This window comes from Salvelinus namaycush, unplaced genomic scaffold (genome assembly GCF_016432855.1).
Source record: "Salvelinus namaycush isolate Seneca unplaced genomic scaffold, SaNama_1.0 Scaffold803, whole genome shotgun sequence".
Taxonomy (NCBI): domain Eukaryota; kingdom Metazoa; phylum Chordata; class Actinopteri; order Salmoniformes; family Salmonidae; genus Salvelinus; species Salvelinus namaycush.
In genome coordinates, this window is record NW_024061535.1 from 1 (window position 1) to 117,498 (window position 117,498).

General features: G+C 44.1%; 1 protein-coding gene across 1 annotated transcript; it reads left to right on the forward strand.

The window, feature by feature from the left end:
- Nucleotides 1-49,217: 49,217 nt before the first annotated feature.
- On the forward strand, nucleotides 49,218-106,219 carry LOC120042917 (pituitary adenylate cyclase-activating polypeptide type I receptor-like). The gene is made up of 10 exons (XM_038987682.1): nucleotides 49,218-49,367; nucleotides 85,644-85,743; nucleotides 99,764-99,877; nucleotides 100,517-100,626; nucleotides 100,811-100,908; nucleotides 104,317-104,449; nucleotides 105,189-105,342; nucleotides 105,533-105,593; nucleotides 105,883-105,952; nucleotides 106,124-106,219. Exons 1-10 carry the CDS (start codon nucleotides 49,218-49,220, stop codon nucleotides 106,217-106,219), a joined length of 1,086 nt encoding a protein of 361 aa, XP_038843610.1.
- Nucleotides 106,220-117,498: the final 11,279 nt, after the last annotated feature.

Below are 117,498 nucleotides of genomic sequence, written 5' to 3' on the forward strand. Positions count from 1 at the left end.
GAAACGGATCGAAAAACATATAGAACTAGGTGCTCCAAAGGATCTTATATATAAGAAGGTCCAAACTAGTCACTCAATATAAATAGAGAGGCGTATCAGAGCGTATAGAACACAGTCATATCCTGTTCTAAATGGACTTAGCGTTCAAAACTGTTCCTAAATCGGACTTCAGAGAGTCTAGAACTGTTCTAAGCATCGGGCTCAGAAAGCGAGGAACTAGTTCTAAATGGGTTCAGAGAGTATGTATGAAACTGTTTCTAAATGGACTTCATAGCAGTTAGAAACTGTCTAACATGGCTATTTAAATGTTAGTGACTTATAAGTTACGTTCTAAGACTTTGGATTATACGCTCAAATATCTGTTCTAAATGGGCTTCAGAGAGTTAGAACTGTACTAAATGGACTTTGGAGTTCAAACTGTTCTAAATGGGCTTCAGAGAGTTAGAACTGTTCTAAATGGACTTTAGAGACTTCAAACTCTTCTAAGTGGGCTTCAGAGAGTTCGAACTGTTCTAAATGGACTTTAGAGAGTTCAAACTGTTCTAAATGGGCGTCAGAGCGTTAGAACTGTTCTAAATGGTCTTCAGAGAGTTAGAACTGTTCTAAATGGACTTTAGAGAGTTAGAACTGTTCTAAATGGACGTTAGAGTTTAAACTGTAATAAATGGGCTTCAGAGAGTTAGAACTGTTCTAAATGGACTTTAGAGTTCAAACTGTTCTAAATGGGCTTCAGAGAGTTAGAACTGTTCTAAATGGACTTGAGTTCAAACTTTCTAATGGGTCAGAGAGTTTAGAACTGTTCTAATGGACTTAGAGATTCAAAACTCTTCGGTTAAGATGGGCTTCATAGAGCTTTAGAAAACTGGTTCTAAATGGACTTTAGAGAGTTCAAAAATGTTCTAAGCTTAGGGCTTCAGAGAGTTTAGAACACTGTTACTCTCAAGATGAGAGTTCAAAGTGTTCAGAGAGTTAGAACTGTTCTTAATGGACTTTAGTGGTTAAATGTTTTAAATGAAGGCTTGTCAAGAGAATAGTTAGAAACATGTTCTTAAATGGACTTTAGAGTTTAAAAACTGTTCTAAATGGACTTTAGAGAAGTTAGCAAACATGTTCTAAATTTGGGACTTCAGTAAGCGTTAGAAACTGTTCTAAGTGGGCTTCAGAACGTTAGTTAGAACTGTTCTAAATGGGCGTTCAGAACGTATAGAACTGTTCTAAATGGACTTCAGACCGTTAGAACTGTTCTAATGGGCTTCAGAGAGTTAGAACTGTACTAAGGGACTTTGGAGTTCAAACTGTTCTAAAGGGCTTCAGAGAGTTAGAACTGTTTCTAAATATGCTTCAGAGAGTTAGAACTGTTCTAAATGGGCTTCAGAGCGTTAGAACTGTTCTAAATGAGTTTCAGAGAGTTAGAACTGTTTCTAAATGGGCTTCAGAGCGTTAGAACGTTCTAAATTGACTTTAGAGTGTTCAAACTGTTCGAAGTGGGCTTCAGAGCGTTAGAACTGTATAAAATGGGCTCAGACGTTAGAACTGTTCTAAATGGACTTTAGAGTTTAAACTGTTCTACATAATGGCTTCAGACAAGAACATTAGAAATGTTTAAATGGCTTAGAGAAAACTGTTCTATGTGGGCTTACAGAACGCTTAGAAACTGTTCTAAATGGACTTTAGCGTTCAAACTGTTCTAAATGGCTTCAGAGCGTTAGAAGAACTGCTTCTAAATGGGCTTCAGAGAGTTAGAACTTGTTCTAAAGGATTCAGAAAGTTAGAACTGTTCTAGATGGCTTCAGAGCGTTAGAAAACTGTTCTAAATGGACTTTCAGAGTTTCAAACTGTTTCTAATGGGCCTTACAGAGAGTTAGAACTGTTCTAAATGGACTTGGAGCAAACTGTTCTAAATGGGCCTCAGAGAGTTAGAACTGTTCATGCTTAAAGTAGAAACTTTAGGAGAGACTTCAAACTCTTCTAAGTGGGCTCTTTAGAGAGTTCACAACGTTGTAAATGGGCTTTCAGAGAGTCAGAACTGTTCTAAATGGGCTTGTCCAGAGAGTTACAACTGTTCTCTAAAATGGACTCTTAGAGTATTAAAACTGTTCATAGACTTTGGGTGCTCTATGGACTATGAGTTAGAACTGTTGCTAAATGGACTTTAGAGAGAAATTTCTAAATGCTTAATTACTGTTCTTCCGGTATAACTGTTCTAGAGGACTTTGAGAGTTAAACGTCTAAGGAGGCTTCTATATTGAACTGTCAATCCTTGAGCAAACTTTTGGGCTTCTAGGTAGAGTTTAATGGTCAACGAGTAGACTTCTAAATGGACTTTAGAGTTAGAACTGTTCTAAATGGGCTTTAAGGTTAGAACTGTATCTAAAATGCGAGTAACTTTCTAAGGCTTAGAGTTAAAGCTGGTTCTGACATGGACTTCAGGAAGTTAGAACGGTTCTAAATGGCCTTTAGAGTTACAACTCTAAGGCCAGAGAGTACAGTTCTAAATTGGACCTTTAGAGGTTAAACTTTACTAAATGGGCTTTAGAGAGTTAGAAACAGTTATCTAAGATGGATTGCTTCAGAGTCCGTAGAACTGTTCTAAATTGGGGACATTTAGATAGTAAATCTGGTCTTAAATGGGCTTTACAGCAGTTCAGAGACGTTCATAATGGTTACTAAAGGAGTTAGACTGTCAAGCTCAGAGAGTTAGAACTGTACTAAATGGACTTTGGAGTTCAAACTGTTCTAAATGGGTCAGAGCAGTTGAACTGTCTCTAAATGACTTTAGAGACCTTCAAACACTCTCTAAGTGGGCTCAGAGAGTCTCGAAACTAGTTCTAAATGGACTTAGAGAGTTGCAAACTGTGCTAAATGGGCTTCAGAGGCCGTTCGAGAACTGTTTCTAAAATGGCTTCAGAGAAAGTTAGAACTGTTCCTGAAATGGACTTAGGTACAGTTCGAATGGCTTAGAGGGTTTAGAAGAACTGTTCTAAATGGAAAAGCTTTCATAGAGTATAGAACTGTTCTTAAATGGACCTTTGGAGTTACAAACGTTCTAAATGGGCTTCAGAGAGTTAGAAACTGTCTATTGGCTTCAAAGTAAGGCCACATTAAGTAAGGACTTTGATTTCAAACTACTTCAAGTGGGCTCCGAGAGTTCGAACGTTCTAATGGACTTAGTGAGCAGTCAATTGTTCTAAATGGCTTCGACGTTATAATGTCATGGGCTCAGTTAGAACTGTTCTAAATGGTACCTTAGAGCATTAGAATGTTCTAAATGGACTTTAATGAGTTAGAACTGTTCTAAATGGACTTTAGAGTTTGAAATGTTTCTAAAAATGGGCTTCAAGAGTTAGAACTGTTCTAAATTGGCTTCAGAGAGTTAGAATGTCTGTTTCAGTTATTCTAAATGGCTTTGAGAGAGTTCAAACTGTTCTAAATGGACTTCTTATAGAGTAGCGTTCTATGATTTAGAAACTGTTCTAAGACTTTGTAACTGTCATGGCTTCAGAGCGTAGAAAGTGTTGTAAGGACTTTAGAGATTCAAACTTTCTAATGGGACTTACAGAGTCAAACTGTTCTAAACGGGACTTCAGAGAGTTACAACTGTTCTAATGCGTGCTTCAGAGCGTTAGAACTGTCTAATGGGCTTCGAGAGAAGATTAGAACTGTTTAAATGGACTTTTAGAGTTTCAAACGGTTCTTAAATGGAACTTCAGAGTAGTAAAAGTCATGGTTCAGACGTAGAAATGGCTAATATTTAAGATCCTATGGCTTAAGCGAACCTTTTCTAATGGACTTTAGAGAGTTCAAACTGTTCTACAAATGGGCTTCAGAGCGTTAGAACTGTTCCTAAATGGGCTTCAGAAACGTTAGAACTGTCTAATGGCTTTCTACGTCTAATGGACTTCAGACCGTTAGAACTGTTTCTAAATGGGCTCAGAGCAGTTAGAACTGACTAAGTGGATGTTGGAGTTCAAACTATTCTAAATGGGCTTCGAGAGAGAACTGTTCTAATGTGCTTCAGGATAGTAGAACTGTTCTAAAATGGGCTTCAGAGCGTTCAGAACTGTTCTAAAATGGGTTCAGAGCGTTAGAACTGTTCTAAATGGGCGTCAGAGCGTTAGAACTGTTCTAAATTGACTTCTAGAGGTTCAAACTGTTCTAAGTGGGCTTCATGAGCGTTAGAACTGTATAACGGCTTCAGAAGTAGAACTGTTCGTAAGTGGACTTTAGAGATTCAAACTGTTCTAAATGGGCTTCAGAGACTTGAGAGACGTTCTAAATGGATCTTCGCAGTTCAGAACTGTTGCTAATGGACTTCAGAGAGTTAGAAGCATGCTTCTAGATTTTGGACTTCTAAGAAGAGTTAAACTGTTCTAAATGGGCTTAGAGGTTAGAACTGTTCTAAATGGGCTCGAGAGTGAGACTGTTTCTAAATATGACTTTACAGAGAAAACCTTCTAATGCTTCGATGAAATGTTATAAGTTTAATGAACTGTTTCTAAATGGACTTTAGAGTCAAAGTTAGCTGTTCTTATCAATGGCCTTCAGCGTTTCAGAAACTGTTTCTAAAGGGTCTTCCAGAAATGTTAGAACTGTTTTAAATGGGCTTCTCAGAACGAGTAGAACTGTCTAAATGGGTAGGACTTCAGATCTGGTTGAGTTAAACGTTCTAAATTGGCTTCAGAGCGTTGAGAACTGTTCTAATTGGGCTTCATGATGAGTTAGAACTGTTCTAAATGACTTCTAGAGTTAGAACTGTTCTAAATGGGCTCTTAAGCAGTGAGAACTGTCTAAAGGACTAAGGTTGCAGCGAATGGAGCTTGAGTAGAACTGTTTCTAAATGGACACTTCTAGAGTTAGTAACTGTTCTAAATGGGCTTCAGAGGTTAGAACTGTTTTGACTGGATCAAACTGTTCTTAATGACTTGTTAAAAGTATGAATTGAGCAACGTCAGTGTATTCTAAATGGGCTTCTAGACGGTTCAAGGCTTAAGTAACTGTTCTAAATACTAGGGAATGATAATGACTTAGGTTCAAACTGTTTCTAAATGGGCTTCAGATGAGTTAGAAACAGTTCTAAAATGGCTTTAGAGGTTAGAACTGTTCTAAATGGGACTTGGAGTGAAAACTGTTCTAATGGGCTTCAGAGAGTAGAACTGTTCTAATGGACTTTTAGATACTTCAAGACTCTTCTAAGTGGGCTTCAGAGAGTTTCGACAAACTGTCTAAATGACTTAGAAGGGTCAAAACGTTCTAAATGGGAGTCATAGGAGCGTTTAGAACTGTTTCTAAATGCGTCAGAGAGTTAGAACTGTTCTAAATGGGACTTTAGAGAGTTAGAACTGTTCTAAACTGGACTTTAGAGAGTTAGAACTGTATAAAATGACTTATAGAGTTAGAAACTGTTCTAAGGACTTCTAGGTTTAAAACTGTTCTAAATGGACTTTAGAGTTCCAAACGTTCTAAAATGGGCTTCAGGAGAGTTAGAACGTACTAAATGGGAATTTGGAGTTCAAACTGTTCTAATGGGCTCAGAGAGTTAGAACGTTCTAAATGGACTTAGAGACTTCAAACTTTTCTAAGTGCGGCTTCGAGAGATCAAAAACTGTTCTAACATGGACTTTAGAGAGTTCAAAACTGTTCTAAATGGGCGTCAGAGCGTTAGAACTGTTCTAAATGGACTTTAGAGTTTAAACTGTTCTAAATGGGCTTCAGAGAGTTAGAACTGTTCTAAATGGACTTTAGAGAATTCAAACTCTTCTAAGTGGGCTTCAGAGACTTAGAACTGTTCTAGATGGGCTTCAGAGAGTTAGAACAGTTCTAAATGGACTTAGATAGTTAGAACTGTTCTAAATGCACTTTAGAGTTCAAAACTGTTTAAAATGGCTTCAGCAGCGTTAGATACTGTTTCTAAATGGGTCTTTCAGAATGTTAGAACTGTGCTAAATGGCTTTAGAGACTCAAACCTTCTAAGTGGGCTTCAGAGAGTTCAAACTGTTCTAAATGGCCTTTAAAGAGGTTCAAACTGTTCTAAGGGCTTCAGGAGTTAGAACGTTCTAAACGGACTTTAGAGTTCAAACTGTTCAAATGGGCTTCAGAGAGTCTAGAAAGTATCTAAATGGACGTTTAGAGGAGTTAGAAACTGTTCTAAATGGGCTTAGAGAGTTAGAAAACAGTTTTTCTAAGTGGCTTCAGAGAGTTAGAACTGTTCTAAATCAGGACTTTAGAACAGTAGAAGTTTCTAAATGGAATATTTCCTTAGCGTCAAACTGTTCACTAATGGCTTCAGAGAGTTAGAACTGTCTCTAAATGGGCGTCAAGAGAGTTAGAACTGTACTAAATGACTTGGAGTCAAAACTGTTCTAAATGGGCTTCAGAGAGTTCCGAACTGTTCTAAACTGGACTTTAGAGCGTTAGAAAACTGGTACTAAATGGACTTTGGGTTCACAAAACCGTTCTAAAATGGGCTTCCGAGAGTTAGAACTAGTTCTAAAGGACTTTAGAGACTTCAAAAAATCTTCTAAGTGTGGCTCCAGAAGAGTTCGAACGTTCTAAAGGGAATGTAGAGAGTTTAAACTGTTCTACAGGGCTTCAGGAGCATAGAAAGTTCAAATGGGCTTTCAGAGAGTTAGAACTGTTCTAAATGGACTTTAGAGGGTTAGAACGTTCTAAATCGGACTTTTAGAGTTTAACTGTCTAAATGGACTTTAGAGTTCAACACGTTCTAAATGGGCTTCAGAGAGTTAGAACTGTTCTAAATGACTTTAGAGATTCAAACTCTTCTAAGTGGGCTTCAGAGACTTAGAACTGTTCAGATGGGCTTCAGAAGAGTTAGAACAGTTCTAAATGGACTTTAGAGAGTTAGAACTGTTCTAAATGGGCTTTAGAGAGTTAGAACTGTTCTAAGTGGGCTTCGGAGCGTTAGAACTGTTCTAAATTGCCTTTAGAGAGTTCCAACTGTTCTAAGTGGGCTTCATAGATTTAGAACTGTTCTAAATGGACTTTAGAGTTCAAACTGTTCTAAATGGACTTTAGAGAGTTCAAACTGTTCTAAATGGGCTTCAGGAGCGTTAGAACAAAAAAACAAAAAAAAAACTTTGTTTTCTAAAAAAAAAAATAAATGGGCTTCAGAATGTTAGAACTGTTCTAAATGGACTTTAGAGGACTTCAAACTCTTCTAGTGGGCTTCAAGAGTTAAAAACGTTCAAAGGGAATTAGAGAGTTCAAACTGTTCTAAATGCGGCTTCAGAGAGTTAGAACTGTCTAAATGGACTTTAGAGTTCAAACTGTTCTAAATGGGCTTCAGAGCAGTCTAGTTAGAAAACATTCCTAAATGGACTTTAGAGAGTTAGAAACCTGTTATAAAGGCATTTGAGGAGTCTTAGAACAGTTCTAGTGGGTTCAGAGAGTTAGAATCTGTGTGCGTAAATGGACTTTAGATAGTTAGAACTGTTCTAAGGATTTAGCGTTCAAACTGTTCTAAAGGAGGCTTCAGAGAGGTAGAAACTGTTCTTATAATGGGCTTCAGGAGTTAGAACTGACTAAATGGACTTGAGAGTTCAAACTGTCATCTAAATGGGCTTTTCAGAGAGTTCGAACTGTTCTAAATGACTTTTTAGAGACTAACAAATCTTCTAAGTGGGCCGTTCAGAGAGTCGAATTGTCTAAAGAGGACTAGAGAGTTCAAGACGTTCAAATGGGTTCAGGAGCAGTGAAAACTGTTCTAAATGGGCTTCAGAGAGTTGAACTGTTCTAAATGGACTTTAGAGTTATATAACTGTTCCTAAATGGGGCGTTCAGAAGGTATTAAAACTGTTCAAATGGAGCTATGAAGAGAGTTAGAACTGTACTAAATGGACTTGGAGATTCAAAACGTTCAAAGGGCTTTAGAGAGTTAGAACTGTTCTAAATGGACTTTAGATAATTCAAACTCTTCTAAGTGGGCTCCAGAGAGTTCGAACTGTTCTAAATGGACTTTAGAGAGTTCAAACTGTTCTAAATGGGCTTCAGAGCGTTAGAACTGTTCTAAATGGGCTTCAGAGAGTTAGAACTGTTCTAAATGGACTTTAGAGAGTTAGAACTGTTCTAAATGGACTTTATAGAGTTAGAACTGTTCTAAATGGACTTTAGAGTTTAAACTGTTCTAAATGGGCTTCAGAGAGTTAGAACTGTTCTAAATGGGCTTCAGAGAGTTAGAACTGTTCTAAATGGTCTTCAGAGAGTTAGAACTGTTCTAAATGGACTTTAGAGAGTTAGAACTGTTATAAATGGACTTTATAGAGTTAGAACTGTTCTAAATGGACTTTAGAGTTTAAACTGTTCTAAATGGACTTTAGAGTTCAAACTGTTCTAAATGGGCTTCAGAGAGTTAGAACTGTTCTAAATGGACTTTAGAGACTTCAAACTCTTCTAAGTGGGCTTCAGAGAGTTCGAACTGTTCTAAATGGACTTTAGAGAGTTCAAACTGTTCTAAATGGGCTTCAGAGCGTTAGAACTGTTCTAAATGGGCTTCAGAGAGTTAGAACTGTTCTAAATGGACTTTAGAGTTCAAACTGTTCTAAGTGGGCTTCATAGATTTAGAACTGTTCTAAATGGACTTTAGAGTTCAAACTGTTCTAAATGGACTTTAGAGAGTTCAAACTGTTCTAAATGGGCTTCAGAGCGTTAGAACTGTTCTAAATGGGCTTCAGAAAGTTAGAACTGTTCTAAATGGGCTTCAGAACGTTAGAACTGTTCTAAATGGACTTCAGAGCGTTAGAACTGTTCTAAATGGGCTTCAGAGAGTTAGAACTGTACTAAATGGACTTTGGAGTTCAAACTGTTCTAAATGGGCTTCAGAGAGTTAGAACTGTTCTAAATGTGCTTCAGAGAGTTAGAACTGTTCTAAATGGGCTTCAGAGCGTTAGAACTGTTCTAAATGAGTTTCAGAGAGTTAGAACTGTTCTAAATGGGCTTCAGAGCGTTAGAACTGTTCTAAATTGACTTTAGAGTGTTCAAACTGTTCTAAGTGGGCTTCAGAGCGTTAGAACTGTTATAAATGGGCTTCAGACAGTTAGAACTGTTCTAAATGGGCTTCAGAGAGTTAGAACTGTTCTAAATGGGCTTCAGAATGTTAGAACTGTTCTAAATGGACTTCAGAGCGTTAGAACTGTTCTAAATGGACTTTAGAGAGTTTAAACTGTTCTAAGTGGGCTTCATAGATTTAGAACTGTTCTAAATGCACTTTAGAGTTCAAACTGTTCTAAATGGGCTTCAGAGCGTTAGAACTGTTCTAAATGGGCTTCAGAGAGTTAGAACTGTTCTAAATGGACTTCAGAGAGTTAGAACTGTTCTAAATGGGCTTCAGAGCGTTAGAACTGTTATAAATGGACTTTAGAGTTCAAACTGTTCTAAATGGACTTTAGAGAGTTAGAACTGTTCTAAATGGACTTTAGCGTTCAAACTGTTCTAAATGGGCTTCAGAGAGTTAGAACTGTTCTAAATGGGCTTCAGAGAGTTAGAACTGTTCTAAATGGACTTTAGAGACTTCAAACTCTTCTAAGTGGGCTTCAGAGAGTTCAAACTGTTCTAAATGGGCTTCAGAGCGTTAGAACTGTTCTAAATGGGCTTCAGAGAGTTAGAACTGTTCTAAATGGTCTTCAGAGAGTTAGAACTGTTCTAAATGGACTTTAGAGAGTTAGAACTGTTCTAAATGGACTTTATAGAGTTAGAACTGTTCTAAATGGACTTTATAGAGTTAGAACTGTTCTAAATGGACTTTAGAGTTTAAACTGTTCTAAATGGGCTTCAGAGAGTTAGAACTGTTCTAAATGGACTTTAGAGTTCAAACTGTTCTAAATGGGCTTCAGAGAGTTAGAACTGTTCTAAATGGACTTTAGAGTTCAAACTGTTCTAAATGGGCTTCAGAGAGTTAGAACAGTTCTAAATGGACTTTAGAGAGTTAGAACTGTTCTAAATGGGCTTTAGAGAGTTAGAACAGTTCTAAGTGGGCTTCGGAGCGTTAGAACTGTTCTAAATTGCCTTTAGAGAGTTCCAACTGTTCTAAATGGACTTTAGAGAGTTCAAACTGTTCTAAATGGGCTTCAGAGCGTTAGAACTGTTCTAAATGGACTTTAGAGAGTTCAAACTGTTCTAAGTGGGCTTCATAGAGTTAGAACTGTTCTAAATGGACTTTAGAGTTCGAACTGTTCTAAATGGACTTTAGAGAGTTCAAACTGTTCTAAATGGGCTTCAGAGCGTTAGAACTGTTCTAAATGGTCTTCAGAGAGTTAGAACTGTTCTAAATGGACTTCAGAGAGTTAGAACTGTTCTAAATGGGCTTCAAAGAGTTATAACTGTTCTAAGTGGACTTTAGAGAGTTCAAACTGTTCTAAATGGGCTTCAGAGCATTAGAACTGTTATAAATGGGCTTCAGACAGTTAGAACTGTTCTAAATGGACTTCAGAGAGTTATAACTGTTCTAAATGGACTTCGGAGAGTTAGAACTGTTCTAAATGGGCTTCAGAGCGCTATAACTGTTCTAAATGGGCTTCACAGCGTTTGAACTGTTATAAATGGACTTTAGAGAGTTAGAACTGTTCTAAATGGACTTCAGAGCGTTAGAACTGTTCTAAATGGACTTTAGAGTTCAAACTGTTCTAAATGGGCTTCAGAGCGTTAGAACTGTTCTAAATGGGCTTCAGAGAGTTAGAACTGTTCTAAATGGACTTTAGAGTTCGAACTGTTCTAAATGGGCTTTAGAGAGTTAGAACTGTTCTAAATGGACTCCAGAGCGTTACAACTGTTATAAATGGACTTTAGAGTTCAAACTGTTCTAAATGGGCTTCAGAGCGTTAGAACTGTTCTAAATGGGCTTCAGAGAGTTCGAACTGTTCTAAATGGACTTTAGAGTTAAAACTGTTCTAAATGGATTTTAAAGAGTTCGAACTGTTCTAAGTGTTCTTAGTCTGAGTCTCCACACAGAAACAAATGGAGCGTCACCTCAGGCCCTGCTGTGGCCCAGATCGCGCTCCTCTCCTCGCTGGTTCTGGAACAGAATACTGACTAATTACTGTGTTTGTATGTTTGTGTGTGCGTGTGCTTGTGTGTGTGTGTGCGTGTGTGTGTGTGTGTGTGTGTGTGTGTGTGTGTGTGTGTGTGTGTGTGTGTGTGTGTGTGTGTGTGTGTGTGTGTGTGTGTGTGTGTGTGTGTGTGTGTGTGTGTTTGCCACTGAGCACATTTTTGGGCTCTGAGGTAATCTGCTAATAAGGACATTACATTGTGGTGGTTTGTCAACTGTATTTGACCCATTTAGCTGTTATAGAAATGAACCACATTAACACAGTACTCAACAGTAAGTAGCAGTACTCACAGTGATAGAGAAGAAGATGGAAGGGAGGATGGAAGGAGAGGGAAGATGAGGGAGGTTTTGTTCATTACACAGGGGTCATAAAGGAGAGCATAACTTTGCAGTGTGTGAGTTTCCCCAAGGCAGACAGAGCACCACCTGGGTAGACTCTACTCAGTAGAGACCTACTATAACAGTAAAAGTCTGTATAAATGTGATGAATTGCAATGAGACTTGATTGAATTGCAATGAGACAATGTGATTTGAAAACAACACTGTCTCCTCCCAGACTGCTAAGCTCAACCTCTCACTGAGATGCATCTCCACAGACCTCGTGTGTGTGTGTGTGTGTGTGTGTGTGTCTGTAGGGGGTTAGGGGACGGGGCTGGGGGTGGGGGGTAATGATGGGGTGTGTGTGTCTTCAGGTTCTGTTTTGTTTCTTCAGGTTCAGTCTTGTTTCATATGAATTATTCATTCCATCATTACACACATTTCCCTGCTTCCTTTCTCTGTTGCTTCTTTTCTCTCGTTCCTGTTCTTTTCCCTACTGTCTTTTTTCTCTGTCTTTTCCCTACTGTCTTTTTTCTCTGTCTTTTCCCTACTGTCTTTTTTCTCTTGCTCCTGTCTTTATTTCCCATCCCAGTGGGCTAGGGTAAACCCACCTGAGCATGCTCACAGGTCATGTGATCAACCCCTAGAGACTGACATCAAATTGATTCCTCTGTTTCAGTGCAACTGAAGATACCTTATATTGCATCTTTCTCCCTCTCCCCCTCTTCCTAATCTCGCTTTCTCTCTTCTCTCTCTCTCTCTATTACATTTTCCCCGTTCCTCATCCTTTCATCCCCTCACTTCTACCCTTCTCTTTGCAATTTATTTCAGAGCCTATCTTATCTCTTTCTTCTCTGATCAATCTTCACATCTGTCTTCCCCTATAGTGAATCGCTTTCTCTATTTCTCTCATTTCGTCTCTCTCTCTCTCTCTCTCTCTCTCTCTCTCTTTCTCTCTCTCTCTCTCTCTCTCTCTTTCATTTCTCGTCTGTCCCTCATATGGCAGGTTCAGTGTCTATCGTTTACAATTTAATTTACTGTTTCTTTAAGCCTTGTCAGTCATAGTTGACAGGCAATATCCCCCATGTTATACACTGGGATAAAGCAGGATATCATATCATCATATCTCAAAATGATGAGAACTGAATTACAGTCTCCCCCTTTCTTCAATCTGTTTATTTTTTCCTTTTCCTAATATTCATACAAAATGAATCCATTGTTAAGTAAGAAGCATCTCATTATTAACTACAGTATCATTAGCTCTCTCTCTCTCTCGCTCTCTCGCAATGCATGCTGGGAGTTTTTGGGGGTTTGAGTGTTTGGTGTGGAGGGCTCTGCCCTAACTTATTTTCTTGATTCTGTCCATGGTCTTTTCTTTCAATTTTTATTTTTTATTGTGGAGGGTTAATGCGCTATTTGTTTTAGCGGTATCCACAGTGTCAAGTGTCAGTGTGTGGCGGTTAGGACGGAGTCAGGCGCAGGACACATAACTGAGTAAAAATACGTACTTTACTCAAAAAAAGAAACAACAATGATTTCCACGCAGGGAAAAACACACCAGTTCACAGAAGTCTTTAACACTAAACAAAGAACAAACACGCACAAAACCATGTGGGAACCAGAGGGTTAAATAGGGAATAAATTACAACGTAATGGGAACCAGGTGTGTACAATCAAGACAGAACAACATAGAAAAAGAAACGTAGATCGGTGGCAGCTAGAAAGCCGGTGACGTCGATCGCCGAACGCCACCCGAACAAGGAGAGGCACCAACTTCGGCGGAAGTCGTGACACAGTTTTTTTCAAAGTTTAGGGTGGAAGAGGACCGAGTTTTAGTTTCCTGGTGTTTGGAAGGTGTGGTGTGAGCGATGGCTTCTCAGCCTTGCACGGAGGAGACGCTGTCGTTACGGCATGGTTTCAGGTGTGTTCCTGAGAATGGAGTTAACCTTTCTCGCCCCGGGGTTCCGCTAGCGGAACACCCACAACATTCCGCTGCCTTCGCAGAGCGCGAAATTCAAAAAATATTTTTTTGAAATATTTAACTTCCACACATTAACAAGTCCAATAGAGCAAATGAAAGATAAACATCTTGTGAATCCAGCCAACATGTCCGATTTTTAAAATGTTTTACAGCGAAAACACAATATATATTTATGTTAGCTCACCACAATAGCCAAACACACAACGCTATTTATCCACCGCATAGGTAGCTTTCAAAAACCGACAAAATATAGATATAATTAGTCACTAACCAAGAAACAACTTCATCAGATGACAGTCTTATAACATGTTACACAATACATTTATGTTTTGTTCGAAAAATGTGCATATTTGGGGTATAAATCATAGTTTTACATTGCAGCTACAATCACAAATAGCACCGAAGCAGCCAGAATAATTACAGAGAGCAACGTGAAATACATAAATACTCATCATAAAACATTTATGAAAAATACATGGTGTACCGCAAATGAAAGATAAACATCTTGTGAATCCAGCCTATATTTCCGATTTTTTTAAGTGTTTTACAGCGAAAACACAATATAGAAATATATTAGCTTACCACAATAGCCAAACACACAACCGCATTTATTCACCGCAAAGATAGCTTTAGCAAAAACCAGCAATAAATATAAAATAAATCACTAACCTTTGGACAACTTCATCAGACGACAGTCTTATAACATCATCTTACACAAAACATTTATGTTTTGTTCGAAAATGTGCATATTTAGAGCTGAAAACCGTGGTTATACATTGTGAAAATGTAGCAACTTTTCCCCAGAATGTCCGGATATATTTCTGACACTCACCTAATCTGACCAAATAACTCATCATAAACTTTACATAAAAATACTTGTTGTATGGCAAATGAAAGATACACTGGTTCTTAATGCAACCGCTGTGTTAGATTTTTAAAAGTAACTTTAGTACGACATACAGCTTGCGTTATTGCGAGACAGCGCCCGCTAAAAGGGCGGAGAATAGGACTAAACATTTCACACAAGAATACGAAATAACATCATAAATTGTTCTTACTTTTGCTGAGCTTCCATCAGAATCTTGTACAAGGAGTCCTTGGTCTAGAATAAATCGTTGTTTGGTTTTAGAATGTCCTTTTCTCCTGTCGAATTAGCAACCTTAGCTAGCCAAGTGGCGCGAACATGTCCATCTTCTCTCGACGCAAACAACGGAAAACTCCAAAAGTCCCGATAAACGTTGAATAATCTGATAAAACTCGGTTGAAAAAACATACTTTACGATGATATTATCACATGTATCAAATAAAATCAGAGCCGGAGATATTAGCCGTGTATACCGATCGCTTTTCAGAAGGCAATCTGGGGTTCCTTCTCGCGCCTTCGAAGACAATGAAATTTCCAGACCTGTCACTCCAAAAGCTCTTGTTCGACCTCAGATCAAGCTAGACACCCCATTTCACCTCCCACTGCCTGTTGACATCTAGTGGAAGGCGTATGAAGTGCATGTATATCGATAGATATAAGCCAGTTGAATAGGCAGGCCCTGGAACAGAGCCTCGATTTCAGATTTTTCACTTCCTGTCTGGAAGTTTGCTGCAAAATGAGTTCTGTTTTACTCACAGATATAATTCAAACAGTTTTAGAAACTTGAGAGTGTTTTCTATCCAATAGTAATAATAATATGCATATTGTACGATCTAGAACAGAGTACAAGGCCGTTTCATTTGGGCACGATTTTTTCCCAAAGTGATCATTTTACCTTTTAATTATGTTCTGATGTTCTGTGTGAACATTGGACCAGTTCTGTGTGAACATCAGACCAATCCTGTGTGGGGGATCCTTAAAGTTCTGTGTGAGTACCTAAGCATTTCTTAAATTTTATATGGATTCTGTGAATATATGAAAACATGATAAATTGTATGTGTGTATAATCGATTACTAGAGATTTGATAAAGTAATGCTGAGAATATAATTAGATACAATTTAAACCACCCATTCGTAGACGTACGTAGGTTTTGAGTTGGTATCTTTAATGAATAATTTGATAAAGATGAGGTTTTAAGCACTATTAAACTAGTCTACAAAATCTGGGCAATTGAGCTCTAGAAACTGATTAGAGAGTGTCCACTTTTGGTTATTTTACCCTAACGATGGAACTATAAAACATTTATTGGATTATCTCCGTCTGGGTACAACATTTGAAATAAAACTGCCCTTAAGGTCTGAAAATGTTTTGTTTTTTCTTCCCAGTATGAGAGGAGTTGCGTGATTAATGTGAGTTATTAAAATTAGAGCAAATTAAAATGGAATCTCGACGTAATAAATAATGTCGTACAAAGCCTAAGGTTTCCATCAAACTAATTATCATTGCATGATTAATGTGATGTAGTAAAGTAACGTTGCATGAGTAAACATAATCTACTTTTATATTAAAATGCGCAAGATCTGTTTCCTAGTCTATAAATGTCGATTTTATTCTTTGACTGCTAATCTATTAATTTGGCATGGGAGAATCATAGCTGGAATAACGCTTGGACCTTTAAATTTGGGCTATTTTTCAGAGAATTGTCTTAGTCATGCAAATAGCATTGGTGGTTCAGTGGTTAAAATAGCTGTCTTCTAAGCTGGAGACCCGAGTTAGTTTCCCGGCAAATGCTCTGACTAAAATCGGAGTTTTTGATTGTTATTCAACTATTTGTATGTTTTGCCTGGAAAAGATACGGTCGCTAGTGTTTGGATAGGATATAAATTGAACGTTTGAATAGCTTGTTTAGGTTAAATTGAAAGACTCATCCATTCTAAATAATAGCGAGTCGATTTCGATGGAATAAGTTGTCTTGCCTAAATGGTCCGCTGGAATAACGTATTGGGAATGGAATCGTATTTAAATGACTGAATCATAGAAGAGACAGTTGCCTAAATCCAATGAATTCTAAATTATAACGGAGAGATAATTACGATAGAGTTGTGTCCATCGAAATGTTTTTATTCTTATGGATTGACTGACATACGTTATAAACTTAGCGAAGTACATGGTACTTTTAAATTTTGGAGTAGAGAGAGTTGGAACGTTTGGTTTTACTCTTACGATAGAATTAAAGCAGAACTCAGTTTGAGTAGGGGGTATATTTTTGCCTAGAGGCAGGAATAAGAGAGTTGGTTGCAGTGTTGCCGACTAATTTTCAGGGTAAGTTGCTAGAGGCAGGTTGAGTTGTTGCTAAATGACGTTGTGATATCATTGCGTGATTACGTAAAACTGTGTCATTACGTAGAATACAATAACGGTACTCAAATTGATTTGAAAGTTGTTCAGGGACAGACTCCCACTCTTTTCTGTACTTCTGGCAGTACAATTCTGATTGGGAGATGTTGATTGATGTTGTAAGTTCTATTCAAGATCAAACATTCGTGACCAACGATATTAATTGGGTTTGGTTTGTCGAACCCGTACTACTCTGTTGCGGTCAGCCAACAATAATTAGCAATTCGCTGAAATTGCTGCTGCCTGGGCACGGGCTGAGCGCCTGCTGCTGACGTCACTCACAATGCACTTTTGCAGCCAGGCAATGATGTTGTGACTGAGGGTGTGACAGAAAAAATTGTTTGTGTCATTTAGAGGGAAAATGCGTGCATTATAGCTTTGAGACACTTTTCAAAAGTTGCTAAAAGTTCCAAATACATTTTTAAAAAGTAGCTGAATTTGTCAGGATAGTCTGACAAAGGTATGCAAGTTATCTAAAGTATGTAAGTTAAAAGGAGACATGGGAGAACACGTCTACATTTTTATTAAATGCCTGGGATTAAATATCACTGATTCCTTACACTGAGAAATGTACTACATTTGCGACAGAGGGAAGAATTATCATTAGGTTTTGTTTATAGTTCACTTTTGGGTTTCTGTATCGGTGTAGTATAATGAATGCTAACGAAGTGTTTTGTGTTTTTTCTGGGAAAATGGGGGTGTCATTGTCTCTCTGAAATGTTTCCTGGGACTATAATCTTGGGGAGAGTGAGTGAGAGAGGCCGTAAACTACCAAATTGAAAAGGGCCTGGAAGTTTTTGTGTGTTTTTACCTTAAGGTTTGCAAATACACACACACAAAACATTTGTTATGACTATTTGTTGGTGTTTTTAAAAAAAATACTATGTTTGATTTGTTTTAGAAATGTCCTTTGGGTTGGTGCAAAGGTATCTTAAAGGGGCACGCACGCACAAAGGAATTTTTCTGAGTTTTGATTTTCTGAGTTTTTAAACACGTGAATTATTTTGATAAAGGAATGTTCTGGGAACATGGGATACAACATGTAGGTAGATGTTTGACTATTTTTGTAATTTTAAATTAATATAGTAAAAAAAAGACTTCTTTGAAGGGTTTGGTATGACCTATGACCTTTATCATGACTTTCCGTTGTGGCTTGATCACCCTCATTGGAAAGCCATTTGGATAATGAATTTATGGTCATTTGTAATACGGATTTCAAGGTAATTTGTGTAATTGAAAAATATAGTTCTTAGCCATATTAACTAAGGCTGTTTTAATTCTATTTTCCTATGACCATATGGGTTAAAACAATTTTCTTTGTAGAGTTTTTCAGAGTAGTGATTTTAAATTGATTAGGTTATTTGAAATTGTATTTTATCTTTTGTACCAGTAGTAGTTTTGTTTTATACATTACTCTCATGCTGAGAGATATGTGTTAAAAAGTGGGGGAGGATTCAGTTCTTTGAGGTTTTGGATTGAAGTTTATATACACCTTGAGTGATATGTGAAGGAGTGTATTGTTGTGTTTGTTCTGTTCTATTCCCGAGGGGTTATAGGTCTAACTTCCTGATCCTTTGGCTCTACAATGGAGTTAACAGTGTGATGGGGAGTATAAACTAATTTGAAAGAATAGTTTCAATAGGATGTGTGGATATTCTCTGTGAAATATGTTTAGAATGTGTATTAAGAATAATTGGTAAAAGTAATAATTTATCATGTAGTGAACTGAACTAAACTGTTGTTCTGATCTGTTCTTTCGAGGTTATCATGAAAAGTGACATCAGACGGTATCTTAATGCATGGAAGAGATAATTGGACCGAACAGTGTGTGTACCTCAAAACCCCCTCTAACTGGCTGAAGAAGAGTGACAAAGGTGTTGAATAAGGCCCTGTCTGGACCACTTCTACCGGGAGAAAGGAACCAAGCCAGAAATTGGTGTACAGTATCCGATCTAAGCTATCAACTGCTTTTCTCTCATGTTTCTCTCAGGAGTGTGAGAGGAGTCCACTTGGAGTGAGCATGGAGAGAGATCTGTTCTAAACTTTTCTTATGTTGCTGGTATACTGGTTGACGAATGGACAAGACATAATGAGTGGTAAAGGTGAGACATTGATATTGGGACATTATCATGGGCCATCCACTTTGAACTGTAAAGTTATCTGAAGAAGAACGAAAAGGACGCCAGAAGAATCAGTGCCTGAAGGAGGGGGTTGATCAACTGTGCCAATAAAATTGTTTTAGACTTTTGGGGTATCAGGTTGATTGTAGAGGTCTACACCACGTAAAATTATAGTAATTTATATTAAGAATGCATTAAGATACTGATCTGTATTATAATCATGATTAAAAAAGTTACTATTAGAATTATGGGATAATTATACTGAATGTCAATATGCATGTAAATTCTGCCAATATTGATGTGTGTTATATTGAGTTTTTTACTTTGAGTGATAAGACCAATTTGAATCACTGAGGAATGTCATTCTAAATTTTGGTTGGATAATTAGTTGGGTTGAAGCTATGATTTGGAATATGAATGATTTCCCTGACCTATTCTCTATTCTGAGCATAAGGACTGAGAGGGAAGACTGTCCTATATGTTGTGATGAGGCCTGTGTTTAGATACTGGTTCTCATGTAACTTAGGGAGCATTTCTATGCTCTGTTTTTATTTTTATTTTTCTCAACAATGGATTATTCTGTGTGATTAAACCTGTGCAAGTCTGTTTATAGAATAAAGGTTGTAAACTTAGTTTCAGAAGGGAGAAAGCTTACATATAAGCTAAGGTACTTGACAATGAAGGGATTTGATTCTTTATTTTCTTTTAAATATTGATTAATTTTTTTCATGCATATACTCTGCAACTACAGTTAGATAAATGTGTAAAGTTAATGTTCTGATTCTCCAGAAGGGACAGTGTCACTTGAGAGGGGAATGTCGTGGCTGAATCAGAATTAGTTAGGTAACATAGATAAATAAAATGTTTTATTTATCTTCAAATTATGCTTATGTGGGATACTTGTCAGTTAGAATGTCTCTTTCTGGACTATACTGTGGGCAGTTGCATTGGCCTTTCTCTCTAGGGAAAAGTCACTTGGGGCCCTGAGAGGGGAGGAGAATGGCAGTGTCTGGAACCATTGTATTACCCCTCTGATGTGTTGAACTTATCTTTCATGGTATACCTAGAGAATCACTCCCCTTTCTGAGCTTGTCCAGGAGGGGGTGTATTTGAGATGGGAGTATCTAGAATTGACAATTGATATATGCCATTGGATGAGGTAATGTTTTCGTACTAAGTGGTACCAAGAACGAGATTAGAATCTCGTTTTAGGAGACCAAACTGAACGATAATTTATAGCTAATGCTATCTAGCTATGGGATACTCCTCTTTCAAGTAAAAGGTTCTTTGTGAACTGTTACTAAGATCTGTGGTTCGTCATGTAAGTTAGGAGAGGGTGTATCTTGGCTATAAAAGATTCTAAGAATTGTGTTGTAAGCACTCTCAGAGAATTCATTTATAGACACTGAATTGATCTGAGAGTCAAAACGGGCTATGGTGAAGCTCATATCTAATTAAAGATGGACTTTATAATATAACTCTGACTTGTGTGTGGTTGGCTCTCTCATTATTGAGTAATACAGGAAATTACCACGACACCATGTATGCCGATGACTCAAGTTTTATATTAAGTCCGCAAGCTAGATCCCTGCAATGTCTCATTGAAGATCTAGATAACTTTTCTGTACTCGCTGGACTAAAACCTAATTATGATAAGTGTACAATATTAAGTATTGGATCTTTAAAAACTAAACATTTTACATTACCCTGCAGTTTACCTGGGCTGATGGGGAAGTAGACATACTTAGTATTCATATCACAATAGATATAAATAAGCTCTCCAAAATGAATTTCAATAGACAAATTGTAAAAATAGACAAGATCCTGCAACCGTCGAGAGGTAAATACCTGTCTATTTATGGATAAAATTACCCTGATTAAAACTTCTTGTCAATATGGGGGCGCTGTTTCCACTTTGGAAAAAATCGTGCCCAATTTAAACGGCCTCGTACTCTTTTCTAGATCATACAATATGCATATTATTATTACTATTGGATAGAAAATACTCTCAAGTTTCTAAAACTGTTTGAATTATATCTGTGAGTGAAACAGAACTAATTTGGCAGCAAACTTCCAGACAGGAAGTGAAAAATCTGAAAACGATGCTCTGTTCCAGGGCCTGCCTATTCAATTGCTTAATATTTATGGATTTGCATGCACTGCATACGCCTTCCACTAGATGTCAACAGGCAGTGGAAGGTGGAATGGGGTGTCTAGCTTGATCTGAGGTCGAACAAGAGCTCTTGGAATGACGTGACCGGAATTTCCTTTCTCTACCTAGGCACGGGAAGGACATCAACATTGGCTTCTGAAAAGCGTTCGGTATACGCGGTGGATATCTCCGGCTCTGATTTTATTTGATAGATGTGATAAAAACATCATAAAGTAGTTTTTTTCAACCGAGTTGTATCAGTTTATTCAACGTTTATTGCGACTTTTGGAATTTTCCTTTCTTTGCGTCAGGAGAAGATTGGCATGTTCGCGCCACATGGCTAGCTAAGGTTGCTAATTCGACAGGAGAGAAGGACATTCTAAAACCAAACAACGATTTATTCTGGACAAAGGACTCCTTTTACAAGATTCTGATGGAAGCTCAGCAAAAGTAGGAACAATTTATGATGTTATTTCGTATTTCTGTGGAAAATGTTTAGTCCTATTTTCCGCCCTTTTTGCGGGCGCTGTCTCGCTATAACGTAGGCTGTTTGTTATGGTAAAGTTATTTTTAAAAATCTAACACGGTGGTTGCATTAAGAACTAGTGTATCTTTCATTTGCTGTCCAACATGTATTTTTTAGTAAAGTTTATGATGAGTTCTTTGGTCAGATTAGGTGAGTGTCCAAAATATCTCCGGACAATTTGGTGAATCGATGCTACATATTCTCAATGTATAACCACGGTTTGCAGCTCAAAATATGCACATTTTTGAACAAAACATAAGTGTATTGTATAACCTGATGTTATAAGACTGTCATCTGATGAAGTTGGTCAAGGTTAGTGATTAATTTTATATATTTTGCTGGTTTTTGCGATCGCTACCTTTTGCTGCTGATAAATGCATTTGTGTGTTTGGCTATTGTGGTAAGCTAATATAATGCTATATTGTGTTTTCCCTGTAAAACACTTAAAAAATCGGAAATATTGGCTGGATTCACAAGATGTTTATCTTTCATTTGCTGTACACCATGTATTTTTCATAAATGTTTTATGATGAGTATTTAGGTATTTCACGTTGCTCTCTGTAATTATTCTGGCTGCTTTGGTGATATTTTTGATGGTATCTGCAATGTAAAACTATGATTTATACCTCAAATATGCACATTTTCGAACAAAACATACATTTATTGTATAACATGTTATAAGACTGTCATCTGATGAAGTTGTTTCTTGGTTAGTGACTAATTATATCTCTATTTGGTCGGTTTTGTGATAGCTACCTATGCGGTAGAACATTTTTGAAAATATGCGGTTGAGTCTTTTGCTATTGTGGTTAGCTAATATAAATACATATTGTGTTTTCGCTGTAAAACATTTTAAAAATCGGAAATGATGGCTGGATTCACAAGATGTTTATCTTTCATTTGCTGTATTGGACTTACATTTACATTTACATTTAAGTCATTTAGCAGACGCTCTTATCCAGAGCGACTTACAAATTGACTTGTGATTTCATGAAAATTATATTATATGATATCCCTGTCGCGTTAGGCTAGGCTATGCTAGTCAGCTTTTTTGATGAGGATGCTCCCGGATCCGGGATGGGTAGCAATGAAAGGTTAACTCCTTATTCATATCTCAGTTTACTCACTTACTTATGGCGCAGCCTACACCTGATGATTCGTTTTTCAAATCATGTGAGCAAAAAATATTTCGCTTTATCAGAAAAAAACAGACAGAATAAAACGTGACTATCTACAGTTGAAGTCGGAAGTTTACATACACCTTAGCCAAATACATTTAAACTCAGTGTTTCACAATTCCTGACATTTAATTCTAGTAAAAATTCCCTGTATTAGGTCAGTTAGGAGCACCACTTTATTTTAAGAATGTGAAATGTTGAGTTTGAGTTGAGTTTATTTTATTTTTACAGGGACAGTGCATATTAACTTCTTCTTAATAGGGGGCGCTTTTTCCACTTTGGGAAAAAATAGTGCCCAAATTAAACGGCCTCGTACTCTGTTCTAGATCATATGATATGCATATTATTATTACTATTGGATAGAAAACACTCTGAAGTTTCTAAAACTGTTTGAATTATATCTGTGAGTAAAACAGAACTCATTTGGCAGGCAAACTTCCAAACAGGAAGTGAAAATTCTGAAATGGGTCTCTGTGAAGGGCTGCTCCTATTCAATTGCCTTGTATTTATGGATATGTATGCACTTCATACGCCTTCCACTAGATGTCAACAGGCAGTAGAACGTTGAATGAGGTGTCTAGCCTGATGTGGGACCGAATGAGAGCTTTTGGAGTGACAGGTCAGCCATATTGGCAGTATTTTGCTGCGCACCTGGGAGCACCATATCATTTTCTGCAATGCGTTAGGTAGACACGAAGAAATGCTCCGTCTGGGACGTTATTGGATACATATGAGAAAAACATCCTAAAGATGGATTTTCAACTGAGTTTGACCAGTTTATTCGACTTTTATTATGACTTTTGGAATTTTTTGTTCCATGCGCCAAACTTTCATGGACACGTGAGCACCATTATGCTAGCCAAAGTTGCTAATTCGACAGAAGAAATGGACATTCTAAAACAAAACAACGATTTATTGTGGAACTAGGACTCCTGGCACTGCATTCTGATGAAAGTTCATCAAAGGTAAGAGAATATTTATGATGTAATTTCGTATTTTTGTTGAATATGTTGACTCCAACATGGCAGAGAATGGCTGAGCGCTGTCTCAGATTATTGTATGCTGTGCTTTTTACTAAAGTTATTTTTTAAAATCTAACACAGCGGTTGCATTAAGAACCAGTGTATCTTTAATTATATGTCCAACATGTATTTTTCAGCAAAGTTTATGATGAGTTTTTCTGTTAGATTACGTGACTCCCCAAAATTTTCTCCGGACAATTTGGAGCATTTTTGCGCCATGTTCACAATGTAAAACCAGAATTTGTAGCTATAAATATGCACATTTTCGAACAAAACATAAATGTATTGTATAACATGATGTTATAAGACTGTCATCAGATGAAGTTGTTCAAAGGTTAGTGATTAATTTTATCTCTATTTGTGGGTTTTGTGAAAGCTATCTTTGCGGTGAAAAAATGGCGTTGTGTGTTGCGCTATTGTGGTGAGCTAACATAAATATATGTTGTGTTTTCGCTGTAAAATATTTAAAAAATCGGACATGTTGGCTGGATTCACAAGATGTTTATCTTTCATTTGCTGTATTGGACTTGTGATTTCATGAAATTATATTATATGATATTCCCTGTGGCGCTAGGCTAGGCTATGCTAGTCAGCGTTTCTGATGAGGAGGATCCCGGATCCGGGAGGGTGACTCGGTCAACGTTTCAGTAAAAGTGCCGGCTAATTTCCAACCGCAGTCCCTGGGCAGGTTATTAAAAACAATTACAATATAGACAATCATTGAGCAGTGAGCACACGCAGAGCAACATAGGACAAGCAAGTCATAGCATACAGACAGAGCAACATAGAACAAAAAGCAGCAAGACAAAATTCATAAAAAGGTGTTTCCACACCTCACAAGCTACAGACAACAGACAACATGGAAAGCGGCCATACACAGCTAGGGATTATGTTCACAAATCTGATTGACCTTTAGCCATGTCTTCATGCATTTTGTGAAAGTGTGATATGTGGTGCAGTTATGTGTGTCTGATGGCAGTGTATTCCAGACATGGGAAGCTCTCACAGAGAAAGCGGATTTACTAAAGGTGCTTTTCCTTAAGGGAACTATACGGTCACCTCTCATGGCAGACCTTGTGGGTCTGCTGCCATATGTTTGGGTTTTCTGTTTAACAAAAATACTGAGTGGAGGGGGAGCCAGGCTATTTAGGATCTTGATTACAAGACATGCGTCGGTGTATTGCACAATATTTTCCCAACTCAGGAGCTCATGCTTTCTGAGGATGTAACAGTGATGATGGCTATTGGGCTTCCTATCAAGCATTTTGAGAGCCTGTTTGTAGACAAACTGAATAGGTTTTAATGTTGTACAGTAAGCTTGTGCCAAACTAGTCAAGCAGTATGTTAAGTGGGGGAGTATCATAGATTTGAGTACAGTTTTGCTACCTCTGTAGTCAAACAATTTCGTATAAATCGGAAATTAGCTGGGTTGAATTTGGTTATTTGAATAATCTTTTTCACATGCTTTTTAAAAGAGAGGTTGGAATCAAGTATGATGCCAAGGTACTTAAACTCAGATACCACCTGGAGCTTCTCCCCTGACACATAGACATCTGGCTCAGTAGCATCTGTTGCCCTCTTTGTGAAGAACATGCAAACAGTTTTTTTCACATTGAGATGCAAACACGAGTCACTGAGCCACTTTGTAACTTGGACCATTACATTAGTGAGTTCTTGTGCAGCTTGTTATTTGCTCTTTGCATGCACATATATCACTGTATCATCTGCATACATTTGAACTTCAGACCCAGTACAGACAGAAGGCAGATCATTCATGTACAGGCTGAACAGGAGGGGCCCCAGTATTGACCCTTGGGGCACGCCCACATCATAGCTAAGAGTGGGCGACAGCTCATTGCTCACTCTGACACACAGTTCTGCCTTCAAGGTATGATTTCATCCATCTTAAGGCATCGGGGGGAAAGTTGAACTTGGACAATTTTGTGATGAGAATCTCATGGTTAACAGTATCAAAAGCCTTCCTTAGGTCCAGAAACACAGCCCCAACAACGACCCCTTTGTCCATCTTGGACTTCACATTTTCCAGAAGAAAGCAGTTGGCCGTTTCTGTGGAGTGTTTCGCTCTGGAGCCTGCATGGAGTGTAATGTAAAGGGGCTGTTGTTGAGGTGGGCAATCAGCTGTTCTGCTACACACTTTTCAACAACCTTTGACACCACAGGTAGTATACTAATGGGCCTGTAGTTACTCACATCAGCAGGGTTGCCCGATTTAAAGATGGCCGTTATTATGGCCGACTTCCATACCCTTGGAAACACCCCCAGACCAATAGATGTGTTGGTGACCTTAGTAATGGGGCCAATGAGTGACTCTTTGTAGTTTTTAAGAAAGGTAGAGTCCAGCCCAAACACATCTTTGGCTTTAGAGTTCTTTAGTGAGCTAATCACCTTGTTCACCTTTGACTCATTCACTAGCACTGAGCCCAAGAAACCAGTGGAGGGGTTCTGTGTCAGTACCCTGACAGAGTCAATAAAGTAGGAATTGAAGGCTATTGCTATTTCGACTGCATTAGATTGTTATTCACCATGATTTCTAGTATTTTTGCACTGTTACTATGGTCTTTCCCTGTTGGCTTAATAGTTGAGAGAACGATTTATTTCAGCTTTTATTTCTTTCATCACATTCCCAGTGGGTCAGAAGTTTACATACACTCAGTTAGTATTTGGTAGCATTGCCTTTAAATTGTTTAACTTGGGTCAAACATTTCGGGTAGCCTTCCACAAGCAATTTTGGCCCATTCCTCCTGACAGAGCTGGTGTAACTGAGTCAGGTTTGTAGGCCTCTTTGCACACGCTTTTCAGTTCTGCCCACAAATTTCCTATAGGATTGAGGTCAGGGCTTTGTGATGGCCACTCCAATACCTTGACTTTGTTGTCCTTAAGCCATTTTTCCACAACTTTGGAAGTATGCTTGGGGTCATTGTCCATTTGGAAGACCCATTTGTGACCAAGCTTTAACTTCCTGACTGATGTCTTGAGATGTTGCTTCAATATATCCACATAATTGTCCTTCCTCATGATGCCATGTATTTTGTGAAGTGCACCAGTCCCTACTGCAGCAAAGCACCCCACAACATGATGCTGCCACCCCCGTGCTTCACGGTTGGAATGGTGTTCTTCGGCTTGCAAGCGTCCCCCTTTTTCCTCCAAACATAACGATGGTCATTATGGCCAAACAGATCTATTTGTGTCTCATCAGACCAGAGGACATTTCTCCAAAAAGTACGATCTTTGTCCCCATGTGCAGTTACAAACCGTAGTCTGGCAATTTTATGGCAGTTTTGGGGCAGTGGCTTCTTCCTTGTTGAGCGGCCTTTCAGGTTATGTTGATATAGGACCCGTTTTACTGTGGATATAGATACTTTTGTACCGGTTTCCCATAATGTCAAGCAAAGAGGCGCTGAGTTTGAAGGTAGGCCTTGAAATACATCTACAGGTACATCTCCAATAGACTCAAATGATGTCAGTTAGCCTATCAGAAGCTTCTAAAACCGTGACATCATTTTCCAGAATTTTCCAAGCTGTTTAAAGCCACAGTCAACTTGGTGTATGTAAACTTCTGACCCACTGGAATTGTGATACAGTGAATTATAAGTGAAATAATCTGTCTGTAAACAAGTGTTGGAAAAGTTACTTGTGTCATGCACAAAGTAGATGTCCTAACCGACTTGCCAAAACTATAGTTTGTTAACATGAAATGTGTGGAGTGGTTGAAAAACGAGTTTTAATGACTCCAACCTAATTGTATGTAAACTTCCAACTTCAACTGTACATAATGAATATGAAATTGGGTGGGTTGAGATTATTCAATATAAAAGCACTAAACCTCTGTCTAAAAGGTTAAATTATTCAAAAGTTTTACTTGAACCCTAAATGGTTCTCTAGTAGATTACTAAGAAAAGCTAATCCATTGTTTAAAAATTGCCTTTTTGCCTTTTTGCAAATTGCCATGTCTCATTTTCATTTTATTGAAAAGTATACTTTTTTCAAAGTATCTGTCTTTTTCATACAAGCATTGCAGAGATGGCTACAATTTCAATTTAATCCCCCTGAAAAGATAGACCATATATTACAACAAATATTATGGCTGATCTCAAATGTGCTGGTTGATAAAATACCTGTATTTATGGGAAAGATGTTTTGAAAAGGATATGTTGTTCTTAAATGATATTGTAAATTGGAACGGTAGAGTTATGTCCTTCATGGAGTTATTAGAATTGTAAGGCAAGGTCTGCTCAATCCAGGAGTACAACCAATAGATTACTGTCACGCTCTGACCTTAGAGATCCTTTTTATGTCTCTATTTTGGTTTGGTCAGGGCGTGATTTGGGGTGGGCATTCCATGTTTTGTGTTCTAGGTTTTCTATTTCTGTGTGTTTGGCCGGGTGTGGTTCTCAATCAGAGGCAGCTGTCTATCGTTGTCTCTGATTGAGAACCATACTTAGGTAGCCTTTTCCCACCTGTGTTTTGTGGGTAGTTGTTTTCTGTTTTTTTGTCTGCACCAGACAGAACTGTTTCCTTTGTTCCGCTTTGTTATTTTTTGTTCTAGTGTTCAGCTGTATTAAAAATCATGAACACGTACCACGCTGCACCTTGGTCCTCTTCTTCAAACAGCCGTTACAGAACTACCCACCACCAAAGGACCAAGCAGCGTGGCCAGGAGAGGCAGCCCCAATAATTTTTTTGGGGGGGCACACGGGACGGTCGGCGGAGCCGAGGATGGAACCAGAGCTAGTCGGGGTGAAATTGGAGGTGAGCGAGGGGAGCGAAGCAAAGACAGTGAGGGAGTTGATGGGGAGATTGGAGGAGAGAGCTATGAGAGAGCTGCTGTGTTGGTGCATGAGGCACGACATTCGCCCTAGGGAGCGTGTCCTCGAGTTGATGTCACCTGAGACAGCTCTCCATACTCGTCCTGAGGTGCGTGCTAGCCATCTGGTGAAGACTGTGCCAGCCCCACGCGCCAGGCCTCCTGTGTGCCTTCCCAGCCCTGCAGGTCTTGTGCCAACTTGGCGCTCCAGACCTCCAGTGCGCTTCCACGGCCCAGTGAGTCCTGCACCGGCTCTAGGCACGGTTTCCCCAGTTCGCCAGGAGAACCCAATGTGGCCTGTTCCAGCTCCCCGCACGTGCCGGGCTAAGGTGGGCATGCAGCCAAGAGGAGCGGTGCAAGTGCTAAGCACCAGAGCTCCAGTTCTCCCCCACAGCCCGGTTCGACCTGTGCCTGCGCTCTGGAGGTGCCGGGCTAGAGTGGGCATTCAGCCTGGAAGAGTGGTGCCAAGGCTACGCGCCAGATCTCCAGTGCTCCCCCAGGGCCCAGTGTATCCAATGCCTCGGCCAAGGAAGAGGCCTCCTGGATGTCTCCCCAGCCTGGTGAGTCCTGTGCCTGTTCCCAGAACCAGGTCTCCTGTGTGTCTCCCCAGCCCGGTGAGTACAGCGTCGCCCTCCAGCCCAGAGCCTCCAGAGACGCCCTCCTGTCCGGAGCCTCCAGAGTCACCCTCCTGTCCGGAGCCTCCAGAGTCACCCTCCTGTCCGGAGCCTCCAGAGTCACCCTCCTGTCCGGAGCCTCCAGAGTCCCCCTCCTGTCCGGAGCCTCCAGAGTCCCCCTCCTGTCCGGAGCCGCCAGAGTCCCCCTCCTGTCCGGAGCCGCCAGAGTCTCCCTCCTGTCCGGAGCCGCCAGAGTCGCCCTCCTGTCCGGAGCCGCCAGAGTCGCCCTCCTGTCCGGAGCCGCCAGAGTCGCCCTCCTGTCCGGGGCCCGCTGCGGGGGTTCCCAGTTCGGTGTCGGCGGCGAGGGTCCCCGCTCCAGAGGCGCCACCTAAGTGCGCCAAGCCTAAGGTGGAGCAGGGTCCATGTCCCGCACCAGAGCCGCCACCGCAGATAGATGCCCACCCAGACCCTCCCCTATAGGTTTAGGTTTTGCGGCCGGAGTCCGCACCTTTGGGGGGGGTACTGTCACGCCCTGACCTTAGAGATCCGTTTTATGTCTCTATTTTGGTTTGGTCAGGGCGTGAGTTGGGGTGGGCATTCTATGTTTTGTGTTCTAGGTTTTCTATTTCTGTGTGTTTGGCCGGGTGTGGTTCTCAATCAGAGGCAGCTGTCTATCGTTGTCTCTGATTGAGAACCATACTTAGGTAGCCTTTTCCCACCTGTGTTTTGTGGGTAGTTGTTTTCTGTTTTTGTGTCTGCACCAGACAGAACTGTTTCGCTTTCGTTCTCCTGTTTGTTATTTTTGTTCGATTTGTTTTTTTGGATTAAATCATGAATACTTTAAACGCTGCACCTTGGTCCACTCTTCCTTCAGCCCACAAGAAGCGTTACAATTACAGCATTACCCCAAAAGGGGAGGATGCAGGTGGCAGCGGTAGGAGGTAGGGAACTGGTCTGTCTGCCCAATATAAAGGATCAAGATAGCATAAAAATAGCATAAATAGGAAAGTATACCCGTTTAATTTGAGGCACGGATGTTTACAGCTGTGCCATACAGATTGCAAAATAGTTGGGAAGAGATTTAATGTACCGATTCCATGGTACAGGGTGTATGAGTTGATATATAAAATGACGTAAGATTCAAGACTTTGTGCTTTTCAGCTCAAATTATTATATAGAATTCTTGCCACCAACAAAATGTTGAATATTTGGGGCAAGAAATCTTAGTAATAATACTCTTAGTAAAAGTATTTATCTTCAACTCGCAATCTGTGGATTCTATTTGATTAGTTAGATTGAAATTGTACGTGAAACATCACAGCATAGTTGAAAGATATGTGTTGCGTAGAAACCCGAAGTGGGTGGCCAGCAGAGATAGATGGGATGGGCTGAGGGAAGCTGAGGGTTGGGATGTGGAATTAGAGACAAGTGGGAGTGGAGTTGCTGTGCGGGAGATAGAATGATGGTCAAAGGTAAAAGGGGAAAAAAAGGAAAAATAAAACATAATTAAAAGTAAGTTTGAATGACACTGAGGGGCAGTGTTTTTACAACTAATGCCGGTTTGCCTGAGGCTGATGCCGTGCAGGTGTTTGTACACATTCATATACACACACTCTCATTCACATGAATGCATACAAGAACACACACATACAGGTAATAGTGCCAGACATGCACACAAACATATACAGTTGGCATTACTGTTATGATTTTAGTTGTACTTGATGTTCTTTGTTTTATTTTTTTATTTTTTATTTTTTTTGCATTGATGTTTGCTGTTTTCTTCTGTCTTTTTCTTTTTTCTCTTTTTTTCTTTTCTCTTATTCTCTTGGTTATTGGTACATTGGGGGTTCTTAGGGGTGGGGAATGGAATTAATTGTATTTTTTATTTTTTTAATTCTTGGGGGGACTGTGGGAGGGGTTTCGAATGATTGAGGGACAGCTATTGGGGAACTGTGGGGGGATCTTGGAGGGTTCGGTTCACGTTTTTTGGCCTGGTGGGAGATCTGTCAACATGCCCTTGAGCAGAGCATTGACCCTGGATGCTTCTGTGTGTCACTCTGATTGGGAGTCTGTTGGATGACTGGTATGATGCAGTTGTTGAGCGGCTTCACTGCAAGTATATTATATGTTTCAGATATTAAATTAATATTTTTTTTATAAATAAAAAAATATCATTTATATGCCGCCAGAGATGCGGGAAAGAGGAGTGTGTTGGGTGAATATGTAAAACCAAAAACAGTACAGGTGTTGTTTCTGCAGAGTGATGTGGTGAATGAAGTCGATTGGGGGCTCTGGTGGAAAGGGGCAAGTGTGTTGAGCCATGGGACATATTTTAGTGCAGGGGTGGCAGTCCTTTAGTACCGTTTCTGTCTGTAAAAATGTGCTCCTCAAAGGAGGTGTGTAAGGGTAGGCTGCTTGTTGTAAAAGCAGAAATTAACAACATGGGTTTTGTCTTTATAAATGTGTATGCGCCTAACACAGGGAGAGAGAGGGGGCTTCTATTTGGGTGTCTTAGAAAGGAACTCTCACAGGTAGTGCCTGAGGAGACACTGGTGGTCGGTGGGGACTGGAACACCACAATGAATTTGACAAAAGACAGAAATGGGGAAGAGCCTTATTCAGGGTCAGTGGGAGTGTTAAGGGACATCATTAAACAGTTCGACCTAGTGTGCAGCCCAACTTGATTGTTTTTACATGTCCAGGAATCAGAGCAATAGGCTGTTGGGCATTACCATTCTCCCAGTGGGTTTTTTGGATCACCACATAACCAGGGCCTCGGCATGCATCCTATTGGAAGTTGAATGTAAAGCTCTTACAAGATGCTACTTTTTGCTCAGGTTTCCAGATTTTTGGGGAGCAAAGAGAGGAGTATGAGTCTCTGAGTCAATGGTGGGATGTGCGGAAAATCCAAATTCGTCTTTTCTGTCAACAGTATACAGCTCTCTCATCCTCAGAGGCTAAGAGAGTATTGGGGGAACTCGAGTGTAGTATTAGTGAGATGGAGGTAGAGATGGTGGGGGAAGGCAATGTAGACCTCCAGGCTAATTTAGCTGAATTTACATAGGGACCTGGGCAGTTTATTCCAGGTTAAAGCAAAGGGAGTCCTTGTAAGAGCTAGGTTCTCCATGCTCAAGGAGATGGACGCTCCCAGCTCCTCCTTCTTTGGTTTGGAAAGACAGAGCGGTGAAGCCAAGGGTATGCATTGTCTATGGCTGTCTGATGGGCGGGTGACCTCTGTGGTGAGGGAGATGCGGGAGCGGACTGTGGAGTTTTATACTGAGTTATATAGGGCAGAACTGTGTGATCCTATGTGTGCTCAGGTCTTGTTTGCAGAACTCCCTAAACTCTCTCTGGCACAGAGGGATGAAATGGACATTCCTCTGTTGTCCCATGAACTGGCAGAGGCCGTAACCCAGATGTCCCCCGGTCGTGCACCGGGGGTCAATGGGCTCCCAGTGGAGTTTTATAAAACAATTCTGGGGAATAATTGGACTGGACTTCTTTTGCGTGTTGTGTGAATGCGTTGGGGAAGGAGAGTTTCCGATGAGCTGCCGTTGGGCGGCTCTGACTCCTGCACAAAAAAGGGGACTTGTGTGAGAACTTAAGAACTGGAGGCCTGTGGCATTGCTCTGTGTGGACTACAAGATATTTGCCAAGGTCCTCTCTAACAGACTGAAGTCCCATCTGGACTCTATAGTACACAAGGACCAAACATATTGTGTACCGGGACGCTGAATCACGGACAACTTGTTCTTAATCAGGGACATGTTGGACTTGTCGACAGGTTCTAATGTGAACTTTGGACTGGTCTCTTTAGATCAAGAGAAAGCTTTTGATAGTGGACCATGAGTATCTGTTTAATGTGATGTCTGTTTTTGGGTTTGGGGAAAGGTTTTTGACCTGTGTGAAGATGTTGTATGCTGGGGCGTCATGTATGGTCAAGGTGGGAGGGGGGCTCAGTAGGCCAGTCTGTGTGAGACGGAGCATTAGACAAGGATGCCCTGAGCATTTTTTGGGCCTGCTACGCAGGAGACTGCAGGGAGTGTGCTAGACAGGCATGGGTGTGTTGACAGGCATAGCAGTGTCAGCATATGCAGATGACGTTTCTGTGATGGTCAGGATATGCAAGCATTAGAGACTAGTCTGAAGGTGTACGAGGGAGCTTTGTCAGCTAAGGTAAGCTGGGGCAAGAGCAAAGCTCTGTTATGTGGGGTATGGGGGTTGCCCTGCTTCCAGGGGTTTGCAGTGAGGTTGTGAAGGGCTTAAAATGTTGGGGGTGTACCTGGGCTCGGAGAGGTGAAGAACTGAAGAACTGGGAGGGGCTGTCACAGGCAGTGGTGTCAAGACCGGCCAGGTGGAGGTGCCTCCTGTCCCAGGTGTCATATAGAGTGAGGGTGCTGATAATCAACAATCATCTTCCCTTTGGCATAAACTGGCTGTCCTCAACCCTCCTGCCGGTCTGCTAGCAGACCTGCAACGCAAGCTGGTGGACTTTTTCTGGTCGTGCTATCACTGGCTGAGGGCGGCAGTGTTGTACATGACCATCCATGAAGGTGGACAGGGCCTGGTGGCACTGGAGAGCAGGGTGGCTGCTTTCCAACTAAATACGGTGCAGAGACTGCTGTACCATACTGATATCGGCTGGAGGGAACAAGCTGGAGAGGTTGAGTACAGCAGGTCTCTTAGACTTTTACTCTGCAGTGCTGAGGGCCTGGCAGCTGCTAAGGCTCACATGAGAAGGGGGTGTGGAGCCTGGGCTGTGGGTGTGGGAGGAGCCTATCTTCCACAACCCAGCCATCCATTTGAGATCGGTTCAGTCGGCCACCCTGCAGAGGCAACTGATGGCAGCGGGTTTACTAAGGCTGGGTAACCTGCGACTGCTGGGAGAGGATGGGTGGAATACCCCGGAAGTCCTGGCACAACTAACTGGAATAACGTCTCTTAGGCTGCTGGAGAGATTCCTGGAGGAGGTCCAGGAGGCACTGTCTGAGCCGGTAAGGGGGGTGTTTGAGCGGCCAAGGGGGGAGGGGCCACCAATGTTTTCGCCACTGCAGGTGACGGTAGAGACTGGGGACTAGCAAGTGGGTCTGGAGGACTTGTTCGATTTTAACACAGATTTTAACACAGTTTGAAGGGGTGTGAGGTAAAGCCCTCTACAACCTCTGCATTCAGGTAAGTAACATTAGGAGCCTGACAGGAGTGAAGGCACATCAGTGGCAGGGGGTATGTGGGGTGGAGAGTGTGGTGGGGGTTAGATGGAGGGGGCTCTACAAACCCCCAGTACGAAAGAGGTCAGGGGACCTCCAGTGAGGGTTCTACATGGAGCGCTGGCCACAGAGGCTGGTTGGCACGGGTTGAGTCGGGCAGGGTTGTCGGGCAGGGTTGTCCTTTCTGTGTTATGAGAGAAACTGTGATTCATGTGTTTTCTGTGTGCGCCAGTTAATGTCTCTGTTGTAATGTCTGAGTGAGAGGTTGGGGGTGGTTTTTACTGTTGGGATGTTAATATAATGGGGTACAGGTATTCAAATAAGGAGAAGGCCAAATGTGTTTTGTTGAATATTCTGTTTGCCCAGGAAAAGTTGGCTATTTGGCTAACAAGGAGGAACAGGATCAAAGGTGGGGGGGGAAACAAACCCTTTGCTATTATTTAATGGGATGGTCTCTGTGCGCCTTAGGGTGGAATTTGAGTTCTATAAAATGATAAAAAAGTGTGGATCTTTCAGGAGATAAGGTGTGTTGGGGGGCTGTCTTTATAGCTGGGAAGATGTTTTGGATATACGGTTGTAGAAGTGGTAACGTTTTGGTTATTGTGATGTGTGTGGTTCTGTATCGTGGGGTAGAGGGCAAGGTGAGTATGGTACATGTATGCAGTACAGGATATATTTTGGTGAGTCTCTCTCTCGCTCTCTCTTCGCTCTCTCTTCTCTCGCACACTTCTCTCACGCCCTCTCCTCTCTCCTCTTTCTTCTCTCTCTTCTCTCTCTTCTCTCTCGCTCTCACTCTCTCTCGCTCTCTCTCTCTTTTCTCTCTCGCTCACTCTCTCTCTTCTCTCTTCTCTCTCTCTCACTCTCTATCTTCTCTCTCGCTCACTCTCTCTCTCTCTCGCTCACTCTCTCTCGCTCACTCTCTCTATCTCGCTCACTCGCTCGCTCTCGCTCACTCTCTCTCTCTCTCTTCTCTCTCACTCACTTTCTTTCTCTCTTCTCTCTCACTCACTCTCTTTCTCTCTTCTCTCTCGCTCTCGCTCTCTATCTCTCTTCTCTCTCACTCACTCTCTTTCTCTCTTCTCTCTCGCTCTCGATCTCTCTTCTCTCTCGCTCTTTCTCTCTCTTTTCTCTCTCTTTCTCTCTTCTCTCTCGCTCTCTCTCTTCTCTATCACTCTCTCTCTCTCTTCTCTTGCTCACTCTCTCTCTCCTATCTCGCTCTCTCGCTCTCTCTCACTCTCTCTCATTCTCTCTCTCTTTCTCTCTTCTCTCTCGCTCACTCTCTCTCTCTTGCTCACTCTCTCTCTCTTCTCTCGCTCACTCTCTCTCTCTCCTCTCTCTCTCTCTCTCATTCTCTCTCGCTCTCTCTCTCACTCTATATCTTCTCTCTCGCTCTCGCTCACTCTCTCTTTCTCTCTTCTCTCTCTCTCTCTCTCTCTCTCACTCACTCACTCACTCTTTCTCTCTATCTCCCTCTCTCTCTCTCTTCTCTCTCGCTCACTCTCTCTCTCCTCTCTCGCTCTCTCTCTTCTCTTGCTCTCTCTCTCTCTGTCGCTCACTCTCTCTTTTCTCTTCTCTCCCGCTCACTCTCTCTCTCTCACTTTCTCTCTCTCTCTTTTCTCTTCTCTCTCGCTCACTCTCTCTCTCCTCTCTCGCTCTCTCTCTTCTCTTGCTCTCTCTCTCTCTCTCTCGCTCACTCTCTCTTTTCTCTTCTCTCCCGCTCACTCTCTCTCTCTCACTTTCTCTCTCTCTCTTTTCTCTTCTCTCTCTCTCCTCTCTCGCTCTCTCTCTTCTCTTGCTCTCTCTCTCTCTCTCGCTCACTCTCTCTTTTCTCTTCTCTCCTGCTCACTCTCTCTCTCTCACTTTCTCTCTCTCTCTTTTCTCTTCTTTCTCGCTCACTCTCTCTCTCTTCTCTCTCGCTCGCTCACTCTCTCTCATTCTCTCTCGCTCTCTCTCTCACTCTATATCTTCTCTCTCGCTCACTCTCTCGCTCTCGCTCACTCTCTCTTTCTCTCTTCTCTCTCTCTCCCTCACTCACTCACTCACTCTTTCTCTCTCTCTCCCTCTCTCTCTCTTCTCTCTCACTCACTCTCTCTCTCCTCTCTCACTCTCTCTCTTCTCTTGCTCTCTCTCTCTCTCGCACTCTCTCGCTCACTCTCTCTCTCTCACTTTCTCCCTCTCTCTTTTCTCTTCTCTCGCTCACTATTTCTCTCTTCTCTCTCGCTCGCTCACTCTCTCGCTCTCTCTCTCACTCTCTCGCTCTCTCTCTCACTCTCTCTCTCTCCTCTCTCACTCTTTCTCTCTCTCTCTCGCTCATTGTCTCTCGTTCACTCTCTCTCTCCTCGCCCCTCTCTCTCTCTCACTCTCTATCTTCTCTCTCGCTCACTTTCTCTCTCTCTCTCTCTCTCTCTCTCTCTTCTCTCTCGCTCACTTTCTCTCTCTCCTTCACAAATTGCATCATCTGTGTCTTAATATTCACACAAAAGAATTATAATGATTATAATCACAGAGCACATTTCTTTACCCACTGAAACTTATAACTACGGGAAACCAACCTGTACGTTCCAATATCGGTAGAAGGTGTATTATAAAAGCTACTGTTTCGGCAAACAAAGAATGTTTTGATTACATATGATTAGCAGATTACTATCATATGATTAAGGTGCATCACAGGAAGGTGTGGGTCTTGTGCCATCATGTTACCTGGTGATTTTGTTAGTGCATCCCCCTGCATACAACATGAGGTGAATACACAAGGAAAGAAGTTATGCACTTGAAGTGACTACATTAATATATGCATGTCAGAATCATTGTGGATGAATATTCACCACATATTGAATATTACACAGTCCGTCTCATGACCTGGAACAGGAAGAGGAGAAGAGGAGATGGGGGAACAGGAAGAGGAGAAGAGGAGATGGGGGAACAGGAAGAGGAGATGGGGTTAGCCCCTGTATGAATTCCAGAGCTGGATGGACATTTCGTTAACATGCATCACCTGACATTTGCAGTGACTGTTCAATGCCCAGAATCTGACATTGTGACCTAACGTTGTGGCAGTGTTAGCTTTCAGGTAAAGGGAAGTTGACTCTGTGGCGTGTGTTTGGCACGGTATGGGTTATGTTAAACATGACTAGTTTACTCATGTCAACCAGAGGCCAACCAATGGTCAAACCACATCTTGAGTTAGCAGTCAGCTCCGTTAGAACAATAGGATAATGAAGAGAACAAGATTGGCACCTCGCCTCCTCAACTCACTTTATATCTGATGCTTTTCCAAATAACCATTACTCTGCGTCTCGTTGAGGTAGTGCGCTGTGCCCCACCTTCAGCTGCTTTAATCTGATTGATGACATGATCCATAATGATAACAGTAATGAGCTGGGCTTAACAAAGTTACGGACAACGATGAATGAATGGGCAGCATGCTGAGAATAGAGGCCAACGCATTCCCTACAGTCCATTACCATAATGAGATTATAGCAAAGACTAAGTTAATATATAGTACATACAGGAGTACTGTGGTCAGTGCTATCCAGTATCCTTGGGACATCCCTACCCTAACCTTAACCCCTACCTTTACCCTAACCATAACCATAGCCCTTACCAGACCTTAACCTTAACCCCTACCTTTACCCTAACCATAACCATAGCCCTTACCAGACCTTAACCTTAACCCCTACCTTTACCCTAACCATAACCATAGCCCTTACCAGACCTTAACCTTAACCCCTACCTTTACCCTAACCATAACCATTGCCCTTACCAGACCTTAACCTTAACCCCTACCTTTACCCTAACCATAACCATAGCCCTTACCAGACCTTAACCTTAACCCCTACCTTTACCCTAACCATAACCATAGCCCTTACCAGACCTTAACCTTAACCCCTACCTTTACCCTAACCATAACCATTGCCCTTACCAGACCTTAACCTTAACCCCTACCTTTACCCTAACCATAACCATAGCCCTTACCAGACCTTAACCTTAACCCCTACCTTTACCCTAACCATAACCATTGCCCTTACCAGACCTTAACCTTAACCCCTACCTTTACCCTAACCATAACCATTGCCCTTACCAGACCTTAACCTTAACCCCTACCTTTAACCTAACCATAACCATAGCCCTTACCAGACCTTAACCTTAACCCCTACCTTTACCCTAACCATAACCATAGCCCTTACCAGACCTTAACCTTAACCCCTACCTTTACCCTAACCATAACCATTGCCCTTACCAGACCTTAACCTTAACCCCTACCTTTACCCTAACCATAACCATAGCCCTTACCAGACCTTAACCTTAACCCTACCTTAACTATTTTACATTTCAACTTCAATGGGGTAGGGACGTCCCAAGGATCCCTGATAGCACAGACCGTAGTACTGTAGGCTACATGCACACACAACTCATAGTACGAACACTCAGCTTTGGACCTGTCACTACAGTATAGAGCACACAACACTATCTAGCTTGCTACCCTCTGAACCAATGGATGAAAAGAGAAACAGTAGCTCTGATTGTAGCTGATGTGGTGTGATGTGGAATGGAAGAGAATGTGATTGACACTGCAGCAGTGATTTGCACTGATATTAGAGGGAAGGGGACTGTCTCTGTCTCTATTGGCCTGTGTGTTGATGTGATTGGGATGAAGAGATGAAGGTGAATTGAGGAATCCCATTGTCTTTATTGACATGAGAGACTGAAGGACTGAAGGGCAGGACAGACCAGTGTAATGCATAGGAAGTAGAAGGCCAAGGGCATAGCTCAAGGTAGCCTTTGGGCAACGGTCACCATAGCAACGCCTTCGGAAGGAACAAGGAATACACAGACACGCACATGCACGCAATGCTCACAATGCAGGTAACACAGATGTACACATACGTACACATGCACACACACACACACACACACACACACAAACACACTGTTTAAATGGTACCAGTAGGCCTTCTTTCATAATATCCAACCTGCTTTACTAGTGTATATCTGGTGTACCTGTCAAATGTGTATGTACAGTAGTGTGTACTGTGTTTTATGAGTTATACTGTGTTTTATGAGATGTGCTGTGTTTAATGAGATGTGCTGTGTTTTATGAGATGTGCTGTGTTTAAATGAATGACATGTACTGTGTTTTATGAGTTATACTGTGTTTTATGAGATGTGCTGTGTTTAATGAGATGTGCTGTGTTTTATGAGATGTGCTGTGTTTTGTGAGATGTGCTGTGTTTTATGAGATGTGCTGTGTTTAAATGAATGACATGTACTGTGTTTTATGAAATGTGTTGTGTTTTATGAGATGTGCTGTTTTTTATGAGATGTGCTATGTTTAAATGAATTACATGTACTGTGTTTTATGAGATGTACTGTGTTTTACCACCATTACAGCAGGGAGCCAGGCACAGCCCTCACCCATAATTGCTGTAATTGGTTAAAACACAGATCTCACATTTAGTCTCCACACCTGCTGCTAATTTAACGATGAGAGAGTTGTGTTGTGGACTGAAAACCTCCAGCTACTATGAGATGACAGAATGTAACATTGACTGTGTACAGGGAGGTGGTAAGGCAAACAATAACACACACTCTCCCTCCCCTCATTTACTCTATGTCTTTTGGCAGAGATTCACACTAAGAAAACACACACACATACTCAGTCTTCCCCCTCCTCACCCTTCTCCCCCTCCTCCTCCTCCCCCTCCTTACCCCTTCCTGCCCTTGCTCCTTCCCCTGCTCCCCTCCTCACTCCTCCTCAACACTCCTCCCCTCTCTTCCCCCTCCTCACCCTTCCTCCCCCTCCTCATCCTCCCCCTGCTCACCCCTTCCGCCCATTGCTCCTTTTTCCTGCTCCCCTCCTCACTCCTCCCCTCTCTTCCCCCTCCCTCCCCTTCCTCCCTTCTCCTCAACTCTACTCACTCATCCTCAATCCTCCTCCCCTCCTCACGTCTCCTCAACCCTCCTCTGCTCTCCTCACCCCTTCCTCCTCCCCTCCTCATTCCTCCTCAACCCTCCTCACTCCAAGGATTGATTTTAGGTAGTGCTCTAAGAGCAGAGCAGGTCTCCATCCCAAATGGCACCCTATTCCCTATATAGTGCACTACTTTTGACCAGCGCCCTATGGCTCTGGTCAAAAGTAGTGCACACTACAGTATATAGGAAATAAGGTGCCTTTTGGGACACAGTGCAGGATAATGAGATCACAGCATGCATTTTTCATAGGAAGGATGAAAGCAGCAGCCACAGCTCTACAGAGCAACAGACACACAGAGCTCCTCACAATCTACATTTCAAATAAACTGCTGCAGCCCAGCCCACGTGCTTCCCACCTACAAAACCCCTGACTCTGAAAATAAACCCATTTTTTACTTGGACTGAGAAAGCAGAGAGAGGAGAGACAATACCCTTAAGAAACACCAGAACAAATAACGACAGGCACCGGGTTTTGAGATCTGTGTTGGATAATATACAGCTCTTATGGTCTTTTAGATATTCAAAATGTTAAATTCGCAAAAAGCAAATGAAAACATGATTCTGGCAAAAAAATTGACATTTTCAAATCAATGGAAAATTCTGCGATAGTTAGGGTAAATGACGGTGAGGTAGACTGCCATGATGGATGTAGCAGTGAGGAGGCAAGGATAGTATGGTTTTCTGCCCAAGGTGAGGGCTTTTATTTACAGTAGAGAATAAACAGGTGCCAAAGGTACATACAATAATTTCTAAATAATAAACAGGACGAAGAGCTACGTAAACTGGATTTAAATCAATAAGTCAGAGCGCTGACGTAACTCAGGCCTCAAATGCAGCTGTTAGCAATTGCATGAGCAGCAGCAAGAATACCTCAACCTTCCCCTGTCTGGCACAACAGAACCTTCCCCTGTCTGGCACAACAGAACCTTCCCCTGTCTGGCACAACAGAACCTTCCCCTGTCTGGCACAACAGAACCTTCCCCTGTCTGGCACAACAGAACCTTCCCCTGTCTGGCACAACAGAACCTTCCCCTGTCTGGCACAACAGAAAATGAGGGATTTAAATACGTTGTTCATAATTTACGACCAGGAAACACGATCGTAAAGAATCCCTCTACAATTACCAGAACAAACAAAGTAGCCTAAACATTCAAATTTCTTTAGATTAACTGTAGCATTCATTCTTAAATTGAATCGCTCTGTAGTTGTACTTATATAATCAACAAATGCATGAATGGAATAGTAAGCCTAGTTAATGTGGAGCAGCAAACAAAATGCCAGGCACTAAAACCAAATAAGCCAAATCAATCGGCGTGCACAACCACAAACTCTCTAACTTATTTTCAATGAAGAGCAACAATCAAAATAATGGAGAACATTGCTGCAAACATATAAAGGCAGCATACCAAGGGCCAGCAGCATACCACCCTGCATCCCACTGCTGGCATGCCTCTGAAGCTAAGCAGGGTTGGTCCTGGTCAGTCCCTGAACGGGAGACCAGATGCTGCTGGAAGTAGTTTTGGAAGGTCAATAGGAGGCCCTCTTTCCTCTACTCTATTAAAATGATATATCCTAATGTCTTAAGGCAATGATTGTGGACAAAGCCCTGAGTAGGGTGCTGTCTTTCAGATGGGATGTTAAACGGGTGTCCTGGCTCTCTGGGGTCACTAAAGACCCAATGGCACTTATCGAAGGGGTGTTAACCCTGATGTCCAAGCTGAATTCCCAATCTGGACCTCATACCAGCTTCCAATTGGTTCATTCATCTCCTCTCCCCTGTAACTATTCCCTAGGTTGTTGCTGTAAATGAGAATGTGTTCTCAGTGAACTTACCTGGAGAAAAAATATATAATTGGAAAAGCATTGACTTTTTGAAGTTTAATCTAGATTTTTTATTTCAATAAATGCAATGAATAATTGCTTGCAATATATGCAGTACTGCCAAACAGTGACCTAAACTGGCCACTACAGAAAAGTTGACTAAAAATAACAATTTTAACTACTTGTAGAGTAGGGTACATCAGTCATTCCAGCATGGTTGTATCCACCTTTATCTCAGACTCGTCAGTAATGGGTTGAAGTCACCTCACCACGAGGCCCTCAGTGGTCCTCTCTCCAACCTGAGAGAGTAGAGCAAGGAGGCATCTGCAGGGACACCTGAAATAGACACAGCAATTTCTCATCTCTGTCGGTCCGTCTGTCTGTCAGAGTGAGAGAATAGGAGACAGCACAATAACAGTGGTTACATTCTGATAAAGGCCATAATTTTTGCCTTGCCAGGCAGCAAAGGACATGCTGGCTCACTTAGTGTGTGTGTGTGTGTGTGGGAGGGGGCCTGTCGGTGCAGGCATTTCACTATGCAGGAGTCTGGTTGTACACACAGGCAAATTGTAACACAAGGACAGGGTACGGTTGGAAAAGCTTTCTTTGGTTCTGTAATACCATGTTATTGATTTAATTGCACCTGCTTTGGACCATGTTTTATTAACGTAGAAAGATGCATTCACTTTGGCCTAATGATATTACAACAATAATTGTTTTCCCCACAAAAAACTATTACCAAATATTTATCAGGATAAAAACAAAATGCTGCACTCTGATTGTTGTTTATTATCTGTCATTTTTATTGTGATGGTTTGTTTTAAATGCAGAGTTTAATCAAGCCATTTAACTCAGATTGGTTCAGCATGGGGCTTTTATCTGATTTCACCCTGACACTAATGGCAATGATGGAGGTAGTGATGGAGAGAAAGATGGTGGGAGGTGATGAAGAGAGTGATGGAGAGAGGTGATGGAGGGAGGTGATGAGGGAGGTGGTGGAGGGAGGTGATGGAGGGAGGTGATGGAGGTAGTGATGGAGGGAAAGATGTTGGGAGGTGATGAAGAGAGTGATGGAGAGAGGTGATGGAGGAAGTGATGGTGAGAAAGATGGTGGGAAAGATGGTGGGAGGTGGAGGGAGTGATGGAGGGAGATGATGAAGGGAGGTGATGAAGGGAGGTGTGGAGGGAGGTGATGAAGGGAGGTGATGAAGGGAGGTTGAAAACAAGGCGGGTTGCTACATTCTGGATAAGTTGAGGGGTTTGATGGCACAAGCAGGGAGCCCAGCCAACAGCGAGTTGAAGTAGTCCAGATTGGAGAGGACAACTGCTTGGATTAGGACCTGCACCACTTCCTGTCTGAAGTAGGGTAGTACACTACGGATGTTCTAGAGCATGAACCTGCAGGAGCAGGTCACTGCTTCAATGTCTGCAGAGAACAACAGGGTTCTTTGCAATCTTGAAGGGCGACACTGGAGTTGTCAACCGTGATGGAGACATCTTTGAGCGGGCAGGCCTTCCCCGGGAGGAAGAGCAGTTCAGTCTTGTCAAAGTTGAACTTGAGAGGGCCTAGCACCGAGCCCTTGGGGACACCAGTAGTGAGAGTACGTGGTGCAGACACAGATCCCTCCAAGTCACCTGGTAGGAGCGGTCTGCCAGGTAGGATGCAATCCAAGAGTGTGCGTAGCCTGAGACGTCCAGCCCTGAGAGGATGGATAGGATGATCTGATGGTTCACTGTGTCGAAGGCAGCGGATAGATCTAGGAGGATGAGAACAGAGGAGAGAGAGTCAGCTTTGGGAATGCGAAGATCCTCCGTGACACAGAGAAGAGCAGTCTCGGTATGAGTGACCCGTCTTGAAGTCTGACTGGTTAGGGTCAAGAAGATCATTCTGAGAGAGATAACGAGAAAGTCAGAGACAGCCCACTCAAGTTTTTGATGTCACGTAAGTCGAGGGTTTGTTTCTTGAGGAGGTGAGCAACTCGGACCATTTTAAAGTCAGAGGGGACGCAGCCATTGGTCAGGGATGAGTTGATGAGGAAAGTGAGGAATGGGAGAAGGTCTCCAGAGATGGTCTGGAGAAGGGATGTGGTCGAGCGGGCAGGTTGTCGGGTGTCTAGACCTCACTAGTAGCAGGATCTCATCTGGAGAGAGAGGGGAGAAAAAGGTAAAGGCATAGGGTAGTTCTGTGTAAATGAGACCAGTGGACGCAATAGTCTGAGTGAATGTGTAGTGGTTGTCAACCTTGTTTTCTAAGTGGTTGTTAACCTCTTTGGGCTGCAGGGGCAGTATTGAGTAGCCTGGATAAAAGGTGCCCATTTCAAACGGCCTCGTACTCAATTCTTGCTCGTACAATATGCATATTATTACACTCTCTAGTTTCTAGAACCGTTTGAATTATATCTGTGAGTAAAACAGAACTCATTTTGCAGCAAACTTCCTGACAGGAAGTGGAAAATCTGAAATCGATGCTCTGTTCTAGGGCCTGCCAATAATGTGCTTGATATTTATTAGTATACATGCACTTCATACGCCTTCCACTAGATGTCAACAGGCAGTGAGAGAAGAAATGGAGTGTATAACATCATCTGAGGTCGAATAAAAGCTCTTGGCATGACGTGACCCCAATTTCCTTTTTTCTGGAACGCGCGAGAAGTGACCTGGTATTGCCTTCTGTAAAGCTGTCGTTATAGACGACTAATATCTCCGGCTTTGATTTTATTTGATACATGTGACAATATCATCGTAAAGTATGTTTTTTCAATATAGTTTTATTAGATTATTGAAATTTTTTCGGGACGTTAGGCGTGTTGCTTTGTCTGCGTTTGTTCAGGAAGGAGAGCTTCGCGCCACTTTGCTAGCTTTCCGTGCTAATTGACTGGAGAAGAGGACATTCTAAATCCAAACAACGATTGTTCTGGACAAAGGACCCCTTGTACAACATTCTGATGGAAGATCATCAAAAGTAGGACCCATTTTATGATGCTATTTCATATATCTGTCGAACATGTGAACTAGTAGTTTGCGCCCAGATTTTGGGCACGCTCTCGCCATAACGTAAACTGCATGTCGTAATGAAGTTATTTTTAGAATTCTAACACGGCGATTGCATTAAGAACTAGTGTATCTATCATTTCCTATACAACATGTATTTTTTAGTAATGTTTATGAATAGTTATTTGGTCAGAATATGTGAGTGTCAGAAAAATATCCGGACGTTGTGGGAAAAAGATGCTACGTTAGCACAATGTATAACCACTGATTTCAGCTCTAAATATGCACATTTTCGAACAGAACATAAGTGTATGTATAACCTGATGTTATAGGACTGTCATCTGATGAAGCTTATCAAGGTTAGTCAAAAATTATATATCTTTTGCTGGTTTGTTACGATCGCTAACTTTTGCTGCTGGTAAATGGCTTGTGTTTCTGGCTATTGTGGTAAGCTAATATAATGCTATATTGCGTTTTCACTGTAAAACACTTAAGAAATCGGAAATATTGGCTGGAATCACAAGATGCCTGTCTTTCATTTGCTGTACACCATGTATTTTTCAGAAATGTTTTATGATGAGTATTTAGGTATTTGACGTTGGTGTCTGTAATTACTCTGGCTGCTTCGGTGCTATTTCTGACGGTAGCTGTGATGGTAGCTGCAATGTAAAACTGATTTATAGCTCAAATATGCAAATTTTTCGAACAAAACATAGATTTATTGAATAACATGTTATAAGACTGTCATCTGATGAAGTTGTTTCTTGGTTAGTTTGGTTGGTTCTTGGTTAGTTAGGTTGGTTTTGTGCATGCTACCTGTGCTGTGAAAAATGTCTGTCCTTTTTTGTATTTGGTGGTGAGCTAACATAAATATATGTGGTGTTTTCGCTGTAAAACATTTTAAAAATCGGACATGTTGGCTGGATTCACAAGATGTTTATCTTTCATATGCTGTATTGGACTTGTTAATGTGTGAAAGTTAAATATTTCTAAAAAATATATTTTGAATTTCGCGCCCTGCACTTGAAGTGGCTGTTGTCATATTGTGCCCGGCTTCGGGCTTGCAGCCCAAAGAAGTTAAAGTCATCTGCAGAGAGAGAGGAGGTAGGAGGGAGGGGGTGGAGGATTAAGGAGGGAGGAGAAGGTGGAAAAGAGTTTCATAGGGTTAGAGGCAGAAACTTGAAATTTAGAGTGGTAGAAAGTGGCTTTAGCAGCAGATGCAGAGAAAGAGAAGGTAGAGAAGAGGGAGTGAAAGGATGATAGGTCCTCCGGAAGTTTAGTTTTCAGCTGCCCGCAGCCCAGTTCTGTAAGCGCACAATGAGTCACTCAGCCACGGAGCAAGAAGGGAGGGCCGAGCCGGCCGGGAGGAAAGGGGACAGTGCGAGTCATAGGATGTGGAAAGGGAGGAAAGTAGGGTCGAAGAGGCAGAATCAGGAGACAGGAGGATTTAGCAGAACGGAGAGATGATAGGATAGAAGAGGAGAGAGTAGTGGGAGAGAGAGAGAGCGAAGATTGCGACGGCGCATGCCTGAGTGTTTAGGGTTGTAGGAAAAAGAGACAGAAAAGGAAACAAAGTAGTGATCAGAGACCTGGAGGGGGGTTGCAGTGAGATTAGCAGGCGAGCAGTCTCTAGTAAAGATTAGGTCAAACGTATTGCCTGCTTTGTGAGTTGGAGGGGATTGTGAAAGGGTAAGGTCAAAAGAGATAAGGAGGGGAAAGAGAGAGTTGGATAGAAATTAATCGAAGGCAGACTTCGGGAGGTTGAAGTCACCAAGAACGAAGAATGGTGAGCCATAGAGCCATAATCAGGAAATTAGCTTGTCAAGGTGTCAAGCTCATTGAGGAACTCTCCAAGAGCACCTGGTGAGCGATAGCTGACAATAATGTAACGGCAGCCTTCCTCCTCTTCGTCTGAAGAGGAGGTGTAGCAGGGATCGGACCAAGACGCAGCGTATTCCGTGTTCAACATGATTTAATCAACAAGACGAAAACTGTGAACACTTACAACGATACAAAATATCAAATGTGGCAAACCAATACAGCCCTATCTGGTGCAGAGAAAACACAGAGACAGGAAACAACCACCCACAAAATCCCAACACAAAACAAGCCACCTATATATGATTCCCAATCAGAGACAACACAAAACATCTGCCTCTGATTAAGAACCATATTAGGCCAAACATAGAAACAGACAAACTAGACACACAACATAGAATGCCCACCCAGCTCACGTCCTGACCAACACTAAAACAAGCACAACACACAAGAACTATGGTCAGAACGTGACAAATAATTTCAAGCTTGAGTGGACAAGTGACAGTGACAGCATAGAATTCAAATGAGGAGACAGACAGGTGAGAGAGGGAGAAAATAAAAAATCTCCACTTGAAATGAGTAGCCCTTTGCCGCCACCGCGACAACCAGATCAGAGAAAATATAGTCAAATGAAGAAAGAGCGGCTGAAGTAGCAGTGTTCTTTGGGGTGATTCATGTCTCCACCAAATCAAATCAAAATGTATTTGTCACGTGCGCCAAATACAACAGGTGTAGACCTTACAGTGAAATGACTCTAACCAATAGTGCAAAAAAGGTATTAGGTGAACAATAGGTAGGTAAAGAAATAAAACAACAGTAAAAAGACAGGCTAGCGAGGCTATAAAAGTAGCGAGGCTACATACAGACACCGGTTTGTCAGGCTGATTGAGGTAGTATGTACATGTAGATATGGTTAAAGTGACTATGCATATATGATGAACAGAGTAGCAATAGCGTAAAAGAGGGGTTGGTGGGTGGCGGGTGGTGGGTGGGACACAATGCAGATAGTCCGGTTAGCCAATGTGCGGGAGCACTGGTTGGTCGGCAGAAATGTAGGTAGTATGTACATGAATGCATAGTTAAAGTGACTATGCATATATGATAAACAGAGAGTAGCAGCAGCATAAGAAGAAGGGTTGGGGGGGCACACAATGCAAATAGTTCGGGTAGCCATTTGATTACCTGTTCAGGAGTCTTATGGCTTGGGGTAAAAAATGTTGAGAAGCCTTTTTGTCCTAGACTTGGCACTCCGGTACTGCTTGCCATGCGGCAGTAGAATGAACAGTCTATGTGTCACGACTTCCTCCGAAGTTGGTGCCTCTCCTTGTTTGGGCGGCGTTCGGCGGTCGACGTCACCAGCTTTCTAGTCGCCACCGATCTACGTTTCTTTTTCCATTTGTTTTGTCTTGATTGTACACACCTGATTTCCATTACGTTATAATTTATTCCCTATTTAACCCTCTGGTTCCCACATGGTTTTGTGCGTGTTTGTTCTTTGTTAAGTGGTCGCTCTTTTGTGTCGAGCTGAAATATGTTTCCCTGTATGGAATTAGTTGTTGATTTATTCGAGTAAATTACGTTTTTACTCAGTTCTGTGTCCTGGGCCTGACTCCGTCCTACCCGCTGCACACTGACACTTGACAGAAACACGCACCTTTTATGGAGTCAGAGGGTACACCCAGTCCTCCGTTATCAGTGGAGGAGCGCGTCCAGCAGCTCCAAAATCTTGGCACAACCATGGATCGCATGCTGCACACCATGGAGCGATGGGAGAGAGGGGGTTTTCCCACACCCCCATCCACTTCACCCCACCCCACCCCGCTGTCCACTCTTCCGTCACCTAAACCCATTGGGATTCGGCTCTCGCTCCCGAGGGCATATGATGGGACGGCTGCCTGGTGCCAGGGGTTCCTGCTTCAGTTGGAGCTCTACCTGGCGACCGTCCACTCGGCTCCCTCGGGACATGAGAGTGTGTCCGCCCTCATCTCCTGTTTGTCGGGGAGAGCACTTGAGTGGGCCAACGCCGTATGGGGGAGAGAAGGCGCAGCGTTGGTCCACTATGAGGATTTCACCCGCTGTTTTCTGGGCGGTATTCGATCATCCACCTGAGGGGAGAGCGGCGGGGGAACGGTTGTTCCATTTTCGACAGGGGATGAGGAGCGCACAGGACTTTGCACTGGACTTCAGGACCCTGGCAGCCAGCGCGGGATGGAGCTGGCATGCAGGGACACCACCCTTACCCTCGACCAGCTGGTGGATTTATCCATCCGGCTGGATAACCTGTTGGCCACCCACGGACGTCCGGATCGGGGCCCATCCATTCCATCCCCCAGCACCTCCGACCCTACACCTATGGAGCTCGGAGGTGCTGCTCTGAGGGTGACCGGAGGGGGGGGCTGTTTCCTGCACCACATGTGGCCGCAGAAGGCACACTGCTGGTCGGTGCTGGAGAGGTTCCCCAGGGAGTCGAGGCAGCAGGCGGGCACTGGTGGATCATCCCAGGTGAGGAGGCACCCGACTCACCCAGAGCTTCCTGTTGCGCACATGTGTGTAGGTATAGAATTTCCTGAGTTTTCCTCGCATTCCCAGCATAAGGCGCTAGTAGATTCAGGCGCAGCTGGGAACTTTATTGACCGTTCATTTGCACTTAGATTAGGGATCCCTATTGTTCCTGTTGATGTGCCCTTACCTGTACATGCCTTAGATAGTCGTCCTTTAGGGTCTGGGCTGATTAGGGAGGTCACAGCTCCACTATGTATGATAACTCAGGAGGGTCATGAGTAGAGAATTAGTCTCTTTCTGATCGATTCTCCTGTGTTTCCTGTGGTGTTGGTGCTTCCCTGGTTGGCCTATCATGACCCCACTGTTTCATGGCAACAGAGGGCTCTCAAGGGATGGTCACGTCAGTGCTCAGCGAGGTGTGTAGGTGTTTCCATAGGTGCAACGATGGTGAAAAGTCCAAACCAGGTCTCCACCATGCACATCCCCCCTGAATATGCCGATTTGGCTCTCGCCTTCTGTAAGAAGAAGACGACTCAACTACCGCCCCATCGACGGGGGGATTGTGCGATAAATCTCCTGGTAGACGCAGCACTTCCCAGGAGTCACGTGTATCCTCTGTTACAGGAGGAGATGGCGGCTATGGAAACATATGTCTCCGAATCTCTGGGACAGGGATACAGTCGGCCCTCCACTTCACCTGCCTCCTCGAGTTTCTTTTTTGTGAAGAAGAAGGATGGAGGTTTACGCCCGTGTATTGACTATCGAGGTATAAATCAGATCACGGTGAAGTACAGTTACCCGCTGCCTCTCATAGCCAGTGTGACAGAGTCATTGCACGGGGTGCGCTTCTTCAGCAAATTGTATCTCCATCAGTCTTGCAATCCTTTGTAGACGAGATTTTCAGGGACCTGCACGGGCAGGGTGTAGTGGTGTATATAGATGACATTCTAATATACTCTGCTACACGCGCCGAGCATGTGTCCCTGGTGCGCAAGGTGCTTGCTCGACTGTTGGAGCATGACCTGTACGTCAAGGCTGAGAAATGTCTGTTCTTCCAACAGTCCGTCTCCTTCCTAGGGTACCGCCTGTCCACATGAGGGGTGGAGATGGAAAATGACCGCATTTCATTTCCTCATTTGGACTGACCACCGCAATCTGGAGTATATCCGGGCTGCGAGGAGACTGAACCCTCGCCAGGCAAGGTGGGCCATGTTTTTCACCCGTTTTGTTTTCACCCTATCCTATAGACCAGGTTCCCAGAACGCTAAAGCAGACACACTGTCCCGGATGTATGACACAGAGGAGCGGTCCACGGATCCCACTCCCATACTTCCGGCTTCTTGCCTGGTGGCACCGGTGGTATGGGAGGTGGACGCGGACATCGAGCGGGCGTTATGTACAGAGCCCACTCCCACCCAGTGTCCAGTTGGACGTCTGTACATTCCGTCTGATGTCCACGATCGTTTGATCTGTTGGGCCCACACGTCACCCTCCTCTGGTCATCCTGGCATCGGTCGGACAGTGCGCTGTCTTAGTGGGAAGTACTGGTGGCCCACTTTAGCTAAGGACATGAGGGTTTATGTTTCCTCCTGCTCGGTGTGCGCCCAGTGCAAGGCAACTAGACACCTGCCCAGAGGGAAATTACAACCCCTACCCGTTCCACAACGGCCGTGGTCACACCTATTGGTGGATTTCGTGACGGATCTTCCTCCGTCACAGGGAAACACCAAGATCCTGGTCGTTGTGAATCGGTTTTCTAAGTCCTGCCGTCTCCTTCCTTTGCCCGGTCTCTCTACGGCTCAACAGACTGAAGACGTTCACCCACGTCTTCCGGCACTACGGGGTGCCTGAGGATATAGTTTCTGATCGGGGTCTCCAGTTCACGTCTAGGGTCTGGAGGGCGTTTATGGAACGCATGGGGGTCTCGGTCCGCTTCATCTCAGGTTTTCACCCCGAGAGGAACGGGCAGGTGGAGAGAGTTAACCAGGATGTGGGTAGGCTTCAGCGATCCTATTGCCAGGACCGGCCGGGGGAGTGGGCGGCTTTCATCCCCTGGGCAGAGATGGCTCAAAACTCCCTCCGCCACTCCTCCACGAACATATCTTCTTTTCAGCGCTAAATGGTTTCGGCGCTCGGAGGAGACATGGGACGCTGCCCATGTGCGCCTGCAACGGGCCATCAGGCGGCAGAAGGCGAGCGCCGACCACCACCGCAGTGAGGACCGGGTCTGGCTCTCGACCCGAAACGTACCCCTTCGCCTTCCCTGCCGGAAGCTGGGTCCGTGGTTTGTGGGGCCATTTAAAATCCTGAGGAGACTGAACGAGGTTTGTTATAGGTTACAGCTCCCCTCTGATTACCGTATTAACCCCTCGTTCCATGTGTCTCTCCTCAGGCCGGTGGTGGCTGGTCCGCTCCAGCAGTCTGAGGTGCGGGAGGTTCCTCCACCCCCTCTGGACATCGAGGAGGCCCCAGCATATACTGTGCGAGCCATCTAGGACTCAAGGCGTCGGGCGAGGGGCCTTCAGTACCTCGTGTAGTGGGAGGGGTACGGACCGGAGGAGAGAAGCTGGGTGCCGGTGGAGGACATCCTGGACCCTTCCTTACTGCAGGAATTTCACCGTCTCCATCCGGATCGTCCTGCGCCTCGTCCTCCACCGGCGCGACGCCAGTGTCGGCCCCGGTGCGTCAGGGGGGGGGGGGGTACTCCAGCCGCGCGTCAGGGAGGGGGGGGGGTACTGTCACGACTTCCAACGAAGTTGGTGCCTCTCCTTGTTCGGGCGGTGTTCGGCGGTCGACGTCACCGGCTTTCTAGCCGCCACCGATCTACATTTCTTTTTCCATTTGTTTTGTCTTGATTTTACACACCTGGTTTCCATTACGTTATAATTTATTCCCTATTTAACCCTCTGGTTCCCACATGGTTTTGTGCGTGTTTGTTCTTTGTTAAGTGGTCACTCTTTTGTGTCGAGCTGGAATATGTTTCCCTGTATGGAATTAGTTGTTGATTTATTCGAGTAAAGTACGTTTTAACTTCTTTGGGCTGCAAGCCCGATGTCGGTACACTTATGACAACAGCCAGCTCAAGTGCAGGGCGCGAAATTCAAAATATATTTTTTAGAAATATTTAACTTTCACACATTAACAAGTCCAATACAGCAAATGAAAGATAAACATCTTGTGAATCCAGCCAACATGTCCGATTTTTTAAATGTTTTACAGCGAAAACACAACATATATTTATGTTAGCTCATCACCATATCCAAAAAACACACAGCCATTTTTTCCCAGCAAAGATAGCTTTCACAAAACCCAGAAATAGAGATAAAATTAATCACTAACCTTTGAACATCTTCATCAGAAGACACTCATATGACATCATGTTACACAATACATTTACGTCTTGTTCGATAATGTGCATATTTATAGCCACAAATCTTGGTTTAGATTGGGGCCATGTTCAGAAATGCCTCAAATATCCGGAGTAATTACAGAGAGCCATGTCAAATAACAGAAATACTCATCATAAACTTTGATGAAAGATACATGTTTAACATATAATTAAAGATAAACTTGTTGTGAATCCAGCCAACATGTCCGATTTTTTAAATGTTTTACAGCGAAAACACAACATATATTTATGTTAGCTCACCACCAAATCCAAAAAACACACAGCCATTTTTCCCAGCAAAGATAGCTTTCACAAAACCCAGAAATAGAGATAAAATTAATCACTAACCTTTGAACATCTTCATCAGAAGACACTCATATGACATCATGTTACACAATACATTTATGTTTTGTTCGATAATGTGCATATTTATAGCCACAAATCTTGGTTTACATTGGCGCCATGTTCAGAAATGGCTCCAAAATATCCGGAGAAATTTTAGAGAGCCCCGTCATCTAACATAAATACTCATCATAAACTTTGATGAAAGATACATGTTTTACATATAATTAAAGATACACTGGTTCTTAATGCAACCGCTGTGTCAGATTTAAAAAAAAACTTTAGTAAAAAGCACATCATGCAATAATCTGAGACGGCGCTCAAAAATACACAACATTACTCCTCCATGTTGGAGTCAACATAAATACGAAATTACATCATAAATATTCCCTTACCTTTGAATATCTTCATCAGAATGCAATGCCAGGAATCCTAGTTCTACAATAAATCGTTTTTTTTGTTCGACGTCCATTGCTTATGTCATATTAGCAACTTTATCTAGCATGTGTAGTACACGTGTCCAAACATCGGCGCATTGAAGGCAAACGTCGGATGAAATCTTCAAAAAGTTATATTACTAGTCGAATAAACTGGTCAAAATTAGTAGAGAATCCATCTTTAGGATGTTGTTATCATATATATCCAATAACGTCCCAACCGGAGCATTTCTTCATGTCTATATAACTCATGGCACACATGGATATCACATGCCTAGCGTGCGTGGCCAGGAACTGGAACCCTGCCAGACCAGTCACTCAAATAGCTCCCATCTGGCCCCACATCACACTAGAGGCTTCATTCCACGTTCTACCGACTGTTGACATCTAGTGGAAGGCGTATGAAGTGCATACAGATCCATAAATTACAGAGATTTGAATAGGCGATGACTTTTCCCATCGACCCATTTCAGATTTTTCACTTCCTGTTTGGGAGGTTGCCTGCCAAATGAGTTCTGTTATACTCACAGACATAATTCAAACAGTTTTAGAAACTTCAGAGTGTTTTCTATCCAATAGTAATAATAATATGCATATATTATCATCTGGGACAGAGTAGGAGGCCGTTCAATTTGGGCACCAATTCATCCAAAAGTGAAAATGCTGCCCCCTATCCCAAAGAAGTTTTAACCCCAGTGATGTACTGGGCCGTACGCACTACCCTCTGTGGCCAAAAAGTCAACGGACTGAAGGGCAGCATAGGCTGAGATAAACGCAGTGTTCTTGACTGCAGATCAGAAGTTTCAAACACTGTTACTACTTCTACTACTACTACTACTACTACTACTACTTCTACTACTTCTATTACTTCTACTACTACTTCTTCTACTACTATTACTACTACTAAATCACTGATACTAACAAATTATACCACCATTCTATTATTCATGTATCTTAACTTACCATTAACTACTAGTAATATTCTCTACTTTCACCATTATTACTTTAACTACCTCTATATTTCCACTGTGATTACTTCTTCTTCTTACTCTATTTCCCTATAAACAGACCATTTTCAAATGAAACTGTGACTTTAAATCACTCATAAAAATAAAATAATTGCTTTCTGGAAGGATTCAGTCAGTCAGGATTTTCCCTCCCTCTATCACATGTAATTCCCACCCTCCCTTCCTCTCTCCTTCCCTCATCCCTTCATCCCTCTCTACTTCCTCCCACTCACAGTTCTATTAACATCACAGTTATTGTATTTACTGGTAGGCTTGATTGACTGGAATAATCTGCCAGGAGTTTTATTTTGTTCTTTATTTCCATTGGTCTACTTCGTGGGAGTTTAAATGCATATTTCTATATTGGATGTTCTTATGCATACATCCTGATTGATTGGCAGTTGAATCATTCCACATTCCAAATGCAATATTGACAATTTGCATCAAATGTCAAAAAAGTAGGCTACGTTCTTCTCAGAAAAACATCCTCTTCCATCACAGTGTCAAAAACAAAGGGATGAAGTTTCAAACCATTCATAGCTGAAGGTGATACTTGATTTATTTTGACGACCCAAACTCAGACCACTTGTAGAACAGCAAAGTGCTTTATGTGACGAGCAAAGGCCCAGAGAGCAGCACTGCTTGTGAATCCCTCCAGAAAGCCAGTTGTTGTGACACTGGGAAGAAATGTTCTGTGTCGTGCTCTACTCGTCGTTTTTCACCTCGCCTGTCAGACCCATTCAACATCAGCAGTAAGAAAAACTGCAGAATGTATTATTCATTACAACCACTTGTTACGCTCAATGTTTGGATTTAATGTTTAACACCATAGTACTTTCTCTTTCTCTGTCTTTGTCTGTCTGTCACTGATTATTGCTCTCTTTCACTCTCTTTCACCCTCTTTCACTCTCTCGCTCTCTCGCTCTCTCTTTCACCCTCTTTCACTCTCTCGCTCTCTCGCTCTCTCACTCTCTCTTTCACTCTCTGCCTCTCAATCTCTCTCTATATATCTCTCTCAATCTTTCTTCTCTCTACTCTCTCTATGTCTCCCCCTCTCTCTGGAGCAGGAGGAAGAAGGGGAGGAGGAATATTATAATAGATAGAGGACAAGGTAAGAGGAAAGATGTGGCAAAGTAGAAGGAAGAAAAGAAAAGATGGGGAGTGGGCAGCAGGAAATAGATTTTCTATAACAATGCTTAAAGGAAAATTCAACCCCAAAACAATTTTTTGGTATTTGTTTCATTAGTCCATTGTTGATATAGTCCCAAAATGTTTTGCATGTCAGCAATCAACTTTTCAAGATATATAACTTTCAAAATACAGAAATGCAGCCAGTGTGATGCATTTTGGATCATATTATGCAAAACGCAGCATCATATGCAGCAAAATGAATTGTACAGGCTGTATTTCTATATTTGTTAAGTTGTATGTCTTGAAAACTTGATTGCTGACATTCAAAACATTTTGGGACTATATCAACAAACATACCAAAAGATAGTTTTGGTTGAAGGTTTTCTTTAAGTCTATGTGTGTGTGTGTGTGTGTGTGTGTGTGTGTGTGTGTGTGTGTGTGTGTGTCTGTGTCTGTGTCTGTGTCTGTGTCTGTGTCTGTGTCTGTGTCTGTGTCTGTGTCTGTGTCTGTGTCTGTGAGTGTGTATGGGGGTGCTCAGAAGAAGCGTTGCGTCTCCAACGAGTCCTGCCATGTAGCGCGGCAGCTGAGTCTCCATGGAGATGGGTGATTGAGGCGGATGGGCGTACCGAGGACCCATGTGGAGATCTCTATTGAGCTGGAGGAGAGCAGAGCACGAGAGAAGGAGAGAGAGAGAGAGGAGGAAGAGAAAGAGAGAGGAAGAGTGATTCACTGAGCCAACAAAAACAAGAAGCAGAGAGGGAGAGGCTGAGAGATAGAGGGAGGGAGGAAGAGGAGGGAGGAAGAGGATGTAGGAAGAGGAGGGAGGGAGGGTTGAGGAGAAAGAGAAAGCAGAGAGAGAGAAAGAGATGACACTGAACTTTTTCTGCTTCATCCTCAGTGCTCTATTGATAGAAGGGAGGAGACATGCCGATCAACACTCTCACAATGTCTCAGTTCCTATAATGGCTTCCAGGTCTTTTGTTGGGTTGCTGAAGAACACTGTAGCGTATTGGAGCACTCTTCACACTGCTAGCGCTGCTGGAGAGGTGACAAAGGGAGAGGTAGGGCTCCTCTAGGTGTCAGGAGGAAAACAAAATGATCCAGTAGAAAATGCTTTGTCAAACCAACTATGGCTTTTCTCTTCTCTCCCTCTCTCCCTCTCCTCCTCACCTCCTCCTCTCTCCCCCTATCCCTCTCCTCCTCACCTCCTCCTCTCTCCCTCTCCTCCTCAACTCCTCAACTCCTCATCTCCTATTTTCTTAATCTCCTCTCCAACCCTCCAAAAAGGTTGTCTCTAGGGTTGTGCCATAGGAGAACCCATACGGAAACCCTTTTCTAGAACCCTTTTTGGTTCCAGGTAAAACCCTTTTGGGTTCTACATCGAACCCAAAACGGTTCACTCTGGAACCAAAATGGGTTCTTCAAAGTGTCATGACGTTGGCCTGTGGGTAAGGTTTATGACCTCCCCCATAAATACCTTTCTCCCTTCCCTCTCTCTCTGACTCTACTGAGGGACTCTTGAATAGCCTTTGTTAAACATAGAGTCTGGGAACATCAAACAAGTGGAGGGAAAGGAACCATATTTCGGTAATAGGACTAGTTGAAAATATGCGTTGGTACCTAATGAATATGATGTCAGTTCGGTTGTCATCTGAGACATTATGACTGATGACAGGACGACATAAACTGTATCTAGGAAAGTCTACACATTATAGTTATCACATTCACATGGAATTGTTGTGCAATTTAAATGAAACTATTTGTGAAAAGATTAAATGTAATTTTAGCTTCCAAATGAGAGAATTGGGTTTTCATAAGATTAGAGCTCTGCTCAATCAGTGGCCCGCCCCTGTGAAGAGACATGGGTTATAAACTATGAAACACACCCTTCTCTCCCTCCACTATATAAGCCCTTGACGAAAATGTAACCTCTTGTTCCGGGTACATTAGGACGACGGTCCGATGTCAGAAGGATTCAGATAATAACTAGAGAACGAACCCAACCTCAGCGTGAGCTTCGGTTGCGAAAGGTATGAATTTTGAACTCTTATTCGCTACAGAAGTGATACCTCCTAGCCGTTGAGTTAGCAACAGCAGCTGCAAACGTGGGCTAGGAATGGATGGACAGAGTATCCCATCTACAACACAACGACGACACTACAACGTATCCCGTTCACCACCAGAGACACTCTTCAAAGGACAAAGGACTCTGTTGGGCAACACGGCCTTCCATCTACCACCAACCTATTGAAGCGCAGCTCAGAGTAAATATTTATTGCATTTTCCTTTTCCAAATGGGCGATAATTTAGAATGCATAAGATACTGTATTTACGATAGCTTCTCCCTTTGTTCCTCAGTCTTCCCGCTCTTTCACTCAAACCCAACCCACTTTTCTTTGTGTAACCAGCTGTCATATCTGTTCCATCCGCTAGGGACGTTTTCCTTTATGACATCATTTGTAATCACGGTATGATTCATTCTGTGTATATGTAATTCTGTGTGATTAGTTAGGTATTTAGTAAATAAATAATTAAACTCAATTTTGTATTGCTGATTCAACTTGTTAGCCAGGGTTTGTGAAGATAACCAAGAATTTACAACTTTCAGATGAGACTGAAATAAGGTGATGTTTAATATTGACTGCTATTGATGTAAAATATTACTAGGTCTTTCAGAGTTTATTCAGAAGATAACAGCTCTATAAACACTCTTTCGTGGTGCCCCGGCTTTCTAGTTAATTACATTTACATGATTAGCTCAATCAGGTAATATTAATTACAGAGAAAGGATTTTATAGAATAGCATGTCATATCACTTAATCCGGCATAGCCAAAGACACGACATAAGGGTTCTCGTATGGGGACAGCCATACACTTTGAGGTTCTAGATAGCACATTTTCTAAGAGTGTACTTCAACAACATGAAGAACGTTGAGACTTGATTAAAGTCTACTAAGATAACAAGTGACATTTTCATCAACCAAAAGAGCAAAAATGTGTGCAAAAATGTGTACAACTCAGAATTCAACAAACATCTGTTAATAATCCATCAACATGATAACATCTATTCCAGAATTCTGCAACTGTAGAGGCAATGCCGTTTCATGTAAATAATATAAGACTGACTAGGACAAAAAATGATTTTTGCCATGGAAACTGGAGAAGGATTTGAACATCAGGGTGACAGAGAGGCATGTTTTTACTGGTAAAGCAAAGGGTACGTAGAGCAAAGAAAAGAGACGAAAGAGAAAAAATAAAGATTCACTCAAAGAAAAACATATGTTGTGTCTCAGCAGCCCTTCTCTTTCTCTCCAAATATGTCCCAAATGGCACCCTATTCCCTAGTGCACTACTATGGGCCCTGGTAAAAAGCAGTGCACTATATAGGGAACAGGGTGCCATTTGGGACTAAGCTTGTGTGAAAAACGGACATGTTGCAAATGTTAGTTTCCAAACCTTCATAAATCATGATGTGTTATGAGAGCTCTCTCTCTCTCTCTCTATATATATATATATATATATATATATATATATATATATATATATATATCGCTCTCTCTCTTCTCTCTCTCGCTCGCTCTCTCTCTCTCTTCTTTGTCTCTCTCTCTTCTCTCTCTTTCTATCTCTCTCTTCTCTTTCTCTCCACCTCTCACTCCATCTCCCTGTCCCTCTTCCAATCTCTCTCCATTTCTCCTTCATTCGCTCTTTTCCACAGCCTTGCGTTCAGGTAGAACTGTTGCCATGGTGATTTCAATTTGTGTTATTGCCACGGCAGCACAAGGACTCAGTGGTAGAGAGAGAGAGTGAGAGATAGAGATTGAGAGGAATAGAGAGTGAGAGAGGGGGAGAAAGAAAGAAAGAAAGAAAGAAAGAAAGAAAGAAAGAAAGAAAGAAAGAAAGAAAAAAAGAAAGAAAGAAAGAAAGAAAAGGGTCATATTTACATTACCTAACATTCACAGTCCGTCCCTGCTAGCATTCATCACCCTGGCATTCACTCTACCGGCACTCTCTCTCCCCAGTCCCCCCCCTCCTCCTCACCCCCTCAACTCCAAGTATATCCGCTATCAGTAACCTTCACAAATGAACATTGGCTCTGTCAGGAACGATTAGCACACAATATAGGAGCAGCAGTCCACTTATGAATGGTGAGAGCAGAGAGCGAAGAAGAGAAGAGATGACCTGAGCTGTAACTGTGTGTGTTCTGTTTTAGTCTTGTGGCTATAAGATGAAATGGCTGTTAGGTTAGATGCCTCCCTGATGCTCCTACCGGATACAAGGCAAATATGTCTCTGTCTCTAAATCTACATGTGTGCCTTGGCAGAGTTCAGAGCCAGTGTTGATACAAGCGTAAGTTTCTTTGTAGATTTAACAGTAACAGTGGGTTGTCTCTCGGTTGATTAACAGTGATGTGACTATACTTGCCAAACTGTGAGTGGTAATCACTGTTCTTCCTTCGTCATGAAGCACAGCCCATGTTCCAAGAAGATGTATCAGTTCATGATTTGTGTGTGCACAGATGTTTCTAGTGTATGCATGCAAGTGCATGGACCACTAGCATTTGTGCATGCTTTTGTGGGTGCGTCCGTGCATCTGTGCGTCCACAGGTGTATGTCCGTATGTGTGAGTGCATTTGTATACTTCATTCAATATGAGCTGTGTATACTGTGCGTGAATGAGTGTTTTTGGAGTAACATGATATATTTACAACATTTCTCTGAAAGAACAGCATTATTTATCTTTCTAGTACATACTGATGTAGTTATGGATGTAGTTGCTTGGCAGTATTGCCTGCCCTGGGGGGCTAAGGCATGATACTGTGATTGACTATGAAACCATTCATGTGTGGAGAGTTTTCTCTTTTCTTTCTTCCTGACTTTCATATCTCCTCCTCTTTCATAGCCCCTGCTCTATCCCTTCATCCTCCATCCACCCATCTCCCCATCCCCCATTCACAAACACATCCTGACTCCACTGCCCTCTAGCCCACGTTCCCGACCCTGCATCCATAATTACCCCTACTCTTGTCACCCCTCCACACCCCCTCCGCACCCCGAAACATTGAAACAGGCCAGTTGCCATGGTAACACCATACAGCAGTGGCATATCATTTCCCTCCAAAAAGAGGATAAATTAGTGCTGATGTCACCGCAGCAGTGGACCTCTAAAAACGCCTGAACACATTTCAATTCACTCAGGAAGTCTCCTGATTGCTGCCTTACATCCACAATCAGGAGGGGATGCACTTAATTTTATCAAGGCAGAATTGTGTAGCTATATGTTCCTGGGTATATGAGAGGCTATACAGGTCTATACACCAAAAGAAAAACGGTGGTCACGATCATATTAATTTAACCTTTAATCTGGATGAGTGAGTGCATGAGTGCATCAGTCAGTGAGGCAAGGAGAGAGGTCGTAGGTCACATGGAGCTCTGTATTGGTGTTTTTATGAGGATGCTGAGCCAGATGATCCCAGTAGAAATCTCCAGTCAGCCTCCAGCCCTCACATCCCAGCCCCCAGAAAGACCACAGCCCCTAGCTTCCACAACCTAGCCCCCAGACCTTAGCTTCCGCACCCTACCACAGCCCCTAGCTTCCACACCCTAGTCCCTAGCTCTTACACCCTAGCACCTAGCTCGTAATGGCTCCACCGAGAGCAGTGGATCTCTGAGCTGAGCTGCTTGCTTCTGCCTGATCGCTCTCACTCTCTCAAATTCAAAAGGCGTTATTGGCATGGAAAGTGTTACCACGTACATTGCCAAAGCGAACGCATAGAACACTATCTATCTATCTATCTATCTATCTCTCTCTCTCTCTCTCTCTCTCTCTCTCTCTCTCTCTCTCTCTCTCTCTCTCTCTCTCTCTCTCTCTCTCTCTCTCTCTCTCTCTCTCTCTCTCTCTCTCTCTCTCTCTCTCTCTCTCTCTCTCTCTCTCTCTCATCCTCTCTCTCCATCCCTCTCTCTTTATCTCTCTCTCCCCCCTTCCATTCTCTCTTCATGTCAGAGAGGAATCACATTAAAGCATGCTGGAGGTGCCTGAGTCACCGCTTCTACTGTGTGGGAGGCCAGGCCTGAAGACAGCAGGACGGAGAGAGGGAACAAGATAAGGAAAGAGAGAGAGAGAGAAAGAGAGAGATATGAATTGAGAGAAAGTGTTGGTATGTGGGTGTGTGTGAGTGAGTGAGTAGTTCTGTGTGTTATAAGTGTGTTATTGACTACTCCACATTGCTCCCACTTCCCATTTGTAGTTACAGAGAAATCCATCAAGCTCAAAATGGCTGTGAGATACAGAATAACTCTATCGTGATGGATGACTTAGACGAAGTTACAAGTAGTGAGATTATGGGAAAGACAACCCAAACTGGTATCCTTGAGTGCCTTTATTAATGTTATTACTGCTATTATGTTGCTCATACTGGAACCCTCCTCAACCACCTGCTCTCATAACTCTTGTCTTTCTTATCTGATATCTGTTTTTCCCCAAGCAGACCAGAAGGGAGGGAGGGAGGCAGGGAGGCAGTCAGGTAGACCAGGAGGGAGGGAGGCAGGGAGGTAGACCAGCAGGCAGTCAGACCAGGAGGGAGGGAGGCAGGGAGGTAGACCAGCAGGCAGTCAGGTAGACCAGGACGGAGGGAGGCAGGGAGGTAGACCAGCAGGCAGTCAGGTAGACCAGGACGGAGGGAGGCAGGGAGGTAGACCAGCAGGCAGACAGACCAGGAGGGAGGGAGGCAGTCAGGCAGACCAGCAGGCAGTCAGACCAGGAGGGAGGGAGGGAGGCAGACCAGCAGACAGGCAGACCAGGAGGGAGGGAGGTAGGCAGTCAGACCAGGAGAGAGGGAGGCAGGGAGGTAGACCAGCAGGCAGTCAGACCAGGGGGGAGGGAGGCAGGGAGGCAGACCAGCAGGCAGTCAGACCAGGAGGGAGGGAGGCAGGGAGGTAGACCAGCAGGCAGTCAGACCAGGAGGGAGGGAGGGAGGGAGGCAGACCAGCAGACAGGCAGACCAGGAGGGAGGGAGGTAGGCAGTCAGACCAGGAGGCAGGCAGACCAGGAGGGAGGGAGGCAGGTAGGCAGACCAGCAGACAGGCAGACCAGGAGGGAGGGAGGGAGGCAGACCAGCAGACAGGCAGACCAGGAGGGAGGGAGGCAGGCAGTCAGACCAGGAGGCAGGCAGACCAGGAGGGAGGGAGGCAGACCAGCAGACAGGCAGACCAGGAGGGAGGGAGGCAGACCAGGAGGCAGGCAGACCAGGAGGGAGGGAGGCAGACCAGCAGACAGGCAGACCAGGAGGGAGGGAGGCAGACCAGGAGGCAGGCAGACCAGGAGGGAGGGAGGCAGTCAGGCAGACCAGGAGGCAGGCAGACCAGGAGGGAGGGAGGTAGGCAGGCAGACCAGGAGGCAGGCAGACCAGGAGGGAGGGAGGCAGGCAGACCAGGAGGCAGGCAGACCAGGAGGGAGGGAGGCAGGCAGACCAGGAGGCAGGCAGACTAGGAGGCAGGCAGACCAGGAGGGAGGGAGGCAGGCAGACCAGGAGGCAGGCAGACCAGGAGGGAGGGAGGCAGGCAGACCAGGAGGCAGGCAGACTAGGAGGCAGGCCGATGTAGGGATCAGATTTCTTTGCCACCTTGAGAAAGAAAGTAAGAGAGCTCTGGGTTTGTTTTCCTTGTTCCTCTCTTCTCCGGTAGAAAAACAGAATGTTGATGTCAGTCAGTCAGTCAGAGAGAGAGAGCATATTTTTAGATACACTTCTCTAAAGGCCTGCCTGCTTGTCCTCCCCCGTACATGCGTCATCACAATTGAAACTTAAATTATTATTCCAGTGAAAGGCCATCGATGGAGATTTACAAAAATGTTGTTCAAATATTGTGTGTATGGGATTTTACGAGCAAGTGAGCAGTGTTTGGCTAATCTTCAACGGCTCTGGGGATGAGTCTTATGCAATGGGTTCCTGGCTGGATCGAATTTTGTACCAATATATAAAGACAAAGCATTGAAAGACAAATAAAAGGTATTTTTGCTGTGATCAAATTTGTCAATATGTAGAAAGCATTGAAAGCAGCCAAATTAAGTATAATGTTGATAATCAACATGTTCAAACTAAATTCAATCTAATGGTGTTCTTCTCCAAGTGTTTGTCATTCTTGGGCCTAATGGCAGGTGTCCATCTGTGCCTTTCTATTTTGGCTAGACAGTCATTGGAGATGACAGTATTGTGTTGTTCTTTTACCTCCAATCAATTGACAAAGACGGATTTGAAACATTAGACTATATACAGAGACAAAATATGCAGCATTTATCCAGTGCATGTTGAACCACTCATAACAAAGTGACAACATATCGTTTCACTATGTAGTTAGTGTGTGTGGATAGTTAGGTTTCACTAACTACGCTCGGCTTGAAACAGCTGTTCGGTGGGGGTGTTAGTGCACGTACAGCATTGTCTCAGTGTTGAGAGAACGAGAGAGAGAGAGAGAGAGAGAGAGAGGCATGCTTGTTGAAATGCGCAGCGCATACCTCATGATCGAGCGACGTGACCACACGCAGTTAACCGCAGGGCAGTGGAATGGCATGATTAAATATCAACAATCATAATTCCCCGAACCGAGATTCGAGTCACAGACGGAGTCAGATCTGCGTTGAACACACAATTTTCCAATTATCTTCAATTCTCCAACTTTGCCCCTCTCTCTTGCAACGCGAATACCCTCATAAATGGTGTCGAGTGAGGAGAACCTGCTTAACTGAACTCACAAGTTCCCTGGCGGTCCGTCTGCGCCCTGAGGGAGTTGCTTTGCACCACGAAAGCGTGCGGTGTTGCGGTTCTCCTCCTCTCCCCTCCAACACTAAAAACCAAGAAGGAGATTTCACTCAAGTCGTGCTGTGGTTTTATGGATATCACCGTTGAGATGGTAAGATTTATTATCAACCCAACCGCTCCTTCTGAAGCAATACTAGTCTGCCTATTCATCATCACGTAATGGCCTACCAATCTCCTCTAAAGTGTTTTGCATAGGCTACGACAAATGGTTGTCTTTCTCTTTTGCGGTTACTACGGCGTTTATCTGCACATTTCAGAGAACAGTGTAGATGAGATTGATATTTCTGATGTTATTTAACATGCAGCCTTATTGATTTCCGTGCCTTGCTTCGCATGTGAACAAGAGCGAATAACGGTATGCAGTCTGCACCGCAGCCGGTGTGTGTATCAGTATGATCCGAGCGCGCCTCACCATCGCCTCGCGGGGACCGGGCATCTTGCAGCATGTGTTGAGGGAGAGTTGAGCTTAGAGGGATACTTTACAGTCGCTGGTAGGTTGATGTTTGCCCATAGAGAGAAAGAGGAAAGATAATGTATAGAAGACAATACATTTAAGCCGATTGAAATTGAAACAACACACACTGCCCTTGTCTTGTGCATCAAGAACCCTCCAATGGTGTGGGTAAATTGGGTGTTTTTTTCTCCCATAAATTGAATTATAGGTTAGGCTCAGAATGCAGTTATGTATTTATTTACAGGGCCACTGTCATCTGACAACATATCTCTTTGTCAATGGACTCAATTAATTGCCATTTATAAAGCACGTTTTAATAGAGGGGTATTGATTTATGTTTGCCGTCGTAATTGCAAGGCCACACTATGAAAAGCTTCTTCAAGCATCCTTTCTGTTACCGCTTTTTACAGCTATTCTCAAACGCAGCCAATTTTTTATATATAATGCTATTGTTATAAGACAACAATAACATAACATTTTAACAAAACACAATTGCTGTTTTATACGTGTAATAATATATAATTTATATATGTCTGGTCTATAGCTACGTAAGCTGCTATAACACACCACGCCCACAGCATTATTGTCTTCATATCAATTGTTAATACTGCCCCTCCCAATAATTAGCGTCATTTTTATCTAAAAAATATAACCATCCAGGATGTGTATCATGGGTATATTTTATACTTTGTATAAGACATTTTGCCTAGGCTATACCAAAATGTCCACAGTGTACCAGGGCTCACAGAAGTCCAGCATAATTGTATGATTGATTATCATGCTAATATGATTTGCTATTGGATTGTTGCTATGCTAATCAATTTCCAACCACAGAAAACCCAGCATGTCTATAATATGGATAGCAAGCTCTATAGATGGCTATTTCTGTGTAAAACTCAAATTGCTGAGATCAATGTTTACATCTTTCCCTAGTTTCCACACAATACATTAATAAAAAATATGGATTCAAACACAAGACCATGGTATAATCCAAGCCTTCTTTATACAGGATGCACATACACTATATGGTCCTGTTCCTGTATATACAGAAAGCCCACACCCTGTAGGAAACAGCTGTGTGACCTTGCAACCTGTCATTCTATCAATGAAATCACTCCTTTCTCTCCTCCCTTCCCTTCTCTCCTATTTTCTCTCCTCCCTCCCTTCTCTTCTTTCCTCCCTTCTCTCCTCTTCTCCCAGCTTTCTCTTCTCTCCTCTCCTCCCTGCTGTTAGGAAAGGTTATACTGTAGAAGACTGGGAATATACGCTAGCAGCTTTATACTATATAGCTTTCCCTTTTTCTCCTGCTCCTGGTAAATATACTGTGTGTGTGTGTGTGTGTGTGTGTGTGTGTGTGTGTGTGTGTGCGTGTGTGTGTGTGTGTGTGTGTGTGTGTGCGTGCGTGCGTGTACGTGCGTGCGTGTGTGGCTGGCTGGAGTCTGTCCTCTGTGGACGCTGGTCTGATGGTTGGTTCTACAAAGCCTCTGTGCCATCAAATTGATTAATCTTAATAACTACCAGCTGATTTGCAAAACAAAGTATATGCAGCAAACCACTGAATATTATGTACATGCGTAGGCGTACTGAATGTGCAACTAGCTCTCACATTTTCACTGCAGAATTAGGCCGTTTACCCATGTTTCTCCAAACGTCAAATTTCTAAGTGTTTTTGACACCCTTGGTTAACTCCTGCTCAGTATTGTTCTGTTTCTCCAAAACATAATTTCGAATGGTTAGGCCCTAGCAAAACCCAATCCTACTTGATGGTAATAGCGCTCACTGTTGCCCCTAGTGGCCGTTTATAAAGACATTTCCCGATGTCCTTTGAACATGGATAGATGTCCAATTTCAAAGTCACTCTTGAGTGATCTGCCTGAAATGTGTGTATGTGTTAAAACTGTATTCATGTAAATTGTGTGTGTGTGCGTGTGCGTGTGTGTGTGTGTTTTGGGGATGGGTAGTTTTCTTTGCTCCTTGATAATGGTCAAACACAGTATTGGCAGTATTTGCCAATCTGTGTATACAAACAATATGGCTGCAGTCTCACTCAAAAGGAGGAGTGAATGAGTAATAATAGTTAAAGATTTAAACAGCCCATTTAACAGTGCTGCCAGGCCAGTGTAGCAGAACCCCGAGCCCAGAGGAGGAGGAAAGGACATTAGGCATGGGACCTAGTTACAGCTCAGCAGCACTACACTAAAGACAAAGTCAAACAGACTGAGCATCTTTATGCTACTTAGTTAAATAAAGGGACTCCTTGTTCTTCATGTTGATGTGGTGCCACAACCACAATACAAGGAAGTGATGTTTTAATTTGCACTGAGTCCTACAGTATGGTGCTCTACTACGCAGTGCACAATGCACATCCCTCCCCTCGCAGTTTACCATATAGCAGCTAGTTAGTACTGGGACGGGATTCATAAATCATCACAGAGTAGGAGTGCGGATCTAGGATCAGTTTTGACTTTTAGATCACAATCAATACAATTGCATAGACAAGGCCGGACCTGATCCTAGATCAGCACTCCTAGTCTGAGAGGCTTCATGGACACAGGCCCAGAACTCTCCTACCTCTCAGTGATGTTTTCATTTCACCACATACTGTAGAGAGCAGCCAGACCACGCCAGGGTCGGAGACACTACTCACTCATCTGAAACTCATTGGTTAATGTAGTGTGACAGTCAGTGAGAGCAGGGAAGAGGGAGAGGGAAGATAGAGGGATGGAGGGAGGAAGAGGTGTAGAGGGAGTGAGAGGTATGTACTGGGGGGTAGTAGCTGCAGAGGAAGAGGGAGGGAAAGGGGGGATGGAGGGAGATAGAGGAAGAGAAAGGGAAAGGAGGAACGGAGAGGTAGGGGAAGAGAGAGGGAAAGGGGGATGGAGGGAGGTATGGGAAGAGAGAGGGAAAGGAGGTACAGAGGGAGGTAGGGGAAGAAAGGGGGGATGGAGGGAGGTAGGGGAAGAGAGAGGGGGGGTGGAGATAGGAGGAGGTGTCTGTGAAGAGAGAGGGGTATGGAGGGAGGAGGAGGTGTCTGTGAAGAGAGAGGGGGATAAACTTAAAAGGTGTAAGGGCAGAGATAGGGGGATGGAGGGAGGGAGTGAGGAGGAGGGGAAGAGGGATGTAAGGCAGGAGTTATCTATGGTGGAGTACGTATGACACAACTAAAGGAGCAGGGCTGAGTTGTGAGTGTCGACATTGATGACCTCAGCCGTGAAAGTGCTCTAACGCGACGTGTAACTGTGTAGCCAGCGGGCGCCATGGCGAGACGATAACATGATCTCACGGCATGCACGGCAACAGCCCCGTAAACACTCTGTTGCACTGTGACCTCTGACCTCTGAGTTACCTGACCTGAAACACTGAAACACTTGCTTAGTCAGTGCTCTAGGTCTGTGTGATCCACCTCACTGTACTGATCCAGGATGCTGTGTATAGTAGAGGACCACTATCAGTATTAGTAGCAGTCAGTGTCCTGGGAGTAGAGTGTGAACCACTGGGAGGAAGGAGAGGTCAGTAGTGACAAAGCTGCTAGTATAAACTGAGAGAGGTGTGCACTGTATAATATATCAACAGCACCATACAGATACAGATGACAGAATGCTGCACTCACCTCTCTCAAGGGAGGACGGACATATCAGGACTGTTACTTACGTATACTGTTCTTAGATAGCAACTAGGGCTGGGCGATATAAAAATCATATCATGCTATTTTTCAAAATTTTGACGGTATTTTGTTGGAGGTCGACCGATTATGATTTTTCAATGCCGATACCGATTATTGGAGGACCCAAAAAAAGCCGATACCGATTAATCTGCCGATTGTTAAATATATATTTGTAATAATGACAATTACAACAATACTGAATGAACAATGAACACTTTTATTTTAACTTATTATAATACATAAATAAAATCAATTTATTCTCAAATAAATTATGAAACATGTTCAGTTTGGTTTAAATAATGCAAAACAGTGTTGGAGAAGAAAGTAAAAGTGTGTCATGTAAAAAAGCTAACGTTTAAGTTCCTTGCTCAGAACATGAGAACATATGAAAGCTGGTGGTTCCTTTTAACATGAGTCTTCAATATTCCCAGTTAAGAAGTTTTAGGATGTAGTTATTATAGGAATTATGATGCGTCGACTATTTCTCTCGATACCATTTGTATTTCATATACCTTTGACTATTGGATGTTCTTATAGGCACTTTAGTATTGCCAGCCTAATCTCGGGAGTTCATAGGCTTGAAGTCATAAACAGCGCAATGCTTCAAGCATTGCTAAGAGCTGCTGGCAAACGCAGTAAAGTGCTGTTTGAATGAATGCTTACGAGCCTGCTGCAGCCTACCACCGCTCAGTCAGACTGCTCTATCAAATATCAAATCACTTAAAAAATCGGAAATATTGGCTGGATTCACAAGATGTTTGTCTTTAATTTGCTGTACACCATCGATTTTTACACCATATGAAATACGGAACCGTTCCGTATTTCATCCAACGGGTGGCAACCCTAAGTCTAAATATTGCTGTTTCATTGCACAACCTTCAATGTTATGTCATAATTATGTAAAATTCTGGCAAATTAATTACGGTCTTTGTTAGGAAGAAATGGTCTTCACACAGTTCGCAACGAGCCAGGCGGCCCAAACTGCTGCATATACCCTGACTCTGCTTGCACAGAACGCAAAAGAAGTGACACAATTTCCCTAGTTAATATTGCCTGCTAACATGCATTTCTTTTAACTAAATATGCAGATTTAAAAACATATACTTCTGTGTATTGATTTTAAGGAAGGCATTCATGTTTATGGTTAGGTACATTTGTGCAATGATTGTTCTTTTTTTGCGAATGTGCTTTTGTGAAATCGTCACCCATTTGACGAAATTGAAGTAGGCTATGATTCGATGATAAATTAACGGGCACCGCTTTGATTATATGCAACACAGGACAAGCTAGTTAACCTAGTAATATCATCAACCATGTGTAGTTAATTAGTGATTATGTGAAGATTGATTGTTTTTTATAAGATAAGTTTAATGCTAGCTAGCAACTTACCTTTTTGATACTGCACTCGCGTAACAGGTGGTCAGCCTGCCACACAATCTCCTCGTGGATTGCAATGTAATCGGCCATAATCAGTGTCCAAAAAGGCTGATTACCGATTGTTATGAAAATTTGAAATCGACCCTAATTAATCGGCCATGCCGATTAATCGGTCGACCTCTATATTTTATGTTTTTGATTAATAAAAGATCTAAATTTGCTTTATGAGTAGTGCGTGACACTAGGTTGGCTAAATTATTTCAATGGGTCTTTCTCCATTTGGATTGTTTGATACTGTTGAATTCAACTTCAACCTAAAATAATTTCCTGCATTTCCATACATTTCTGCGTTTCCTGCACTCATTTCAGATCATTTCCACACTGCCACGATATGGGCAAAAATTCTAGGCTTTATTTTTAACCAAATGTTGCATTTGTGATTTAGATCAAAACACTTGGGTGAACTTTTGGAATCATGGAAATAGAATGTTGATTATAATTCTATAGTTAGAATATAAATAATAGTGGGCACTTTGAATACAGTGTTGTTTGACATGACAACAAATGGAAATTCCATGGATGAGTTATTGTGACAGGTTTGAGGAACCAAAGTGATGTTCAGTGTTTCCTACGGGAGCCTATAATATTTGGCTACATTCAATCTTTATTCATATAGCCAACATATTCATGCTTCGCCTATTCCTCTTTGATTTAGAAGATACTGTTGCACAAACAACATGCTGATTTAAGCCTCCACCAGCACTGGTATCAGGCTGTATTAGCTAGCTACGTTTGCTCTAACTCACTACATTTATTAGCTAGTTAGCAAGCCAGCTAACTAGCGAATAGCATTAGTGGCTAACACGATTTAGCTTAACTTGCAAAGAAAACACAAACTAGCTGTTTGCAGATGTAAGAAACACAAACTAATATTGTAATTATAGAACGCTTGTAGATTTATACTTAGATCAAAGTGTAAACAGCATCGTTGTCATCAACATTGACCATGCAGACTGAACGAAAGTGTCTCATGGTCAAGCAACAACAAATGCGCTCTTTGAGTGACGGGGTGGGACAAGGTCTGTGTGGAAAGCAGCGTGGAGAGAGAGAGCAGAGAGGGATGACTCAAGTAGCGGAGTAAACTATAAAACATGGACGTTACACACGGCGTATCACATTTAACAAACCAAACATTCAAATATCGTTATAGAAGGTAAAGTAAAAACCCAAACCAGTCCGTGGATAAATACCGGTATATAGTAAAATACGGTATACCGCCCAGCCCTAAGAGCAACAACTAAATAGCATTAACTTAATTAAAAACAAAATGTGCACACTTTGGGTTGGAAAATGCTGCTTTAGCCTGTACTATATGCATACAGTTCCCCGGTGCCTTATGGGAAATAAAGACAGAATGGGAGCAAGAAACCAGGGCAGCTTTGATTTTGATGAAGAGCCTTCTGTCTGAACATTCTCTCTTTCTTTCCCCTCTTACTCTGTCTGTCTGATTCTCTCCATTTCTTTACTTATTTCTCTCTCCACCCTCTTCTCTCTCCCCCTCTCTCTCTCCTTCTTGTTCTCTATCCCCCCTCTCTCTCTTTCTCTCTCTCTGCTTTCTCGCTCACTCCTTGTTCTCTATCCTCTCTCTCTCATCTCTCTCCTTCTTGTTCTTTATCCCTCTCTCTTTCTCTCGCCCGCTCTCTCTCTCTCTCTCTCTCCCCATTAATAATGAAGAGTGAGATACGTCTGTGTATGTTAATTTCGTTCATAAATCCTATGTCTAAATATAGAGCGGCAGACTTCAGTGACTAACTCAAGGATTGGTCCGGGCATTATCCTGTATTAACACACACTAATACCATTCCTGGAGAAGGAAAGAATATATGGAGGACAGATATCCTCTGAAGTTAAATATATTCTCCATCATTCTCCCAACTGACGTGGAGTCTAGGGTCACATCAAAGGGAGCACAGTGTGTACACACACGAAAGCATCTTGCATGGGAACGCAGCTCTTTGCCTGTTTTCATCCCCCCGCCAACATAGTGTGTAGGTGCGCGTGTGTGTGTCCGTTTCTTTGTGTGTGTGTTTTCTTTTCAGAGCTTCAAATCAAATCAAATGTCATTTGTCACATGCGCCGAATACAACATGTGTAGACCTTACAGTGAAATGCTTACTTACAAGCCCTTAACTAAAAATGCTTTAAGAAGTTTTAAGAAAAATAATAATAATAATTTGAAGGTAAAAGTAATAAATAATATATACAGAGGGGTACAGGTACAGAGTCAATGTGCGGGGGCACCGGTTAGTCGAGGTAATTGAGGTAATATGTACATGTAGGTAGAATAAAAGTCACTATGCATAGATAATAAACAGAGAGTAGCAGCAGCGTAAAAGAGGGGTCTGGGTAGCCCTTTGATTAGCTGTTTTTGACTTGGGGGTAGAAGCTGTTTAGAAGCCTCTTGGACCTAGACTTGGCTCTCCGGTACCGCTTCCCGTGGAGTCTTTGACAATTTTTAGGGCCTTCCTCTGATATCGCCTGGTATAGAGGTCCTGGATGGCAGGAAGCTTTGCCCCAGTGATGTACTGGGCCTGTACGGACTACCCTCTGTAGTGCCTTGCGGTCAGAGGCCGACCAGTTGCCATACCATAGGATCTGAGGACCTATGCCAAATCTTTTCAGTCTCCTGAGGGGGAATAGGCATTGTTGTGCCCTGTTCACGTCTGTCTTAGTGTGTTTGGACCATGCTAGTGTAACTGTATAACTTTAGACCGTCCCCTCGCCCCGGGCGTGAACCAGGGACCTTCTGCACACAACAACAACAGTCACCCACGAAGCGTCGTTACCCATCGCTCCACAAAAGCTGCGGCCCTTGCAGAGCAAGGGGAACCACTACTTCAGGGTCTCAAAGCGAGTGACGTAACCGATTGAAACGCTATTAGCGCGGACCACCGCTAACTAGCTAGCCATTTCACATCCGTTACACTAGTTTGTTGGTGATGTGGACACACCAAGGAACTTGAAGCTCTCAACCTGCTCCACTGCAGCCTTTTCCTGTAGTCCACAATCATCTCCTTTGTCTTTATCACGTTGAGGGAGAGGTTGTTGTCCTGGCACCATATAGCCAGGTCTCTGACCTCCTCCCTATAGGCTATCTCATAGTTGTTGGTGATCAGGCCTACCACTGTTGTGTCATCGGCAAACTTGATGATGGTGTTGGAGTCATGCCTGGCCATGCAGTCATGAGTGAACAGGGAGTACAGGAGGGGACTGAGCACGCACCCCTGAAGGGGCCCCGTGTTGAGGATCAGCGTGGCGGATGTGTTCTTACCTACCCTTACCTCTTGGGGGCGGCCCGTCAGGAAGTCCAGTATCCAGTAGCAGAGGGAGGTGTTTAGTCCCAGGGTCCTTAGCTTAGTGATGAGCTTTGATGGCATTATGGTGTTAAACGCTGAGCTGTAGTCAATGAATAACATTCTCACATAGGTGTTCCTGTAGTCCAGGTGGGAAAAGGCAGTGTTGAGTGCAATAGAGATTGCATCATCTGCGGATCTGTTGGGGCGGTATGGAAATTGGAGTGGGTCTAGGGTTTCTGGGATAATGATGTTGATGTGATCCATGACCAGCCTTTTAAAGCACTTCATGGCTACATACATGAGTGCTAGGGGTCAGTAGTAATAGGCAGGTTACCTTAGTGTTCTTGGACACAGGGACTATAGTGGTCTGCTTGAAACATATTGGTATTACAGACTCAGTCATGGACAGGTTGAAAATGTCAGTGAAGACACTTGCCAGTTGGTCAGCGCATTCTCGGAGTACACGTCCTGGTAATCCGTCTGGCCCTGCGGCCTTGTGAATGTTGACCTGTTTAAAGGTCTTGCCTCGAAGCGAGCATAGAAGTAATTTAGCTCGTCTGGTAGGCTCGTGTCACTGAGCAGCTCTCGGCTGTGTTTCCCTTTGTAGTCTGTAATAGTTTTCAAGCTCTGCCACATCCGACGAGCGTAGGAGCCGGTGTGGTACGATTCAATCTTAGTCCTGTATTGACGCTTTGCCTGTTTGATGGTTCGTCAGAGAGCATAGCGGGATTTCTTATAAGCTTCCGGGTTAGAGTTCCGCTCCTTGAAAGTAGCTTCATTCTCTTTATAAGAGAAGAGAGAGGCATCTCTCTCTGTGGATATGTGAAGGGAATCATATCTCTCTCTCCCTATCTCCCCCTCTATGAGTATTTTCACTCTACTTCAGAGATAAATCTTCACCCTGCCCACTCTCGGTCTTTATGAGGGTATAAGAAGTGATATGTGTGAAAAAAGGAAGCTATTTGAGGGGAGAAGGAAGGCTGTACTGTATAAGAAAGGCTGAGAGGAAAAGCTGTGCTGTGTTTGAGAAAGTGGAAAGCTATTGATCCCCCTCCTCTCTTCAATACCCATTATGTCTGCTGTTCCTGCCTCTCTTCCTTTAGCCAATCAGAGACGGTTACATAACAGGGCCTGTGGTTCTAGAGGTACTCTAGAGAGAAGAAAGGAGAGGGTGTGAGTGTGTAAAGAAGTGTTTGTGCCTCTGTGTCTTCTGTCCGTAGCACGCACGCGCACACACACACACACACACACACACACACACACACACACACACACACACACACACACACACACACACACACACACACACACACACACACACACACACACACACACACACACACACACACACACACACACACACACACACACACACACTTACCCCCCTTTTGTTATTGAGTGAGATACCATCAGTGTCTTTGTGGTTTGATGTTCTCATTCCTTGGAACTGAATCAATGGTGATTGTGCTTGAGCAGTCACCATGTAAACGTTTGTGTAATTCAAGACAGTAGTATAGTAGCTTACATACTGTACCTCTGTGGCAGACTTGGGTTGTTGTGAATGGAGATTCATGTTGTGACTTGTATTTCTAATCAGCAGAGTGTAGCATGTGTGTTTTTGTGTTTACTGTCCTGTGTTACCCCACAGTCAAACAGATATCTAGATATAAAAGTATAGGTCCGTGGTGTGTGTTTCTGCTCTAAATGTACTATTGAACACTGAGAAATAACATTTACATCACACATTTCCTACTTTATTCTGTAGACGTGTATAAACAGTAGCCTAACATCTCCTGTTTCTCTGTGTCTATTTCCAGATCCCAAGCTGAGGCCAGAAAGCTGACCAGCATCCTTGTCTGTCTGTGCATCCTCAAGAGCTCACCTCCACATCTGATTGGACAATTGGAGCCCCTGAGGAAAACAAAATGTCTGCCGCTATGAGCACCCCCCTCCTGGCCCTCCTCCTCCTCCTGCTGCCCTTGGTAAGCTGTTGGCCTGGCCAGACATTATTTATGGCTAGCAAAGCCATGGGGAGATGAACTGTTGCAATGTCACTTACAGTTACTGTGTGTTTGTGATTGAATGACAAAAGGGTTTTTAGCTCAATTCAAGAGAGGGACTGATTTTTTAAGTCTGTATTTTAATTTATTTTTGTAGGTTAATTGATATACAATCGGCAATAATACATGGATTGTGAAAGCGTTTGGCTCTGGGGAAAATGGAGACAAGGAAATGATAGAGAGAGATAGAGAGAGAGTAAGAGCGATAGAGAGACATTTTCAGAGAAGACAGAGAGAGAGAGAGCGTGAGGGAGAGAGAGAGATAGATAGAGAGAGAGAGAGAGAGAGAGAGAGAGAGAGAGAGAGAGAGAGAGAGAGAGAGAGATGGGCAGAGAAGACACAGAGAAAGCGACAGTGAGAGAGAGAGAGAGAGAGAGAGAGAGAGAGAGAGAGAGAGAGAGAGAGAGAGAGAGAGAGAGAGAGAGAGAGAGAGAGAGAGAGAGAGAGAGAGAGAGAGAGAGAGAGAGAGAGAGAGAGAGAGAGAGAGAGAGAGCTGGACAGAGAAGACACAGAGAGAAAGCGAGAGTGTGAAAGAGAGAGAGAGATAGATAGAGATTGGCAGAGAAAACAGAGAGAAAGCGAGAGTGTGAGAGAGAGAGAGAGAGAGAGAGAGGGAGAGAGAGAGAGAGAGAGAGAGAGCGAGAGAGAGAGAGAGAGAGATTGTTGAAAGAGGGAGAGTGGAGCGAGACATTACTGTGAAAGCATTCAGCCCGTCCTTGTTTGTTTAACAGTGGGGATGGTGATGGTTGGCTACAGAAGAGATGTTAAACATGTCATAACGCAGGTAAAGTTTCCATGGACGTTGGTTTAGCTGAGTGGATTTACTGTTTGTTATTTCAACCTCACAATGTCACTGTGGCAATTTTATACGCGCATACTGTACGCACACAAAGACCTTAGTTATTGTCAGTCTCTTCACCTCTCTGATCTGGTCTTTGGCACCAGAGAAGACTTTGTTTACCCTCAGATTTATATCAGGATGACCTGTGTAGTATAGTGTAGTGTGTCTCATTCTCATATATTCCTCCTCTCCTTTCTCCTCTCCTCTCCTCCCTCACCCCTCTCCTTTCTCCTCTCCTCTCTCACCCCTCTCCTTTCTCCTCTCCTCTCCTCTCCTCCCCCACTCCTCTCCTTTCTCCTCTCCAACTTCACCCCTCTCCTTTCTCCTCTCCTCCCTCACCCCTCTCCTTTCTCCTCTCCTCCCTCACCCCTCTCCTTTCTCCTCTCCTCCCTCACCCCTCTCCTTTCTCCTCTCCTCTCCTCCCCCACCCCTCTCCTTTCTCCTCTCCTTTCTCCTCTCCTCCCTCACCCTTCTTCTTTTCTTCTTTTGTTTCTCCTCTCCTCCCTCACCCCTCTCCTTTCTCCTCTCCTCCCTCACCCCTCTCCTCCCTCTCCTCTCCTCTCTTTTCTCTTCTCCTCTCCTCTCCTCCCTCACCCCTCTCCTATCTCCTCTGCTCCCTGACCCATCTCTTCTCCTTCCATACCCCTTGTGTGTGTGTTAGACAGAGAGAGATGGATGGAGAATAGCAGTGATTTAGAAAGAGATAAGGATGGAGGTACAAATGGGGTGATTCAGAGATAGAGAGATGGGGAGAGATGAGGAAAGAGTGGGATGCATAGAGTGATGAGGTGAATCAGAGAGATAGAGAGAGAGAGAGAAAGAGACGAGGAGAGATGAGGAAAGAGAGTGGGATGAATAGAGCGATGAGGTGAATCAGAGGGTCTGTTTATAATGCAAATCAGGCCTCTAATCCTTCTTGGGTTACAGAGTCGGAGGATGACATGGCCCTCATCAATAAACATGACTAACTCATGTTTATGAAGCATAACTCATATAACAAAGGCCACACACATTCGCGCACATGCATCCACTCTCTCTCGCTTTCGCTCTCCTGTCGTGTGGTGCTATCCTCTCATCCTCTGTCTCCACTCCACTACGCTCTGCCTGACTACCTGCTGCTTAGCAACACCATACTAATTAGCATCGATGATACATCTCCACTAGAGTGTATTCTGTCAGTGTTTCTGTGTATACTGTGTATAATGTGTGTGTGTGTGTGCGTGCGTGTGTGTGCGTGCGTGCGTGCGTGTGTGTGTTTGTGCGTCATCACTTCCACACAATTTATTGCATTGAGAAAGATCATTTTTATCAATCAGAAATACTTTCAATTCATTTTCCGCGTGACCAATGGACTAAAGCAGAACTGTGTGTGTGTGTGTGTGATTTTCCTGAAACAGTATAAAATTTGTGTATATGCTTTTATTTTTTTACACTAAGGACAAATATACTGAACTTGTGGATAGGTCTACATCAGTAGACTAATCTTGGCGAACTGATGTCATCTCACTCATTCATATCAGCAGATGAGGTAGAACCATTATGGCGCAAATACATTTGATAACATGTTGCTATGGAATAATCCTTCCATCATATTGTAATGGCCTAAGATTAGGCCCTAGTGATGTGTTAGTGATTCTCCACCTCTAATTGTGGCTGTGGAATAATCCTTCCATCATATTGTAATGGCCTATGATTAGGCCCCAGTGATGCATTACTGATTCTCCACCTCTACAATGTGGCTGCATTGTCACCTGGTGTAACAACTACAGATGCCGTATCTTAATGTGAGCCAGTTTCACACAGCAGGAGAATGATCCTTCAGGATCAGGAAATGTGAATTGTTATGTGGATTATAATTAATGAACAGTTTTTGTAGGGGTTGATACTGAGCTCCTGGGTGGTGCAGCGCTCTAAGGCTCTAAGGCGCATCTCAGTGCTAGAGGCATCACTGCAGACCCTGGTTCAATTCCAGGCTGTATCACAACTGGCCGTGATTGGGAGTCCCATAGGGTGGCGCACAACTGGCACAGCGTCGTCCAGGTTAGGGTTTGGCCAGGGTAGGCCGTCATTGTAAATAAGAATTTGTTCTTAACTGACTTGCCTAGTTAAATAAATAAAAATACATTTTTCGGTAGGAACTCAAGTCTGAAATATTAAAGTGGAAATTACAATCTTTTTAGAAGCCTTTTTAAACCTTGAACACATTACACAGTTGCATTTCCTGCTGTGATAACAAGATGATCAAATTAAGATACGCCATCTGTATTGACTGGCATGATAATACAATGTGTGCGGACACAGCCATGGTCTAATAGTGTCGTGATAATACAGTGAAACGCTACGCCAATACGCTACATAAGGATGATGATGAGATCGAGTCTTGATCCAGGCCAATTAGCCGATGATGAGCTTATCAAACCATGCAGTGGGAGGGCGGCACACTTTCTGGATCAGTTAAGGTTGCTCTGGGATCGTTTAAATCACCCTGACAAAGGCAGGCGCGAGAGGACACAGCGCAAGAGACCAGACACACTGGCAGATATGTGACCGACCACCTCAATTCAGTCTTAAGTAGCAAAATTTGAGTAGCAAGTAGCAATTTTTTTTTATTTTGACATTGGATGAAAGTAGAGACTCAGAGCTATAAATTGGTCTATCATACACTGCTGTTGAGGAACAATGGGAAAGTAATTCTGCTTTGAAAGTTGATAAACTTGTAACTAGGGTTGAACATTTTGGGGAATATAAGGAGGTGGAAACTTTCCGTGGGAAAATATGGGAATTAACGGGAATATAGGGGAATTAATGGAAATTTAAATGTAGATGTAAATGTAGATGTTTTTTGTATTGGATATATTTACCATATCATATGGAGACAGAAACATAAACCTTTTACCTTATCTTAAGTAGACATAATTGCAAATGATTAAATCCTTCCAATATAAATTTTAAAAAACAATTTAGTTACGAATTGAACTTTAATTAAATGAGTTGATTCTTCACATGGAATGATTTCACTGAATAACAAAAGAAAGGGAATATTGAATGATCCCCAATGATCCATCGCATCTCCCAAAAACGTTTTCAACATACATCTGTAAAATGATAGTCTAGAAACTAAAGCTTTGGTTGTCTTCTTCTCAGGTTTCCATGTCTTCTCCCTGGACCTCCTCAATGTCCACCTCTTGAACATCAGACTCTGAGGCCTCACTTTCCAACCTTGTTGAGGATGCCTCATTGTCAGGCTCAAAAGGCCTCAAATTTGCCCGGATGGCCACCAATTCAACTCTTGTATTGGTCAGCCTGTTGCGTGCTTTGATGTGTGTGTTCTCAAAGAAGGACCAGTTGCGCTTTGAGGCAGCTGATATTGGTGGGATTTGGAGGATGATGGAGGCAACAGGGAAAGGAGCCTCAGATCCACAAAGTCCCTCCCATCAGGTGGCTGATGATACATGTTGGCACGACTGCCTTATTGCATCTCCATCCCAAAGCCATTGCTTGGAAGTGTACTTCGCCAGACTGCCAAGAACCTTGCCCTCATCCAGGCCAAGGTGGCGAGACACGGTAGTGATGACACCATAGGCCTTGTTGCTCTATGCACCAGACAGGATGCTCTTGCCAGCATACTTGGGGTCCAACATGTACGCTGCGGCGTGTATGGGCTTCAAGCAGAACTCTTCACGCTTTTTGATGTTTTTCAGAACACGCAGTTTCCTCTGCTTGGAGCAACAGTGAAGTGGGCAGGGCAATACAGATGTCTTCTCTTACATCTGCAAGCAGAATCTGAACATCAGACAGGATGGTATTGTCTCCCTCAATCCGTGCAAGGGATACTGCTATAGGTTTCAGGAGTTTCAGGCTGCTAACCACTCTCTCCCAAAATACATCATCCAGGAGGATGCTTTTGATGGGGCTGTCCATATCGGCAGACTGTGATATGTCCATTTCTTAGAGAGACTCCTTCCCCTTCAGGAGACTGTCAAACATGATGACAACACCACCCCAATGGTTGTTGCTGGGAAGCTTCAATGTGGTGCTCTTATTCTTCTCACTTTTCTTGGTGAGGTAGATTGCTGCTATAACTTGATGACCCTTCACATACCTAACCATATCCTTGGCTCCCTTGTAGAGTGTATCCATTGTTTTCAGTGCCATGATGTCCCTCGAGGAGCAGATTCAATGCATGAGCAGCACAGCCAATGTGTGTGATGTGAGAGTAGGACTCCTCCACTTTAGACCAAGCAGCCTTCATGTTCGCAGCATTGTCTGTCACCAGTGCAAATACCTTCTGTGGTCCAAGGTCACTGATGACTCCATTCAGCTCATCTGCAATGTAGGGACCGGTGGGTCTGTTGTCCCTTGTGTCTGTGCTCTTGTAGAATACTGGTTGAGGGGTGGAGATTATGTAGTTAATTATTCCTTGCCCACGAACATTCGACCACCCATCAGAGATGATTACAATACAGTCTGCTTTCTCTATGATTTGCTTGACCTTCACTTGAACTCTGTTGAACTCTGTATCCAGCAAATGAGTAGATAAAGCATGGCTGGTTGGAGGGGTGTATGCTGGGTGAAGAACGTTCAGAAATCTCTTCCAATGCACATTGCCTGTGCGCATCAGAGGTGAACCAGTTGCATACGAGCAAGACATTCATCAGCATTTCTCTGACTACGTTCCTCCATTGAGTCAAACAACTTCTGATTCCAGGAGAACCATGAGCTGTTGCTATCGATAAGGTGTCTGATTCATCATTTTCACCTCGAATAGAAGTAGAGGGACTTTTGTCAGAGGTTGCTTGTTGTGAGCGCTGTGTGAACTTTATGCACTTGGCCAGATGATTATGCATCTTTGTTGCATTCTTCACATATGATTTGGCACAGTATTTGCAAATGTACACAGCTTTTCCTTCTACATTAGCTGCAGTGAAATGTCTCCACACATCAGGTAGTGCCTGTGGCATTTTCCTGTAAAGATTAGAAAAAACAGAGTAAAAAAAAAAAAATACAATTCCATGAGCAGATAAATAAGATAAATATTTCACTGTACATGTGATGGAAGAAGGCATTGTGCATGCAGAGGGTTGCAATTCCATTCCATTCAATTCCATTGAATTGGAGATAGTTTAACCAAAATATGCCACAAAACCTTGAATTGCCTTATATTGCCTTCACTGTTATAAGCTAACTTTTTTGATGAATTAAAGCAACATTCCCCAAATTCCAGGGCTTAACTTCCCATGAAAAATTTCTGGAGAATTCAGGAAATTTACTGTAAAATTTTAGACCCTTTGCAACCCTACTTGTAACCCCACTTTTGAGAAAATGACCCTTGAATGAGGTGGTACACCAACTGGAGAGTTCTTCTTTGTTTACAGCCATTCAACATCGGAAGCCCCACCCTTCTCTTTAAGGATTCACATGTGAGGTCATGTCACATGCACAGGATACAGAAGGTTTAAATGGTACAGTGAAGTGGTTACTTGCATAGTAGCAATATCAAAAATATAAAGTGTCCAGATAAAAATATTTCATAAATATTTTAGCATTATTAGATGACGCTTACCCGACACACTGCTACCCGAAATGCTATAACCCCCCCCCCCAGCCACATCTAGCTAAGTGGATGGGTCTTTATTGTTTAGACCTGTTTACATGTTCATGAAATACAATAGATGGCCATAATCACACCCAGACACACCTGACTAATTTGATGGGTCATGTAATAATCCGGCCTAAATTGAGTCAATTGTTTAGACATGTAGCTAGCTAGGTAGCTAGCTAGCTAGCTAAACAATGAAGCGGCATAATCCCAACTCATACTACTACCAATACAAACACTGTCATAGCTGTAGTATGAATCTGCAGGTAGCTAAAGCTAACAAACTAGGTTCAACGTTAGCTAGCTAACATTAGGCCATAACTAGCAATGCAAATGGATTTCTGATTCATTTAATATTGCTACACAGATCATACAGGTAACGTTAGCTAGCGAGCCAGCAAGCTAGCGTTTGCTAGCAGCTAACTAACAGAACACTTTAACTTGCAATAAAAATGGCTTTCTGACAAAATTAGAAACATATCTGAAAATGTAGCTAAATTCTTACCCGGATACATGGAGCGAACGCTTGAATCGTACTACACAGGCTCTGGCGCTTGTCGGATGTGGCAGGGCTTGAAAAATATTACGAACTACAAAGGGAAACCCAGCCACGAACTGCCCAGTGACGCGAGCCTACCAGACGAGCTAAATGCCTTTTATGCTCGCTTCAAGGCAAGCAACATTAAAGCATGCATGAGAGCACCAGCTGTTCTGGATGACTGTGTGATCACGCTTTTCATAGCCATGTGAGCAAGACCTTTAAACAGGTCAACATTCACAAAGCTGCGGGGTCAGACGGATTACCCTGATGTGTACTCAAAGCATGTGAGGACCAACTGGCAAGTGTCAACCTCTCCCTGACCAAGTCTGTAATACCTACATGTTTCAAACAGACCACCATAGTCCCTGTGCCCAAGAAAGCGAAGGTAACCTGCCTAAATGATTACCGCCCGTAGTACTCACGTCGGTAGCCATGAAGTGCTTTGAAAGGCTGGTCATGGCTCACATCAACACCCCCATGCCGGAAACCCTAGACCCACTCCAATTGGCATACCGCCCCAACAGATCCTCAGATGACGCAATCTCAATCGCACTCCACACTGCCCTTTCCCACCTGGAGCATTGTTTACAGCATCAAGCATTGTTTATAGGGAAAATACGAAGAGGTTATTATTATATTGCGGTATTAAATAAAGTTTAGTTTTTTCCTTTTCATTAGTGAGTGTAGCCCTATAGTAGGCTGGTAATTCTATTATATTGTGACAAACACAACATTACAGTTGGAACTTAATTTGGTCAAAGAAAATGGCTCAACAAAATGAAACAAACACTTATTGCATATTTAAAGAAATTGTTTAAAGCTTCACAAAAGTTTTGAACTGGCTATGCTTATATTGCAGAAATTACCAACAAAGGCGAGTGCCTATCGTTGGCCTAGCCAACAAATGACAGCAATAGGCTAATGCTATTTATTTTACAACAGGCCTACTTTTAACCTACTGTATCTTAAACTAAATACGGACCGCAAAATTAAAAAGACAGTTCAAAATTAATTTAGCCAACGATTTATTTTACAACAGGCCTACTTCTAACCTACTGTATCTTAAACTAAATACGGACCACAAAATTAAAAAGACAGTTCAAACTTAATTTAGCCAACGAAAATGTCTCAACACAATGAAACAAAACACTTTTTGCATATTTTAGGAACTGGTTTAGATTCTTAAATAGGCCTACAATAATGATATATAATAATAATAATAATGATAAAAACAAAAGATAATACAATATTTAAAAGTTAGAAAGCCTGAATAGCAACTTGCACACCATTTGGCCGTGCCAACATTTTTCACATCTTTACTACAATATCACAACTTGTCCCGAGGACCCAGTTTCAGCTGGTCATAAGCTATACGTTTTATTGAGTTGCAATTGGCTGCCACAGATAACGAGCTCACACGCACATTAAATTAACAGGGGTGGGTCCAATCGGGTCCATTCGGTAAATCAATTATAATTGCAGATACCCAAGACCCGTGGCAATTATATCAGGCTCAACCCAGATCCGGACCCATTCGGATCACAGGTCGGATCTCAGAATTTCGAGTCTGTTGGACCCGTGAAGACCTCTAATTCTAATGCCTCATTGTGAATAGCTGTGGATACATGTGAATAGTTTTTATCAAGTGATGTGTTTTTCTTTCATTTTGGACACAAAACTGTCGTTATTTACAGTATCAGTAGTTGTAGACAGTTGTTTTTTTCTATGTTTGTTACTTAGTCATGTCTATACTGGTTCTAGCCAAGAACTGTGGTTCCAGCCAGTCTGTGTATGCGCCCACGTTGTGTTGCTGACGTCAGTAACTCTGGTGAGTATAAGAACCCACACCTCCTATGGTGGTGATGAATATAATATAATAACCTTCTCCCCCATGGAGCTGCTGAGGTTCATAAAGCCAGGATGATGTGGCTGGACCGACGTCTCCCAGGGCTAGTGTGTGTGCGTGTGCATGCGTGCGTGCGTGTGTGGATTGAGGGCTGACACCAGCACAAAGGCTGGACAGTGTCCCCTCTCTCCTTTCCAACCCCCCTTGCCATCCGCAGGCAGCCCAGCTTTGTGTATCCGCCAGCAGGCTGCGTGGGGTGGCAGAGAGGGTCTCTCAGGGCCTGACCTCCATGTCTCTGTACGTGGCTCCAGGCTCCTGGCTGTTGCTATGAGCTTGCCTCTGTATTGTCTTAATACAGTGATGATACAGTGTCTGTTCTCTTCATCTATGGTTCATCTTTATGTGTTGTCATGTTGGGGGTGTTCAGTGTGTGTTCTGGTTTCTGGTGGCAAATGCCCTCTGTGTCCTGGATGGCTTAACTCTTGCCTTTATCTTCGACATTCATGAGTAATGAACATAGCACATTAAGCAGGACTGAGCTAATTCTCTATAGCACGTCTTGTGACTGCTCACTGGTGTGTAAGCAACACAAACAGGTGGATGTACACAGCTAATTAAACTGTGTAAGTGGTTTTCTGTTCAGCGTCCCTCTGTGTATTCCTAATGGTCTACGGTCAATGCTTGTACAGATATAGGATCTTCATTTGATCACCCTGTTACAGGAAATGTAAAACTTTTAGTGTGAGGTTTGAAAAGGCTTGTGAAGTTTTTAATTTCCACTTCCAGACTTGATTTTCCCTTAAGAAAAATGTATCATCCCCAAATCAACTGTCCATTAATTATAATCCACATAATAATTCACATTTTCTTTTGCTGCAAGATTATTTTCCTGCTGTAGGAAACTGTCTCAAATGAATATCCTCCTAATGATCTGTTGTGGTCTGGGGCCTGTATGTCTAAACATGGTGGTCTATAATGATCTGTTGTAGTCTGGGGCCTGTATGTCTAAACATGGTGGTCTGTAATGATCTGTTGTAGTCTGGGGCCTGTATGTCTAAACATGGTGGTCTATAATGATCTGTTGTAGTCTGGGGCCTGTATGTCTAAACATGGTGGTCTATAATGATCTGTTGTAGTCTGAGGCCTGTATGTCTAAACATGGTGGTCTATAATGATCTGTTGTAGTCTGGGGCCTGTATGTCTAAACATGGTGGTCTATAATGATCTGTTGTAGTCTGGGGCCTGTATGTCTAAACATGGTGGTCTATCTGTTGTAGTCTGACCTCTAACCCATGTAAAAAGTTCTGTATGTCACCATATGTGATTAAGAACTAATATGTCAGCTAAGATGACATATAACTAGAATGGTTAAATCCCACTGTTTTGATATATTCTAATGAGATCATGTTTCTGTGTTGCAGGTGTCTAGTCTCCACCACTCTGACTGTGTCATCAAGAGAGAACACGAGAAATGTATGGAGAGGATGGCAGAGGATGACCCAGAAAACGACCTAGAGTTTAGTAGGTTCCGTATGTGTGTGTATGTAGCTGAGTGCTTGTGTGCGTGTGTCTATGTCTATTTGTTTGGTGTATTTACAGTATGTTTAGGCTTCTCCTCTTGTGGGTTTTTGTAGTGTCCGTATTTATACCTCTATTCATATGTTAGAGATTGACGAGGTAACACATTTTGAGATTAAATATTGATGAAACACTTTATTTTCATTAGCAGCCTAGCACCATTGATTCAGCTGTGCTAAACAGTGGCAGTTAGGCAGTAATCTGACAAGTTTAAAGTGACAAGTGTGAATATGGACCATTTACAGACCCAGCAACACACACATACAGATCTCCCCATTTCTGTAATTCAATTTTGCAATGTTAGTGTGCCAGTTAGATTAATTATTGTCAGCTTCAGGTATTCCTCGATTTGCCTTTCAGTTTTTCTATTTAGGAAAACAGGATTTCAGATACAGCCAATCTTTTGGGATTCTAATGTTTTTCAGGGTACATGGTGTCTCCATAATCCACTGATATCATTTTAAAGGTTAGATTTTTGGTTTGCTCTGACATATTCATGATTATTCACACAGTAGTCATACATACATAACTGGTCCCAACGGTAGATGCCAGTTACAGTGTGCTATATGAGACTGACAGACAGAAGGATACTGAGAAGCATTATACTGTCACACCCTGGCCTTAGTTATCTTTGTTTTCATTATTATTTTAGTTAGGTCAGGGTGTGACATGGGGAAGTTTGTGTGTTTTTGTATTGTCTAGGGTGTTGTATGGTTTAGGGGGTTTAGTAGAGTGGATGGTTTAGTGTTCAGTGTAGGTGTCTAGGAAAGTCTATGGTTGCCTGAATTGGGTCTCAATTAGAGACAGCTGGTTATGGTTGTCTCTGATTGGGAGCCATATTTAAGGCAACCATAGGCTTTAGCTTTTTTGTGGGTAATTGTCTATGTCTGTGTCTATGTGTAGTGTTTGTGTCAGCACTATCTAGATTTATAGCTTCACGGTCGTCTGTTTGTTGTTTTGTTTCGTTTCGTTTTCCTTCTGATAATAAAGAGAAGATGTATTTTTCACGCGCTGCGCCTTGGTCCTCTCTCTCACCATTAGACGATCGTGACAGAATTACCCACCAACATCGGACCAAGCAGCGTAAATCAAGGCAGAGTGGCTGGAAGCCCGAGAGGCTCCCCCAAAAATTTCTTGGGGGAGGGCACACGGGGAGTGTGGCTGGGTCAAGTGGGAGAATTGAGCCAGTTCCCCGTGCTTACCATCAGGAGCAGTTGGCTAAACGAAGGTATGAGTCGGAGAATGTGGAGGAGTTATTGGACAGATTGGAGGAAAGTGAAAGGATGGGAGATTATGAGACATTTGAGGAGTTGTTGGTGTTATTGGAGGAGAGCGAAGAGAGAGAGATGTTGATATGGGGGAGCATACAACCAGGTAAGGTTGGGAAGCCTCCTGTGCGTCTCCTGAGCCCTGTACGCACTGTTCCTTCTCCCCGCACTCTTCCTGAGGTGCGTGCCCTCAGCCTGGTACCACCAGTACCGGTACCACGCACCAGGCCTATAGTGCGCCTCGAGAGTCCAGTGTGCCCTGTTCCTCCTCCACGTACTAGCCCTATGGTGCATGTCTCCAGTCCGGTACCACGCACCAAGCTTCCTGTGTGTCAACAGAGCCCTGTTCCTCCTCCACGCACTAACCCTGTGGTGCGTGTCTCCAGCCCATTACCACCAGTGCCTACACCACGCACCAAGCCTCCTGTGTGTCCCCAGAGTCCTGTGCGTCCTGTTGCTGCTCCCCGCACTAGCCCTGAGATGCGTGTCCCCAGCCCGGTACCACCAGTTCCGGCACCACGCACTAGGCCTAATGTGCGTCCCCAGGGTCCAGTATGCCCTGTTCCTTCTCCCCGCACTAGCCCTGAGATGCGTGTCCCCAGCCCGGTACCTCCAGTTCCGGCACCACGCACTAGGCCTAATGTGCGTCCCCAGGGTCCAGTGTGCCCTGTCCCTGCTCCCCGCACTAGCCTGAAGGTGCGTGTCCTTAGCCCGGTGACTCCAGTTCCGGCACCACGCACCAGGCCTACAGTGCGCCTCATCCGGCCAGAGCCATCCGTCTGCCCAGTGCCATCTGAGCCATCCGTCTGCCCAGTGCCATCTGAGCCATCCGTCTCCCCAGCGCCATCTGAGCCATCTGTCTCCCCAGCGCCATCTGAGCCATCCGTCTCCCCAGCGCCATCTGAGCCATCCGTCTCCCCAGCGCCATCTGAGTCATCCGTCTCCCCAGCGCCATCTGAGCCATCCGTCTCCCCAGCGCCATCTGAGCCATCCGTCTGCCCAGTGCCGTCTGAGCCATCCGTCTGTCCCGAGCCATTAGAGCCGCCCGTCTGTCCCGAGCCGCTAGAGCCATTCGTCAGTCAGGATCTGCCAGAGCCGCCAACCAGACAGGATCTGCCAGAGCCGCCAACCAGACAGGATCTACCAGAGCCGCCAACCAGACAGGATCTGCCAGAGCCGCCAACCAGACAGGATCCGCCAGAGCCGCCAACCAGACAGGATCCGCCAGAGCCGTCAGCCAGCCATGAGCAGCCAGAGCCGTCAGCCAGCCATGAGCAGCCAGATCCGTCAGCCAGCCATGAGCAGCCAGATCCGTCAGCCAGCCATGAGCAGCCAGATCCGTCAGCCAGCCATGAGCAGCCAGATCCGTCAGCCAGCCATGAGCAGCCAGATCCGTCAGCCAGCCATGAGCAGCCAGATCCGTCAGCCAGCCATGAGCAGCCAGATCCGTCAGCCAGCCATGAGCAGCCAGATCCGTCAACCAGCCATGAGCCGTCCAGCCAGGATCCGCCAGAGCCGTCCAGCCAGGATCCGCCAGAGCCGTCCAGCCAGGATCCGCCAGAGCCGTCCAGCCAGGATCCGCCAGAGCCAGCCAGCCAGGATCCGCCAGCCAGTCAGGATCCGCCAGAGCCAGCCAGCCAGGATCCGCCATTCAGTCCGGTGCTGCCCTTCAGTCCGGTGCTGTCCCTCAGTCCGGAGCTGCCGTCCCTCAGTCCGGAGCTGCCCCTTATCCTGGTGCTGCCCCTTATCCTGGTGCTGCCCCTTATCCTGGTGCTGCCCCTTAGTCCGGTACTGCCCCTTAGTCCGGTGCTGCCCCTTAGTCCGGTACTGCCCCTTAGTCCGGTGCTGCCCCTTAGTCCGGTGCTGCCACTTAGTCCGGTGCTGCCCCTTATTCCAGTGGGGTTAAGAAAGCGGGTAGTGACTATGGTGGGGTGGGGACCACGACCAGTGCCAGAGCCGCCACCGTGGACAGACGCCCACCCAGACCCTCCCCTAGACTTTATGCTGGTGCGCCCGGAGTTCGCACCTTAAGGGGGGGGTTATGTCACACCCTGGCCTTAGTTATCTTTGTTTTCATTATTATTTTAGTTAGGTCAGGGTGTGACATGGGGAAGTTTGTGTGTTTTTGTATTGTCTAGGGTGTTGTATGGTTTAGGGGGTTTAGTAGAGTGGATGGTTTAGTGTTCAGTGTAGGTGTCTAGGAAAGTCTATGGTTGCCTGAATTGGGTCTCAATTAGAGACAGCTGGTTATGGTTGTCTCTGATTGGGAGCCATATTTAAGGCAACCATAGGCTTTAGCTTTTTTGTGGGTAATTGTCTATGTCTGTGTCTATGTGTAGTGTTTGTGTCAGCACTATCTAGATTTATAGCTTCACGGTCGTCTGTTTGTTGTTTTGTTTCGTTTTCCTTCTGATAATAAAGAGAAGATGTATTTTTCACGCGCTGCGCCTTGGTCCTCTCTCTCTCCCTTTGACGATCGTGACATATACGTATGAGTCTTGACCAAAAATCATTTAAGTCATAATCGGCACTGTTGTTGTTCTGCCGTGGTAGAGAGGAAGTGAAAGAGAATGTGAGACAAAGAGAGGAAGAAATAGAGAACGTAAGAACAAACAGAAAACATAAAGCGATCCTGTGTTGATTATATAACGTGATCTGACAGCCAGTGAGTGACAGCCGTCTCTCTGTGACAGGAAGGATAGATGATGTGTGAAGAGAAGATTACATTGAACCGTAGAGTCTCGAAGCTCCTCAGCCCCACAACCCTCCTCCCAGAACCTGTGACAACCCAGTAAAGCTAGTACAGATCAGGCTGCTTCTACGCACAGTACATTGAGACAGTCTCCAGGCCCCACAGCCTTCCCCTCCTCTCCCCGACGGACCCTGTAACACAGAGCTCAGTACAGCTCAGGATGTTACTACATACAGTATACATGCAGCCTCCCCTGAGTTATTTCACAGAGAAAACCTCTCCTGTGTGGTTTGTTCTGAGAGTATGAACACACCAGCTGTCAAAACAAATTTGTAGAAAGCAGTTGGGGGAGCGAGGACAGAGGATGTGTGTGTGGAGAGGGGGGTGTTGGGGGAATGAGAGCTTGTGTGTGTGTGTGTCCAGACTGTGAAGATGGAGGCTTGGTTGAAGAGCACTCAAGCTAAACCAGCAGAGAGATTGGAGATAGAGGGAGAGTGAGGGAGAGTGAGGGAGAGTGAGGGAGAGTGAGGGAGAGTGAGGGAGAGAGAGAGAGAGAGAGAGAGAGAGAGAGAGAGGGAGAGAGAGAGAGAGAGAGAGAGAGAGAGAGAGAGAGAGAGGGGAAGGGATAAAGAGAGAGTGAGAGAGGGAGGAAGGGAGAGGGAGGGAGGGTAAAATAGAAGGAGGGAGGCTTGGTTGAGGAGCTAAACCAGCAGAGAGATTGGCGATAGACACACATATGACAGATTGATTCACAGGATAAATATGGCTGTGCTATATAACACTGTCTGTCTCTTGAACAGAATGGAATTGTTAGGGGGTGTTTTGTAGGCACATTTTAGAGGTATGATAATAATGTTATGTTATATTATGTCATGTAAAATGATGTTATGTTGTTAGGAGAAGATCATTTGGGGAATGTTACGGAAGTGGCTAGTTGTAGGGCTGGTCCTTGATACTGATGTTGTTTGAGCTGAAGCAGAGATAAACCATGAAGAGCAGATGCTAGGCTGTCAGACTGAATATCTCTCTCTCTCTCTCTCTCTCTCTCTCTCTCTCTCTCTCTCTCTCTCTCTCTCTCTCTCTCTCTCTCTCTCTCTCTCTCTCTCTCTCTCTCTCTCTCTCAATTCAATTCAAGATGCTTTATTGGCATGGGAAACGTATGTTCACATTGCCAAAGCAATGTATATATACAGTGTTGTAACGATGTACAAATGGTTAAAGTACAAAAGGGAAAATAAATAAACATAAATATGTGTTGTATTTACAATGGTGTTTGTTCTTCACTGGTTGACCTTTTCTTGTGGTAACAGGTCACAAATCTTACTGCTGTGATGGCACACTGTGGTATTTCACCCAGTAGATATGGAAGTTTATCGAAATTGGGATTGTTTTCGAATTCTTTGTGGATCTGTGTAATCTGAGGGAAAGTTTCCACCTCATTTTGTGGGCAGTGTGCACATAGCCTGTCTTCTCTTGAGAGCCAGGTCTGCCTACGACAGTCTTTCTCAATAGCAAGGCTCACTGAGTCTGTACATAGTCAAAGCTTTCCTTAAGTTTGAGTCAGTCACAGTGGTCAGGTATTCTGCCACTGTGTACTCTCTGTTTAGGACCAAATAGCATTCTAGTTTAATTCGTTTTTTTGTTAATTCTTTCCAATGTGTCAAGTAATTATCTTTTTGTTTTCTCATGATTCGGTTGGGTCTAATTGAGTTGCTGTCCTGGGGCTCTGTGGGGTGTGTTTGGGAGCAAAGACCCAGGACCAGCTTGCTTAGGGTTCATCTCTCTGTAGGTGATTGCTTTGTTATGGAAGGTTTGGGAATCGCTTCCTTTTAGGTGGTTGTAGAATTTAACGGCTCTTTTCTGGATTTTGATCATTAGCGGGTATCGGCCTAATTCTGCTCTGCATGCATTATTTGGTGTCCTACGTTGTACACGGAGGATATTTTTGCAGAATTCTGCATGTGGAGTCTCAATTTGGTGTTGGTCCCATTTTGTGAATTCTTGGTTGGTGAGCGGACCCCAGACCTCACAACCATGAAGTGCAATGGGTTCTATAACTGATTCAAGTTTTTTTATTCAGATCCTAATTGGTATGTCGAATTATATGTTCCTTTTGATGGCATAGAATGCCCTTCTTGCCTTGTATCTCAGATCGTTCACAGATTTGTGGAAGTTACCTGTGGCTCTGATGTTTAGGCCAAGGTATGTATAGTTTTTTGTGTACTCTAGGGCAACGGTGTCTAGATGGAGTTTGTATTTGTGGTCCTGGCGACTGGACCTTTTTTGGAACACCATTATTTTGGTCCTACTGAGATTTACTGTCAGGGCCCAGGTTTGGCAGAACCTGTGCAGAAGATCTAGTTGCTGTTGTAGGCTCTTCTTGGTTGGTGACTGAAGCACCAGATCATTAGCAAACAGTAGACATTTGACTTCAGATTCTAGTAGGGTGAGGCCGGGTGCTGCAGACTTTTCTAGTGCCCTCGCCAATTTGTTTATATATATATTGGAGAGGGTGGGGCTTAAGCTGCATCCCTGTCTCGCCCTGTGGGAAGAAATGTGTGTGTTTTTTACCTATTTTAACCACACACTTGTTGTTTGTGTACATGGATTTTGTAATGCCGTATGTTTTTCCCCCAACACCACTTTCCATCAATTTGTATGGCAGACTCTCATGCCAAATTGAGTTGAAGGATTTTTTTAAATCAACGAAGACTTTTGCCTTTGTTTTGGTTTGTTTGTTTTTCAATTAGGATGTGCAGGGTGAATACGTGGTCTGTCGTATGATAATTTGGTAAAAAGCCAATTTGACATTTGCTCAGTACATTGTTTTCACTGAGGAAATGTACGAGTCTGCTGTTAATGATAATGCAGAGGATCTTCCCAAGGTTGCTGTTGACGCATATCCCACGGTAGTTATTGGGGTCAAATTTGTCTCCACTTTTGTGGTTTGGGGTGATCAGTCCTTTGTTCCAACTATTGGGGAAGATGCCAGAGCTAAGGATGATGTTAAAGAGTTTTAGTATAGCCAATTGGAATTTGTTGTCTGTATAGTTGATCATTTCATTGAGGATACCATCAACACCACAGGCCTTTTTGGGTTGGAGGGTTTTTATTTTGTCCTGTGGTTCATTCCAGGTAATTGGAGAATCTACTGTGTTCTGGTAGTCTTTAAAAATGCTATAGATGGAGCGATTGTAGTTTGGAAACCTACCAAAAAACAATTAGGCAACAACAAATTCAACCCCTTTCAGTCAACTTCCTGGACAAAACGTTCCACTGTAATAGTGAAGGTGTAAACTTGGCAGTAGAAAATCTTAACAGTATATTTGACCTATCAGCTTCCCTATCAAATCTAAAAAATCTCAAATAGAAAACCGAAGAAAATGAACAACAATGACAAATGGTTTAATGAAGAATGCAAAAGTCTAAGAAATGAATTGAGAAACCTGTCCAACCAAAAACATAGAGACCTGGAAAACCTTAGTCTATGCCTTCACTATGGTGAATCACTAAAATAATACAGAAATACACAACGGAAAAACAAGGAACAGTACGTCAGAAATCAGCTCAATGTAATTGAAGAATCCATAGACTCTAACCACTTCTGGGAAAATTGGAAAACACTAAACAAACAACAACACGAAGAATTATATATCCAAAATGGAGATGTATGGATAAACCACTTCTCCAATCTTTTTGGCTCTATAACAACAAACAAACAGCAAAAACATATACATGATTAAATACAAATCTTAGAATGAACTATTAAAACTTCTTATGGCTGCATCCCGCTACCGGGATCGATATGACAGCAGCCAGTGAAAGTGCAGGGCGCCAAATTCAAACAACAGAAATCTCATAATTAAAATTCTTCAAACATACATGTGTCTTATATCATTTTAAAGGTAATCTTGTTGTTAATCCCACCAACGTGTCCGATTTCAAATATGCTTTTCAGCGAAAGCACTACAAACGATTATGTTAGGTCACCACCAAACCACAATAAGCACAGCCATTTTTCCAGCGAAAGATAGCTTTCACAAAAAGCAGAAATAGAGATAAAATGAATCACTAACCTTTGATTATCTTCATCAGATGACACTCATAGTGTCACGTTCGTCGTAACATTTAAGTGAGGAGGACCAAGGCGCAGCGTGATAACAATACATTCTCTCTTTAATGAAGACGAAAACGAAACGAACACTATACAAACTAATCAAAACAACAAACAGACGAACGAGAAGCTATACAAACAATAAGTGCAGACACTGGCAACTTACACATAGACATAGACAATCACCCACAAACTACCTAATGACTATGGCTGCCTAAATATGGCTCCCAATCAGAGACAACGATAGACAGCTGTCTCTAATTGAGAACCAATCTAGGCAACCTAAGACATACATACACCTAGACTAAACACTGCCCCATAAACATACAAAAACCCCTAGACAATACAAAACACATATATCCCCCATGTCACACCCTTGCCTATCTAAAATAATAAAGAAAACAAAGATAACTAAGGCCAGGGCGTGACAGTACCCCCCCCAAAAGGTGCGGACTCCGACCGCAAAACCTGACACAGAAGGGGAGGGTCCGGGTGGGCCTTCTTACGGCGGCGGTTCGGGTGCGGGGCGTGGACCCCACTCCCCCATAGTCCAAACCCACTTTGGTGGCGCCTCTGGAGCGAGGACCCTTACCGCGAGTTCCGGACTGAGGGGCAGCTCGGCTCTGGCCGGTCCTGGCTGACTGACGGCTCAGGCGTGTCCTGGCTGACTGACGGCTCTGGCAGGTACTGGCTGACTGACGACTCTGGCAGGTCCTGGCTGACTGACGACTCTGGCAGGTACTGGCTGACTGACGGCTCTGGCAGGTCCTAGCTGACTGGCGGCCCCGGCAGGTCCTGGCTGACTGGCGGCACTGGCAGGTCCTGGCTGACTGGCGGCTCCGGCAGGTCCTGGCTGACTGACGACTCCGGCAGGTCCTGGCTGACTGACGACTCCGGCAGGTCCTGGCTGACTGACGACTCTGGCAGGTCCTGGCTGACTGACGACTCTGGCAGCTCCTGGCTGACTGGCAGCTCTGGCAGCTCCCGGCTGACTGGCGGCTCTGGCAGCTCCTGGCTGACTGGCGACTCTGGCAGGTCCTGACTGGCGGGCGGCACTGGCAGCTCCTGACTGGCGAGCGGCTCTGGTGGCTCCTGACTGACGGGCGGCTCTAGCGGCTCCTGACTGACGTACGGCTCTAGCGGCTCAGGACAGACGGGCGGCTTTGACGGCTCAGGACAGACGGGCGGCTCAGACGGCGCTGGGCAGACGGGCAGCGCAGGCGGCGTTGGGCAGACGGACAGCTCAGACGGCGCTGGGCAGACGGCAGACTCTGGCCGGCTGAGGTGCACAGTAGGCCTGGTGCGTGGTGCCGGAACTGGTGGTACCGGGCTAAGGACACGCACCTCAAGGCTAGTGCGGGGAGCAGCAACAGGGCGCACAGGGCTCTGGAGACGCACAGGGGGCTTGGTGCGTGGTGCCGGAACTGGTGGTACCGGGCTGGAGACACGCACCACAGGGCGAGTGCGTGGAGGAGGAACAGGGCTCTGGAGATGCACTGGAAGCCTGGTGCGTGGTGTAGGCACTGGTGGTACTGGGCTGGGGCGAGGAGGTGGCGCCGGATATACCGGACCGTGAAGGCGTACTGGCTCCCTTGAGCACCGAGCCTGCCCAACCTTACCTGGTTGAATGCTCTCCGTAGCCCGACCAGTGCGGGGAGGTGGAATAACCCGCACTGGGCTGTGCTGGCGTACCGGGGACACCATGCGTAAGGCTGGTGCCATGTACACCGGCCCGAGGAGACCCACTGGAGACCAGATGCGTTGAGCCGGCTTCATGGCACCTGGCTCAATGCCCACTCTAGCCCGGCCGATACGAGGAGCTGGGATGTACCGCACCGGGCTATGCACACGTACAGGAGACACCGTGCGCTCTTCCGCATAACACGGTGTCTGCCCGTACTCTCGCTCTCCACGGTAAGCCCGGGAAGTTGGCGCAGGTCTCCTACCTGACTTCGCCACACTCCCCTTTAGCGCCCCCCCCCCCAATACATTTTTGGGGCTGACTCTCAGGCTTCCAGCCTCGCTCCCGTGCTGCCTCCTCATACCACCGCCTCTCGGCTTTAGCTGCCTCCAGCTCTTCACGAGGGCGGCGATATTCTCCAGGTTGTGCCCAGGGTCCTCCGCTGTCCAGAATTTCTTCCCAATTTCATGAGTCCTGCGATCGCTGCTGCTGCTTTTTCCCACACTGCTTGGTCCTAGGTTGGTGGGTGATTCTGTCACGTTCGTCATAACATTTAAGTGAGGAGGACCAAGGCGCAGCGGGATATCAATACATTCTCTCTTTAATGAAGACGAAAATGAAACGAACACTATACATCTAATCAAAACAACAAACAGACGAACGAGAAGCTATACAAACAATAAGTGCAGACACTGGCAACTTACACATAGACATAGACAATCACCCACAAACTACCTAATGACTATGGCTGCCTAAATATGGCTCCCAATCAGAGACAACGATAGACAGCTGTCTCTAATTGAGAACCAATCTAGGCAACCATAGACATACATACACCTAGACTAAACACTGCCCCATAAACATACAAAAAACCCTAGACAATACAAAACACATACATCCCCCATTTCACACCGTGGCCTAACTAAAATAATAAAGAAAACAAAGATAACTAAGGCCAGGGCGTGACACATAGGACTTCATGTTACACAATACATGCATGTTTTGTTTGATAAAGTTCATATTTATAACAAAAAATCTGAGTTTACATTGAGGCGACTAGATTGACTAGTTCCAAAAACATCAAGTGATTTTGCATAGCCACATCGTTTCAACAGAAATACTCATCATAAATGTAGATGATAATACAAGTTATACACATGGAATTATAGATATACCTCTCCTTAATGCAACCGCTGTGTCAGATTTCCAAAAAACTTTACGGAAAAAGCAAATCATGCAATAATCTGAGACGGAGCTCAGAACAATAGCCAAATTAGCCGCCATGTTGGGGTCAACAGAAACCAGAAAATACATGATAAATGTTTCCTTACCTTTGATGAACTTCATCAGAATGCAGTCCTAGGAATCCCAGATCCACAATAAATGCTTGATTTGTTCGATATTGTCCGTTATTTATGTCCAATTAGCTACTTTGGTTAGCGCGTTAGCGGTAAACAATTCCAAAGTCACAAAGCGCATCCACTATAACGTGACGAAATGTCCAAAAGTTCCGTAACAGTCAGTAGAAACATGTCAAACGATGTACTGAATTAATCTTTAGAATGTTGTTAACATACATCTTGAATAATGAGGTCCTCCTCATGTAAAGGCGCGTGTTCAATGCGTGGCCACCTCATGGCAGTGATTACTAATTCCTGTCTCCTTCGGCCCCCCTTCACATTAGAGTCATCAGACAAAGTTCTATTGACTGTTGACATCTAGTGGAAGCCGTAGGAAGTGAAAACTCATCAATATCTCGCTGTAATTTCAATGAGAGCTTGGTTGAAAATCTGCCACCTCAGAAACAATTCAAACAGGAAGTGGAACTTCTCAGGTTTTTGCCTGCCATATGAGTTCTGTTATACTCACAGACATAATTCAAACAGTTTTAGAAACTTCAATGTTTTCTATCCAATACCAATAATAATATGCATATATTAGCAACTGGGACTGAGGAGCAGGCAGTTTACTATGGGCACCTCTGTGCACCTTTCATCCAAACTACTCAATACTGCCCCTGCAGCCATAAGAAGTTAATATTACTCAGTTCCTTTGGCTTTGATGCCTCATGATTGAGTATTGCTCTGTTCAAGTAGACTGTGATTTTGCTGTGGTCTGATAGGGGTTTCAGTTGGCTGACTGTGAACTCTCTGAGAGATTCTGGGTTGAGGTCAGTGATAAAGTAGTCTACAGTACTACTGCCAAGAGATGAGCTATAGGTGTACCTACCATAGGAGTCCCCTCGAAGCCTACCATTGACTATGTACGTACCCAGCGTGCGACAGAGCTGCAGGAGTTGTGACCTGTTTTTGTTGGTAATGTTGTCGTAGTTGTGCCTAGGGGGGCATATGGGGGAGGGAATGCTGTCACCTCCAGGTAGGTGTTTGTTCCCCTGTGTGCTGAGGGTGTCAGGTTCTTGTCCAGTTCTGGCATTTAGGTCGCCACAGACTAGTACATGTCCCTGGGTCTGGAAATTATTGATTTCCCCCTCCAGGATGGAGAAGCTGTCTTCATTAAAGTATGGGGATTCTAGTGGGGGGATATAGGTAGCACACAGGAGGACATTTTTCTCTGTTAAGATCATTTCCTTTTGAACTTCTAGCCAGAGGAGGCAGGCAGCCTAGTGGTTAGAGAGTTGGGCCATTAACCTGAAAGGTTGCTAGATCGAATCCCTGAGCTGACAAGGTAAACATCTGTTGTTTTGCCCCTGAACAAGGCAGTTAACCCACTGTTCCTAGGCTGTCATTGTAAATAAGAATTTGTTCTTAACTGACTTGCCGAGTTAGTGTGGTAGTGTGCTAATATAACACTGTGCCATGCCATGCCATACCTCTCTCTCTCTCTCTCTCTCTCGCTCGCTCTCGCTCTCTCTCACTGTCTCTGTCTGCCTCTCTCTCTCTTTTTCTCTGTCTCTCTTTCTTTCTCTCCGTCTGTCTTAATAGAGATGCAGTTTCTCAGACCTTGGTTGCATCTCTCTGATGCTATTTTCACTGTGGCTCGATGCGGCTGGAATTAAAACAAGGCCAAACACACTGACCCCTTTTCTCTACATAAAGGAAGAGAGGGAAAGAGGAAAGAGAAAGAAGAACTCAATGTTGTCTCTCTTCTTATGTGACCTGAGCATGACTGTGACCGTGTGAATGTTTAACTGGGAAAGAGCGAGAGAGAAAGAGAGAGAGAGAGGGAGAGTGGGAGAGGTACAGAGGGAAGGAGTATGGGAACAGCCAGAAGTAGGTAGACAGGACACAGTAGTGGAAGAACACCATCACCACCTTACACTCCACCTACAGGGAAAGAGAGAGAAAGAGGGAGCGAGAGAGAGAGAGACAGAGAGAGAGGGAGAGAGAGGGAGAGAGAGAGGATGGAAAGAAAGAGAGGGATAGAGTGAGAGAGGGAGGAAGGGAGGGATAGAGGGAGTATGGGAGATGGAGGGAGGGAGGGTGATAGAAAGAGGGAGGTCTCTATGGTTGTGAATATCAATGACTGGGAGACTGGCAAAGTCACCGTCAGTGTTATTAGACTGCCACACAGCTACTCACCCCCCTACATGCACACACACACACACACACACACACACACACACACACACACACACACACACACACACACACACACACACACACACACACACACACACACACACACACACACACACACACACACACACACACACACACTACCATCTATGACATACTGAGTGTTTTTGTATTCCTCACAGCCCTCCAGACAAGCCTGACAAATCTCATCACTCTACACACCATCCTAGGGATAGAGGCTCTGGTCAGTAGTTCATTACAAAGGGAATAGAGTGCAATTTGGGATGCAGACAGAGAGACACTAGAGCAGTACCAGAAAACACCCATTTACCATTTTTTGCATTATACAAACTGAGCAGTTGCATCTGTCTTGGCCTCTAGTGCCATCTGCTGGCCAGATGTGGCCTTGCCGAAAAAGGGATTTACCATTGAGGTTGTGCTATCCCACGGATACCCCATTGTAACATCGGTACTTCCACAGTATTTACACTGACCACAGAGTTAACTCAGGTTTTCGGTTCAATACCTGTTTCTAATCTATAACATCAGATCTTTGTCTTTCAAAGGTGTTTTTCCATCAACCACAGAAGAAGGTCTAAGAATGTTGTGAGTGTTGTGCTCTTTTTATTGAATCATGGTACTCACCATCTCTGTGTTGTGTTGTGCCCCCAGGGTGCCCATGGTTGTGGGATAACCTGACGTGTTGGCAGCCTGCCCGGGTGGGAGAGGTGGTTGTGGTCAGCTGTCCAGAGCTCTTCATCCAGTTCATGAGCGAGGAGGACGATGGTCAGTGACTGACAGCTGTCAATCATCTCAAGACTTTGGGCATGACTCTGTCTATTTGTTTTATATTAACATCCACATTGTACATCTATTGTAACTAACATTGATTTGTACCTCTTGTCTTATCATCTGATAAATACAGTGAGCTCTAAAAGTATTGGGACAGTGACAATTATTATTATTTTTGTCTCTGTACTCCAGTACTTTGGATTCAAAATGATAGAATGACTATGTGGTTAAAGTGCAGCCTGTCAGCCTTAATTTTAGGGTATTTTCATCCATATTGGGTGAAACATTTAGAAATTACAGCACTTTATGTACATAGTCCCCCCATTTTAGGGGACCAAATGTATTGGGACTAATTCACTTACATGTGTATTAAAGTAGTCAAAAGTTAAGTATTTGGTCCCTTATTCATAGCATGAAATGACTACATGGAGCTTGTGACCACACATTTGTTGGATGCCTTTGCTGTTTGTTTTGGTTGTGTTTCACATTACTTTGTGCCCAATAGAAATGAATGGTAAATAATGTATTGTGTCATTTTGGAGTCACTTTTATTGTAAATAAGAATAGAATATGTTTTGAAATGTTGAATCTACTGTATGTGCTAACCATTAACATTGTTTATTATGTGTGTAGAGCTAGGGAAGGTGAGTCGTAACTGTACGGAGGGCGGCTGGTCTGAGACCTTCCCTCACTATGTGGATGCCTGCATGTTCGACGAACCCAACGGAACCCACGAGCATCCGGTGAGCACTCCACACTGTCTTATCCTCACTCTCATCGCCCATAATCCTTAGCCTGGATGCCAGTCTGTTTCTGCTCTCTTGCCAACTCCTTATGGTCATGCCATACATAAGGGTATATGTATCAGTCTGTGTTAATATCCCTGATAAATATGTGTTCTTGATTTACTGTTGTTGTTCACTGCAGGACATGTACTACGTGTCGGTGAAGGCTCTGTACACGGTGGGGTACAGCACCTCTCTGGTTTCTCTCTGTACAGCCATGGTCATCCTTTGCAGGTTCAGGTGAGAAAGGTCACCAGAGGTCAAAATCCCAAATCCCACTCAGATCAAATCAAATTTTATTTGTCACATGCGCCAAATACAACAGGTGTAGACCTTACGGTGAAATGCTTATTTACAAGCCCTAACCAACAATGCAGTTTAAAAAATAACTAAAACAAAAAATACCTTAAAAAAAATAAGAATAAGAAATAAAAGTAAAAAATAATTAAAGAGCAGCAGTAAAATATCAATCATGAGGCTGTATACAGGGGGTACCGGTACAGAGTCAATGTGCGGGGGGCACCGGTTAGTTGAGGTAATTGAGTTAATATGTACATGTAGGTAGAGTTATTAAAGTGACTATGCATAGATAATAACAGAATAGCAACAGTGTAAAAGAGGGGGGGGGGGGCAATGCAAATAGTCTGGGTAGCCATTTGATTAGATGTTCAGGAGACTTATGGCTTGGGGGTAGAAGCTGTTTAGAAGCCTCTTGGACCTAGACTTGGCGCTCCGGTACCGCTTGCCATGCAGTAGCAGAGAGAACAGTCAATGACTAGGGTGGCTGGAGTCTTTTACAATTTAGGTCCTTCCGCTGACACCGCCTGGTATAGAGGTCCTGGATGACAGGAAGCTTGGCCACAGTGATGTACTGGGCCGTACGCACTACCTTCTGTAGTGCCTTGCGGTCGGAGGCCGAGCAGTTGCCATACCAGACAGTGATGCAACCAGTCAGGATGCTCTCGATGGTGCAGCTGTAGAACCTTTTGAGGATCTGAGGACTCATGCCAAATCTTTTCAGTCTCCTGAGGGGGAATAGGTTTTGTCGTGCCCTGTTCACGACTGTCTTGCTGTGCTTGGACCATGTTTGTTGGTAATGTGGATACCAAGGAACTTTAAGCTCTCAACCTGCTCCACTGCAGCCCCGTCTATGAGAATGGGGGCGTGCTCGGTCCTCCTTTTTCTGTAGTCCGCAATCATCTCCTTTGTCGTGATCACGTTGAGGGAGAGGTTGTATCCTGGCACCATATGGCCAGGTCTCTGACCTCCTCCCTATAGGCTGTCTCATCGTTGTCGGTGATCAGGCCTACCACTGTTGTGTCATTGGCAAACTTGATGATGGTGTTGGAGTCATGCCTGGCCATGCATTCATGAGTGAACAGGGAGTACAGGAGGGCTCTGAGCCCGCATCCCTAAGGGGCCCCCATGTTGAGGATCAGCGTGGCAGATGTGTTGTTACCTACCCTTACCACTTGGGGGCGGCCCGTCAGGAAGTCCAGGATCCAGTTGCAGATGGAGGTGTTTAGTCCCAGGGTCCTTAGCTTAGTGATGAGCTTCGAGGGCACTATGGTGTTGAACGCTGAGCTGTAATCAATGAATAGCATTCTCACATAGGTGTTCCTTTTGTCCAGGTGGGAAAGGGCAGTGTAGAGTGCAATAGAGATGGCATAATCTGTGGATCTGTTAGGGCGGTATGCAAATTGGAGTGGGTCTGGGGTTTCTGGGATAATGGTGTTGATGTAAGCTATGACCAGCCTTTCAAAGCACTTCTTGGCTACATACATGAGTGCTAGGGGTCAGTAGTCATTTAGGCAGGTTACCTTAGTGTTCTTGATCACAGGGACTATTTTTGGTCTGCTTGAAACATATTGGTATTACAGACTGAGGTTGAAAATGTCAGTGAAGACACTTGCCAGTTGGTCAGCGCATTCTACACGTCCTGGTAATCTGTCTGTGAATATTGACCTGTTTAAAGGTCTTACTCACATCGGCTGCGGAGAGCATGATCACACAGTCGTCCGGAAGAGCTGATGCTCTCATGCATGTTTCAGTGTTACTTGCCTCGAAGTGAGCATAGAAGTAATTTAGCTCATCTGGTAGGCTTGTGTCACTGGGCAGCTCTCGGCTGTGTTTCCCTTTGTAGTCTGTAATAGTTTTCAAGCTCTGCCACATCCGACGAGCGTCGGAGCCGGTGTAGTATGATTCGATCTTAGTCCTGTATTGATGCTTTGCCTGTTTGGTGGTTCGTCGGAGGGCATAGCGGGATTTCTTATAAGCTTCCGGGTTAGAGTCCCGCTCCTTGAAAGCGGCAGCTCTACCCTTTAGCTCAGTGTGGATGTTGCCTGTAATCCATGGCTTCTAGTTGGGGTATGTACGTACAGTCACTGTGGGGATGACGTCATTGATGCACTTATTGATGAAGCTAGTGACGGTTGTGGTGTACTCCTAAATGCCATTAGAAGAATCCCGGAACATATTCCAGTCTGTGCTAGCAAAACAGTCCTGTAGATTAGCATCTGCTTCATCTGACCACTTTTTTATTGACCGAGTCACTGGTGCTTCCTGCTTTAATTTTTGCTTGTAAGCAGGAATCAGGAGGATATAATTATGGTCAGATTTGCCAAATGGAGGGTGAGGGAGAGCTTTGTACGCATCTCTGTGTGTGGAGTAAAGGTGGTCTAGAGTTTTTTTCCCCTCTGGTTGCACATTTAACATGCTGGTGGAAATTTGGTAAAACTGATTTAATTTCCCTGCATTAAAGTCCTCGGCCACTAGGAGTGCCACCTGGATGAGCCTTTTCCTGTTTGCTTATGGCGGTATAAAGCTCATTGAGTGCGGTCTTAGTGCCAGCATCGGTCTGCGATGGTATGTAGACAGCTACAAAAAATACAGATGAAAACTCTCTAGATAGATAGTGTGGTCTACAGCTTATCATGAGATACTCTACCTCAGGTGAGCAAAACCTTGAGACTTCTTTAGATATCGTGCACCAGTTGTTGTTTACAAATATACATAGACCGCCACCCCTTGTCTTACCAGAGGCTGCTGTTCTATCCTTTCGATACAGTGTAAAACCCGCCAGCTGTATGATGTTCATGTCGTCGTTCAGCCATGAATCGGTGAATCATAAGATATTACAGTTTTTAATTTCCCATTGGTAGTTTAATCTTGCTCGTAGGTCATCGATTTACTTTTCCAATGATTGCATGTTTGCCAATAGAACGTATGGCAGTAGGGTTTTACTCGCTCGCCTACGAATTTTCAGAAGGCAGCCTGACCTTCATTCTCCTTTTCTCCGTCTTCTCTTCACGCAAATGTCATATAGGTACCTGTGTTTCTAGCTAGAACAAGAGAAACACAGAGATGTTCGGGGAGCTTTCTTCTAATTATTTTACATGCAGAAGGACTAGATGGCTTGTAAGATTATTATTATTATTATGTAAATTAATAACAGAACATAGAACATGTCAGATAATAAAAGACAAGATCATATAAAAGTCAAGACATGGTGCTTTAGTGTAACAGACTATACAGTAGGTGGGATTGCTTGTTTAGAGATTGGTTGACCCAGGTTTTGTGGATGTTGTTGTCTGAGCTGTGATTGGCTGTGGTTGTTGTTGTCTGAGCTGTGATTGTCTGTGTTCACAGGAAGCTGCATTGCACCAGGAACTTCATCCACATGAACCTGTTTGTGTCATTCATTCTGAGAGCCATCTCTGTCTTCATCAAGGACGGGGTTCTGTACGCAGAGGAGGACAGCAACCACTGCTTCTTACACACTGTGAGTAGGCATACCACACACACACTGTTAGTTAATGATGGGGAAACTAAGCTTTCTGAAGCATTGAGCATTTCTAGCCTATTGTGTCGGAAATAGGTTCATTACTCGAGGCCTTGATCAACACATCGTACACTTGTGGCACCTACTGGTCAAAAGAATTTAGGGCAGCCAAATGATTATAGATGACGTCGCATATGCCGTAGCACGTGCGCAGGGTAGCCTTTTTGCCTTCTACCGAAAACAATACCAAACCAATCAGGTGGTTGTTCGACAAAATTAAGCTTTGGCCGCCATTGGTCACGTGCTCCTGATGAAGTGATACAAGCATCGGCACACTGCTTCGAAGTAAACTGCTTAGTGATTACAACACCTGCCTCGGAGCGCCGGTATCAAAAGTAACATTACTACCGTTAGTCACACACAGACAAAGACATACTGTACACACACTCACACACATCCTGAACCACCTGTCCGTCTTTCTCTCTCTCTCTCTCTCTCTCTCTCTCTCTCTCTCTCTCTCTCTCTCTCTCTCTCTCTCTCTCTCCCTGTCTATGTCTCTCTGTCTATGTCTCTCTCTCTCCCTCTCTGTTTGTCTGTCTCTCTCCCTGTCTATCTCTCTGTCTATGTCTCTCTGTCTCTCTCTCTCCCTCTCTCTGTCTGTCTGTCTCTCTCTCTCTCTGTCTATGTCTCTCTCTCTCTCTATGTCTCTATGTCTCTCTCTCTCTCTCTTTCCCTGTAGGTGGAGTGTAAGGTGGTGATGGTGTTCTTCCACTACTGTGTCCTATCTAACTACTTCTGGCTGTTCATTGAGGGCCTGTACCTCTTCACTCTGCTAGTAGAGACATTCTTCCCTGAGAGAAGATACTTCTACTGGTATACCATCATTGGCTGGGGTGAGACAACAATCATCATGTACTGTTTATCTAATCAAACTGAATTCATCAAGTGAAACAGGATAATGTGTGTGTGTGTGTGTGTGTGTGTGTGTGTGTGTGTGTGTGTGTGTGTGTGTGTGTGTGTGTGTGTGTGTGTGTGTGTGTGTGTGTGTGTGTGTGTTTATGTGTGAGTTTTTTGTGTATTTAGGGACCCCCACTATATGTGTGGTGATATGGGCAGTACTCAGGCTGCACTTTGATGACATAGGGTGAGTTACCAATACCATCACACTCAATTGACTATATTATGAAGGTAATGATGGTAATGATGACAATAGTAAATGTACATGATTCTTCAATATTTCTGTATTTGGCCCTTTCCCCTCCCTCCCTCCCTCTCTATCTCCCTCCCTTCTTCCCTATTGCCCTCCCTTTCTCCATCCATCCCTCCCTCCTCCCTCCTTACCTCCCTCGTTCCCTCTCGCCTTCACTCTTTCCCTCCCTCCCCCCCTCTCTCTCCCTCCCTCCCCCCCTCTCTCCCTCCCTCTCTGTCTCCAGGTGTTGGGATATGAATGATAATGCTGGTATCTGGTGGGTGATTAAGGGACCTGTGCTGGCCTCTATCATGGTGAGGCACTAATCAATTATCAATTCAATCACTTATTGATTACTATAAATGTTGATAAATTACACTATTTAAAAATAACTAATTCAGTCAAATGAATAGCTGTTCAATACCTAAGACAGATTAGTGAATATAGGCATTTGTCCTGTAAATACACATCTTATTTTTCTACAGATCAACTTTGTCCTCTTCATCGGCATCATAATCATCCTGGTCCAGAAACTGCAGTCTCCAGACATCGGTGGGAACGAATCCAGTATTTACCTGTAAGTCACAAGAAGTGTGCTTGTGTGTGAAATTGTATCTACTACAGTAGTGGCTCTTTCTATTGTTCATCATGTCATATGTTTTTGGCTATTCTATATACCAGTTGGTTCTGTATGTTGGTCCACTGTTGATGATGTCATGAGTATGTTATCAAATCAAATCACATTTTATTGGTCACATACACATGGTTAGCAGATGTTAATGTGAGTGTAGCGAAATGCTTGTGCTTCTAGTTCCGACAGTGCAGTAATATCTAACAAGTAATCTAACAATTCCCCAACAACTACCTGATACACACAAATCTAAAGGGGTGAATGAGAATATGTACATGTAAGTATATGGATGAGCGATGGCCAAGCGGCAAAGGCAAGGTGCAATATATGGTAGAAAATACAGTTTAGACATATGATATAGGTGGACCAGAGTACACGACCTCCACTGGGAAATGTTCCGGGTCGACTCTGAGAATAGTATTGACATACACTATACACTCATCATGAAGTGCATAGAGAATGTTGTTCCCACTGTGATGATTAGAATTTATACAAACCAAAAACCGTGGATAGATGGCAGCATTTGCTTAAAACTGAAAGCGCAAACCATTGTATTTAACGATGGCAAGGTGACTGGGAACATGGATGTGAACAAACAGACCAGCTACGACCTCCATAAGGCAATAAAGGAGGCAAAACTACTGTACAGGGACAAAGTGGAGTCACAATTCAACGACTCAGACACGAGACGTATGTGGCGTGGTCTCCAGACAATCACGGATTATAAAGGGAAAGCCTGCCATGTATCAAATAAAATGTTATGTGTCACATGCACCGAATACAACAGGTGTAGACCTTACCGTGAAATGCTTAGTTACAAGCCCTTAACCAACAATGCAGTTCAAGAAATAGAGTTAATACAATATTTACTAAATAAACTAAAGTTTAAAAAAATGTAAATTACACAATAAAAATAACAATAACGAGGATTTATACAGGGGGTATATAGACACTGATGCCCAGCTCCCAGATAAGTTGAACACCTTTTTCGCCTACTTCAAGGAAAACAACATCGAGCCACCGACGCGGGCCCACGACGCTCATGAGGACTGTGCTCTCTCGTTCTCCGTGGCTGACATGAGTCATTTAACCATGTTAACCCACACAAGGCTGCCGGCCCAGACGGCATCCCAAGACGCATCCTCAGAGCATGTGCAGACCAGTTGGCTGGAGTTTTTATGGATATATTCAATCTCTCCATATCCTAGCCTTTTATCCTAACCATTGTTCCTGAACTCAAGAAAGTGAAAGTAACTGAACTAAATGACTATCGCCACATAGCACTCACTTCTGTAATCATTAAGTGCTTTGATAGGCTAGTTAAGGACCATATCACCTCCACCTTACCCAACACACTAGACCCACTACAATTTGCATACCACCCCAACAAATCCAAGGACGACACAATCGCCATTGCACTGCACACTGCCCTATCCCACCTGGACAAGAGAAATACTTATGTAAGAATGATTTTTATTGACAATAGTTCAGCCTTCAACACCATAGAGATTTCCAAGCTCATCACTAAGCTCAGGGCCATGGGTCTGAACCCCTCCCTATGCAACTGGGTCCTGGACTTCCTGACCGGCCTACCCCAAGTGGTGAAGGTAGGCAACAACACCTCCACCAAGCTAATATTCAACACAGGGGCCCCACAGGGGTGTGTCCTCAGACCCCTCCTGTACTCTGTTCACCCATGACTGCGTGGCCACACACATCTCAAACTCAATCATCAAGTTTGCTGATGACACAACAGTGATAGGCCTGATTTTTTTTTCACCTTTATTTAACCAGGTAAGCTAGTTGAGGACAAGTTCTCATTTACAATTGCGACATGGCCAAGATAAAGCAAAGCAGTGCGACAGAAACAACAACACAGAGTTACAAATGGAATAAACAAGCGTACAGTCAATAACACAATAGAAAAAAAATAAAGTCTATATACAGTGTGTGCAAATGGCATGAGGAGGTAAGGCAATAAATAGGCCATAGTAGCAAAGTAATTACAATTTAGCAGATTAACACTGGAGTGATAGATGAGCAGATGATGATGAGCAGATGATGGCGTGTAAGTAGTGATACTGGTGTGCAAAGAGCAGCAAAGTAAATTAAAACAATATGGGGATGAGGTAGGTAGATTGGGTGGGCTATTTACAGATGGACTATGTACAGCTGCAGCGATCGGTTAGCTGCTCAGGTAGCTGATGTTTACAGTTAGTGAGGGAAATGTAACTCTCCAGCTTCAGCGATTTTTGCACTTCGTTCCAGTCATTGGCAGCAGAGAACTGGAAGGAAAGGTGTCCAAAGGAGGTGTTGGCTTTGGGGATGACCAGTGAGATATACCTGCTGGAGCGCGTGCTACGGGTGGGTGTTGTTATCGTGACCAGTGAGCTGAGATAAGGCAGAGCTTTACCTAGCATAGACTTATAGATGCCCTGGAGCCAGTGGGTCTGGCGACGAATATGTAGCGAGGGCCAGCCGACTAGAGCATACAGGTCGCAGTGGTGGGTGGTATAAGGCGCTTTGGTAACAAAACTGATGGCACTGTGATAGACTACAATTTCCTGAGTAGAGTAGACTCCAATTTCCTGAGTAGAGTATTGGAAGCTATTTTGTAGATGACATCGCCGAAGTCGAGGATCGGTAGGATAGTCAGTTTTACTAGGGTAAGTTTGGCGGCGTGAGTGAAGGAGGCTTTGTTGCGAAATAGAAAGAAAGCCGATTCTAGATTTTGGATTTTGGATTGGGGATGTTTGATATGAGTCTGGAAGGAGAGTTTACAGTCTAGCCAGACACCTAGGTATTTGTAGTTGTATTTGTAGTTGTATTCTAGGTCAGAACCGTCCAGAGTAGTGATGCTAGTCGGGCGGGCGGGTGTGGGCAGCGAACGGTTGAAAAGCATGCATTTGGTTTTACTAGCGTTTAAGAGCAGTTGGAGGCCATGGAAAGAGTGTTGTATAGCATTGAAGCTCGTTTGGACGTTAGTTAACAGTGTCCAAAGAAGGGCCAGATGTATACAGAATGGTGTCGTCTGTGTAGAGGTGGAGCAGGGAATCACCCGCAGCAAGAGCGACATTGTTGATATATACAGAGAAAAGAGTCAGCCCGAGAATTGAACCCAGTGATACCCCCATAGAGACTGCCAGAGGTCCGGACAACAGGCCCTCCGATTTGACACACTGAACTCTGTCTGCGAAGTAGTTGGTGAACCAGGCGAGGCAGTCATTTGAGAAACCAAGACTATTGAGTCTGCCGATAAGAATACGGTGATTGACAGAGTCGAAAGAGGTGTATTTGGAGGCCAAATTGGTCAGGATAATATCTATTAGGGTGCCCATGTTTACGGATTTAGGGTTGTATCTGGTGGTTTCCTTGATGATTTGTGTGAGATTGAGGGCATCTAGCTTAGATTGTAGGACTGCTGGGGTGTTAAGCATATCCCAGTTTAGGTCACCTAACAGAACGAGCTCAGAAGATAGATGTGGGGCAATCAAATCACATATGGTGTCCAGGGCACAGCTGGGAGCTGAGGGGGGTCTATAACAGGCGGCAACAGTGAGAGACTTATTTCTGGAGAGATTCATTTTTAAAATTAGAAGCTCAAACTGTTTGGGCATAGACCTGGAAAGTATGACAGAACTTTGCAAGCTATCTCTGCAGTAGATTGCAACTCCTCCCCCTTTGGCAGTTCTATCTTGACGGAAAATGTTGTAGCTGGGTATTGAAATCTCAGAATTTTTGGTGGCCTTCCTAAACCAGGATTCAGACACGGCAAGGACATCAGGGTTGGCGGAGTGTGCTAAAGCAGTGAGTTAAACAAACTTAGGGAGGAGGCTTCTGATATTAACATGCATGAAACCAAGGCTTTTTCGATTACAGAAGTCAACAAATGAGAGTGCCTGGGGACACGCAGGGCCTGGGTTTACCTTCACATCACCCGAGGAACAGAGGAGGAGAAGGATGAGGGTACGGCTAAAGGCTAGCAAAACTGGTTGTCTAGTGCGTTGGGGACAGAGAATAAAAGGAGCAGATTTCTGGGCGTGGTAGAATAGATTCAGGGCATAATGTGCAGACAGGGGTATGGTGGGGTGCGTGTACAGTGGAGTTAAGCCCAGCCACTGAGTGATGATAAGAGAGGTTGCATCTCTGGACACGCTGGTTATACTGGGTGAGATCACCTCATGTGTGGGAGGTGGGACAAAGGAGGTATCTAAGGCATGTACAGTGGGACTAGGGGCTCCGCAGTAAACTAAAACAATGAGAACTATCCTAAACAACAGTATACAAGGCATATTGACATTTGAGAGAGACATAAAGCGAGGCATAAAGCAATCACAGGTGTTGATTGGGAGAGCTAGCTAAGACAACAACAGGTAAGACAACAACAGCTAATCAGCTAAGACAACAACAGGTAAAATGGCGATGAATGGGCAGTGAGGTTAACTACACACAGGGCCTGAGTTCGGGGCTAGGGCCGACAGGGGATGGGTCACTCAGTGGCAGCTAGCTAGCTGTGATGATCAATGGTCCAGGGTTTATGGCAGGAATCCGGCGCTGTAGTGGAGAAAAACAGTCTGAGGCTGGCAGGTATTATCCAGGCTATAAAACGGCTGGTGCCTGAGCAGTGGCTAACAATGACTAAATAGCTAGTAGCTAATTAGCTGGCTAGCTTCTGATGAGTTTTGGCTATAAGGTCTAAAAAATTGCGGATCCGTGTCACATTGAGTGAGGCGGGTTACCGGAAGGTATATTTAATTTAAAAATGGAAAAAGAGATTGAAAAATAAATAGGAATATATACAAAATAGACGAGAAATACAAAAAGTAAACGAGAGGACGACAAACCACGTCTGCACTGCTACGCCATCTTGGAAGAAGGATTACCAACATTGATGAGACAGCCTACAAGGAGGAGGTGTGAGCCCTGGCGGAGTGATGCCAGGAAAATAACCTTTCGCTCAATGTCAACAAAACAAAGGAGCTGATCATCGACGGGACAACATTGGAGAGGGTCAAAAGCTTCAAGTTCCTCTGCATGTACATCAAGGACAACCTGAAATAGTCCCTTCACACAGACAGCATGGCGAAGAAGGCGCAACAGCGCCTCTTCAAACTCAGGAGACTGAAGAAATGCGGCTTCGCCCCCAAGACCCTCATGAATTGCACCATCTGCAACCGCAGGGCTCTCCAGAGGGTGGTGTGGTTAGCCCAACACATCATCGGGGGCACACTGCCTGCCCTCCACGACATCTACAGCACCCAGTGTCACAGGAAGGCCAAAAATATCATCAAGGACCTCAGCCACCTGAGCCATGGCCTGTTCATTCCACTACCATCTAGAAGGGGGAAACAGTACAGGTGCATCAAAGCTGGGACCGAGAGTCTGAGAAAGAGCTTCTATCTCCAGGCCAATCAGACTGCTAAACAGTCACCACTAGCCGGCCTCTGCCCAGTACCCTGCCCAGAACCTTAGTCACTGTTACTAACAGGCTACCACCCGGTACTCTACCCTGCACCTTAGACACTGCGGCCCTATGTACATAGTCATTGAACACTGGTCACTTTAATAAAATGTACATACTGTTTCACCCACTTTACATGTATATACTGGATTTTAGTCATGGCTCCTCCTACAGTATATAACTTATTTTCTTATTTTTCTGAATTGTGTGTATTTTTAATTGTATTATTATTATTATTATTATTGTTAGATATTATTGCACTATTGGAGCTAGAAACACACGCATTGAAGAGTGGAAATAGTTTAAATATCAAGATATCTTAATTGGGACCATCTCTGTTTAAAACTATCCATATCTACTCTCAAACCGTTTATCAATCACATATTCTCTACCGAAGCTCTCATAAAGGCAGCAAGAACGAGACAGCGAAGCTCTCATATGGGCAGCAAGTAAGAGACAGCGCATCTCTCATATGGGCAGCAAGTATGAGACAGCACAGCTCTCATGTGGGCAGCAAGTACGAGACAGCGCAGCTCTCATATGAGCAGCAAGTACGAGACAGCGCAGCTCTCATGTGGGCAGCAAGTACGAGACAGCGCAGCTCTCATATGGGCAACAAGTACGAGACAGCACAGCTCTCATATGAGCAGCAAGTACAAGACAGCGCAGCTCTCATGTGGGCAGCAAGTACGAGACAGCGCAGCTCTCATATGGGCAACAAGTATGAGACAGCGCAGCTCTCATGTGGGCAGCAAGTACGAGACAGCGCAGCTCTCATATGGGATGCAAGTACGAGACAGCGCAGCTCTCATGTGGGCAGCAAGTACGAGACAGCGCAGCTCTCATGTGGGCAGCAAGTACGAGACAGCGCAGCTCTCATATGGGTAGCAAGTATGAGACAGCGCAGCTCTCATATGGGCAGCAAGTACGAGACAGCAAAGCTCTCATATGGGCAGCAAGTACGAGACAGCACAGTTCTCATGTGGGCAGCAAGTATGAGACAGCGCAGCTCTCATATAAGCAGCAAGTAAGAGACAGCGTAGCTCTCATATGGGCAGCAAGTACGAGACAGCGAAGCTCTCATATGGGCAGCAAGTAAGAGACAGCCAGCTCTCATATGGGCAGCAAGTATGAGACAGCACAGCTCTCATATGGGCAGCAAGTACGATACAGTGTAGCTCTCATGTGGGCAGCAAGTACGAGACAGCGCAGCTCTCATGTGGGCAGCAAGTACGAGACAGCGCAACTCTCATGTGGGCAGCAGGTACGAGACAGCGCAGCTCTCATGTGGGCAGCAAATATGAGACAGCGCAGATCTCATATGGGCAGCAAGTACGAGAGCGCAGCTCTCACATGGGCAGCAAGTACGAGACAGCGCAGCTCTCATATGGGCAGCAAGTACGAGACAGCGCAGCTCTCATATGGGCAACAAGTACGAGACAGCGCAGCTCTCATGTGGGCAGCAAGTACGAGACAGCGCAGCTCTCATATGGGCAACAAGTACGAGACAGCACAGCTCTCATATGAGAAGCAAGTACGAGACAGCGCAGCTTTAATATGGGCAGCAAGTAAGAGATAGCGCAGCTCTCATATGGGCAGCAAGTACAAGACAGCGAAGCGCTCATAAGGGCAGCAAGTAAGAGACAGCGCAGCTCTCATATGGGCAGCAAGTATGAGACAGCGCAGCTCTCATATGGGCAGCAAGTACAAGACAGTGCAGCTCTCATGTGGGCAGCAAGTACGAGACAGCGAAGCTCTCATATGGGCAGCAAGTACGAGACAGCGAAGCTCTCATATGGGCAGCAAGTACGAGACAGCGCAGCTCTCATATGGGCAACAAGTACGAGACAGCACAGCTCTCATATGGGCAACAAGTACGAGACAGCACAGCTCTCATATGAGCAGCAAGTACAAGACAGCGCAGCTCTCATGTGGGCAGCAAGTACGAGACAGCGCAGCTCTCATATGGGCAACAAGTATGAGACAGCGCAGCTCTCATGTGGGCAGCAAGTACGAGACAGCGCAGCTCTCATATGGGATGCAAGTACGAGACAGCGCAGCTCTCATGTGGGCAGCAAGTACGAGACAGCGCAGCTCTCATGTGGGCAGCAAGTACGAGACAGCGCAGCTCGCATATGGGTAGCAAGTATGAGACAGTGCAGCTCTCATATGGGCAGCAAGTACGAGACAGCGCAGCTCTCATATGGGCAGCAAGTATGAGACAGCACAGTTCTCATGTGGGCAGCAAGTATGAGACAGCACAGCTCTCATATAAGCAGCAAGTAAGAGACAGTGTAGCTCTCATATAGGCAGCAAGTATGAGACAGTGAAGCTCTCATATGGGCAGCAAGTACGAGACAGCGAAGCTCTCATATGGGCAGCAAGTACGAGACAGCGATGCTCTCATATGGGCAGCAAGTACGAGACAGCGAAGCTCTCATATGGGCAGCAAGTAAGAGACAGCCAGCTCTCATATGGGCAGCAAGTATGAGACAGCACAGCTCTCATATGGGCAGCAAGTACGATACAGTGTAGCTCTCATGTGGGCAGCAAGTACGAGACAGCGCAGCTCTCATGTGGGCAGCAAGTACGAGACAGCGCAGCTCTCATGTGGGCAGCAAGTACGAGACAGCGCAGCTCTCATGTGGGCAGCAAATATGAGACAGCGCAGATCTCATATGGGCAGCAAGTACGAGAGCGCAGCTCTCACATGGGCAGCAAGTACGAGACAGCGCAGCTCTCATATGGGCAGCAAGTACGAGACAGCGCAGCTCTCATATGGGCAACAAGTACGAGACAGCGCAGCTCTCATGTGGGCAACAAGTACGAGACAGCGCAGCTCTCATATGGGCAACAAGTACGAGACAGCACAGCTCACATATGAGAAGCAAGTACGAGACAGCGCAGCTTTAATATGGGCAGGAAGTAAGAGATAGCGCAGCTCTCATATGGGCAGCAAGTACAAGACAGCGAAGCGCTCATAAGGGCAGCAAGTACGAGACAGCGCAGCTTTAATATGGATAGCAAGTACGAGACAGCGCAGCTCTCATATGGGCAGCAAGTAAGAGACAGCGCATCTCTCGAATGGGCAGCAAGTAAGAGACAGTGTAGCTCTCATATGGGCAGCAAGTAAGAGACAGCGAAGCTCTCATATGGGCAGCAAGTACGAGACAGCGAAGCTCTCATATGGGCAGCAAGTAAGAGACAGCGCAGCTCTCATATGGGCAGCAAGTAAGAGACAGCGCAGCTCTCATATGGGCAGCAAGTATGAGACAGCGCAGCTCTCATATGGGCAGCAAGTACGAGACAGCGAAGCTCTCATATGGGCAGCAAGTACGAGACAGCGAAGCTCTCATATGGGCAGCAAGTAAGAGACAGCGCAGCTCTCATATGGGCAGCAAGTATGAGACAGCGCAGCTCTCATATGGGCAGCAAGTACAAGACAGTGCAGCTCTCATGTGGGCAGCAAGTACGAGACAGCGAAGCTCTCATATGGGCAGCAAGTACGAGACAGCGAAGCTCTCATATGGGCAGCAAGTACGAGACAGCACAGCTCTCATATGGGCAACAAGTACGAGACAGCACAGCTCTCATATGAGAAGCAAGTACGAGACAGCGCAGCTTTAATATGGGCAGCAAGTAAGAGACAGCGCAGCTCTCATATGGGCAGCAAGTACAAGACAGCGAAGCGCTCATAAGGGCAGCAAGTACGACACAGCGAAGCTCTCATATGGGCAGCAAGTACGAGACAGCGCAGCTTTAATATGGATAGCAAGTGAGAGACAGCCAGCTCTCATATGGGCAGCAAGTATGAGACAGTGCAGATCTCATATGGGCAGCAAGTACGAGACAGCGCAGCTCTCATATGGGCAGCAAGTATGAGACAGCACAGTTCTCATGTGGGCAGCAAGTATGAGACAGCACAGCTCTCATATAAGCAGCAAGTAAGAGACAGTGTAGCTCTCATATAGGCAGCAAGTATGAGACAGTGAAGCTCTCATATGGGCAGCAAGTACGAGACAGCGAAGCTCTCATATGGGCAGCAAGTACGAGACAGCGATGCTCTCATATGGGCAGCAAGTACGAGACAGCGAAGCTCTCATATGGGCAGCAAGTAAGAGACAGCCAGCTCTCATATGGGCAGCAAGTATGAGACAGCACAGCTCTCATATGGGCAGCAAGTACGATACAGTGTAGCTCTCATGTGGGCAGCAAGTACGAGACAGCGCAGCTCTCATATGGGCAGCAAGTACGAGACAGCGAAGCTCTCATATGGGCAGCAAGTACGAGACAGCGAAGCTCTCATATGGGCAGCAAGTAAGAGACAGCGCAGCTCTCATATGGGCAGCAAGTATGAGACAGCGCAGCTCTCATATGGGCAGCAAGTACAAGACAGTGCAGCTCTCATGTGGGCAGCAAGTACGAGACAGCGAAGCTCTCATATGGGCAGCAAGTACGAGACAGCGAAGCTCTCATATGGGCAGCAAGTACGAGACAGCACAGCTCTCATATGGGCAACAAGTACGAGACAGCACAGCTCTCATATGAGAAGCAAGTACGAGACAGCGCAGCTTTAATATGGGCAGCAAGTAAGAGACAGCGCAGCTCTCATATGGGCAGCAAGTACAAGACAGCGAAGCGCTCATAAGGGCAGCAAGTACGACACAGCGAAGCTCTCATATGGGCAGCAAGTACGAGACAGCGCAGCTTTAATATGGATAGCAAGTGAGAGACAGCCAGCTCTCATATGGGCAGCAAGTATGAGACAGTGCAGATCTCATATGGGCAGCAAGTACGAGACAGCGCAGCTCTCATATGGGCAGCAAGTATGAGACAGCACAGTTCTCATGTGGGCAGCAAGTATGAGACAGCACAGCTCTCATATAAGCAGCAAGTAAGAGACAGTGTAGCTCTCATATAGGCAGCAAGTATGAGACAGTGAAGCTCTCATATGGGCAGCAAGTACGAGACAGCGAAGCTCTCATATGGGCAGCAAGTACGAGACAGCGATGCTCTCATATGGGCAGCAAGTACGAGACAGCGAAGCTCTCATATGGGCAGCAAGTAAGAGACAGCCAGCTCTCATATGGGCAGCAAGTATGAGACAGCACAGCTCTCATATGGGCAGCAAGTACGATACAGTGTAGCTCTCATGTGGGCAGCAAGTACGAGACAGCGCAGCTCTCATGTGGGCAGCAAGTACGAGACAGCGCAGCTCTCATGTGGGCAGCAAGTACGAGACAGCGCAGCTCTCATGTGGGCAGCAAATATGAGACAGCGCAGATCTCATATGGGCAGCAAGTACGAGAGCGCAGCTCTCACATGGGCAGCAAGTACAAGACAGCGCAGCTCTCATATGGGCAGCAAGTACGAGACAGCGCAGCTCTCATATGGGCAACAAGTACGAGACAGCGCAGCTCTCATGTGGGCAACAAGTACGAGACAGCGCAGCTCTCATATGGGCAACAAGTACGAGACAGCACAGCTCACATATGAGAAGCAAGTACGAGACAGCGCAGCTTTAATATGGGCAGGAAGTAAGAGATAGCGCAGCTCTCATATGGGCAGCAAGTACAAGACAGCGAAGCGCTCATAAGGGCAGCAAGTACGAGACAGCGCAGCTTTAATATGGATAGCAAGTACGAGACAGCGCAGCTCTCATATGGGCAGCAAGTAAGAGACAGCGCATCTCTCGAATTGGCAGCAAGTAAGAGACAGTGTAGCTCTCATATGGGCAGCAAGTATGAGACAGTGAAGCTCTCATATGG

Coding starts and splice junctions, on each gene's coding strand:
- LOC120042917 (XM_038987682.1), top strand. CDS start 49,218: ATGGAGCTCGGAGGTGCTGCTCTGAGGGTGACCGGAGGGGGGGGCTGT. Junction 100,909..104,316: donor GTCATCCTTTGCAGGTTCAG/GTGAGAAAGGTC, acceptor CTGTGTTCACAG/GAAGCTGCATTGCACCAGGA. Junction 105,953..106,123: donor CTGTGCTGGCCTCTATCATG/GTGAGGCACTAA, acceptor ATTTTTCTACAG/ATCAACTTTGTCCTCTTCAT.